We start from the raw sequence: 144,179 nt of genomic DNA, 5'->3' as shown, positions 1-144,179 counted from the left end.
TGTGGGGTATTTGTATATGAGTTTGTCCGTTAGAGTTATTCCAAATTAAGTCAAAGGAACTATGCTTGTATACATTCAAAACAAATCAGTCATCAGATCTGCGTTTCTGTGAATTTGTAGCATTATCTGGATAAGGAAGATCTCTTCAGCCAGAGGGAAATACCCAGAAAGAGAATGATACTGAGCCATAGCAGGCAATGCTAATGATTCTGAAGTGGAGTCTGGATAATTGATAAAAGCATCCACTACAATAAAGCACTGGGTATCAGGGTAAGATGACATCTCTGCTCTGACTCTGAAACCCAGTACAGAGAAAAACCTGGGCTCAGTAGAACTCTCACCATGCCATTGTTAAATGCAGCCCTTAAGGTTGTTTATAGAAGAAGCACTCCCAAACTGAAGATGAAGTCTGAAGGGATCCAGGGGAATGGGAACTCAGAATATTTATAGCAGAGAAAGGAGTACTTTTTTTCTGTGAATAATTGCTACTTAATACCTCTCTTTGGCTCATTAGGAACATATAGTCAATGTAGAGGCCAGAAGAACCAGAGTTGAGACTTTGGTCCCAAAGGGCTGAAACTGTAATAAGTTGCCTACAGAATAGTGCCTTGAGAAAAAACTCCCAAAAATATAAGGCTGAGCCAAATATAAGAACCTTGTATTGTCATAGCAAAAGCAAATTAAAAAGTTGAAGTCCTGGTGATAGGACAAAATAAATCAATTCAGGAGCTGAAGATAACTAAAATTGAACCAGAACAAGTTGGAAAGAACAGAGGATAGTCTTGGAAAACTGTCAAATTTTCGGAGTGTCTTTAGACTATCCTTTTGGACATTATCTATAGGTTGTGATATAGAGGTAGAACGGAAGATCATGGGATGAATTCTTAGGGAAAAGAACCGCTATGTCTAAAAACAGGCCCATTCTTGCTGAATAGTCATCAGAATTTAAGATTCAACCAGCAAAAATACAATGCTAATGATATGAAGAAAGTCATGTGTAAGCATTTGAATTAAAGAACTATACAGAAGGAGAAGTGACGTTAAGAGCCATCTTGCTGTCAGTATGGAACATTTTTCTTCTGTCATCAAGAAATCCATGGACAAGAAAGGTGCTTGGGTAAAATAAGGTCAGAGAGCTTTGTTCCTTTATCTCCTAAAAGAAGCAGAACATCCACATCCTTTTAATAAGCCTTCTGCCAATTTTCAAGCAGAATTTTGACCATGAGGTCAGCAGAGAGATTTCTGCATTTGATTTTTTCAAAAATGTTAGACCTTTTAAATTGCTTTGATAGAGAATGTGCTCTGAAGCTTAGTACAAAGAAAGCAATTGCCCACAGAAATCTTGAACTAAAGCATCAGTTACAAGAGTGTGTAAATGAGCTGTTGGTGGTTAAAGAGGTCGTTCCATTGGAAGAACTCATAGACTCTTACAGGGCTCACGGAATTTACTAAAGTGGGGGAATATTCAGTCACTAGCTCCCTTAAATTGAAACTTATTTTATTCAGTGCATCTGACCTCTGAGTTTGACAATGACTGTAAGTTCAAGTTTAAAGTGTTATCTTTAACGTAAAGTATAAGGCATATGGGTGTTACAGAACTGCACTCTCTCTCTGGTGTCATGCTCTGGGGAGAGTTCACTACCCTCAGGATCTTTCATCTGCGAGTCACAGTTCCTGGCAAAGGCAACTTCAGAGTCACCCTCATTACAGGTGGGCTGTGAAGTCAATGTGTGTTCTTTGCTGAGGTTTTAGTGAATAGGTACTCTGTGGTTAGAGGTCCTAGAACAGTTTGCTAACATAGAAATGAATAACAATAATTCATTTGATTCCAGCCTAGTTCATTATTTGTTCTGTAACATGAAAAGTTTAGGTGAGATGTAAATGATGGTCATACGTGCCACATAGGTATAGAGGAATAGAGAAAAAATCCCAGAGCAGGAATTTGAAAAACTGAGTTAAAGCCAGAGCTCTACCTTTAGCAATAAGGATGATGGTTTAAAAATTATTTAGTTCTTTGATGCCCAATTCCTCCATTATTAAAATCATCTGATAAAACCATATATACCTATGGGTAAATTCCATTTCCTGACAATTACATTTTACTTATGTTTTCCAATAATCAAAGCCAACTTGTAGAGATAATACTCAGAGAGAAAGAGTATTTTCAAGTCTTGAGAGACTCAAGGACGTCCAGCTATTTAACAGGGGACTGTATCTTGGTTGTTCAGATAGTATAAGAACTGAAATATAGCTAAAGGCTATAAAGCACCCACATAAATAATCTGGAATATTTAAATGTCATTCTCTATGCATTTTATCTTTACTGTATTACTTATCTGTGTTAATGGCAATGAAGCTCCAATTGTATTTTGCAAAATCACTAATAATTCTTGAGATGAATTCAAGATCTTAGAACACATAAACTTCTTAGATAATGAGTTAGGGCTCTTTTAATTTAAAAGATGGATCACATAAACAAGAATAGTGTCTGCAAATACTAGCTGATAGAATAAAAAAGGGAGAGAACGATCCAACATGGGAAGTGAGATACACAGCAGACCCATAGAATGGCAGATGTCCTAAACAGCACTCTGGCCTCAGAATCAGCCCTTAAGGCATGTGGATCCGGCTGAAAAGCCCATGAGAGTATTTCAGGCATGGAAAGCCAAGACACTCTGGCGGGGGGGGGGGGGGGGGACCTAAATGAAAGATCTCTGTGAGTGAGATCCCAATGGAAAGAACAGGTCCTCAAAGAAGGAGGTACCTTTCTCTGAAGGGAGGAGAGAACTTCCACTTTGACTATGACCTTGGCTAAATATGATCAGAGTCGGTGAACTCAGGGGGCTTCCATAGCCTTGGCAGCTCATGACAAGAGCCTAGGGTGATTACTGAGGCCATAAACAAGAGTGTCAATTTGTTAAGTCAACAACAGGAGTCACTGTGCACTTACTCCTCATGTAGGATCTTTGTCCTTAGTGTGCTGTACATTGAGATTTAATGCTATAAGTAGTACTCAAACAGTATTTTTCACTTTATGTTTCTGTGTGAGAGCAAACTGTTGAAATCTTTACTTAATGTATGCTAAACTGATCTTCTGTATATAAAGAGAATCGAAAATGAATGTTGATGTGAATGGAAGGGGAGAGGGAGTGGATAAGGGGAAGGTTGTGGGTGGGAGGGACGTTATGGGGGGGGGGAAGCCACTGTAATCCATAAGCTGTACTTTGGAAATTTATATACATTAAATTAGTTAAAAATAATAATAAAAAAAGAAACCTAGGATACAAATTTTTTAACATTTTTTTAATTTAAAAGACTTACAAACTTTAAAATACTTTTTTAAAAGACTTAGATAGACAGAGAGGTTTCTATCTCCTGATATACTCCTGATACACAGGAGTCACTGTGCACTTACTTATGTAGCATCCCTGTCTTTAATATGTTATACTATGAGAATTAGTGGTAAAAATATTCTTCAAACAGTTCTTTATTCTTTGTGCATCTGTGTGGGTGAATCTGTTGAAATCTTTACTTATACTAAGTTGATCTTCTGTATATAAAGATAGTTAAAAATGAATCTTAATGAAGTATGGGATGGGAGAGGGAGTAGGAGATGGGATGGTTTGCGGGTAGGAGGGTGGTTATGGGGGGAAAACTGCTATAATCCAAAAGTTGTAGTTTCAAAATTTACATTTGTTAAATAAATTTTTTCTAAAAAAAAGCAAACAAATTTACACTGGTTTAACATGAGCAAACTCATTGGTTGACATGATTGAATAGTTTGGGTTGGCAAGACTGACTGCAGAGATTTTGATTATGTTACCACGGCCCTATCTTTTTGTAGGCTCTCTATTATGTGTAACTTTGATGACAAAAATGACCAAACGAGTTTAAGATTTACAGTTCTCAAGATTAGAAGCAATAAGAAAGAGCCCTTGTCCTCAAACACTTTTGACAAAAATTGCTTTGCATCTCATTTTCTGATTTCATCAATTGCCCATTTTCATGCCCACCAATATGGCCAAAGAATAGGCTGCTCAGATTTGTCAGACTTGACTTCCACACTCACCCCAGGAGCAAATGTGAAGTGTGACTTAAAGCACTTGGCCTGAGAGTCGGTGCTACAGCCGATGTGAACCCAAGGAACTTGGTCTATTTGTAACAAAGTATAAGGCAGATGAACGAACCAAGATGGCAATATTAGCACAAGGGTTTTATTTTAAAGGTCAGAAGGATTGAAAGAGCAGAGAAAAGCTCCTGCATAAGCAGCAGAGAGGGGATTCTTCACAGGAAGATCACATCAAAAGGAAATTATCTGGGGGTTTTATACCCATTGGAAAGTTTGTACAAGTCCTTTAAGAATTGTGTTTCTTTGTGTTGAGTTCATCCTGCCTGCTTATCTCTCATTTCTCCCATTTGGCTGTGACTGTTACAGGACAGAGCAACGTTCTACCCTGGGGCCTCTTTGGGGGAGCTGTTTGTCTTTACCGTACTCCTGAGACTAGCCACAGATAACACCAGCCACGTGGCCCTCCTGGAAGCCCTGGCAACAGTCTTTTACTTCTAATCAGCAAAATTCTTCATGTGTCTTCCATTATCACATTTCTAGCTCAGGCTGGTTTCCCAACTATGTTAAAATTTTTCACATTACTGGAGGGGCCCCTTTGTTCTCTTTACTTCATTACCATTGCCATTCTGACTGCTTTCATCAAGACAAGGGTGATTCTACGAGCAAGATCGGTGTACTGCTACAAGAGCATGTGATAATGGATTGCAAAACAAGGCATGCCTATCAAATCATAAACTTACTATGTTATAAAACTGTGGTTTTTTCATTGTTTGTTTAAAATTTATGATTATTGGCTGGTGCTGCGGCTCACTAGGCTAATCCTCCACTTGTGGCGCTGGCACCCTGGGTTCTAGTCCTGGTCAGGGTGCCGGATTCTGTCCCGGTTGCTCCTCTTCCAGTCCAGCTCTCTGCTGTGGCCCGGGAGTGCAGTGGAGGATGGCCCAGGTCCTTGGTCCCTGCACCCGCATGGGAGACCAGGAGGAAGCAGCTGGCTCCTGGCTTTGGATCAGCACAGCACGCCAGCTGCAATGCGCTGGCCATAGCGGCCACTTGGGGGGTGAGCCAATGGAAAAAGGAAGACCTTTCTCTCTGTCTCTCTCTCTCTCACTGTCTAACTCTGCCTGTAAAAAAAAAAAAATAAGTAAAAAATAAAAAAATAAATTATGATTATTTTCTCTATTGCCATTGCAAATCCAAACAATTATCAAAATTTGGCTGTGAGTGGATGAGCATTTACCTAGATGTTAAGAAGCTGGTTAAGATGCCTGCATCTGGGAACGGCACTGTGGCTCACTTGGTTAATCCTCCACCTGTGGCACTCGCATCCCATATGGGTGCCGGGTTCTAGTCCTGGTTGCTCCTTTTCCAGTCCAGCTCTCTGCTGTGGCCTGGAAAGGCAGTGGAGGATGGCCCAAGTGCATGGGCCTCTGTACCCACAAGGGAGACCAGGAAGAAGCACCTGGCTCCTGACTTCGGATCAGCACAGCGCCAGCTGTGGCAGCTATTTATGGAGTGAACCAATGGAAGGAAGACCTCTCTCTCTCTCTCTCTCTCTCTCTCTCTCTGTCTATAATTCTACCTGCCAAATAAAAAAAAAAAAAGCTTCCTGCACCCCAGTTGGAATGTTTGGGTTTATATCACAGCCCCAGCTTCTAATTCCATTTCATGCTAATGAAAATCCTAGGAGACAGGTGGGAATGGATCAAGTAGTTGGGTTCCTCCTATACATGTGGGAGAACTGGAATGAGTTCCCAGCTCCTAGCTATAGCATGACAGTCCCAGTCATTATGGACACTTGAAGACTGAATCAGTAATTTGGAATTCTCTCCTAAATAGATAGATAGATAGATAGATGTAGGTATACACACATATATACAGTTTTCAAATTAAAAAATTAACTGTTATATAATATATAGCAATCTGCACTGACACATAATAAAGTGATTTACTAGCATTACTGTAATGGATCAGCACAATGGTTTTTAGAAATAAGCAATTGTATTCAAGTAATGGATGCATCTGGAGACTATTATTCTTAGTGAAATAAGTCAGTCTCCCAAAGAGAAATATCATATTTTTTCTGATATATGGTAGCTAATAGAATACAAAATTCCCACAATGTATAAGAATGAAATTGACATCTTATGATTTGATTGTCATTTATAGCCCTTGTCTATATCCCTGCATAACACTGGTCTTACTATTTTTCACTTGTTGAACATTGTGGTTTGTGGTGCATTAAGCCTTTGATTATAAATTAACTTGAAAGTATCTTATTGCAAAATTAAAAGAAAACATAAAGAAAGCAAAGGAAGGGGGATTGAGGAAGGAAGGGAAGTATAGGTAATCTTTTTAGAACTGTATCTATGAAATGCATGAAATCTGTTCCCTTTGTATTAATATTTTTTAAATAAAATTTAAAAAGTCCATGTGAAACACAACCTGATAAAAAACAGAGCTTTTATAGATAAAGTAGATGTAACTAGCAATCTTCTATATCACTTATCTTGTCAAACTATCCTGTAGAAAACCTGGATTATTTCAAATAAGCCTCTGGTTCCCCAAAGCAGCACAATGAGAGTGGAGCATGTAGTCTTGAAAAATTAAGTTTAAAATTACAGCCCTAAACTTTTTCCCCCAAAACTGAAATTAAGTGCTCCAGGTACAGCTGTAAAGATAAGGGACTGAAACTATGTGCCCTTTGCCTCACCCGCCCAGCTGCACAGAGCCCCTCCCTACCCCTTTCCTGTATCTTGCCTCACCCGACCGGTTCCCTATCCCTGAGTTCCTAGATAAGCCACAAACCTTCCTGTAATTTTGTGTGACCTTGTATGAGACCCTGCAGTTTGGCACATACACCCCAGCAGCCCGGACCCTATGCTTCGGCCAATCAATTCAAAGGGCATCAACCCCAAGAGCCATCCAACCACCTTAGTGGGTCCTTTCCCACCACTGGATGTGCCAATCAAATCTAGGAGATGTCCTTTGAATTTCCCGCCAAATAAGATGATTTGCTGTAATGTAAAATGTCTCTAAAAACCCTCTAAAAACCCTGGCCCTTGACTTCTCGGGGCTTCTCTGTTCTTGCGTGTTCAGGGAGCCCCAGCATGCTGGTTCAATAAACCCCCTGCTGATTGCATGAGAGTGTCTCTTGGAGTCGTTCCTCGGGAGGCGGACGCGTTTCGACCCTAACAGTCTCATTGGAACTTCAAGTTGCTACTTTTCCTCTTCTCCAAGGGTTACATAATGGAGCTCAAAGAAGAATCATGTACTAAATCTGAAAAGAAATACGAATCACAATGAATTTTGAAAGTACATCCTAATATTCTTTTTAAAAATTTTAATTACAGTAAACAAATTTGATGCATTTCATATACACAGATTTAGGAACATAGTGATCCTTTGCACTCTACCCTCCTTCCTGCTCAGGCTCCCGTCCTGCCTTCTCGTTCCTCTTTTACTCCCTCTCTTAATTTTTACGATGATATACCTTCTTTCAGTTTACTTTATACCCATAAGATTAACAGTACATCAACTAAAGAGTACAACAAATAATAAGAAGAAAAAAGCACTGTTTCTGAACAGGAGAGCCAAGGACTGTAAATCATCATCAAATTTTAAAATGTCAATTTCAGTCTTATACATTGCATTTTTGGTACTCTGTTGGTAACAACAGATCAGGGAAAACATATGATATTTATCTGTGGCAATGACTTATTCCACTAAATATAGTGGTGCCAAGTAGCATTCATTCATTTGGTTGAAAATGATAGGATTTGAATCTTTTTATGGATGAGTAGTATTCTATTGTGTATATATATATATATATATATATAATATAATAATTATATCATAATTTATTTATCCAGTAATCATTTGGTGGACAAGCTCATTGATTCCCTATCTTAGATATTATGGATTTAACTTCAGTAAACAAAGGTTGCAAATAACTTTTAATTATGATACTTTTATTTCACTTGGGTAAATTCCCAGGAATGAGATTGCTGGGTCAAATGGTAGAATTATTTTCAGATTTCTGAGGTATCTCCATACTGTCTTAACAGTGGATTAGTGTACCATTTTCCCACATCCTCACTAACATTTATTTTTTGCTGATTTCTGTATGTGATCCATTCTAACTGGGTTGAGGGGAAACCTCACTGTGGTTTTTATTTGCAGTTTCCTGATGGCTAGTGATATTCACCACTTTTTTATGTGTCTGTTAGCCATTTGAATTTCCTCTCTTGAAAAATTCCTGGTCAAGTTCTTAGCCCTTTTCTTAATGGGATTGTTTGTTTTGTTGTTGTTAAGTGTTTTGAGCTCTGTATAGATTCTGGATATGAATCCTTTATCAGTTTCATAGTTTGCAAATGTTTTCCCATTCTATCAGTTGCCTCTTTCATTTTGCTGAGTCTTTCTTTTGCAGTGCAGAAACCTCTCAGCTTCTTGTAATCTCATTTGTCTATTTTGGCTTTGATTACCTGTGTTTCTGGAATCTTTGCCAAGAGGTTTTTTTACATATGCCAATGTCTTGCAGAATTTCCACAATGTTCCCCTCTGGTAATTTTATGGTATCAGGTTCTTTCTGTGTATCAACTGGACTGGAAATTGACTTACATCTAAAGATGTAACTTAGGAGGGGACATGGATATAGATGGCAGTTATGACCTTATTTACTAATTCACTCACAGCAAAGTAGGTCAAGGTGGCCAGTTGGGCTAGATTCAGAGAGTAAAAGGAAAAATGAAAAGAGGATTGCAAAAGAGATGCCTTTGCTGGAGGAAAAGCTCTTGACTTCTGGATCCTTGAGACAACAAGGAAAGAAGGAAATGTGAGATCTTGATCTTATCATTGATATAGGATGCATTATATTCAAAGCTTAACCCATATCTGAGTTAGATTATTTCAGCAGTGAAATTTGAAAGTTTAGAATATATGAAAATTACATGAGGCTTTGGACTTTCAGCTGATGTGTCATGGGATGTTTTGTGTTGGATCAAATCCAGAAGATGGATTTTAGCAGGCAAGTCTGCCTCCAAAAAGGTCATAGACTAATTTGTTATAAAAGTAATGGTAGTGCTAGAATCCTAGGACTTCAAAGAAGGAAGTTCTATATGTAGTAACTAGTTCATGTCAATTATTACACAGATGGTGATATCATTGACAGTGGTTGATGAAAAATTTAAGTCATTTTACATAGCTCACTTCTATCAAAGCCAGGGTTTGGATTTCCTCCACATAGGGAAAGCAAAGTCCATGTCATACTCTGTTATCTTGAGAGAATAATCGTGGTTAACTCCATTCTCTTTGACCCTGTTCTACTGGTACCTTCTACTGTACACTGGTTAGCTTCAATACAGTGCCCAGTGAAGCCTACTGCTACTTAATTTTTGGTGCTATTTCTAAATTTTTTTTTCAAAACTATTTCTTTTTAGCTAACTGACCCATTTATTTGGCCTTTGATACAGGAATCCATTTAAAGTCAACAACTTGTTTCTCCTGATAATTTTGCCTTTTAATGGGATAATTACAAAAAACTTAGAGAACTAAAATAACATTAGCAGAATTTCAACAACAAACACTTTTATCACTCAGAAAAAGCTACCATTCAGTTCTTTCAATTTTTTTCAAAATTTTAAAATAATTAATGCATTTTATTTTTAGAGAAATGCTGTTTATTGAAAAATTGAGTAGAAAATATAGGGTTTCGTATATCAATCTCTACACCAAAAACAATTTTTTTCTCAATTATTAACATCTTGCATTAGCATACTTGTTATAATTGATGAATCAATAATGACATATTGTTACTAACTAAAACCCATAGTTTTGCATTTTCTATTGTAAAGTTTTGTGAATTGTGAAAAGTGATTAATATTATGTATTCTCCACTAAGCTACCATAAAGAACAGACTCACTGCACTAAAAATGCTCTGTATTTCACCTTTTCACCTCTCCTTGATATTTTCAATATCTCTAGAGTTTTGCCTTTTCTAGAATGTCAGATAATTGGAATCATAAAGTAGGCAACCTTTTCAACTTGACTTTTTTCACTTAGCAATATGCATCCATAGTTTTCTATATTCTGTGAATTTAATTGAGCATTTTATATGATGCCATACACCTCTATTAGCATATCAGTTATACTTTATACATTTATTTAGTGCTGACACACAAGACTTTGAAGCACATTTACAACTATTCTGAGGCCCCCTTCTATAACACTTAATGACCATGCATTATCTTACAACAGCATATTCCTGATTCTTTCTTTCTGTGCCTTATACTATTGCCTTTGAATTGTATTTATCTGAGAACTATTATCAGTAAATAGGTTGTTATTAATTTAAATGAAATTTTATATTTTAGATAATAAAGAATAAGAGAAATAAGATTCTATTTCACCTTTACTTTTTTATTTTCTAATTATCTTTTTTTATGTAGATACAAATTCTGACCTTTATTATTATCCTTCTGAAGAACTTCTTTTAACTTTTTTTTTTGCATAAAACAGGTATCCTGATAGCAAATTGCTATAATTTTTGATTGGAAAAGTCTAGTTTGGTTTTGTCTTTCTTTCAACTTCTTTTGGAATATAAAATTTTAAAAATTATTTGGGTTTGTTTATTCTGTTTTATGTTTAAAATATTGTTAATAGAGGATTTGTCATGTATTTTATAGATATAATTCAAAGGAGCAAAGCATGCTTCCCTCCTCCCTCCTCTATTAATTCCCCCACTCTTTCTTTCTTTTTTTCCTTTTAAATTTTTCAATAACATGATTTCAATTTATATTATAATCACAGGTTTAATGTACCACTAACCATAATGTTCAACAAGTAAAAAGGAGAAAGACTACTATGCCACAGGAATCTAGCCAAGTGCTGTAAACAATAGTCATATCATAAGATGTCAGTTTCATCTTTATGCTTTTTTATATTCTATATTAACTGTTACATATCAGAGAAAACATTGTCTTTTGGGATTGGAGACTATTATGCTTCATGAAATAAATCAGCCTTTCAACATTTTAAATATTTCACCTCACTCTTCTAGGATGCATGGTTTCTGAAGAGAAGTTGTATGCAGTTTTTATGTTTAATTCCTTATAGGTAAAGTATATTTCCCCTGCAATTTCTTTCAATATGTTCTTTCAAAAAAGATTTATTTGAAAAGCATAGTGACAGAGGGATAGGGAGAGGGGGAGAGAGAGAGAGAGAGAGAGGGAGAGAGAGGGAGAGAGACTGCAGAGAATCTTCTATCCAGTAATTCACTTCCCAAATCAAATGGTGGTACCATACAGGACTTGGTCAGCTGAAATCAGAAAGTCCAGTCTGGACTCCTACATTGGTAACAGGGCCTCTGGCACGTGGGTCATCTTATGTTGCCATCCCAGGCACATTAGCAGAAAGCTGAATCAGAAGTGGTGTAGCCACTATTGGAACCATCACTCAGATATGGGATTTCAGTGTCAAAGCATTGGTTTAACCTGATATGCCACAATGCCATTGTGTCATGTGTTCTTTCCTTTTCTGGATAGATTAAAGGATTTCATATTATTAGCACTATTTTTTTTTTTTTGACAGGCAGAGTGGACAGTGAGAGAGAGAGACAGAGAGAAAGGTCTTCCTTTGCCGTTGGTTCACCCTCCAACGGCCGCCGCGGCCAGCGCACTGCGCTGATCCGATGGCAGGAACCAGGTACTTATCCTTGTCTCCCATGGGGTGCAGGGCCCAAGGACTTGGGCCATCCTCCATTGCACTCCCTGGCCACAGCGGAGAGCTGGCCTGGAAGAGGGGCAACTGGGACAGAATCCAGCGCCCTGAATGGGATTAGAATCCGGTGTGCCGGCGCCGCAAGGCGGAGGATTAGCCTAGTGAGCCGCGGCGCCGGCTAGCACTATTTTTTAAAAAAAGTCACTTGTAACGTGCTGTTAAAATCATAGCAACCAGTTTATGGGTTGCTGGTACAGAGAATTTTAATGGCAAACTTGGAGCTTTCTTAAGACAAAGATTCTAAACCGAGACAGTGAGTAGATGAACATTCTACATCAGGAGAAAAATATTCTTGCTTTACCACTAATCTAGATACAATCATGTTGTATGGAGGAGCCATTACCGGCACTATTATTTGAACCTGGTATCAGACCAGCTGAGGGGGAAGGCTTTCAGCAAAGTCATGAATGGGACCAGTTTGGAATATCTTGTTAAATGCCAGCAACAATGAAGAAACCTGTCTGTTAGAAGCAGAGTTATATATTGGAACAGCAGGAATAAAGAGGAAAATGTTTAAAAGTCTAAATGTATATGCATCAACAAGCAATGATGTAGTTGAAACTATCTTATAATAAGATCGAATCTGAAAAATTCCTATAAATGAGAATTTTGAGAGCCAAGACAGCCCTTTGTTTTACTGAGTGCACAGCCAGTGAGCATATGCCTTTACATTTTGTTCATGGTCACTAATATACCATAGGGCTTGAGAAATACTGACCAGTTTTTAGAAGGCAGGCATAACCACTTTTTTTTTGCTTCTACTAAATAGTGTTCATTAAAATATCTGACAAAGTAAAAGCTCATGAGCATCTCACTGACTTTCATTTTTGGCATTTCCACTATTCCTGAGAAAACAGCAGGAAAAAAAGCAGCTTTCATCATTTTTAGAAGCTCATTTTCAGGGGTTGTTCAGGCTTTTCCTGGTGCAATACACAGGTAATATTATGGCTAAAGGAAAAATGGAGAAACTGATTCCTCTTTAAACAAAGTGGGAAGGAAACATAAAATTATCTGTTGTGCATTGTAAGTTATAATATGACTCAAAAACCATGCCTGGTCTACTTTGCTAAGTGAAACATAAAGAGACATTACACATCTGGAATTCCTGAATATCACAAGTACAAAAATACATTTTTTTATTTGATTTGTGCTGTTTTAATATGAAATGCTTAGGTATATGGTTTATTTTGGTATTTATTCTGGGGTTCTTGAATCTGTGCTTTGGTATCTATCACTAATCTTGGAAAGTTCTCAGTCATTGTTATTTAAACTTTCCTTCTGTAACTTTATTTCTTCCTGTTATTTATAATATATCTTACAATTGTACCATGGTTCTTGACTGTCCTATTCCATCTTTTTCATTGTATTTTCATTTTAATTTTGAATTGGGAGTTGTTTTGAGATCACTGATTCTTTCCTGAGATATTCCTGGTCTATGCAGGAGTCTAGTATTGGAGTTTTTAAAATCTGGTAGTCTTTTATTTTTGATTCTTAATATTTCACTGTGGTTCTTAAAGCCTTAATATATTTGCATTACCCATTGGTTGTTCAATTTTAACTCACTGTATTGGTAGAGTCTTTAAGTATTAGGGACCTTCTTTGAAGCCCCTTCATATATTAGTTGTAGTTATCTTATCAGTATAATAATTCCAAAATTTCTGCCATATTTGAATCTTGCTATGGTGGTCTCTTTGCCTCTTTGAAGTATTCTTTTTTTCACATGCTTTGATATTTTTGGTTGAAATCTGAACACAATGAGTGAGTAAAAGCAACTAAAGTATATATGATATGGGAAGGTAGAATATGTTAGCTGGAAGAGAGGAGCTGAGGTTTGACAGCCCCAGTTAAATAACTGTTGGACAGTTCCAGCCCATCCATGGTGGTGCAGATAACTGACAGCCCCAGCTGATCCACACTACCAAGCACCGATGTTGGACAGCTCCAGCAAACCTATGTGGTAGTGCAGGCAACAGATTGACAGCTATAGGCAATGCACGGTTTTATAGCTAGCTGTGGCCAATACATTGGGGGACCCCTACATAATATCCTAGTCCATCTTGCGTGACAGTCTAGTCTGACCTATGTAACAAAACTCCAATTGAACCACTGAATCTTGGATTGTGAACCTCCAGAATTGTAAGCCAAAATAAATCTTTCTTCCTAGGAAGTTCCTCTCAGAAATTTAAGTTATCATGACAAAAAGCTGACTAATACATCTCATCAATCCTTAATGTTAGACTGATAATTTGATGTTTAGTTTTATTTTTAATATGGCAAGAACACTTAACATGAGCTCCACTCTCAACAAATGTTTAAGTGCACAATATAGAATTGATAACTACAGGCATATTATTATACAAAAGTTCATATCAAATAACTGAAATTTTATTAAATAGCAACTCCCATTTCCCCTCCCTTTATATACTAGCAGCCATCATTCTACTCACCCTTTCTATAAATTTCACTATGTTAGATACTTCGTGTAAGTGCAACCTTGCAGTATTTGTCTTTCTTCAACTGAGTTATTTCACTTGCCATACTATCCTACAGAGCTACTTTTCATTCTATGTATACACCATATTTCAAAAATCTATTTGCCTGTCAATGGATATTTCAGTTGTTTCCATATTTTGATTATTGTCAATAATGCTAAAATATGTAAGTACATATACCTCACTGAGATTTTTGTTTTCTTTTTGGCAGGCAGAGTGGACAGTGAGAGAGAGAGACAGAGAGAAAGGTCTTCCTTTTGCCATTGGTTCACCCTCCAATGGCCGCCGCGGCCAACGCGCTGTGGCCGGCGCACCATGTTGATCTGATGGCAGGAGCCAGGTACTTATCCTGGTCTCCCATGGGGTGCAGGGCCCAAGTACTTGGGCCATCCTCCACTGCACTCCCGGGCCACAGCAGAGAGCTGGCCTGGAAGAGGGGCAACTGGGACAGAATCCGGCGCCCCGACAGGGACTAGAACCCGGTGTGCTGGTGCCGCAAGGTGGAGGATTAGCCTAGTGAGCCGCAGCGCCTGCCGCTCATTGAGATTTTTATGTCAGTGGAATTGTTCCATCATCTGGTAACTCTGCTGTACTTACTAAAGAATCTCCACAATATTTTTCATAACACATGTACCAATTTATATTCTATAACCTATATTTACAACGTCTTGGCTTTTTGAAAACAACTGTCATAATATGTATAAGGTAAGTGTCCATTGTGGTTTTAATTTACATTTCCTTACTGATTAGATATGTTGGCTACCTTTTCATGTATCTGTTAGCCATTTGGAAAAATGTTTCCTCTGTCCTTTGCATATTTTCTAACTGAGTTATATGGTTTGTTTTTGTTTTAATTTGTTTTCTTTTTTATTTTTGCTATTGAGTTGTTTCACCTTATTCTTATATGCTTGTTTATGAGCTCTATTCTATTCCACTGGTTTGTGAGTCTAGTTTTTTATATGTATTATACTATTCTAATTACCATTGTTTTATAATGTATTTTGAAATCAGTATTACTTTGGTTTTCTGTGTTTTTTAAAGTAAGTTTTACTTTTCTTATTTTGTTGAAAAATACCATGGGGTTTGAAAAATAAGGCATTGAGCCAGTAGATCACTTTGGGTCATGCATAGATTTGAATATTCGTACCCCTAATCTCAGGAACTTCATCTCTGAAGTCTTATTTAATGACACTAGCAGGATAGAAACTTAATCCAATTGTGGTGTTTAGAGGTGGGACCTTAGGAAGTGATGAGAGTGCACTAGGTCACTAAAGTTGAGCCTCCATGACTGGCAGCCTTATAAGACATCACAGTGACATAGACAGACATGCATGCTCCCTGGTTTTTGCCATGGTAATCTGCATCACTTCTGGAATCTGTTGGCAAGACCCTCAACAGGTGGGGCTTCAAGATGTTGAACCTCCAAAATTATGAGTCAAAATACATCTTTTGTCTTTATATTAGTCTGCCTGAGGTATTTCACTGTAGTAATAAAAGCTGCCTAATAAAGAAAATTAGTGATGAGGATTGGGATCATTACTATACCTAACTTCAGAATTAGGTAACAGGCAGAAGCAGGAAGAGTTTTGGAGGTCAGGTAGAACAATCTTAGAATGCTGTAGGCAGAGTATTATGGGTGATCCTGGTAAGGGCTTAGAAGAAAAGAAGACTAGGGAAGAGCAATATCAAAGAGATTGGCTATGTGGCTAAAAGTATAATTCTAAGGGAAATATGGACAATAAGGGCAGGCTGGTGAGGCTTCAAATGAAAATGAGAATTCTGTTTGAAATTAGATTACAGGTTACCCTTGTTGCACAACAGAAAAGAATTTAATTGCATTGTGCCCATGCCCTAAGACGCTGTGAAAAGCTGAATTTAAAGGTGATTAACTACTTTATCTGTTGGAGGAAATTTCAAAGCAGCAAAGCATTCAAGCTGCTGCATGGCTACCTTTAATTGCTTACAGTGAAATAAGAGAGAACAAAGGATGATTTTAAGATAGATCTTATAATTAAAAGGGAAATAGAGCAGAAAGATTTGGAAAAATCTCAGCCTGGGTATTTGGTAGAAGGAAAAAGAGAATTTTCAGGAAATAAAATGAAGAGTGTAGCTGAGTGTCCCATTGCTAAGGAGACTAGTATGAATAGAAGGGATCACCAAGACAGTGGGGGGATTATTCCAAAGCAATCAGAAAGTTTTGATCCTCACTCCCACCACAGTCTCATTAGTCCAGAAGGACAGAATTGTTTAACTGTAGCCTGTTGAGCTTTTCATGGGCTTGCCCAAGACAAAATCAGGACTCATAGCTCTGTGTTCTGCCTACCACATACTCAGTGACAAAAACCGAGGTATACACAGACCCAGGTGCAGCTCATGATGGCAGCATACCTTGGAATAATCATTCCCATGATACTGATTTTGCAGACACATAGAATGCAAGAGTTACAGGGTCATGAAAACTTACACAGATACTTCAAAAGAGAGCCTTAGAAGCCAAGCAAAATTGTCTACAGTGTTATGTCACCTGCAGGGAGCTATCGATAGGCTGATAACTGGTGGAGCTAAGGGAGTGCAGCCAAAGTAGACTCCAGAGAGGTAGCAAAAATAACAACATGCAATGCTTAATCAGGAAAGCTGCAGGAATTTTGCTCAACAAACCCTTGGAAAGCTGCAGACATCAGTGTACAGCCCATGAGAGCAGTCACACATATCAACAAAGCTGCGGAGGCAATGTCACAATGAGATCCTGGAATTGAAACTGTGGAGTATGTCATGTCACACTGGAGAGCTGTAAACATCATTCTCTAATTTGACATACCTGGATCATAGACCAAGCATGGAAAAGCCTTAGGGTCAGTCTACCCATAGCTTGGGGGCCCAGGGCCCACTCCAGTATGCATAATATTCCAAATATGGGGATCTTCTTCTGCCCTCTGGTATTCTGTCTTGCCTGGGGTTTATCACTCTTTTTTCCTTGATTGTTCCTAATTTTTGGAATGGGAATATATATCCTGTACCTGTCCTGCCATTGTATCCAGAAAGTATAGCATGTGGATTTTTGTAGCTTACAGCTGGAGTTTGCCTTGAGACTCAGATAAGATTTTGAGCTTTTAAATTAATGTAGAAACAAGTCAAGAGTATGAAACTATTTGGGCTGTATTGACTATTTTATATGTGGAAATGAGATTCATTTTGGGAGGCCAGGAGTGGAATGCTATAGTTTGAATATTTTCCCACAAAACTCAAGAGTTTAGCCTCTAAAAATCTCAGGTAAATGGTATTGAGAAGGTGGAAACAATCCAATTGTATTGTATAGAGGAGGGGTTCTTTGGGAAGTAGATTAGATGAGGTATGTAAGATGAAGCCCCATGATTTAATCACAGTGGCCATATAAGGGACCATATAGACTATGGACAGATATGCACACTCTCTATCTCTTGTCATGTAATGCTCTGTGCCACCTTGGAGCTCTGTTAGGAAGGACCTCAACAAACAAGGACCTTAGACTGTGAACCTTTAAAACTGTGAGTCAAGCTGGCGCCGTGGCTCACTAGGCTAATCCTCCGCCTTGCGGCGCCAGCACACCGGGTTCTAGTCGCTGTCGGGGCGCCGGATTCTGTCCCTGTTGCCCCTCTTCCAGGCCAGATCTCTGCTGTGGCCAGGGAGTGCAGTGGAGGATGGCCCAAGTCCTTGGGCCCTGCACCCCATGGGAGACCAGGAGAAGTACCTGGCTCCTGCCATCGGATCAGCGCAGTGCGCCGGCTGCAGCACACTGGCCACGGTGGCCATTGGAGGGTGAACCAACGGCAAAAGAAGACCTTTCTGTCTGTCTCTCTCTCTCTCACTGTCCACTCTGCCTGTCAAAAACAAAAACAAACAAAACAAACAAACAAACAAAAAAAAAATCTGTGAGTCAAAACAAACTGCTTTTCTTCAGAAAGTTAGGTTCCTCATGTATTTGTAATCAACCCAGATATCCATCAACTGCTGTCTGGATAAAGAATGTATATATGTATGTATGTATGTATGTATGTTTATTGACATCTTGAGATTTGGTTATTGTTTATAACCCTGTGTAAACACCAGAAGAACAATGGTCTGTCTACTTACTACTTGTTGAATTCTTTCCTTAGCAGAGGATTAAGCTCATGATTCTAAAATAATGTCAACTTGGGCCTGTGCTGTGGCACAGCAGACTAAAACCCTGGCCTGCAATACCGGCATACCATTTGGGCACTGGTTTGAGTCCCCGCTGCTCCACTTCCAGTCTAGGTCCCTGTTGATGTGCCTGGGAAAGAAGCAGAAAATGGCACAAGTGCTTGGGCCCCTGCCACCCATGTGAGAGACAAATGGAGCTCCAGGCTCCTGGTCAGCCTGGCTGTTTGTGGCCATTTGAGAAGTGAACCAGATGATACAAGATCTCTGTCTCTGTCTCTGTCTCTGTCTTTGTCTCTGTTTCTACCTCTCTCTGTAAGTCTTTCAAACAAATAAAATAAATCTTTAAAAAATAATGTCATCTCAAAAATTAAAAGAAAAATAAGAAAGACTGGACATTGTTCAGGATGGAAAGTGGAGATATGATGAAGGAGTTGACAACTGTTTGCCTTATCTTGAATCTGGGATGCTTGTGTGATGGGGTCTTTTTTGTTTATTTGTTTTTATTTGATAGGTAGAGTTATAGACAGTAAGAGAGAGAGAGAGAGAAAGGTCTTCCTTCTGCTGGTTATCCCCAAATGGCTGCCACAGCCGGGGCTGCACCAATCCAAAGCCAGGGGATTCTTCCTGGTCTTCTCCCATGTGGGTGCAGGGGCCCAAGCACTTGGGCCATCCTTCACTGCCCTCCCGGGCCACAGCAGAGAGCTGGACTGGAAGAGGAGCAACCAGGACTAGAACTGGAGCCCATATGGGATGTGGAGGATTAACCATGTGAGCCACGGTGCCGGCCCCGGTGTTGGGGTCTTAAAAACAAAATAATCATGTAACTCAGCCTTCTGTTTCCAGATCACATGCATTTTATGGAATTATAGGTTGTTCAAGGTCTGAAGTGCTTATATTTGTACTAATTCAACTGATTACTTTTTTCAAAATTGTTCATAGATATATGTGGTCAATAATTATAGATCTCTGCCAAAATTCTATAAGGTTGGACTCCTCAACAATTTAATATGTACCAGTGTTTGTGTACTATATAACAGAGCTTTAATAGATGGAATATTAACATGATAGTTTTAGTTTTTCCAATGGCTCTTTGCAATCACTCTCATCCCTTAACATAAGCATATTCTATACTCCCACTCACTTTCAGTTACAAAAAGACATATTTAATCCAGTCTATACTAAACCATCTATTTCACATTAAATTTAAGTATCTTGGGCTTCTAGGGTATTAGAATGTAGAGGGCACATAATAGCTTCCTTTTCTTCTTCCTTATACTCCAGCGTATTGTATTTAAGACATACCTGGTTTCTGAGATCTTACCTCTACTTCACCTTGCTTTCCTTTCTTTTTAAGACTTACTTTATTTATCTGAAAGTCGGAGTTACACAGAGAGAGGGAAATACATAGAGATAAATCTTGTATCCACTGGTTCACTCCTCTGATGGCCACAATGATCAGGGCTGGGCCAGGCTTAAGCCAGGAGCCAGGAGCCAGGAGCCAGGAGCTTATCCGGGTCTTTCATGTGGGAGCAGGGACCCAAGTAGTTGGGCCATCTCCTGCTGCTTCCCCAGGCACATTAGCAGGGATCTGGATGGGAAGTGGAGTAGTTGGGATACCAACATGGGATGCCCACGTAACAGGTGGTGGCATTACCAGCTATACCACAATGCTAGCCACCTCCCCATTGTCACAATTCCAGTCTAATGTTTCACTTTTCCCATGCTGGAACTGGAGGAAGGATCAAAAATTTAAGGAGAATATTTTGTAACTGAGTCCCTGGTAGTGATAGACAGTATTCCCTGATCACTCCTGACTTGGTCTGGTTTTCTCTGAAACTGCAGTAGAGTACTTATACGGACCAAGTGTACAGTCCAGCTTTATTCTGGCACTTTTTCTGTCACTAAGAACTCACTTACAGAGGTTAATATGATCTTCCTTTAGGGGCTGGCACTGTGGCGCAGTTGGTTAACGCCCTAGCCTGAAACGCTGGCATCCCATATGGGCGCCGGTTCGAGACCCAGCTGCTCCACTTCTGATCCAGCTCTCTGCTATGGCCTGGGAAAGCAGTAGAAGATGGCCCAAGTCTTCGGGCCCCTACACCCATCCAGGAGACCTGGAAGAAGCTCCTGGCTCCTGGTTTCTGATCAGCACTGTTCCGGCTGTGGTGGCCATCTGGGGAGTGAACCATCGAATGGAAGACCTCTCTCTCTCTCTCTCTCTCTCTCTCTCTGCTTCTCCTCTGTGTCACTCTGACTTTCAAATAAATAAATAAATCTTTCAAAAAATATGATTTTGCTTTAGCCCTGAACATAAAACAACAACCATCCTTGGGACCTTGCTTTCCTTGACACCCTTGGAAACCCTTACTTCAAGTGAAGAATGCCTTCATTTGCCTACTCTAAGGATAAGTATTTTATATTGGTTTTGCACACACACAAAAAAGAAAACATCTACACTTGAAACTGTAATGTATTCCTCTGTTAAATTCAATTTTATTAATACTTAAAGCAGTAGATGTTATTTGTGTTCAATGAATGTTAAACATAGCAGAAAATATATTAATTACAGGAGGAAAATAATGTTTTGTTTAGGCTTGCTACAAATCTGCCCATTGTAGCATACGTAATGAAAAATACTCAGTAGTTTATGCTGTGTACCTCTTGTGTGACTAAAGTTGAGATTCCATTACTTGCAGTGCCACATTTAATTAATCTTTCATTTTGAGAGTGAATGAAGTAACATATATAATCTATCTAAAAGTGCACGTCAGCACTACTGCATTTGCCTTAGAAAGTACATAGAAAGTCACTAAAATGCCTCCTATATAAAGTGAATTTTCATAAACATAAGTTTTCAGGAAAATTCTGTTTTATTGAATTTCCTGTGCCAACTGGACTTGACGGTATGCCCTGAGTATACATTGATTTTGGCTTCTCTCTAGTCTCCTTCCTTGGTGAATGATTTATAACCTTACTCCCTATCTTTCCCCTCACCTTCTGGTTGCCAGGCTGTACCTCTCTAGCCATCTTGTATTCCAGGAACACAGGGGGAACTTTGATTCCAGGTAACTGGGAAGGTACAGTATTTTATAATAAAGTACTTGTCTGTCTTAAAAATAATTTGGAGTAAATAATCTGAAGGAATATTATACAAAAGGAAATAACACTTAGTCCCAACATGAATTCAGACACACACAGGCAAGACTAAATGAAGATCTTTTCTAATCCAATGTGAATAAAATGGAATTTAGTTGAATGTGTCTCCTCTTCTGAGCTAAAATATGACATGCTGTGGAGATTCCACACAAGCAAACTTGGAAATAAAAATTGTTTGTTCTGCCCAGTATTTTGCCATAGTTTCATTTTAAAATTCTTATCAATATAAAAAGAACAGATTAGATTTCATAAGTACAATTCTATGAAGATAATCATACTTCCCTCCTTTCTTTCCCCTCTCCCTCTCTCAACCTCCTCCTTCCTTTTTTTTTTCTTTAACTTTTGCAAAAACCTAATTTCAATCCACTGGCCTAATGCAACAAGACTGCACCTAGAATTATGCTATACCAGAGTTGAAATCACATTTGTCTTTGTCTCATATTTATTCCTCCTGAAGAGGAAGAAGATTGATGCAGAGTTGTTGAGGGTCAAGTGGCAAATTGGGGTTAGCTATCCCCTATGTCAGTTACCTTCTTTACATTTAATTGTACTTCTTGGACTGTGTATTCTAATACATAGTACTGACAGAAAATGAGCATTCTCCCTTGTCCGCCAGCTCTGTAAACCTTTCTTATTGCCTATCCTACCTTCTGAAACCAGCAGGAAAGGAAACCATAACCACAACTCTTACTAGATATGTCTCCGAATGCCCTGAGTTTTGATGGCAGCTGAAAGCCTGCCAGTGTAGAAAAGCAGATCATGTTCTGTGTTTTCCAGATTCTGAGTGAAATTAGTGAGCATTTAAAAGGCATTTCCTTGATTATCTATTCTTCTTTATCATTTTCTATGTCTCTGACTTCCAAGATTATTTTTTCTAGTGTCTTCTTTAGAGAACACTATATAATTTACAGCACTTCCCTTGCCTTCTGAACTCCTTGCCTCCTCAGACACATGCTGCCCTCCATATGACCTTGAAATGAACTGCCTCGTTCAATCAATAACTCTTTGACCACTTCCTGTGTATTCATTTCTGTGCCAAATGCTCTGGGAAGATCCAAACAAAGACCACAAAAGCATTCACAATGCTTTCCACTTATTTTTGGTGGATGAAATGAAAATTTATGAGCTAATTAGAGTGCTGTTCAGAACTGAGCTATAAAAATAAAGACAGTACAATCTGACTGGCCAGTTAAAAAAAATGTTAGTTTATTTCAATTGCTTTGAGACACAGACCACATTCTACAAGAATGAATAGGATTTTGTGAGTGAGAATATAGGAGATGGCATTTCAGAAAAAGAGGTGAGTATGATCAAAAGCTCTGTGGTGGGACCAAGCAATGAGTCAAATGAGAGCATGGTGATGAATAGACATACATGTCAGTGACAGATGAGTGTGCTTGATCAGGCAGACTTTGAATTCAGCATGATAAGGACATAAAGAACCCTGAGAATAATGCTACCCAAAGGAAGCCTGTAGACACCTACCTCAGAGTTTCTGTTGCATTCATTAGAATAACATATTTCTGCCCCATCACAGCAATCCAAACACAATATAGTTCCAAAGCCAAAGCCCCTCTTTAGCATGCCCTTTCATGGTTTCACCTTTCTCCTTTTCCTGCACATTATGTTGAAGTTGACAAAACTGCACATCAAAATGTCAGTTTTACCCTATGCTAATTTTTTTAAACTTTTATTTAATGAATATAAATTTCCAAAGTACGACTTATGGATTACAATGGCTTCCCCCCGATACCGTCCCTCCCACCCACAACCCTCCCCTTTCCACTCCCTCTCCCCTTCCATTCACATCAAGATTCATTTTCGATTATCTCAATATACAGAAGATCAGCTTAGTATACATTAAGTATGGATTTCAACAGTTTGCTCCCACACAGAAACATAAAGTGAAAAATAATAGATGATTTTTTTTAAATGATGATGAAATCAGAGCAGACCTATTGTCATGTTTAATCCCAGTGAGAGTCAAGTTGGGAATGGATAATGCTAATTTTTAAACTATTTATTTGTTTTGAAAGTCAGAGAGAGAGAGAGAGAGAGAGAGAGAGATTGAGAAATCTTCCATCCACTCACTGGTTCACTTCTCAAATAGCCGCAATGGCAGCTCTGGTCAGCTTGAAGTCAGGAGCCAGGAGCTTCATCCAGATCTGACACTTGAATGGTAAGGATCCAAACACTTGGGCCATCTTCCACTGCTTTGCCCAGGTCATTAGGACATGAAAGATTCAGCAACCATATAGGGTGCTGGTGTCACAGGCAGCAGTTTTAGTCACTGTGCCATAATGCTGGCCCTACCCTAGGTTAATTTAAGATGCAAAAAATAAATGCAGTATCATTCTAACCTTTAAAACCAAATGACATGCTTCTAGGCTACAGACCACAGGTACTAGAATCAGAAATTTTGATACTGAGTACAAAAAACTACGTTTTTAACAAGCAATTTTTGTCATGACAGAGAGAGATTTAAGCTAGTTAGGCAAGTCCAACTTGTCTGCCCAGATTCTTCAAAGTAACACTGCAAGTTCAGTTTAGAGTTTGTTCCTTTCTTATCAATTTTTCAACTTCAGATATTGTGTTTATATTAGTATTTCTTGCTAAACACATATAAATTACATAAATATAAATTATATTTTGATGGTACATTTTTATGATGAGTAAAGCATACTATCACACTTCCCTTCAGCTCTGTCCAACTCACTCCTTCTCCCTTAAGAACTGAACCTACTTCACGTTGTCAAGTTTAAGACAATTGATTTCTTTCTGTAACCATACTTAATTTGTATATAATTTGATTTTTAAAAGTGAAACACTAACAACCCACATTATCACTACAATGTTTGATTATTGTTTACTGGAGAAGTCAAGGGTGTACCCATCACAGCAGCAGCTGCTCCAACCCCAGACAAGCACAGAACAGAAGCAAGGCTGAGCAAAGGAGTACAATAAGAATTGAATGGCAGATTTCCAGTAATGCACAGTTTTCAAAGTTTTCACGATTATAGAGTAAGGTAACACTCATTTTTAAAATACTCACAAGCAGGAAGACTTCTCTTCCCCATGACGAACCACTGCATTATGTTGTTTCAATCTCAAAATAAAAGGAAATATATATTGAAAACCAAAAAGATGATCATGGAGATGGTTCTTGGAACTTTGAAGTAAACAAAAAGACAATATCTTCCCTTTTGGAGTTCATATTATATTGGAGGCATGAAAATATATATATAAAACTCAAAAGATATTAATGGCATATAGTGCTAAAATTCCTCTTAAAAAGATTTATTTTCGGCCAGCACCACAGCTCACTAGGCTAATCCTCTGTCTGTGGCGCTGCTGGAAACAACGGGTTCTAGTCCCGGTCGGGGCACCGAATTCTGTCCGGATGGTTCTCTTCCAGTCCAGCTCTCTTCTGTGGCCAGAAAGTGCAGTGGAGGATGGCCCAAGAGCTTGGGCCCTGCACCCCATGGGAGACCAGGGTAAGTACCTGACTCCTGGCTTTGAATCAGGGCGGTGCGCAGACCACAGCACGCCAGCCGCAGCGGCCATTGGGGGGTGAACCAATGGAAAAGGAAGACTTTTCTCTCTGTCTCTCTCTCTCTCTCTCACTGTCCACTCTGAGTGTCAAAAAATACAGGGATGCCCACTCTCACCACTGCTATTCAATATAGTTCTGGAGGTTCTAGCCAGAGCTATTAGGCAAGAAAAAGAAATTAAAGGGATACAAATTGGGAAGGAAGAACTCAAACTATCCCTCTTTGCAGATGACATGATTCTTTATTTAGGGGACCCAAAGAAATCTACTAAGAGACTATTGGAACTCATAGAAGAGTTTGGCAAAGTAGCAGGGTATAAAATTAATGCACAAAAATCAACAGCCTTTGTATACACAGACAATGCCATGGCTGAGGAAGAACTTCTAAGATCAATCCCATTCACAATAGCTACAAAAACAATCAAATACCTTGGAATAAACTTAAGAAGGACGTTAAAGATCTCTATGATGAAAATTACAAAACCTTAAAGAAAGAAATAGAAGAGGATACCAAGAAATGGAAAAATCTTCCATGCTCATGGATTGGAAGAATCAATATCATCAAAATGTCCAATCTCCCAAAAGCAATTTATAGATTCAATGCAATACCAATCAAGATACCGAAGACCTTCTTCTCAGATCTGGAAAAAATGGTGCTGAAATTCATATGGAGGCACAAGAGACCTCGAATAGCTAAAGCAATCTTGTACAACAAAAACAAAGCCAGAGGCATCACAATACCAGATTTCAGGACATACTACAGGGCAGTTGTAATCAAAACAGCATGGTACTGGTACAGAAACAGATGGATAGACCAATGGAACAGAATTGAAACACCAGAAATCAACCCAAACATCTACAGCCAACTTATATTTGATCAAGGATCTAAAACCAATTCCTGGAGCAAGGACAGTCTATTCAATAAATGGTGCTGGGAAAAGTGGATTTCCACGTGCAGAATCATGAAGCAAGACCCCTACCTTACACCTTACACAAAAATCCACTCAACATGGATTAAAGAACTAAATCTATGACCTGACACCATCAAGTTACTAGAGAACATTGGAGAAACCCTTCAAGATATTGGCACAGGCAAAGAATTTCTGGAAAAGACCCGGGAGGCACAGGCAGTCAAAGCCAAAATCAACTATTGGGATTGCATCAAATTGAGAAGTTTCTGTACTGCAAAAAAAAAAGTCAGGAGAGTGAAGAGACAACCGACAGAATGGGAAAAAATATTTGCAAACTATGCAAGAGATAAAGGGTTAATAACCAGAATCTACAAAGAGATCCAGAAACTCCACAAAAACAAAACCAACAACCCACTTAAGAGATGGGCCAAGGACCTCAATAGACATTTTTCAAAAGAGGAAATCCAAATGGCCAACAGGCACATGAAAAAATGTTCAAGGTCACTAGCAATCAGGGAAATGCAAATCAAAAGCACAATGAGGTTTCACCTCACCCCGGTTAGAATGGCTCACATGCAGAAATCTACCAACAACAGATGCTGGTGAGGATGTGGGGAAAAAGGGACACTAACCCACTGTTGGTGGGAATGCAAATTGGTTAAGCCACTATGGAAGTCAGTCTGGAGATTCCTCAGAAACCTGAAGATAACCCTACCGTTCGACCCAGCCATCCCACTCCTTGGAATTTACTCAAAGGAATTTAAATTGGCAAACAAACAAGCGGTCTGCACCCTAATGTTTATTGCAGCTCAATTCACAATAGCTAAGACCTGGAACCAACCTAAATGCCCATCAACGGTAGACTGGATGAAGAAATTATGGGATATGTACTTTTTAGAATACTATACCGCAGTAAGAAACAACGAAATCCAGTCATTTGCAACAAAATGGAGGAATCTGGAACACATCATGCTGAGTGAAATAAGCCAGTCCCAAAGGGACAAATACCATATGTTCTCCCTGATTGGTGACAACTGACTGAACACCAAAAAGGAAACCTGTTGAAGTGAAATGGACACTATGGGGAACGGTGACTTGATCAGCATAGCCCTGACTGTTAATGAACAACTTAATACATTATCCCTCTTAGTAGTTTTTTTATCTGTTCTACTTAATATGACTGGTTTAATTCTGTAATTAATATACAGTTATTCTTTAGTGTTGAAAATTAACTGAAATGTGATCCCTGTTAAACATAAGAGTGGGAATAAGAGAGGGAAGAGATGTATAATTTGGGACATGCTCAAGCTGACTTGCCCCAAATGGTAGAGTTAGAAACATAGCAGGGGATTCCAATTCAATCCCATTAAGGTGGCATGTACCAATGCCATCTCACTAGTCCAAGTGATCAATTTCAGTTCACAATTGATCATAATGAAAGGACTAAGAGTCAAAGGGAGCACATAAACAAGTCTAGTACCTGCTAACACTAACTGATAGAATAAATAAAGGGGAAAGTGATCCAACATGGGAAGTGAGATACTCAGCAGACTCATAGAATAGCAGATGTCCTAAATAGCACTCTGGCCTCAGAATCAGCCCTAAAGGCATTCGGATCTGGCTGAAAAGCCCATGAGAGTATTTCAGGCATGGAAAGCCAAGACACTCTGGCAAAAGATCTCTGTGAGTGAGATCCCAGTGGAAAGAACAGGTCTTCAAAAAAAGAGGTACCTTTTTCTGAAGGGAGGAGAGAACCTCCACTTTGACTATGACCTTGTCTAAACAAGATAAGAGTCGGAGAACTCAGAGGGCTTCCATAGCCTTGGAAACTCATGACTGGAGCATAGGGAGATTACTGATGCCATAGACAGGAGTGTCAATTGGTAAAGTCAACAACAGGAGTCACTGTGCACTTACTCCTCATGTAGGATCTCTGTCCTTAATGTGCTGTACATTGAGATTTAATGCTATAATGAGTACTCAAACAATATATTTCACTTTGTGTTTCTATGGGGGTGCAAACTGTTGAAATCTTTACTTAATGCATACTAAACTGATCTTCTGTAAAAAAAAAAAAAAAAGAAATTATCAATTCCCAACTTGACTCTCACTGGGATTAAACATGACAATAGGTCTGATCTGATTGCATCATCATTTAAAAAAATCATCTATTATTTTTCACTTTATGTTTCTGTGTGGGAGCAAACTGTTGAAATCCTTACTTAATGTATGCTAAACTGATCTTCTGTATATTAAAATAATCGAAAATGAATCTTGATGTGAATGGAAGGGGAGAGGGAGTGGAAAGGGGAGGGTTGTGGGTGGGCGGGACGGTATGGGGGGGAAGCCATTGTAATCCATAAGTCGTACTTTGGAAATTTATATTCATTAAATAAAAGTTAAAAAAAATTTAAAAAAAGATTTATTTTCATTTATTGGAAAGTGGAGGTAGGGAGAGAGAAAGTTTTTTGTCTATTGGTTCCCTCCCTCTAAATTCCCAACACAACACAGGGGGATAGGGCCACGCCCAAGAAAGGATCCAGGAACTTAATCCAGGTTGCCTACATGGGTGGCAGGGACCAAGATACTTGAGCCATCACCTGCTGCCCCTCAAGGAATGCAATAGCAGGGAGCTGGACTGGAAATAGATGTAGGACTTGATCTCATGCACTCTAATTTGGGATGTGGGCATCCCAGGCCAAGCCACAGGCAGCTTAACCCTCTACACCATATTGCTCATCCCAGGTATTAATATATTTTATCTAAAAAGGATAATGTTAGATAGGGGTATGGGAAGCAATGGGAATGAAATTTTGGAAAGGGTGATCAGGGATGTTCCTTTGGAGACAGGGGATTCTTGAGAAGAGTCACAAAGGAAATGAAGACTAACCAGCTGTCTGGAATAAGTTAAAAGGAAGGATGAAAATGTGAGTTGACAGGGGCTTGTAATGTTTGAAGAATACTAAAGTGGATATGGTGATTGAAAGAAAATGGAAAGAGAGGAACATTATCTGTTGGACAGAATGTCAGCCGGCAGCCAGCCCATTTTGTTCCTATGGGCCATGAGATGTAATTTTACTCCATGATAATGAGAAGTCACTGTGCTTTGAGCAAATGAATAGCATGTTGAAAGGATAATTCTAGAACTTGTATTTCTCTCTCTCTTTTTTTTTTTTTTTTTTTTGACAGGCAGGGTGGACAGTGAGAGAGAGAGAGAGACAGAGAGAAAGGTCTTCTTTTTCCATTGGTTCACCCCCCAGTGGCCGCTGCGGCCGGTGCGTTGCAGCCGGTGCACTGCGCTGATCCAAAGCCAGGAGCCAAGTGCTTCTTCTGGTCTCCCTTGCGGGTGCAGGGCCCAAAGTCCTGGGCCATCCTCCACTGCACTCCTGGGCCACAGCAGAGAGCTGAAATGGAAGAGGAGCAACCAGGACATAATCCAGTATCCCAACCAGGAATAGAACCCAGGGTGCCGGTGCCGCAGGCAGAGGATTAACCAAGTGAGCTGTGGTGCCGGCCTAGAACTTGTATTTCTAATAGGTGGCAAGAAATAGAAGCAGGTAGATTTTGAGGTTTCTATGTGACTTCAGACATGAGATGATGACTTTATAATTAAGAGCAATGGGGGAGGTAAGAAATGGTTGGATTTGGGATCTAACCCCTTCATTCCCTAAGAGACCATCTTTTGGAGGCCTTCTTTCAGGTGTTGATTTTGTCTTTTTTTATTATTTATTTATTTATTTGACAGGTGGCTCCTCCTCGTCTCCCATGTGGGTGCAGGGGCCCAAGCACTGCCCTCCTGAGCCACAGCAGAGAGCTGGACTGGAAGAGGAGCAACTGGGACTAGAATCTGGCGCCCATATGGGATGCCAGCTCCGCAGACAGAGGATTGACCAAGTGAGCCACAGTGCCAGCCCCTGTTGATTTTATCTTTCTGCTATCCTGTGGCTGAGCTGTCATCCAAGAACTGCATTAACTTTTTGAGATGGTGCTATGTTCTCATGGCTTGTTTGTTGGTTTACTACTTAATATTACTAAACTCCATAGAAAAATGGACATGAGAACTGTTGTCAGAGTTCTTGTCTGAAATGGTTTATTGTGCCATCACATATGTCTGATAATTTGGCTGTGGTAAGAATTTCCAGATTTTAAACAATTCTTTTCAGAACTTTGAATGTGCTTCTCCATTGTTCTTCAGTATTTGGTGCTGTTTATGTTAATTAACTCACTTTCCTTGCTTTTAAAATATTGTTTATTTTCTTCTTAAGATGTTTCACATCATTTATCATGATTTAGAACTCTTTGTTCAACCATTGTGCTGGGCAAAAGGTGGAACTATTTCATTTAAAGACTTGTGTTCTCATTCAGTATCTAGAAACTTCTCTTATTATTCCTTTATTAATTTCCATTTCATGTTACCTATAGCTTCTTTTTTGGAACACCATGCAGTTTTGTATCAGAATATTTCATTTTTACTCTACAACTTAATTTTTGCCCTTATTTTTCTCATCTTTGGCCACTGTCCCTTGCTGGAAAAACATGGGTTTCCGCTTCCTATGCTCTGCATTGTCAACCAACATCCCTCTGTAAGCTATATATTAGTTTTCTGTTGCTGCTTAAAAAATTACCCCCACAATCAGTAGCTTGAACAATACAAATCTACCATCTTCAGACCTGAAAGTCTGAAGTCCAACATATATCTCAACATAAAATCAAAATATCAGCAGGGCTCCATTCTTTCTGAGGGCTCATTGAGAGAAGTTCCCTTGTCCTTTTAGGCTTCTATAGGTTGCTTGTATTTGTTGGCTCATGATCCTCTTCCTGTTTCTTCAAAATCAGCAATGTTACTATGTCTCTCCTTCTACCCAAAGTCAGAAAACTTCCTTTTCTCTAGAATCAGTGTGATTGGATTGTGCCTACCTGGATAATCTATGACAATCTGTCTACCATAATATCTGTAAGTTAAATTATATTAGCAAACCATCCTTTGTCTTGTGAAAATAAATGGTGGGTGAATATTTCTGCAGTTTGCTATTCTGCTTATCACAATCTTTCTACTAGAGCTTTCTTTGGGCCTTTGCATCTGTTGATACAACCCTCTTGTTCTTTCCATGATTACTGGCATGAATACCATCTTATGTTGTTAAGTTATCATATTACCATTGTTCTGGGAGTACAGAAGAAGCAAACACATGAACTTAATTTGGCATTTTGAACCAGAAACCTTTCCCTTCCCAAGGAGTTATCATATAGTGGTCTTGAGTAGAGAAATGATGTAATGAAACCTGGTGTTTTAGTATTATTATTTTTAACATGTATTTTCAAATTTTTCTCTTCTTTGAATTATTTTGATATTCTCTGAATTTAATTTTATTATAAAAGCAATTTCATTCTTTAAGCTACTGAACTGTAAGTAATTTTATTTCTTGTGCCTTTGTCTTGTAAAATTTTCTTGGATTTCTTTAGCAGTTTAATATATTCTATAATTATTTGAATGTTAACACATTGCTTTTTGTTGCACAAGTGTTGCGTGTCTATGTGTGAGTGTGTGTCCATGTGCACATACCTATGTTTTTGGGGGAATTCTAGGAACACATTTATGTTAAATGTGGCATTATTTTCAGTGATATAAAATTTTCATTCAAAATAACTTCAATTTAAGAATAAATAGGCTTTGTCATAATATTTATTCTAAACTTACAGTTGAATTTGGAAAGTTCTTAATGCATTTTGAACTTCTCATTAGGTGAGACATATTCTGTAGTTTACTAACACACAATCCACTTCACATTTGCTATCTAGAATCCTACACACATGAAAATGAAGTAAAATAATGCAACCAATTTATTGACTAAAATATTGCTCCTCAGTTTAGACTAGCTCAGATTTAAGAATCTCAAATCAATAAGTTTAGTTTTCAAATATACTTTTAATATACTTTTTAAAAAATCTGTCTATATACCTACCACCATGGATTAATCCTATTTTTGCTAGCTATAATATTCCTGTAGGATGTGGACACCTGCATGTAAAGAATCTGAGATTCAGAATGGTTGAGAACACATATATTGACCAGGTTCATTGAGCTTGCAAGTAGCACAGCTGGTGTTTGAACCCAGGTTGTTCTGACTTCCCATTTTATGATATTGACAATTGTATTATACTGAGAAAGACCCTGAAGGGCTTGAACTATGTGTTTCTTTCCTAATAAGCAGACAGAAAGGGCACTGCAGACAGAAGGAGCGTTACAACTTCACAGTCAATATTTCTGAGATTTCAGATATTTAAAATTTGTTCTGATGCTCCAGGGTCTCAAACCTTATTTTTACTGTCATGTGAGCTGCCCTTTCTCAATACCAGCCTTTGTGTCACTTCAAGGACAGCATATGTGGTGCACCTTTTGAATCCCAGGGACAGTGACTTTCACAGGAGGACCTACATTCTTTCATTTATTTTGTGTGCTCTCAGGTGGTATTTGAGTTGACAGCCAGGTCTTCAGTCTTCTTCTCAGGGGATTATAGCTGTTGAACGACTTTCATCTTTCTTTGTCTGTGTATTTTTTAGTTATAAAGGATCAAGAAGGCTCTGTATTCTTCTCTCTCCCAGTCATCCCTTGGTATTCTCAGTGGAATGTTAGTTGGAAAATCACACTCCTACAGTGGCGGTTAGGTAATTGAAATTCAATGCAGCAGGGAGAAAATCAGTTCTGGTGGCTTATTTCTCTGCAAATTCTTTATTAGGATTTCAGCCCTGGATCTGCACTAGTAAAGTAGGAAAGAATTACAGGAAGGGAAAAGGGTCCCCTGGAATGTTCTGATTTGAAATGATTATATCCAAACTCTACTTCTGAGATGACCTGCTTACCTTGTGCACATACCTCTGTTTTGCCGTTCTTTAGATGTTCTTTTTGAAGTCGAACCCTCCTGCAAATAGCTTTACCAAATGCTATTTGAGGGTAAGATGTGCTGTGGTCATATTAATGTGAGGGTTTATCAAATATCCTTTTATATTTTCACTCTAAGCAGCCTGATATCCTCATCACCCTCCCCCTCCCTGCTTCCTGCAGGATTTCCTCAGGGACCTGTTAACAGGGTGCATTTGTCAATGAAGGCAATCAATCCCCCCCTTTCTTTTGAGAAATCTAGCTTAAAAGAATATATTTTTTTTCTGACAAGTATAAGACTGACATTAGCCAGAAAGAAAAAGTCCAATTTTAAAGTCTAATTTTCTGATTCATTGAATACAGTTGACACGGAATTCATTGAATGCAGTAGACAAGGAATGAAGCCCAAACTCATAATGTTAAAAGATTCTGAGAAATAATGTAAGATAAAAATACACTGTTAATATTCTTTTTATCTGCATATTACGTCCCTGGGACAACAAAAGGATCATAAAAAGAAGGGAAATGGTTAAAGAGAGCTGCAGTAAAAACTGATTTTTTTAAAAAACCTGTAAGGTGTAAGTAAAGTGTTAGTTTCTGATCCCTATATTTTGTTAGGTTGTAATTAAGACTTAGAGTGATAAATGATATGAAATGAAAGCGGTTTCTATTACAGGGAAACACTTTTGTCACCAGAGGCAGACATAAAGTTAACATAGGTTAATAATATGTTATTATATATTATAAATATATAAAGGCATTAACATATGAAAAAGATTCCTGACATTTCTGTAACCTTCTAAGCTTGTTTGCAAAGTTAGGAATGAAAAAAAAAATATTATTTGCTGAAACACATTAGAGTGATATTTCAAAATTATCCAGAAAAAAATTTCTCAACAATCTGTATTAACCTTTTATCTTTGAGTATATATCACATGTGTTTATTTATGCTGTTAAAATTCCTTGACATCACCTAGGAGGTTGTGAAACAACCATGACTTTTTAAATCTGCATAACTGACATTGAATTAACAAGTTATCAGACATATTGAGGAGCAAAGTAAAGAGAAAAACTGAATGATAGAAACAGAAATGAATTCAGGTCTTCTATATTTCAAGGTTGATAAAACAGGACTGCAAGATAACTTTAGTTAACATGTTCAGGAAACACTTATATAAGTGAAATAATTCACTAAAGAACTACAATATGTAAGACAGATTGAAGTAGAAAATCTGAACATTTAAAATGTAAGTACATTCACAGGAAGTTCAAACTCAATGTATAAATATATGACAGCTGAATAAATATAACTGAAGAAAACAAAGTGATAAATTAGAAAATATGTCAGTAGAATAAAGACTAAAATGTATAAAATAAAATAATGGAAAGCATTTAAAATAAAATAAAATACATAAGAGGGCACAATGAAAATTTCTAATACATGTGGAGTTGAAAGAGAGAGAGGGAAAGAGAGAAAGAGAGACTTTGAGAGAAGACACTTTATTTGAAGAAACAGTGAAATTTCAACAAAATAGATGGAAGTGGAAGGAACTTGGCCAGATATTCAGGAATGGCTATGAACTTCAATCAGGATAGACAGTAAAATATCAAATACTAATATGAGTCACATTTCATAGCTAGTACATGACTAATGTTACCAGAAGAAATGGAAACCAGTAAACAATAGAATATCAAATTGAGCACTCTCCCAAACTCACCATCGACCTGCAATGTGATACTCAGAAATCATCCTTCTGAAAATAACGTAGTCTCTGGGAAATTATTATATGTGGCTTCACAGACCTGGAGTTCCCTTGTTGCTTGGGCATGTCATTGTAGTGGGATCCACGGTTGGAGTGAGAATTGTGCAGATCATTTGTGCAGTTCATATGGCAGTGTGAATGAATGTTACACCAACTGTGGGCTAAAACTCAGGCACTGATCACCTTGGAGGAAGGAGGTGAGGATGTGATCATATGAACAGCAGTGGCCATTCCCCATCTTCTGTTAACAAGAGGAGATGTACCATGCACAATGTGGGTGTTACCTTGGATACTTGCCCCACTCTGGAGCATTGGCCAGCGCTGCCTGGCCACACCAAGCAGATACTTTTTTTTTTTTTTTTGACAGGCAGAGTGGACAGTGAGAGAGAGAGACAGAGAGAAAGGTCTTCCTTTGCCATTGGTTCACCCTACAATGGCCGCCACGGCCGGCGCGCTGCGGCCGGCGCACCGCGCTGATCCGATGGCAGGAGCCAGGAGCCAGGTGCTTTTCCTGGTCTCCCATGGGGTGCAGGGCCCAAGCACCTGGGCCATCCTCCACTGCACTCCCTGGCCACAGCAGAGGGCTGGCCTGGAAGAGGGGCAACCGGGACAGAATCCGGCGCCCCGACCAGGACTAGAACCCGGTGTGCCGGCGCCACAAGGCGGAGGATTAGCCTAGTGAGCCGCAGCGCCGGCCCACAGATACTTCTTGATACCTAATGAAAATGCAGACACTCCACTGAGTTACAGAGGCATGGTTCAAAGATAAAAGTCATTCAGAGAAAAAAACCACAAGTATCTCCACAAATGCCTAAAATAAAGGCAGAAATTCAAGAAGCAAGAATAAGGGAAACATAATGATCACCACCCCAAAGGAAAAAAATGTTTCAATACTAGCATGTGAAGGTGAAGAGATTGATGAAATGCAGGAAACAGAAGTCAAAAGATTAACCATAGATGTACTAAAAGCAATCAGAAGCAAATCCACAAACTAAAGGAATCCATACATGACATGAATAAAATTTTTCCAGTGAAATTGATATTTTAATATGAAATCAAAATGAAACATTAGAAATGAAGAATGTAATAGATAAAATAAAAATGTAGTGGAAAGCCTGAACAACAGATTTGGTGAAGCAGTAGAAAGAATATTTGTGCTAGATGAAATCTGGAAATTTGTCAGTCTGACCAAAAAAAAAGAAGAAATTGGAAAAATTAAAAAAGAAATTATGGTATATATACACTATGGAGTATTAATAAGCTGTAAAAAATGAAACTCTGTCTTTTGCAACAAAATAGATGTAAGTTTTTTTTTTTCCAGGGTTTCTTGGCTTTCCATGCCTAAAATACTCTCATGGGCTCTTCAGCCATAACCGAATACCTTAAGGGCTGATTCTGAGGCCAGAGTACTATTTAGGACATCTGCCATTCTATGAGTTTACTGTGTATCCCGCTTCCCATGATGGATTGTTCTCTCCATTTTTGATTCTATCAGCTAGTATTAGCAGACACTAGACTTGTTTGCGTGATCCCTTTGACTCTTAGACCTATCAGTGTGATCAATTGTGAACTGAAATTGATCACTTGGACTAGTGAGATGGCATTGGTACATTCCACCTTGATGGGATTGTATTGGGATCCCCTAGCATGATTCTAACTCCACCATTTGGGGCAAGTCCGATTGAGCATGTCCCAAATTGTACATCTCCTCCCTCTCTTATTCCCACTCTTATATTTAACAGGGATCACTTTTCAGTTATAATTTAAACACCTAAGAATAATTGTGTGTTCATTACAGAGTTCAACCAATAGTACTAGAACAAAAAAAAATTACTAAAATGGGTAAAGTATTACATTGTACATCAACAGTCAGGACAAGAGCTGATCAAGTCACTGTTTCTCATAGTGTCCATTTCACTTCAACAGGTTTCCCCTTTGCTGCTCAGATAGTTGTTGCCGATCAGGGAGAGCATTCAGAAATCTACCAACAATAGATGCTGGAGAGGATGTGGGGAAAAAGGGACACTAACCCACTGTTGGTGGGAATGCAAATTGGTTAAGCCACTAATATAACCCTATCATTCAACCCAGCCATACCACTCCTTGGAATTTACCCACAGGAAATTAAATTGGCTAACAAACAAGCTGTCTGCACATTAATGTTTATTGCAGCTCAATTCACAATAGCTAAGACCTGGAACCAACCCAAATGCCCATCAACAGTAGACTGGATAAAGAAATTATGGGACATGTACTCTATCGAATACTATACAGCACTCAAAAACAACGAAACCCGGTCATTTGCAACAAGATGGAGGAATCTGGAAAACATTATGCTGAGTGAATTAAGCAAGTCCCAAAGGGACAAATATCATATGTTCTCCCTGATCGGCAACAACTAACTGAGCAGCAAAGGGGAAACCTATTGAAGTGAAATGGACATTATGAGCCATTTTGTGACTGGCCTGTTTCACGAAGTATAAAGGTTTCCAGTTGCATCCATTTTGCTGCAAATGACAGGATTTCATTTTTAACTAGGGTATAGTATTCCATAGTATATATATTCTATAATTTCTTTATGCAAAAAAAAAATCATCTCACAATTCACTACAAGTTGCTATAGTTTGATGTTTTATTCTGTTTCGTGTTGTTATAAAGAATAGTTAAAACTGGTTAACTTATTAAATAACAGTATCTTATTAGTTACAGCATGGAAATCCCAATATCACTGAAATGCGATGTTTGGTGAATAGGTCTCCTTAGCGCATCCACACATGACAGAAAGCAGAAGGGCTTTTATAAGAGTCTTAATTCAATAATGAGGAAGGGGCCACTTGTCCTAATCACCTCTTAATGCCTCCACTTCTTAATACTATCACATTGGCAACACTTGAAATTTAGAAGCTATAACATGTAATTGCTAAATATTCCATCTGATAAGTGGCAAACAATCTACAGATACAAATATATGCAAGTAAACAGACCATTACTATGTCTCATGTTATTGTGTCTAAGAAATTTTCAGTTTATAACTATCCTCCACTCTATTTGTACCTATTTATAAAGGAACAGTTTAATCCTACAACACAACTGAAAGGGAAGGAAGCAGAGAGGGAGGAAGAAAAGGACTGGGAGAGGGAAAAAAATGAGTGGATGGGAGAGAGAGAGAGGAAGAATATTTACATGCAAACTTTCAATAATACATTCATCTAACTTCTGTCAGTCAACTACAATGAATTTAGAGATTATAAATGATATTTATTCTCTAACTACATCATCAAATTTTCATTTCTCTGGAATCATTTTGGAAATCACAAGGCCATTCTTTTTCTCAAGGTCTTTCCTGGTATATTATTGAAAAGCTCTGTTGTTTCTGCAGTTCATTTTTCATATCCTATATATTTTAACAAATGTGACATCTAACTGTGAGTGTTTCACTTTGATCTCTTACATTGATCAAAAAGGCTTTTTTGCATTGTCATTTGTCAATCAATACCCATTTCCAAGAGTCTTTAAAGGAGTTCATTTAATTTTTGCAGTATAAGCATGTTTCAATGAGAATAATCAATTTTCAGTCACACAAAATAGACCAAATAAGTTCATATAATTAAAGGAGTAATGTCCTTCAGGGGAAAAGCAGTCACTAATTTTATTTCTCTGAGTTAAGAGGTGTAATGAAAATTGTCACAAAGCCTCAAATCATAACTATGCAAATACACTTAAAATAAATACAGATGTAAGTACAAATGAGATTACCAGAAGGTACACAAATCCTGCTTCTAAGGGACTAAAATTTATGAACATTAAACTTTATCAGAGTGACTAGTTTTCAAAAAAAGGGCCAAGTTTTGTGTTTTTGAACAAAGCAAGTGTGTGGTAAATTCTTGTTCTTCCCATAGTCTTCTAGATGACTCAAAGACTTCATTCCTTTTCTGGTGAGCCTCTAAAACATATGGCTCTGTGAGTCCCTCACTTATCCATGGTAGCTTTTTCCAATTTTTTTCTTTAGCAAGTAGTTTTCTCAAGCAGTAATTTAACCTTCAATAGCCTTACTATGATTTAACTTAGCATACTGATTTGTATGTGCACAACTTGATATGTGTCTTCCAGATACGTATTTGTGTTTTAGGAAATAGATTAATTATATATGTATCATATACAATTGCTTTGAAAATCAGAAAACTTTGGCATTTACAAGTATTATAACCCAGCATCTTCACAGAGATCTCAGATTACAAATGACATTGACACACACCATATCCCAGAGAAAATACTGTAAGTAGTCTCTACTTTTAGTGACTTTTCAACCTTAATACTAAAATTACTTATGAGGTTACATCAATTGTATTACTAGCATAAAAACTATTGTTTGTATAGTTTTGGTAACATAAATATGCATAAATCTGCAATGAAGCTCAGTTGTTGTTATTTAAGAGAAGATTTCTATGTATGGACCAAGAAAAGAGCAATATGGCTATATTGAGGGGTGTATGCCAGACAGCTCATCGAGTTCTTGCATCACATGAATGCTTTCTCCCAGTCTAATCCTTCTGCAACTTTGGAGTGCATGAAACTCGCGCCCAGATTTCGGTAGACTGCACTTGCTGAATAAAATAGTTTAAACATTTCCAGCAGTATTTTGCTCCTAAGTTGTAGCACATTTCCTCTAGGGAAGAAGAAAGGAACATCTGTTTTTTATTCAGCTAAACAGTATATAGTTTTTATTAAAAGAGAATTATAGCTGAAGAGTCAATTTTTCACATAGCAGATTTATCTTTTATGTCTCTGGGAACTTTTCAGTAGAATAGAGAAAATGAAGATTACTTTATAATATTTTCTAAATTAGATGATTTCTTGAATTGATGAAATTGAGAAGTATGGTATCTCTTAGTGCCAAGTCCATCACAGGCTTGACATTATCATATGCCATAAGACCTCTTAGCTTAGTGACTTAGATGTTTCTATTAGCCAAAACCAGCATCATGAGAGTTGGTAAATGACACTAACATGCTTTGTGGAAGAAATCATGTTTTTTATCTATTATGAATTACTAAGATGAAGAATTTTTTAGAGGCACCACAGGAAATAGGCCTGGGTTATGTACTAGAAACACCCAGGAATATAGCTGCAGAAGCCACACTGAATCCAGATCTGAGGTTCTCAGGCTGTTGTGATTATCACATCCTGAACTCCTACCTAAAGCTTTGCCCATTTGCCCTCTAAAATGCAAATGAATAAATATGTCATTGGCAGTGCTTCTATTCCACCAAGGAATTTAGTTTTTTCTAGTTCTCTTGAATCATCTCTTGATCTTATACTTTCCTTTCCTAATTATTTTCAGGTGGGAGATCATCCAACGTGACTAGATGTGTAGCATGTTGTTGGCCATCCATTCCTATTGCATTTAATGTGAGAAAACAGAATTCTCCAAACAATAATTCTACTTCTTGGGATGAAGCCCAAACAAAATTTCAAAGAGAGTGAAATTTATGTGTAATGCCCTGCAGTCCTGTCTCAATCTTTCTGCCTTCCTTTTGGATAATAGCCAAAGCAAATGTTAAACCTCACCGTGTTCTGTCTTCCACCTTAATAATGTAACCTTACTAGGCACCCACAATTATTATCCTCATTTTATTTTATAGATTAAGAAATGAGTAAGGAGTAGCTCAAGGACACCTTTCCTAAATCCAAGATTCCATCTCCCTGTTGTCTGATGCCAGTGCTTTGTGGAAGCAACTTTCTTGGATTCCATCCTCCTGAAGTTACCCTGGACCATCATCTCTTGCCCTGTCCTACTCTTAGGTGCCATCAGTGATACAAAGGCATTTTCCTACTTGATCTCTATACTAAGATGCTAACTTGTGCTATGCCAAGACCCTGGCACTGTTCCAAATAATCCAAGAAACAATCCCAGGCTTCGAAATTTATTATCAGTAATGACTTACTGAGTTTCTTGGAGAGTTAGAGAATCCTTAAGACAAATCAGAATCTTAGATATGTGGCATAAAGATACTGTCCTCCAAATTTTACTGTTACATTTGGTACTGTTTCATGGTGAATTAACTCTAACTGCACAGAGCAAACCATTTCTTTTAAAATCATGTTTCTTCTCTAACATCATTTCTTTCACATATGATAAGCAATTGAAATTTTGTTAAGTCATTTAATGAATTCTAGATACATTGGAAATGGCTTCCAGGTACTGTAACTTTTGCCAGGAATATTTATCTTACAGCAGTTTCTCTTTAATTGAAGCCTTGAAACTTTTAGAGTAATGCTTTCCAAACTGTTCTCACTGGTGGAAGATTGTTTCTACCTTATCCATACCTTTCTCTGTCAGCAGTCTTATGTTTATCTCATGACAATAAATACCACAAAAAATATTCTGCAACCTTGAGCCAGATGATTCAAGATTTTTTCTTTAAAAAAATTTACTGGTATGAAAAAAAAATTTATTAATAAATCATGACATGAAGTGATCATTGGTATTGATTTATGCAACATATATTTGCAAAGAAATATTTATATACCACTCAAGGATATGTGGACTTTAGAAGGTAGAGGAATCTCTGCTTATAAATTATTATAATTATTACAGCTATAAAGAAGAAAATGATAGTATTATTTCCCCAAACTGCAAAAACAGTTTGATTTTTGTTTGCTTATTTGTTGTTTGTTTCATTTTGTTTGGGTAGAGAGAGTAAATGTTTATGACATATCAAAAATGCAAGTGCTATTGAAGTTAAGTTGTGTAGTGTTAAATATACATATGATATTTTCTAAGCTAGAGACCATCCATTTAACATTTGCAGTGGACACTTACAGTGGTTTCACTAGGTAAATCATTATATTTAATAATATCCCTGAAGAGGAAAAAGATTATGAAAATTTATGGTTAAATACCATGGGATCATTCTTCATCTCTCCATAATATGAACTAGCCTTTACATCACATGAGAGGTAAATATCATAAAATAGGCTCTTTGGGGCTAGCATTGTGTTGAAATGGACTTAGTCACCACTTGTAGTACCAGCATCCATGTTGGATCACCGGTTCAAGTCCTTGCTGTTCTGCTTTTAACCTAGTTCCTTGCTCTCCTCATGATCACTCAAGGCTCTTAACATGAACTACCTAGGCTTCCATAGTTAGATTCACCAACTCCTTCAGCATTTTAACAAAGCCATAGGCTACACCAGCTCTTTTTGATTTCTGTTAGCATGGATTATCTATTTCCATCCTTTCACTTTCAGTCTGCATGTACAATATTGGTGAGATGTGTTTCTTGTAGGCAGGAAATAGATGGGTTTTATTTTTTAATCCATTCAGCCAGTATGTGTCTTTTTTTAAAGATTTCTTTATTTTTACTTGAAAGTCAGAGTTACACAGAAAGAGGAGAGGCAGAGAGAGAGAAAGAGAGAGAGAGAGAGAGAGAGGTCTTCCATCCACTAGTTCACTCCCCAGATGGCCACAATGGCTGGAGCTGGGCCAATCCGAAGCCAAGAGCCAGGAGCTTCTTCTGGGTCTCTCATGGGGGTGCAGGGGCCCAGGGACTTGGGCCATCTTCTACTGCTTTCCCAGGCCATACCAAAGAGCTGGATCGGAAGTGGAGCAGCCGGGTTCAAACCAGCGCCCATATAGGATGCCGGCACTACAGGCAGCAGCTTTCCCGCTGGGCCAAAGCACCAACCCCCAGCCTGTGTCTTTTAATTGGAGAGTTGAGGCCATTTACATTCATGGTGACTATTGATAAGTAAGGAATTGGCCCTGCCATTTTTTCTTTAGTATTCCAATTTTCTACTTTGGGTTTCCTTTGTACTTTTACTGGGATATTTTCTGCCTTAACCTGCTTTCATAGTGATTATGATGTTTCTGTGTGTAGCACATCCTTAAGCATCTCTTATAAAGCTGGATGGGTCGTGACAAATTCTTTCAATTTCTGTTCATTATGGAAGGTCTATATTTCTCCTTCATTTATAAATGAGAGCTTTGTAGAGTACAGTATTCTGAGTTGACAGTTTTTTTTTTTTTCCCTTAAGACTTGGAATATATCTCACCATTCTCTTGTCGCCTAAAGGATTCCTAATGAGAAGTATGCTGTGAGTCTAATTGGAGTTCCTCTGAAAGTAATTTGATGTTTCTCTCATGCACATTATTACAATCTTTATGTTTTATTGTGGAGAGATTTACTACAATGTATTGTGGTGAGGATCTTTTCTGGTCATGTCTATCAGGATTTCTATATGCTTCCTGTACTTGGATGTCCCTTTCTTCTCCAAATTAGGGAAGTTTGTCATTATTATTTCACAGGAAATGCCTTCTAATTCTTTCTTTCTTTCCTTGCCTTCAGGGACCTCTAAGACTCATATGTTGGGTCGTTTGATATTATCCTGTAACTCTCCAACAGTGTTTTTTTAGGTTTCTAATTTCTTAATATTTTTGATCTGACTAAAATTTCCAGAGATATTTTCTTCCAGCTTGGATATTCTTTCTTCTGCTTCACCAGCTCTATTGTTAAGACTTTCTATTTTTCCACTGCATTTTTTTATTTGATCCATTAAATTTTTCATTTTTAGTATTTTATATTTATTTCTATTTAGGATCTCAATTTCATGGGAAAAATTTACATTCATATCATGTATTGTTTTCTTTAGTTTATGAATTTGCTGCTGATTGCTTCTGAGTAATCTGATGATTAGTTTTTTGAACTCAGTTTCTGGCATTTCCTCAATCTCTTCATTTTCACCTTCTAATATTGAAATGTTGTAGCGTTCCCTTGCAGGGCTCATAGTAACTTCCTTATCCTTATTTCTTGAATAGTCTTCTTGATTCTTTGGCATTTTTAGAATTTTTTTTGGAGTCTCGTGACCTTTGTCTTTGGTCTGTATCTCTGTGGCTTGTTGGGATGTCTATACACTTTCAGTGACTACCAAAAAGTGTGTGCTGGTTGTAGCTAGGGTGTTCTGTTCAGTATTCCAGGGTGGAGCAAGTATCCAGGGTAAGATCCCCATTGGGCACGGTAGCTCTTTTCTGAGCACTCATCTGAACTGGTTATATACTGGACATTTGATCTGTGGAGTCTTTCCTGTGAGTATGGTTCATTTCTGTTATTAAATGTTATAGGTAACCGAGGAGTTCAGAGAGTACAAAGTGGCATGCTGTGATTGCCCAGGGCCTAGACCCACTCTGTCTCATCTTATGCATTGACTGTTTAATCAGACTCAGTTCCCAGGACTCTCCAGGTTGTAGATTGCCCTGATAGCCAGTACTGAATATGTGTAAAAAGGTGTTCCCTGGGGCCAGCACTGTGGTGTAGCAAGTCAAGTCACCACCTGCAGTGCCGGCATCCCATATGGGTGCCGGTTCAAGTTCCGGCTGCTCCACTTCCAATCCAGCTCTCTTCAATGGCCTCGGAAAGCAGTAGAAGATGGTCCAAGTCCTTGGACCCCTGAACCCATGTGGGTAGATGCAGTGGAAGCTCCTGGCTCCTGGCTTCGAATCAGCACAGCTCCAGTTGTTGCGGCCAATTGGCAAGTGAAGCAGCGGATGGGAGACCTCTCTCTCTCTCTCTCTCTCTCTCTCTCTCTCTCTCTCTTTCTCTGACCCTCTTTCTATTTCTGTGTAACTCTAACTTTCAAATAAATACTAAAAAAAAAAAAAAAGAAGCTAATATGTTTAAAGAGGATCTGTCTGTGTGTGGTCCTCCCAATCAGCTTCACTGTTGGTGGGAGGGGTGGGATTTTATTTTCTGGTTAGGTCTGTGGTTAGTGGGCATGAAAAGTATCCACCTACTGCAGCCTCTCTTACTTCTCGATGGTGTTGTGCTAGTAGGAGAGTCCTACAGGAGATGCTTCCCCTCTGCAGTGGTGGCCCTATCCTGTTTCCAGGCAAATAGCACAGTGCAAGTGCTGTGGAGGGAGAATGAATTCTGGATTGTTGTGACCCTTGTTGATTGGGTGGGGTGCAACTCCTGTTATTGCTGGGCTGGAGCATGGGAGGTGGGGCAGCAGCTACCTGCCTGTGTCCCCCCAAAAATAAATAAATGAATAAATAAATAAATAACATGAGCCCATAAGCCCTGCCCCTACTGGCAGCAGGTCTCTACTGTAGCAGGGTGGGAGGGAGAGATATGCGCAATCTATCTTTTTTCTTCTTTTTTTCTTTCTTTCCACCTTTGCTGTCTTAGAGGATTTACATGGAATTTTAAGAGCAGTTCACCAAGCTCTCCCTCCTGCTGTATCAGTAATGCTGTGGGCCTGTGGATTCCCCTCTCACCTGGTTTGCTGGCACAGCATCTTTGTCTCCGGATCCAAGCTTCCATTGTTTTCTGTTTGTTTGCTCACTTGGCATAGGTCTGGTCCATTTCTATTGCTCATGCTGGGTCTCCTGCTCGGTTTCACCCAGAGCTCTATCCTATGAGTATACTTTCTCCCCTTTTTAAACATTAATTTTGCCCTATGTAAGCCAGATCATCCTGTTGCTTTTCTGCCATCTTTGAAACCCCCCCCCAAAAAAAATATGGTTGTGAAAAGCAACAAAACAGTAGAAGTCTGAAAGTTGTGCAGTCAGGAAGAGACTGTTGGCAATGACCATGCTTCTCAGTGTTAGCTTCTAAGCAATAGTTATGCCCAACAGCCATGTGTCTACAATACTGTTCTATCATTCACCTTTGAAAGTCTGCTAACCACTGAACTTCAGAATTCCTAAAAGCCTCCATATAAGATTATAATTCTGCTTAGAGAGATTGTGACTGATCAGCATAGCTCTATCACTTTAGAAAAAAAAAAGTAAGATCAAGGGTGTGTGTTTCAGATATTGAATGATAACTTTATTTTTTCACTAGAATTGTGGCTACAGTTCCATATATATTAAAAATAACACACATAACCAAAATGAGAGAAGTGTTTATTGAGATGAAAACATGATAGGCTGTTATACTCGTTATCAGTAGCCCCCAAAACAATATGACATCAGTGGGATCCAAAGAACACAGTTGAAAAACATATGTACTATGCATGATAAAAGAAGTCCAATGGATGGTATGAAAAAATACAGTTTAAAATTATACAGCTAATAATATTTTGACAAATTTGGAGAAACTTAAGACATAATACACTAAAGTACCAGACAGCATTGACAAGAAGTTGAGAAAGGAGTTGAGATTAAAGTAACCTAAGATTCCTTGGATTAGTCAGGTGGAAGATACAGGTACTTACTTTGCTGATTCAATTTTCATGCAAAAATACAAGAATAGGTCTATTTTTAGTTTTTTGAGGTCCAGAATGGGCTGCTTTTTACTAATTGGCATTACTACTGGGAATATATAAGTGTTTCCTTTTCTCCACTTCCTTACCAGAATTTGTTGTTTCTTGTTTGTTTGTTTGTTTGTTTTTTGATAATAGCCATTCTAACTAGAGATGATTCTTTATTGCGGTTTAGACTTGCGTTTCCCTGATGGCTAGTGTTGAGTATTTTTTCATGTATTTATTGGCAATTTGTATTTTTTTTAGAAATATCCATTTAAGACCTTTGCCCAATTATTATCTAGACTCTGTATTTTTTGTTGTTGTTGAGTTTTCTGAGTTCATTGTATATTTTGAGTATTGATACTTTGTCATATGATTAGCTTGCAGTTATTTTCTCCCAATCTGTTGGTAGTCTCTTCACTTTATTATGGTAAGTGACATAAGCCAGAGAGAGAAAGACAACACGATATGTATTCTCTCATAGGTGGAAAGTAAAAAGAAATATTCTATCTGAACTTAAAATATTCTTCACTAGGAACTGGGGAGGGTCAGGGAAAGAGGATAGAGAGAGCTGGGTAACAGTTATCAAGACATTGTCAGCAAGAAGTAGTAAGTTCTAGTATTCCACAGCACAATGGAATGACTATAGGTCAGAATAATATATTACATGCTGTAATAAGAGCCAGAAGAGAGGAGCTGTCAGGCTTCAAATACGAAGATAAGAATATGGAATTGATAATTCCCTTGTTTTACCAGTGTATGTACTGAAATATTGCATTGTACATATAAAAGATAGAAGTTTTGCACATTAATAAAAATTTTTAAATAAAAGTTTTTATGAAACCTTAAGTCACCACTAAGAAAATATAATGTCATTTCCATTATGGCAGAGGAAAAAGAAATAATGAAAATCTGCACAAAGGCGAAGAGGGAAAAGAGAAAAAGAAGGGGAGGAAATGCATTATGGATGATGAGCTGGAGCCAACTGACACAGCCTTTCAGCTTTTGAGAGCTGCTATGTGCATCTCTGTTCACTGTTGTCTTGTTGGTTGCTTTTATTCTCCCATGTGGAGAATATTGATAGCAGAGAAATAAGCAAATGCTACAAATTGAGACTGCTATTTCAGAAGGTCAGTTTTTGAACATTCACCAATACATTTCTGGGCATTGTAAGTAGAAAACATAATTATTAATTCTGAAATTACTAGTGTTAAAACTAACAGTAAACTGTGGTAACAGTTCACAGCCTGTGTATGGTTAACAATAAAGTCTTAACAAGTATAAAACAAAATATTCAGTTAGAAGAAGAAAGGAAAAAAATAACAGATTAGGAGATTTTAACGGTTTTATCTCAGAAGCTGACGTATTAAACAAGCAGAAAAATATCAAGCACATGAAAATACTATTCACAATAAAAAATGTGATCTATGGCTGGCACTGCGGCTCACTTGGCTAATCCTCCGCCTGTGGCACGGCACCCCAGGATCTAGTCCCAGTTGGGGCATCAGATTCTGTCCCGGTTGCTCCTTTCCAGTCCAGCTCTCTGCTTGGGCCCTGCACCCGCATGGGAGACCAGGAGAAGTACCTGGCTCCTGGCTTTGGATCGGAGCAGCACGGTGGCCAAAGTGCTCAGGCCATGGTGGCCATTTGGGGGGTGAACCAACGGAAAAAGGAAGAACTTTCTGTCTCTCTCCCTCTCACTATCTAACTCTGCCCGTCAAAAATAAATAAATAAAAAATATGATCTAACGGATGTACAAAGAATGCTGAAGGCAATAAATCAAAGTACAAATTATGGTTAAGCATAAAATTACTGCCAAAAATATAGAAAAATAAGATTCATTTATTAATCGAATCCTCTTAAAAAGAAAAAGTAAGGGGAAACTTAAAACAGTCTATTTGAAAATTAGAAAAAAATTTTAATTGTTCAGAAAAGTTTTAATTAAAATTTAGGAAATGTTTGAAACTGAGCAACACAAAAAGTTCTGTGTTACAAAATATGCTGAATAATATTAATAGAGTGCTTAGTAAGAGATACATGGCCTTGAATGTGAAATATTAGAGAACAAAATAGAAGGCATGAATGATCTAAGTGCTTAATCTCAAAAGTAAGAAAAATGTGCTGTGGCATAGCGGATAAAGCCACCACCTGTGATGCCAGCATTCCTTATGGGCACTACATCCAATCCAGCTCCTTTCTAATGACCTACAAAAAGCAGTGTAGGATGGCCCAAGTACTTGGGCCCCTGCTACCCATGTAGGAGATGAGGTGTAGCTCCTGGCTTCAGTCTGACCCAGCCATTGCAGTTTCTGTCATCTGAGGAGTGAACCAATAGATAGAGGATATCTTTCTCTCTCTCTCTCAAATAAATAAATAATCTTAAATCCTTACTGGACAGGATAGAAAATCTCCCTCATGAAAATGAAAGCTTAAGGAGGAATCAAAATGAAATGAAGAAACTAGTAGAAAATGAAATTGTGATAGTGAAGAGAAATCAAAATGAAATGAAGAATTCAATAGATCAAGTGACAAACACATTAGAGAGCCTTAAAAACAGAATCAGTGAAGCAGAAGAGAGAATACTGGACTTAGAAGACAGAGCACAGGAAAGTATACAGTCAAACCAAAGAAAAGAAGAGGAAATTAGAAATCTAAAACATATTGTCGGGAATCTATAGGATACTATTAAAAAATCCAACATTCAGGTTCTAGGAGTTCCTGAAGGCATGGAGAGAGAGAGAAAGGATTAAAAGGCCTTTTTAGTGAGATACTAGCAGAAAATTTCCCAGGTTTGGAGAAGGACAGAGACATCCTAGTACAGGAAGCTCATAGAACCCCTAATAAACATGATCAAAAGAGGTCCTCACCACGACACGTTGTAATCAAACTCACCACAGTGAAACACAAAGAAAAGATTCTAAAATGTGCAAGAGAGAAATGTCAAATTATTCTCAGAGGATCTCCAAATAGACTCACAGCAGAATTCTCATTAAAAATCCTACGGGCTAGGAGGGAATGGCGAGACAAAGCCCAGGTACTAAGGGAGAAAAACTGCCAGCCCAGAATATTATATCCTGCAAAGCTCTCATTTGTGAATGAAGGTGAAACAAAGACCTTCCATAGCAAACAGAAATTGAAAGAATTTGTCGCCACTCGTCCAGCCTTACAAAAGGTACGTAAAGATATGTTATACATAGAAACACAGAAACATGGCCATCAATATGAAAGAAGGTAAACGAAAAAATCCTCAATAAAATTCTGGCCAATAGAATGCAACAATACATCGGAAAGATCATCCACCCAGACCAAGTGGGAATTATCCCTGGTATGCTGGATAGTTCAATGTGTGCAAATCAACCAATGTGAAACACCACATTAACAAACTGCAGAAGAAAAGCCATATGATTATCTCAATAGATTCAGAGAAAGCATTCGATAAAATACAACAACCTTTCATGATGAAAACTCTAAGCAAATTGGGTATAGAAGGAACATTCCTCAATACAATCAAAGCAATTTAGGAAAAACCCATAGCCAGAATCATATTGAATGGGGAAAAGTTGGAAGCATTTCCATTGAGATCCGGTACCAGACAGGAATGCCCACTCTCACCACTGCTATTAAATATAGTTCTGGAAGTTTTAGCCAGAGCTATTAGGCAAGAAAAACAAATTAAAGGGATACAAATTGGGAAGGAAGAACTCAAACTATCCCTCTTTGCAGATGATATGATCTTTATTTAGGGGATCCAAAGAACTCTACTAAGAGACTATTGGAACTCATAGAAGAGTTTGGAAAAGTAGCAGGATACAAAATCAATGCACAAAAATCAACAGCCTTTGTATACACAGGCAATGCCACAGCTGAGAAAGAACTGCTAAGATCAATCCCATTCACAAAAGCCACAAAAACAATCAAATATCCTGGAATAAACTTAACCAAGGACGTTAAAGATCTCTATGATGACAATTACAAAATCTTAAAGAAAGAAATAGAAGAGGATACCAAAAAATGGAAAAATCTTGCATGCTCATAGATTGGAAGAATCAATATCATCAAAATGTCCTTCTCCCAAAAGCAATTTATAGATTCAATGTGATACCAATCAAAATACCAAAGAAATTCTTCTCAGATCTGGAAAAAATGATGCTGAAATTCATATGGAGACACAGGAGACCTCGAATAGCTAAAGCGATCTTGTATAACAAAAACAAAGCCAGAGGCATCACAATACCAGATTTCAGGGCATACTACAGGGCAGTTGTTATCAAAGTAGCATGAAACTGGTACAGAAACAGATGGATAAATCAATGGAACGGGATAGAAACACCAGAAATCAACCCAAACATCTACAGCCAACTTATATTTGATCAAGGATCCAAAATCAATCCTTGGAGTAAGGACAGTTTATTTAGTAAATGCTGCTGGGAAAACTGGATTTCCATGAGCTGAAGCATGAAGCAAGACCCCTACCTTTCACCTTATACAAAAGTCCACTGAACATGGATTAAAAACCTAAATCTAAGAACTGATACCATCAAATTATTAGAGAAAATTGGCGAAATCCTGTATACAGAAATCTACCAACAACAGATGCTGGAGAGGATGTGGGGAAAAAGGGACACTAACCCACTGTTGGTGGGTATGCAAACTGGTAAAACCAGTACGGAAGTCAGTCTGGAGGTTCCTCAGAAACCTGAATATAACCCTACCATACAACCGAGCCATAACACTCCTTGAAATTTACCCAAAGGAAAGTAAATTGGCAAACAAAAAGCTGTCTGCACATTAATGTTTGTTGCAGCTCAATTCACAATAGCTAAGACCTGGAACCAACCCAAGTGCCCATCAACAGTAGACTGGATAAAGAAATTATGGGACATGTACTCTATAGAATACTATACAGCAGTCAAAAACAATGAAATCCGGTCATTTGCAACAAAATGGAGGAATCTGGAAAACATCATGCTGAGTGAAATAAGCCAGTCCCAAAGGGACAAATATCATATGTTCTCCCTGATCAGTGACAACTGACTGAGCACCATAAAGGAAACCTGTTGAAGTGAAATGGACACTGTAAGAAACAGTGACTTGACAAGTGCTTGTCCTGACTGTTGATGCACAACTTAATACTTTATCCCTTTTAGTATTTTTTTGTCCTATTTAATACTGTTTGTTGAACCCTGTAATTAACACACAATTATTCTTAGGTGTTTAAATTTTAACTGAAAAGTGATCTCTGTTAATTATAAGAGTGGGAATAAGAAAGGGAGGAGATGTACAGTTTGGAACATGCTCAATCGGACTTGCCCCAAATGGTAGAATTAGAATCGTACCAGGGGATTCCAATTCAAACCAATCAAAGTGGCATGTACCAATGCCATTTCACTAGTCCAAGTGATCAATTTCAGTTCACAATTGATCACACCGATAGGTCTAAGAGTCAAAGGGATCACACAAACAAGACTAGTGTCTGCTAATACTAACTGATAGAATGAAAAAGGGAGAGAAGGATCCAACATGGGAAGTGGGATACACAGCAGACTCATAGAATGGCAGATTTCCTAAACAACACTACGGCCTCAGAATCAGCCCTTAAGGCATTTGTATCTGGCTGAAGAGCCCATGAGAGTATTTTAGGCATGGAAAGCCAAGACACTTTGGAAAAAAAAAAAAAAAAAAACACCTAAATGAAAGATCTCTGGGAGTGAGATCCCGGTGGAAAGAATGGGCCATCAAAGAAGGAGGTACCTTTCTCTGAAGGGAGGAGAGAAGTTCCACTTTTACTATGACCTTGTCCAAATAAGATCAGAGTTGGCGAACTCAAAAGGCTTCCATAGCCTTGGCAACTCATGACTAGAGCCTAGGGTGATTACTGATGCCATAAACAAGAGTGTCAATTTATTAAGTCAACAACAGGAGTCACTGTGCACTTACTCCTCATGTAGGATCTCTGTCCTTATGTTTTGTTGAATGTGAATTAATGCTATAACTAGTACTCAAACAGTTTATATTTCTGTGTGGGTGCAAACTGAGGAAAACTTTACTTAATATTTACTAAATTGATCTTCTGTATATAAAGATAATTGAAAATGAATCTTGATGTGAATGGAATGGGAGAGGGAGCAGGAGATGGGAGGCTTACGGGTGGGATGGAAGTTATGGGGTGGAAAAAGCCATTGTAATCCATAAGCTGTACTTTGGAAATTTATATTTATTAAATAAAAGTTAAGAAAAAGTAAGAAAAGTGAAGACAACTAATGAAATTTATACAATGACACTTCTTCTAGGAAAAGAATTAAATGACTCAAATACACTATAGATATGAACATCTTTGTTAGCATTAGAGGAATCAGTCTCAATAATCCTCTCTCACACACACAGACACAGACACAATTGTAGAAGTATAATCATTAGAAAAAACAGCAAAGTCTTCATTCAGTATGATAAATCATATAGAAAACTGATGAACCTCAGCAGTAAACCACTAGAGCAGTCATATTTTTCTGCAAAATTAGTAGATGTAATGTCATTATGAAAAAAAAATGTCAATAGTATCTACTGGCATGTTTTTGTGTAAATATTTAAGCATACTAATGCATTATTTATATTTAAAAATTACATATTATATTTTAGTAATACATCCATATATATTATCTCACAGATAAACAGATAAAAAGGGTAAGAATTTACATTAAAGGAGAAGAGAGATGGGCTCTTTGAGCAGCTCACAAAAAAGACCCACTATGAAGATAGAATTTTTTCAAAAACATACAGGAAGTAAAAGCAAAATTTACCAAATATTATATTTGTGCTTTGTTGTAAGCTGCTTATTAAATTATGTTATTTTTTTAAGTAGAGTTGAAAATTTCTGAATTGGAAATTGGCAATGAATGATACTGAAAAGAGTCTAAGCTAAACTCTCTAAGTAATTTAACTCCAGTGGAACAGTTGTTACAGAGTGCAATGAAGTTAAGAAAATTTTGTTGAAATATGGGGGAAATCGGAATATATTTACATGTAGTAGAAACATACAGGATAGCAAGGTGAAGACTGACTATTACCCAAGGACTGTGCATTCTTTTCTAGGGAAAGAGTTTTTGCACTTATGTTATAAGGTTGCTTTATTTTTTTTTGTCTTTTTTTAAAGCTAGTGGAAATTCTACAAAAGCAAGAGGGGCATGATGAATCTGCATGGAAGGTGCAGATGCACACCAATGATGACAGACACAACACAAAATTCACATAGCTGAGAGACGGCACATGGGTTTACATCAGCTACAAAATTTCTGCACTGTAAAGAAACAGCAAAATGATGAGGCAACCAATAAAATGGTAGAAAAATATTTGAAATATTTGAAACTATGAAATAGATAAAATATTACCATCCAGAATCTATAAAGAGCTCAACAAACTCAACAACAATAAAACGAACAATCCAGTTAAGCAATGCCAAATGACTTGAAGAGGAATTTTTCAAAAGATAAAATTCAAATGGCCAACAGACACATGAAAAGATGCTCAGGGAAATGCAAATCAAAACCACAATATAGTTTCATATTATCCCAGTTAGAATAGCTCTCATAAAGAAATAAACAAATAATAAATGCTGCTTAAGATGTGGCTAAAAAGTGCACTAATCCACTGCTTGGGATTGTACCTAAAAAGGTACACTAATCCACTGCTGGTAACGTAAACTAGTACAGCCATTGTGGAAGACAGTATGGAGATACATCAGAAATCTGAATATAGACCTACCATATAACTCAGCAATCCCATTCCTGGGACTTTACCCTAGGAAATGAAATCAGCATTTGAAAAAAAAAAATTATCTGTCCTCCCCATGTCTTACTCTTAATTCACTATAGCTAAGATACAGAAATAAAGTTGATATTCATCAACTGATGACTGGATAAAGAAACTGGGCAGTGTGTGTGTGTGTGAGTGTGTGTGTGTGTGTGTATACTACTACTCAGCTATAAAACAGAATGAAATCATGTTATTTTCAACAAAATGGATGAAACTAGAAAACACTATAGTTAGTGAAATAAGCCAATCCCAAAGAGACAGATACCATATGTTTTCCCTGATGTTTGGTAACTAATAGAGTAACAAAATGTAATGTATAGGAATGAAATTGACATTTTGAGATCTGATGACTATATACAGCCCTTGTACTTACTGTTGAGGAACAGTGACTTTTTTTTCTCCTATTTGTTGAACACCTTACTTAATGTAAGGTTAATCTAATGAGTATAAAGTATACTGAAAGTGGATCATTCTAAAAGGTATGCGAGTAAATAAGACAAAGAAGGAGGAGGCAAGATGGGAACATGGGCTGGAGGAAAGTTATGGTAGGAAGTATCACTAAGTTCCTGTATCTATATATGTATAAAATACATGAAATTTTTTTACCTTAAGTAAAGCAAAATATGAAAAATTTTAAAAATACAATAAAATTTTAAGAAAGTCTAAAATAACCCATGATACTGGAAAAATAGAATAGAACTTATAAACGGGGCTCTCAGGCATTAAGTGTATTGAATTACAAACAGAAGTTAGATGAAAAGAGAGTGGGGCACCTCCTTTATTTAATAGAAGGGAAAATGAAATGTTGAACACTGGCATTGCTAATAAACATGGCTCTGAGGCATTGTCCAATGTGAAAGTCCCTTATTTAAGAACAATCATATGTTTGCTTTTCTAATTCTAGCAAGAGTTGGTTTAGCCATGCAACAATAAGCTTTTGGAATGATATAGGAAAGAAAGATCCAAGGAAGACAACGTTGGATAACTTGGAGCAGAGGAAGACATCAGTGTGTTTCTCTCTTTTTAATTTATTTTTATTAATACATAGAGAACAGATTTCATGTATTTCATATGTATGGTTCTAAGTTAACCATACTATGTTTAAGGTAGCTATGGAACTAAGAGTTTGGGCAGAAGTTGCATCCCTGGGGAGCCTACATTAACCTTGACTCTCTTTCTCCTGACCCCGTTTTTGTTCTGATTTCCAAAAATGTACTATCCTCCTTTGGGGAACATTTCAACAATTTGCATGTGAGACTCCTGTATCCACTGAAGTAACCAAAAGAGGAAGAAGTGGGGAAGTTGTGTGGCCCTAGCCTGAATAATTAATAAGGATATGAATTTGAAGGCACTTCATACATACTCAAGTTCAATAAAGTGTGCACAGTATTGGCCTGAAGTTTTATTCAAAATGTCTCTTATTACAACCCCATTTGAAATGTGGAAAGACAGTATATTTTAATATAGTGAGTTTTCTCCCCAAGCTGCTAATCTCCTGTGTATGGTAGGGAATAAACTGGTAAAACAAACAGGCAGAAAAATAGTGCAGGTGCTTGAGTAATACTTATGCATGCAAAATGCACTACCTGTGTGTTGAAGTCTTTTTAAGTTTCTGTGTTACAGTTTTACATTTAACTCTGGGAAAAAGCAACTGATACCAAAAGTGAGACAATTTTTTTGAGAGTCTAATTTAACTAAAATATATAATGCCAGGAGTCAGTGTTGTAGCATAGCAGGTAAAATCACTGCCTGCAATGCTGTTATCCCATATGGGCACTAGTTCCTATCCAAGCATCTCCATTTCTGATCCACAGATCCAGCTCCCTTGTAATGACCTGGGAAAAGCAGCAGGAGACAGCTCAAGTGCTTGGAACCCTGCTACCCACGTGGGAGTCCTGGAAGAAGCTCCTGGCTTCAGCCTGGCCCAGTCCTGGCTGTAGCAGCCATCTGGGGAGTGAATTAGTGGATAGGATATCTCTCTCTTTCTCTTCCTCACTCTCTGTAGCTCTTTCAAATAAATAAATAAGTCTTTTAAAAATATTTATATCAAAAGCAAGTTTTGAATGCTATAACTATGAGATAGCATCTGAGATGCACTGTTAATCATTTGTGTTCCTTTAAGCAAGCCATTAATTCACTCTTGGACTACAACATTCTCACCTGTAAGAAACTTGTAAGTTGTACAGATTGTCTTTTCTAATATCTAACTGATAGCTATTAGACTTTTTTTTTGACAGGCAGAGTGGACAGTGAGAGAGAGAGAGACAGAGAGAAAGGTCTTCCTTTGCCATTGGGTCACCCCCCGCAATGGCCGCCGGCAGGCACGCTGCGGCCGGCGCATCACGCTGATCCGATGGCAGGAGCCAGATGCTTCTCCTGGTCTCCCATGCAGGTGCAGGGACCAAGGACTTGGGCCATCCTCCACTGCACTCCCTGGCCACAGCAGAGTGCTGGCCTGGAAGAGGGGCAACCGGGACAGAATCCGGCGCCCTGACCAGGACTAGAACCCGGTGTGCCAGCACCGCAAGGAGGAGGATTAGCCTAGTGAGCCACGGTGCTGGCCTAGACTGTTTTTGAGGTTACTTTCTTAAGGAGAATTTCTCTCTTAACAGGAACTTCTCTTTTAAGAAAGTATGGCTGATTGCCCTCATTTTACTCTGGCAAATATTCACAATTACTGAATTGTTGGATTTTAGAGTTGACAGGTTATTTAGAGATCATCTATCACAACACCTTCATTCTGTAAGGAATGAACCCCAGAGTGATGGATGCTCTTTCTGACTCTTCTAGTTTGAATTCTTTTAAAAAATATCTATTTGAAAAAGGCTAATCCTAACTGTCATTTCAACAAAACACGCTTTCAAGAATCTTTTATAAAAGTCCACAGTGAGTTAAAGAATAGGATTCATTTGTGGTTAATATTTCAAATTCTACTTGAAAGTATTAACTTATCTCAATACTGGAAACATCTCTAACACTAAGATTCACTTTGTAGAGTTTTTACAATAATTTAATGAAACCTAATGATGTATTATAGAAGGTGGAAAAGCAAAGATATCCTCTGTCGTATTCTATTTTGCCTTTAAAGTCATCAGCATGCTATCGAGTTAATTAAAGTTAAATTGGATCTCTAATAGGTATTTTTTCTTGCTAGCAAAAGCAATTGCTTGCTGATTTCATTTAATATACAAATCACTCATGCAATATAGGCAAGGAAGAATAATATGCTCACAAAGATGACAGATTTAAATAATGAAAATAAAAATTTTGGAGTCATGTGCATCTGTGTTTATAAAGCTAGGTGATGTGAATGTTGTCATTTTCCTACAGATTGTGAACCTTTCATTGCATTTACTTCTGGATTTACATTTGAGATTTCTTGTTCCAGAAGTACCATGTGTGCCTAGATCCTGAGTTGATCAGGATCAGCATTATATATAATTTTTAATAGAAGATTTACTTGATCATCACTTCTTCGAATGCAACTAAAGAAATGCAGACACCGCGGCTTAATAGGCTAATCCTCCACATGCGGCGCCGGCACCCCAGGCTCTAGTCCTGGTCGGGGCGCCGGATTCTGTCCCGGTTGCCCCTCTTCCAGGCCAGCTCTCTGCTGTGGCCAGGGAGTGCAGTGGAGGATGGCCCAGGTCCTTGGTCCCTGCACCCGCATGGGAGACCAGGAGAAGCACCTGGCTCCTGCCTTCGGATCAGCGCAGTGCGCCGGCCGAAGCGCGCCGGCCGTAGCGGCCATTGCAGGGGGTGAACCAATGGCAAAGGAAGACCTTTCTCTCTGTCTCTCTCTCTCACTGTCCACTCTGCCTGTCAAAAAAATTGGCTTTTATGATTTTTAGAAGAGTAAATACTTTAGAGTGAAGAACTTTTAATTTTGTAAAATTGTTTTTTCCTAAAACATAAAGCCAAATGTATGAATGCAATTAACATTTATTTTGTGGTCAGTACAATTTATAAAGAGAACATATAATTTAGATTACTAATTTAAGTCTTATTATCTCTGAAGAATCGAGGGACATAACAAGAAGTTGAATTTATTGTTCTAGAATAATATGTCCAAAGCCCAAGTGTCTTCTGGTTACGATCATTACTGGGATTAATCAGATAAGAATCTAAGTACTATTGGAATAGAAGTCTGCCTATGTTGCCAGACTCCCAAGGTATCAGCTGATGATATAATTTAAATGCATGATAAACCCCAGTTTACAACATTAAAACACATGTGTTTGATTATCAATCCATAGAGGCAAGTGTTGAGTTAATGCAGCTAAGTCATACAGAAGTAAGCATGATCAAGGAAACTTTCTGGTTCTGGCGTTATGAAGCAATTAGCAAATCCTCTCCTCTTGTGTACCTGCATGCGCGCACACACACACACATACACATACGCAAACACTTATTAAATGTGTAGATATATATACATATATGCATACATATGAATAATTATGAAAATAATTTCATGACTTCATCACAGACAAACAATTTAAGAATTTCATATAGAGAGAGGTGTTTGCAACACTGGTTGAGACGTCGCGTGGAATTCCCACAACTGTATTTTAGTGCCACGTTACAGTTCCAGCTCCTACATCTCTAATCCACTTTCCTGATAGTGTGCAACCTGGGAAGTGGCAGATGATGACTTAAGTACTTGTGTCCCTGCCACCCATATGGGGGACCAGGGTTCAGTTTTTGGCTCCTGGCTTAAGCCAGGCCCAGCTCTGTTGCTTCAGGAATTTGGGGAATGAAACAGGAGATGAGATATATCTCTCTCACTCTCTCTCATAAATTGAAAAATTTTAAAATGAATTTTTTTTAAATTACAAATTAATTATGTCTATAGAAAGAATCAATAGATATATAAATAATAACAGTGGGACAATGCAACTTCCTGCATAATAGAACATTGTCTTAAACATAAGGCAAATTCCCATAATTTAAGGATTAAAGTCATAAAGTATGTGTTCCCTAACCTTAGCATAATTAATTTAGAAATAAAAATACAAGCTGAAATATAATCTGCAAATAGAAATTCAACCATGCATTCCTAAGTTATCATGAATCGAAGAAATACAAAGGAAAATTAGAAAATATCATAAGTCAATAAAAAAAACTCAACATTTCAAAATTCATGGGATGCAGAAAATTCACACTTACAAGGAGATCAGAAGCTTAATGCAATTATTTTACAATGAAAAGCCAAAATCAATAATCAAAACTTTCTCCACTAGAAATTAGGAAAAATAAAACAATAACACATACAACAAATAGAAGATAAATAAGTCACCAAATAAGGCAATAAGATATAAAACAATAGAGAAAATAAAATAAATAAATGTTTAAACAATTCTCAGGCCAAGTTTGAGAGTTTATCTGGTTTTAATTGTTTACTAAGTGGAAGGTTAAGCTTGTGATTATAAAGTAAAGTGAAAGTATGCAATTGTAAAATTTAAAGAAATATAAAAAAGGAAAGAGGAAATAAAGAGGAAATTTCAATAAATAGCAACTACTGGTCCTCACTATTGATTATTCACAGAGAAGTCACATAATGCAGCCTATGAAAGTTGCTGAAGAGAAATTAAAGTGAAAATTTCCCTTGCAAGGTATACTTTTGCTTCATTGGACTAACTCTTATTCTGAAAATTATGTAAACATGAGAATTTACTTTTTTAAAACTTATTTTAAATTTGATTGATTTCCCTTTGGTTCGTTGGAGAGTTTGCAAACTAAACTTCTCCCTTCATAGATGCACTTCAAAGTTGCACTGGTGACAAAATAAAAGTTCCCCACTGCTCTGACAGTGGCCCATTCCTGCTGACCTAACAGTAATTCATATCCCAGGAAGCAACTTCTTATAGAGCGTGCTTGGCTACTAGGAAAAATCTACATTCTCTTGCACACCAGGTGTTCAGTAAACAGTTCAATGAATGAGCATTTTGAAGCATTCACTACAGAAAAGACTGCTTCAAGGAATCTTGTACTTTTACATAAACAAAAGAAAAACCTTCTAACCCCGATTATATCTGGTCAAGTAAGTTTATTGAAGAGAAAGGGTAAGGCCATAGTTATTGAATCCCCTATTGTAACATCTAGACTTGGGGATATGATCTAGCCAGAAATCTCTTTGTTTTTGACAAAAAGTGTAAGAAAAAAAAACACTTTTTTTTTCCCCCTAAAGAGATTCTCTGGAGATTTCCATGCCTGGAAATCAAGGGCAAGACGAATTTCAGATGGAGAACGTCTCTCTCATTGAAATCTAAAGATCATCTGGAAGAAAAATGGTAGCTCCCAAGGACGTGGAACCAGGCTGACCCACGTCTTTCTCCTTTGTATCAGAGGATTAGTGATGGATCCCAGCTGCATACTTCACCTTCTTTCTACTTCACTGCCTCTCAATAAATGTCATCATGTTATTGTCTGGAAAAGTTGACTCCAACACACATCCCAGGAAATAGCAGATGCTCTGTGGGGATGCTGTAAAGAAAATGTTAGAACTGCTATTTCTACTTAATATTTTCTCATCTCCTTTTCTAATCATATTTTATGAATGTTTTACAATGTACATAGTAAGTCAGTAAAATACATATTTATATATAGATTGGGAAGTGGGAGTACTTCTACAGGGATACAAACAAAAAAGTTTCTTCTGACAGCAGTACACTTTTAAGAAAGTTATTACAGCTTCCTAAGCTTGCCTTTAAAACATACCCCCTACTCAATCATCTTTCACAGCATTACCAGAGAAGCCTTTAAAATAGCAAATCAATATAGTTCTTTGCACGGTTATTTCTGATGAACCACTAAGATTTGCAATTCAAGACCCATCGCAGTCCAGTCCACCCTAAAACCCAAGATCTAATTAGAGATGTATTTTTTGGAGTTCTCTCTTCAGGGGTTCAGTTTATTATAATGGGGTTTTCACTATTTTCTGAACAAATCTTGGTGCTATTCAGTCTCAGTTGAAAATGTTTGCTGTGCCTCCAGTGTCTTCTACCAAAAATTTCCTAATCAACAGTCTTCTCTGATCACAATAAGCAGAATTGAGATCTTCTTTCTGCCACATTATTTCAAAGCATACTTGATTCTCTGTAAGCATTTACCTCCATGCCCCATGTAGCTCTGCAAGTGTCTGTGTGTGTTTTATGTGTTTATATCATTCATTTGAAATGCTAATTCCATAGAAGTGAATTGGCATCCTCAATTTTGTTCAGTTTCTTCAGATTACCTTACTAAATGCCAATTCACCTATTTGGTTTATAAAAAAGTGTTGAATTATTTTGAGTTGAATCAAAAATAATAGCAATAACTCATTCTCAGTTATTGAGTGTGAAATATATTTTTAGTTATTAATTTCTAAAAGACAAACTTGTATGCATTAGCTGTGAATTTATATTGATATTTATAGTTTTTCCTATACTTCTAGCTTTAGAAATATGAAAACTTTTTAAAAAATAGTGGACAATCAGTAATTTTTCTGGGAAAATTATCTTTTTGATGACCATAGGAGGTGATATTTGAAAGCACATATTTTTATGACTCTACTATTTTATTTTAACTGCTATGTAAAGCCCTCATGGAATTCACTGACCCATAGTTTTCAACTTCTGGGGCTCTAAATAGTCAGCTATAGAAATTCACATGCAATTATAGCATCTTCATGATCATTGCCTCTGAAAAGTATGTGGTTTAAATAATAATTATGGTTATTCCCTACAATAATTTTATTGACTTGTCTTTTTCCTAGTTTCTCTTTTGTATAATTCCCTCACCTATGTGTCCATAGCAGAGCAGAGTAGAGTTGTGATTCTTGTAGGCTTTATTGACAATATTTTCTCTATGGTTAGAGGTCTATTCAGATAACAACTACAATCCTACCTGTAGAAACAGAATTGATGTCATCTTTAAAAAAGACTGAGAAGAAGTACATATTTGAATAATTATAACTGCGGAACAGGTTCCAGCTGAATTTTATATGTTCAGTACATTACATGTGCTTATCTTGGTACCAATAAATAATAATAATTTCCCCCAGAAATTTTGGAACTTTGATATATCATGCCTTTTATTTATATTTCACTGGAACAGTAATGGTCTCGGGTCTATGACAATTTAATCATTGAACTACCCTTCCATCAGGGGAAAACAAAACAAAACAAAACAAAACAAAAAAAAAAAAAAACAAACAAAAACCTTTGAGTGCAAAGCAAAGGAAGAAACAGGAAATATTGTATCAAATGCCCACCTGCCCAGGGCTTGCTGCTAGGCATTTTACACTTATTTACTTATTTAATCCTCACAAGTTCCTGTTGTTAAAATCCATGAATAGGGCTGGCACTGTGGCGTACTGGGTGAAGCCGCTGCCTGCAGTGCCGGAATCCCATGTGGGCACCGGTTCGAGACCTGGCTGCTTCACTTCTGATCAAGCTCTCTGCTATGGCCTGGGAAGGCAATGGAAGATGGCCAGAGTCCTTGGGCCCCTGCACCCACGTAGGAGACCCGAGGAAGTTCCTGGCTCCTGTCTTCAGATCGGCACAGCTCTGGCCGTTGCAGCCAATTGTGGAATGAACCAGCGGATGGAAGACCTCTCTCTCTCTCTCTCTCTCTCTCTGCCTCTCATTCTCTCTCTGTATAACTGTCACTTTCAAATAAAATAAATAATAAAAAAATCCATAAATAGTGAATAGAGCCAACATATCAGAGGCTGGAGAGAATGAGAGGGCATGAAGGTAGAGATTGTCCAACAGGTACAGTTACAGGTAAGACAGCAAGAATAAGTTCTGGTGTTCTATCACAGTAATAAAACTGTGGCTGCTGACACCTCAAAATGGAGAGGAATTTGAACATTCTACTCGCAGAGAATGACAAATGTATGCAGTGAGGAATATGATGAAAAATTTTATTTGGTTATTATGCAATATAAATATGCATTAAAATGTATTGTGCCTAATAAAATTTAAAATTATTATGCATCAAAAAGTTTTAAAAATAAAAATGATTAATAAAATACACTGATCTCAAATCACCAGGATTTTTAAACATTTCTGGTGGTTTTTATGAATTTTGTCTCTGTTTTGTATTTGTGCATATTTTGCTTTCATACAACAGATTACAACAGTCTAATAGTTAATGTCAGGAGAAAACTGAATCCAGAATTTATTTTATTTCTTTTAAATTTATTTGAGAGAGAAAGCGAGAGCATGCTACCATCTATGGGGTCACTCCTCAAATTCCCACAACCAGGGCTAGGCCAGGATAAAACTATGAGCAGATACTTAATCAGGGGCTCCCTTGTGAGTGACAGGGACCAAACTACTTGAGCCATCACATACTGCCTTCCAAGATGCGCATACACAGGAAACTGAATTGGGAGTAGAGTGAGGGCATGAACTCAATCATTCAAATATGGGATGTAAGGGCCAGCCCTGTGGTGTAGTGGGTAAAGCTGCTGCCTGCAGTGCTGGCATCCCATATGGGTGCTGGTTCGAGGTCTGGTTGCTCCACTTCACATCCATCTCTCTGCTATGGCCTGGGAAAGTGGTAGAAGATGGCTCAAGTCTCTAGGCACCTTCACCAGTGTGGGAAACCCTGAAGAAGCTCTTGGCTCCTGGGTTCATATAGGACCAATTATGGCAGTCGCAGTCAGTTGAGGAGTGAAAATGGAAGACCTCCCTCTCTTTCTCTCTCTCTGCCTCTCCTTCTCTCTTTGTATATCTCTGAGTTTCAAAATAAATAAACAACTTTTAAAAAATATATTGGATGTAGGCATCACAAATGCTGTCCTAAACATGGAACCAAAAGCCCACCTCGCCAGAAGTTTTTGAAGTCCATGAAGGGCTTACATATATATATATATATATATATATATATATATATATATATATATATATAACATTTATTTATTTGCAAATGTTGAATCACTCTTGCATTTCTGGGATAAATCATACTTGATCATGATGTACAATCTTTTTAATTTGGTTTGGGATTTGATTTGATAGTATTTTGTTGAGAATCTTTGCATCTATGTCATTAAGGATATAAGATTGTAGTTTTATTTTCAGGTAGTGTCTCTGGTTTCAGTACCAAACTAATGCTGGCCTCATAAAAAGAGTTTGGCAGAGTTCAGTTCTGTTCAATATTTTGAATAGTTTGAAGAGTGTTGGAGTTACATCCTCTTTGAACTTTTTGTAGAATTCAATAGTAAAGGCATCAAGTCTTGGACTTTTCCTTGATGGCAGACACTTATTACCACTTCAACCTCATTATTTGTTATAGATTTTTTTTAGATTGTCTATATCTTCTTGATTTATCTTGATAGTTTATATGAACCCAAGAATTTATCCATTTCTTTGAAATTTTCCAGTTTATTAGCATAGAGTTCTTCATAGTACTTTCTTATGATCCTTTGTATTGTAGTTGTGTCAGTTGGAATGTCTCCTTTTTCATTGCTAATTTTATTTATTTGTGTTTTTACTTTGTTAGTCTGGCTGGACGTTTTTCTATTTTGTTTATATTCTCAAAAACTAATATTTTATTTTGTTGATCTTTTTGTTTCAATTTTATTTATTTCTGTTCTGATCATTATTATTTCTCACCTCCTGCTGATTGGGGTTTGGTTTGGTTTGTTCTTGTTTTTTTTTTTTTTTTTTTAAGTCTTCAAGATGAATCATTAGATCTTTAATTTGAAACATTTTTCTCTTTTAATGTAAGCTATTAATGCTATAAAATTCCCCCATAATACTGCTTTTGCTGTATCCTCAAAGTTTTAATACATTGTTTATTCATTTTAATTTATTTCAAGAAAGTTTTTAACTTCCTTTTTTATTCAATAACCCATTAATCATTCAGTAACATGTTGTTTAATTTCCAAGTTTTTATGAGTATTCTGTTGTTCTTTTTCGTGATTTCCAGTTTTATTCCTTTATGGTCTGAGAAGATACATGGTCTTATTTGAATCTTTTAAACGTGCTGAGACTTGATTTGTAACATAAATGTGGTTTATCCTAGAATATATTCCATGTGCTAAAGAGAAGAATGTATATTCTGTAGCTTTTGGGTGAATGTCCTGTGAATGTCTGTTAGGTTCATTTGCTTTATAGTGTATTTCAACTCTGATGTGTCTTTATTGATTATATGACCTCTCTATTGATGCAAGTGGGATGTTGATGTCACCCATTATTATTGAGAGTCTATCTCTCCCTTTAGGTCTAATAGTACTTGATGCTTATATTTGGGAGGTCTTGCATTTGGGTGCATATATGTTTATGATTGTCTTCTTGCTATATATATTCTTTTATCAAAAATATAATATCGTTTATCTCACTGTACAGTTTTTTTTTTTATTTAAAGTCTGTTTTATCTGATATCAGGAGAGCTAGTCAGCTCATTTTTGGTTTCTATTTGCCTGGTATAAGTTTAGCCAAACTTTCACTTTCATTCTGTGTCTGTTTTTGTTTTGAAGTGAGTTTCTTGCAGGCAGCATATAGTGGGGTCATGATATTTTATCCATTCAGCCAACCTAATTCTTCTTTTTCCAGTGAATTTAAGCCATTGACATTCAAGGTTAGTATTGATAGATAAGAAGTAAGACCTGTCATTTTGTGGAATGGATAATGATTCTACCTGCTCTGTTAATGAATTTGGTGGTATAATGGTGTCAGCCTTTTTCATGTTTACTTCTAATGCAGGATGCCCTTTAGAATTTCTTGAAAGGCTGGTCTGGGAGTGGTGAATTCCCTGTTTTTGCTTATCTGGAATATACTTCATTTCTCCATCACTTTCTTTTTTTATTTCTTTTTTTATTTTTTGACAGGCAGAGTGGACAGTGAGAGAGAGAGAGACAGAGAGAAAGGTCTTCCTTTGCCATTGGTTCACCCTCCAATGGCTGCCACGGCCAGCGAGCTGTGGCCGGCGCACCGCGCTGATGCAATGTGAGGAGCCAGGTGCTTCTCCTGGTCTCCCATGGGGTGCAGGGCCCAAGTACTTGGGCCATCCTCCACTGCACTCCCTGGCCACAGCAGAGAGCTGGCCTGGAAGAGGGGCAACCGGGACAGAATCTGGCGCCCCGACCGGGACTAGAACCCGGATATGCTGGATATGATATTATTGGAAGATTTTTTCTTTTAAGACTTTGAATATATCATCCCACTCTGTTCTGGCCTGTAGGGTTTCTGCTGAAAAGTCTGATGGTTTCCTAATTGGCTTTCCTTTCTAAATAACTTGACACCTTTTTCTTACTGTTTTTAGGATTCTCTGCTTATGTTTAACTTCCAACAATTTGACAACTATATGTCTTGAATACCTTTTTTGTTTTAGTCTGCTTGGGGTTCTTTGAATTTCTTGTACCTGGATGTGCATGTCTCTTTCAATCCATGAGAAATTCTTAACTATTATTTCATTTTGCAGGTTCTCAATGCCTGTTTCCTTATATTCTTTTTTAGGAATGCCTATAATATGAATATATGGTCATTTAATGGTATCTCATATTTGGTGTAGACTTTCTTCATTTTTTAAAATTCTTCTGTATTTTGTCTGATTGGGCTATTTAAACATTCTTTTCTTTGAAGTCAGAAATCCTTTCCTCCACTTGTTCTGTTTTGCCATTAAAGCTCTCATTTGTAATTTTTGTTTCACTGATTGAAGAGTTCATCTCCAAAATTTCTATTTGACTCTTCTTAATGAGTTATTTCTAGTTGGTAATATTCTCATATTACTCATGATTTCCTCATTTCTTTAATCTATTTGTATTCTTTTGCATCTCGTTGAGTTGTTTACAATCATTATTTTAACTTCTGCATCTGTCATTTCAGAGGTTTCCTTCAGTCAGGATCTAATTCTGGAGGGTCACTGTGTTCTTTTGGAGGCCTCATGCTACCTTGCTTCTTCAAGTTTCCTGTGTCTCTACATTGGCATATGCCATATGCCCTGATAGTTTATTCATCCCTTCTTCTTTATGGCGTAGATTTTATTGTAAAAGACTCTATGGTTTAGCTTTAGTGTAGGGTATCACTTGGCTTCTTGCTTTGGCTTTGGTTCTAGGTGAATTCAGGAGTGTAGTTTCTGAGTGATTTATTTCTTAATCAATGTTAACTGTGTCTATAAATGACACTGTGGTTTAGTCTGCTATAGTTCATAGGGATAAGAGTGTGATTTGAGATGAATAAGGGTTTCCTTGGATTTGCATCTTTTTTCCACAGAGAGTTCAGTGTCAGTATCCTTTCTGAATGTGATAGCTAGGGTCTTCTTCAGGCTGAACTGGATGGCATGGCTGCCCCCTCATCCTACTGGCAAGCATGAGGGATTCTAGAGCTTGTGACATCAATTTCTGTGGCTCAAGGACTGTGTGATATGGACAGATCTTTCTCAGGTCCTGCCAGGAGAGTCTAACTGGTGCTGTGGCTTATAATACCAACAGCCCTAGTCCTAGGACCAGATGATGTGAACTTGATTTTGATCCAGTACCACAGGGTGACTACATGGTGTACAAGAGATTTTACTCTGGTAGTTATTAGTCCAGAGAGGTGGAATAGAGGTAGATTCTTCCCTATGTCCACCAGTTAGAGTCCAGTGGCACCAAGGCATTTATAATGAATTATTACTGTCCTGGTGTTGCACATAAGACAGAATCATTACACAAATCTCCAAGGGTTGGAGCAAATTTTTTTAAGGGCTGCTTCTGGTGTTGGCCCTAAGAAGCTAAAGCGAATCCCTTTTGCTGACCTAGAGTATGCGAGTTTAGCTCTGGGGCTAGTGCCCAGAGATTTCCACAGTTGCAGAATGCAGAGGATTTGTCCTTTGCCCCACACATTACCCTGATTCTAACTATTATGCTAGTAAGAGCAAAATAGAGGTGTGCAGCACTGTTCATTGCTACCGAGTATAGTGCTCTGTGCAGGTGGGAGAGGGGAGGAAAGGAAAGCAGTGAAGCATCCCTGCTCCAAATCTGGCAGTTGATCAGACCCCATTCGGTTATCCAGGCGAAAATAAATGTTGGTGGGTGACTGGAATTAGCTCTGAGCTAAAACTCCGAGTGGTGGGGTACACAGTGATTTCTTCACATCTGGAGATGGAGAGATGGTGGCTCATGGCTGGCAGGAGGCTGCACCTGAGGATGAGTGAAGTGGTGTCTCTATCTTCTCTCCTCTTAATCCCATAGGGTCTTCAGTGTTTTCTTTTCTTTCCTTTTGTTCTTAACTTCTTCACTGAAAATTTCCATTAGTCAGTCCCTGGAAACACAATCCTTCCTTTGTTCTTTTCATATCCCAGAGAAGCTTAAGTTAGTGTGGCTATAACCTATCCAGCCATCTTCTGTTATGGCCTGGGAAAGCAGAAGATGCTCCAAGTCCTTGGTTCCCTGAACCAGTTTGGGAGACCAGAAGAAGCTCCAGGCTCCTGGCTTCGGACCTGTGCAGCTCCAGCCTTGTGGCCATTTGGGAAGTGAACAAGCAGATGGAAGACCACTCTCTGTTTGCCTTTGCCTCTCTGTAACACTCTTTCAAATCAATAATTAAATCTTTTTTTAACTTTTATTTAATGAATATAAATTTCCAAAGTATGACTTATGGATTACAATGGCTTCCCCCCCATACCGTCCCTCCCACCCACAACCCTCCCCTTTCCCACTCCCTCTCCCCTTCCATTCACATCAAGATTCATTTTCGATTATCTTAATATACAGAAGATCAGCTTAGTATACATTAAGTAAGGATTTCAACAGTTTGCTCCCACACAGAAACATAAAGTGAAAAATAATAGATGATTTTTTTTAAATGATGATGAAATCAGATCAGACCTATTGTCATGTTTAATCCCAGTGAGAGTGAAGTTGGGAATTGATAATTTCTTTTTTTTTTCTTTTCTTTTCTTTTTTTTTTTTACAGAGGATCAGTTTAGTATGCATTAAGTAAGGATTTCAACAGTTTGCACCCCCATAGAAACACAAAGTGAAATATATTGTTTGAGTATTGTTTGAGTACTCATTATAGCATTAAATCTCAATGCACAGCACATTAAGGACAGAGATCCTACATGAGGAGTAAGTGCACAGTGACTCCTGTTGTTGACTTTACCAATTGACACTCCTGTCTATGGCATCAGTAATCTCCCTATGCTCCAGTCATGAGTTTCCAAGGCTATGGAAGCCCTCTGAGTTCTCCGACTCTTATCTTGTTTAGACAAGGTCATAGTCAAAGTGGAGGTTCTCTCCTCCCTTCAGAGAAAGGTACCTCCTTCTTTGAAGACCTGTTCTTTCCACTGGGATCTCACTCACAGAGATCTTTTTGCCAGAGTGTCTTGGCTTTCCATGCCTGAAATACTCTCATGGGCTTTTCAGCCAGATCTTAATAAGTTAGAAAGTCGGAGAATGAATTCAAGAAAGCTTCAGAAATGTCACTTAAAAAAAATGCCTCTAAGGACAAAGTGCACAGTGACTCCTGTTGTTGATTTAACAAATTGACACTCTTGTTTATGGCATCAGTAATCACCCTAGGCTCTTGTCATGAGCTGCCAAGGCTATGGAAGCCCCCTGAGTTCACTGACTCTGATCATATTTAGACAAGGCCATGGTGCTGTACATTGAGATTTAATGCTATAACTAGTACTCAAATAGTATTTTTCACTTTATGTTTCTGTGTGGGAGCAAACTGTTGAAATCTTTACTTAATGTATGCTAAACTGATCTTCTGTATATAAAGAGAATATAAAATGAATCTTGATTTGAATGGAAGGGGAGAGGGAGTGGATAAGGGGAGGGTTGTGGGTTGGAGGGACGTTATGGGGGGGAAGCCATTGTAATCCATATTCTGTACTTTGGAAATTTATATTCACCAAATAAAAGTTAAAAAAAAAAAAAAGAAAAGAAATCAGAGCCATTGACCAAGGAGGAAAATCACCCAAGGACTAGCAGGATTAGTGCAAAGGGTGATGAGTTGAGTTTGCCCGTGTGGATTGGAGGGAATTCTGAGAATCATAATGGATAAGTGTAGGAAGCAGGTGGATATGTCTGTGTAGAGTTCAGGAAGGTTGGGCTAAAGATAAATATTTAAAAATAATTTGCATTATTTTTGAGTAGTTGGTCCATTTTATTATCACTGTGTATTAATAAGGCTCTGGCTTCAAACCTGAATGGAAACCTGTCTCCTCCATTTTTGTTGAAGGGTTTTGGCCAGGAAACTTAACATCCCCAACCTTCAATTTTCTCATCTAAAGTAGAGTTAATAAAAGGACCTACGTACACAGTGTTGTTTTGAGGATGAAATGAGATAAAAGAGCTAGTATGCATAAAACATAGACTCGTAGAAAATGAGCTCTTAATAAATATTACCAATTCTTAGCTGTTATTAATCATTTTGATATTGTGCATGCATTTATGTTAAACTTTATACATATAATCCAAAGCCAATAGACTCTCACAGGTTAAATTTTCCAGGTGTCATGTAAACTACATGTGTAGATCACATTGTTCAACTATTCAACAAGAGTGATATCTTAATTCCTATTTACAGGCTGTTGCCTTTCATTATTAAGCAGTAATGACACCATATTTGATGTGTTCTAATCCATGTTTTCTCTACTTTTCATGTTACAACTTTTTCATATTCGGTAAATAGGTAAATAAAATATGCATTACTTTAACAAGGAAGAATTATCACAAATTAAAGTTATATATTTTGAAAAAAAAATGCCTCTAGGTTTAGCCTCTCCTGCAACATCCATCGTAAGAAACAAAATTGAAGATACTTCTATGGTAGAAACAACTCACCAGAGTAGTCTTTAATCTCACCCAGAGTCTACTATCAATGATGAAAAGGAAGTACTCCCAACACAAATTGTACAGCAAATTTTGACAACACCTCTCATGAAAAAAAATTAATATCCATATTTAGTATACAAAGCAGAGTTGAAAGAGAATAAAAAAAGAGAGAAAGACATTTAATAGATTGTGCCAGAAACCTTTTTTTTTTTTTGTCAGGTAGAGTTAGACAGTGAGAGAGATACAGAGAGAGGGTTATAGACAGTGAGAGAGAGAGAGAGAGAAAGGTCTTCCTTCAATTGGTTTACTCCTCTAATGGCTGCTAGAGCTGGCGCTGCACCAATCCAAAGCCAGGAGCCAGGTGCTTCTCCTGGTCTCCCATGCGGGTGCAAGGACTCATGCACTTGGGCCATCCTCCACTGCCCTCCCGGGCCACAGCAGAGAGCTGGACTGGAAAAGAAGCAACCAAGACTTGTACCTGGCGCCCCAACTGGGACTAGAACCCAGGGTGCTGGCGCCGCAGGTGGAGGATTAGCCAAGTGAGCCACAACGCCTGTGCCAGCAATCTTTGCTTGAGTGTTTAACAATGCCTTTTCTCTGAGTCTGCCCAATAGGTGATTGCAGTTTAAAATGTAATTTTTTTGCAGGTTTGGGTAAGCAACTATCTGTGATATAGGTTATTTCTGATGAGATGATTGTAGATATAGTCTTCTCATTTCCAATCATCTGTTGGATATGGAGTCTTCTAATGTGCCATTATCTATTTTTATCTTGAAATTTTATTTAAAATTCAGTCAAATACTTTCAAGTAGATGAAATTATTAAATATAAAAATTAAAAAGAAATAGATAAGCATGAGAAAACTTTGCAACATCGTTGAATACTACTCAATAGCAACTTCAGGCTTTGAAGCAGGGTTCCTTTATGTAAATATCTGTAACACATTTATAATGAGTTATATAGTTTCTTCTGCATCCATTCTATACCATTTGCTAAAATCTCTGCCATCTACTAATGAGACTGACATTTTGAAAGCTTATTGCAATACTCTTGATAATTCAGTGGTATAATGTTTTTGTTGTAGTTCGAATGGGCTAGGAAAAGCATCAATTTTTCACTCTCCTAAATTCTTTAGAGCATTTTTAATCTTATTATTCATTCAAATTAAAACTCTTCAGGAACAAACTGGTAAAAATAAAGGAAATATTATTTATCATCAAAATTTTGGTAAAAGAATTATTGAAACTGTACAATAAAACTTAGGTATAAGAAGTTGTTCAAATGGTTAATGAACTTATCAAAGTTAGCAAAATGTTCATTGTAAATTCATCTTTACAAAGACAATAAAATTATTATTAATTGTACAAACACAAATTCCAGTTTAATGTTCAAGATATCACCAAATTCCTGTACCTTGCATTTTGAGTTGTTATGTTTTCATTGTGACACAAATTGTACTGTTTTATGTGCAGTTTGCCTAAATAAATCATCAAAGAACAAATTTTGTCTTTACATTCACAAAAATAATACAAAAGTAATATATATAATACATATTACATATATATATATGTATAAGTGGCTTAGTTTCAAAAATAACATTGTGTTTTTTAAAATTAGGTGATTTAGTCTCAGCCATTCTATGTGTTAACTAAGACTGTTTGATGTTCTAAATTAAGAAACTAAGCTTTTAGATGTTAAAAAATTTGCTCAAAATAAGTTTTAGCAGGCAGAAGTTTTACTCCAATTGAGACTGCCTGACTCCAGAGTCAAGTAGGTGATGATAGCATGTTTTTTTTAATTTTTCATAAATGTCAAGAAACATGTTTAATTATTTGAGTGAATAATGCTGAATCCTCTATAGACTACTCCTTTGGCAACATAAGGTTTATAGCTTTGTTTTGAACATGTTTAAAATCAGGCAAAATTTTATGTGAAAGATAAAATCAAGGCATATTTTATGTGAGACATTTTCTGTTTAAGAACACAGAAAATCACTAAAGGGTTTCATTGTTAGTTTTTCTTTACTTATATTTAATTTATTATACTAGCTTAGCTTGTTACTTTAATTCCCACACTCCTTGCTGAATTCACAGCTAATCTTTTAGACTATCTGCTGTGTTAAATGGTTATAGTGACAGAAAGGATATATACTCATTATAGGAATAAAATTTCTAACAGAGTTTTATGACAATCTCATTACAAGTATTATTGATCAGTATCTGTATAATACCATATAATATAATAAATATTTCTTAATTTCTCAAAGCTTCATTCATTTTTGAAATGATTATAAAAGTACATATCTCATTTAATATTTTTGAGGATTAAAAGTTAAATAATTGTTGTTTTGAAGTAAATTGTTATCCCACAAATTCCTAAGTTGAAACCCTGCCCTCTGGTACATGACACAGAATTTGTTTGCACTTGGACATAGAACTTTTAAAGAGGTTAAAGAAAATAAAATGAGGCCATTAGAGGGGTTTTAATTCAATCTCACTGGTGTCCTTGTACAAAAAGAGACAACAAAGTGCATACACACTCTCAATTTTCTTAGAACTTTTAGAATTTCTTTCATCAAGATTATGTAAGATTCAGTATTAATATCTACAATGAATATTGCTAGTACTATTCCTAATTATTGCATGTTTTAATGCTACTATGACATTTAATATTGTCAATATTCTACTGATCATTGAAAAACCATGAAAATGTTGATATTTTTATATTGATGTTCTATATTGTAAACTTATTAACTATATTACATATGGTGGACTTGTTTTGATACATTGGAATTTTTGAGAGTTATGCCATACGTAAATAGACACTTTTTCTTCCTTTCCTACCTTTCATTTCTTTTATCTAACATAGTTATCTTATAAAAATTCCAGTATATTTTTAATAAAAGTAATGAGAACAGGAATTTTTGCTTTTTCCCTAACCTTAAAAGGAATGCATGTAGAATTTTGTTATTAAGCTTGATGTTAGTTGATGTTTTATGTCATTTGTTCTTATAAGAATTCTTTATTCTAAGTTTGATACAAAATCTGACCACAATTGGGTGTTACATTTTGGAAAATATATATTTTTCCATCTTACAAGATAGACTTTTCCTTTTGGAATGTGTTCACTTAGCAAATTTCATTGCTCAATATTTGAAGATTGAAAGATGTTTTGCATACTTGAAATAAATGCCACTCATGATGACACATTATCCTTCTGTTTGATGTATTCTGAGTTTGGGTTGCTATATTTTATTGAACATTTTTGTGTCTTTGTTCTTGGGCGTGCATTAGCAGGAAGTTAGAATCAGGAGCTCCAGCTGGAAGTAGAACCTTGGTACGCCAATATGGGATGCAGGTACTGACAAGCTTCTTAACTAGTAGGCCAAATGCCTATCTCAAGATTTGTTTTCTTAAAATGTAAAAATAATTTTTCTGAACTTATAGCATTCCCAACAAACTGAAATTCAGCAAATAACCTGAAAAGATGGCACATCCAAAATTACAGCTAGAAAGTAGAATTCCATTATTAAATAATTAGATGTATGCAGGTACGGCATACATTTTGAAACTATATTGTTAAATTTCTGTAATAGAATTTGGTAGGTTAGATGTTACTCATTCACAAGAGACAGAAAGAATGAGACTGCTCAATAGAAAATGTATCAATGCCCTAGCCAAGAGAAAGCCCATGATTTCTAAAGGATGAGATCTGCAAATTCATAAGGGGTTACTGTGACTTGAGAAATGCAGGAACTCTACATAGATAATGTTCTCATATTACACTTCCCACTGAGAATGAGAGAGAACAGGGAAATGCTGTATCTTTGAAAAATCTCAATAAGGGTGAATATTACTCTCCCCAAACATCTTTAATAACCCACCCTTGTGTAGCACAATCACAATAAAGCATCTTGTTCCATTACCAGAATAGGACAATATGAGGTACACATTGCAAGCAGATAAATTTTCCAGAAGGCTCACATTTCTGAGAATTCTTGTTAAGGTTTCCAAATAGCTGCACATCAACTTTCTAACATAATTTTTAGAAACATGTATATAACCCAATATTAGCAAATTTGTTGACATTACCCAATATGTAAATATTCCTAGCTAAACTTTTACTAAAATACAGGTGGCAGAATATGTCTCCTGTTATAACATATGACCCCAACTCCTTCTCAATATTATGAATTTCAGTAAGATAGAAAGAAACCTTCCTTGGACACATTTTAGGAAAATCTAGCCTTTCCTTTAGACTGAGAACACTAGAAAATAGATTTGTCTGTCTTGCTCACAGGCAACATGTTGCATTTAATCACTCACAAGAAAATATAACTAATGGCAAATTGCAATAGGCAGTTGGCCTCTTCCTATGATTTACAATCTTTTCACTGTTTATATAACTGTGTAGAAGTTATTTTCTCCTTATCCCCAGAATACCATTTTCAGTTTAAAATCTTCTGTTTATTCAAGGCCCTATTTTAGATAATTCTTTTAATATTAAATGAAACCTATTTGTTCGAAGTTAGAGTACTTGACAATAACAAAAACAACTACTTTTTATAAGTACACATAATATTCCAGCTCTTCTCCATTTTAACTATTACTACAGCTTTGAGGAACATGAAATATTATGATATTTATTTTACAGATGAGTGAAGTAGGGCTCATAGAGTTTAAATGACATTCCTAATTTTATTCCGCTTATAGATAGAGGGAGAATTTGATCTCAAATATACTTGGCTCCTACTTATCTGCATTTAACTATTGGACCAAATTGCCTTACCCTTCCTGGTTAGAATGACTTCAAAAATTTACTTTTGTCTATGTAATTTAGACACCAATAACTATTATCTGACTCCAAACTGCATAGAACTCTTAACATTCTTCCTCTGAGAGTAGCTCACTTCTGAGTTCTAATTGCAAGATTTAATTTTATGACCAATCACTCTCAGTATATGTCTCAGTCCAAGTTCTTTGCTGTCTTACAATCTTACAGTCGCCCACAGACAGCTGCTATTGATGTCATATAGTTGATACATTCTAATAGGTGTGTGTGTGTGTGTGAGAGAGAGAGAGAGCCAGAGAGAGAGAGAGAGACAGACAGAGAGAGAGAGAATGAGTTATGACTGTAGATATTGTGGGTGTTTTGCATGAAAAACAATACAGCCTCAAGCCTGGTTGATTACAAGCCTTACTTAGCTGCTTATGACAAGAATATACTTAAAGAGGATGGACTTTATTTAATGAATATAGTTTTTTTTTTAAATAAATATATATTTATTTGAAAATATTACATAGAGCAGTATAGACACGCACAGAGAGCTCTTCCACCTGCAGGTTCACTCCGCTAATGGACATAATGGCCGGAGCTGAGCCAATCCGAAGCCAGGAGCCAGGAGCTTCTTCTGGAATTCCCACATGGGTGCAGGGGCCCAAGGACTTTAGCTATCGTCCACTGCTTTCTCAGTTGCATTAGCAGGGAGATGGATTGGAAGTGGAGCAACCAGGCTCAAGCTGGTGCCCATATGGGATGCCGACACTGTAGTCTGTGTCTTTAACATGCTGTGCCACAGCACTGGTCCCAAATGTAGTTTTTGTTTGTATGTTTGTTTGTTTTAATAAAAGTGCTTCTACTTTCAAGCCCCAGACACCGTGGCTTTGTGTACCTCTGAGAACTCATCTGATAGATGCATTGTTGAATTACATACTATATGACAATTGATGTAAAATGAATGTTTCCTGAGCAGAAAATATGTAATACCATTCAATCTAGCTTGAAATATTTTTAAAAGGACTCCTATAGCATTGCTAACATTGTACACTAGACCACTGAGTGCAAACTATGTTGAAGTAATATCAGCAAAGAAACAGAAGGTTTAATTCTATACTTAAGTATTAGCTCTTTTGAATTATGATTATATATTTGTGCAAACTATATAAGGGGTCTTAAAAAAGTTCATGGAAGTAATATTATGAAAAATTTATGCATAACTTCACCTATGAAAAACATGAAATCTGTTCTGTTTACATTAATAACATTTTAAAAAAGAAAAAGAACTAAACATATTTTTCAAAATTTTTCACCAAAATAAAATTATTCTTTAATTCAATTTTTTCATAAACTATCAAGTTTCTGTTCTTTTTCTTTTTGAGATAACATGTTTTGATTCACACTATAGTCAAAGGCTTAATGCTCCACTAAATAAAGAATTCAACAAATAAAAACTAAAAAGGAAATTAGGGACGTGGTAAAAACAAATGGGACTAATCAGTGTAGTAAATATCACTTTCTTTTGTGTCTTCTTAATAGCAATTACATATTAAGAAATAAGATATTACAAGGGAAATCAAAAGGACAAACACAATTCTAGAAGAAGATAAACTTTCTTGAAAGCTGGATATTGAGCACAAAGACAACTACAAAGAACTGGGGTAATGGAAGCCACAGGCTTGCTTAATCTCAACTTGAGCACAGTGTAACAGCAGATTCAAATTTAGATCCAGAAGGTTAACAGGGTCCAAATACATTATTTCTATGCATGGGGTCTAATTAAAACTCATTGCTTGAGTATTCATTACTTGAAGAAATAAGATAAGAGCACTGCTACAAGGCTATCCACGGCAACTGCTCATGTAACATTTAGGCTGAAGATATGCCAAAAATCAGTTGGTTGTATGTACATGGATAAATATCCGGGCTCTCCAAAGGGAGCACATAAACAAGAATAGTGTCTGCTAATACTAGCTGATAGAATCAAAAAGGGAGAGAATGATCCAACATGGGAAGTGAGATACACAGCAGACCCATAGAATGGCAGATGTCCTAAACAGCACTCTGGCCTCAGAATCAGCCCTTAAGGCATGTGGATCCGGCTGAAAAGCCCATGAGAGTATTACAGGCATGGAAAGCCAAAACACTCTGGCAAAAAAATAAAAAATAAAAAAAAAAAAAAACCTAAATGAAAGATCTCCGTGAGTGAGATCCCAGTGGAAAGAACAGTTCATCAAAAAAGGAGGTACATTTCTCTGAAGGGAGGAGAGAACCTCCACTTTGACTATGACCTTGTCTAAATATGATCAGAGTCGGTGAACTCAGGGGGCTTCCATAGCCTTGGCAGCTCATGACAACAGCCTAGGGTGATTACTGATGCCATAAACAAGAGTGTCAATTTGTTAAGTCAACAACAGGAGTCACTGTGCACTTACTCCTCATGTAGGATCTCGGTCCTTAATGTGCTGTACATTGTGATTTAATGCTATAACTAATACTCAAACAGTATTTTTCACTTTGTGTTTCTATGTGGGTGCAAACTGTTGAAATCTTTACTTAATATGTGCTAAACTGATCTTCTGTATATAAAGAGAATCAAAAATGAATCCTGATGTGAATGGAAGGGGGGAGGGAGAGGGAAAGGGGAGGGTTGCGGGTGGGAGGGTAGTTATGTAGGGGGAAGCCATTGTAATCCATAAGCTGTACATTGGAAATTTATATTCAATAAATAAAAGTTAAAAAAAATATCTGGGCTCTCTATTTGGTTCCATCTGTCTATGTATTGATTTCTATGCCAGTACTATGCTATTTTAATTGCTATAGCTTTGTGATATGCTTTGAAATCAGGTGTTGTGATGCTTTCTGCTTGATTTATTTTTTGCTCACAATTGCTTTGGCTGTTCTAGGTCTTTTTTGACCCCATATGAATTTTAGGATTTTTTATCTAATAGTTTCAAAGATATAGCTGCTCTACCATGATTATAGAGCACTGTTCATAATAGCCAAAATATGGAATCAACCAAAATGACGCTCATTAGATGAATAGAGAAAATGTAGTCTAGATATATACAATGGATATTCAGTTTTAAGAAAGAATGAAATCCTATCATTTGCAGCAAAATGGTTAGAAATAAAGGATATCATGCTGCATGAACTAATAAAATTTATTAACAAAAATAAATAAATTGATAGTAATTATATATTACTGTAACTTTAATTATATAATGATTATATAATACTATACCACTAATAATGTTGCGACTGTTTTAAAATTTACTTAATTGGAGTGAAGATGAACATCTTTTCCTTTGATTACTGTGTATATAGAACATGCCAATTTCCCTGCTGGACTATGGTGATTTTACATTTCATTTGTTGAACTTTACTTAGCGGATCAAATAATCCTTGGACTATAATGTAAATTAATAATATGTTACCTCAAAAACAAAATATTTTTATAAAATTAAACTTAGCTACAAGGTGCTGCCATACAAAAGCGTAAAAGTTGACACTGGTTCTTGGATCCCTGCTGTTAGAGAGTAAGGAGACAACCAATGATGAAAGAGAAACTGCTATTCCTTTCTGGACATACAGAGTTAGTGAGGCCAGCGCTGTGGCACAGTGTGCTGCACCCCATATGTGGCACTGACATCCTATATGGGTGCCAGTTTGTGCCTGGGCTGCTACTCTTCTCATCTAGGTGCCTGCTGATGGCCTGGAAAAGTGGTGGAAGATGGCCCAAGGGCTTAGGCTTTTACACCCTTGTGGGAGAACGATAGATGCTCCTGGCTCCTGGCTTCAGATCAACTCAGCTCTAGTCATTGCAACTATTTGGGGAGTGAACCAGCGGATGGAAGTCCTTTCTCACTGTCTCTCCCTCTCTCTGTCTGTAACTTCACCTCTCAAATAAATAAATAAAATTTAAAAGAAGAAACTATTAGCAAAGTTTTTTTTTTCAATAACTAGAAAGAAAGAAAAGGTACCCAATGAACTTGTAGATATGACTAAGGGTATATCAAGGCAAAACACTGAAATTGACAAGTGGCTATTGGTGTCTATCTACAATAAATGATGACAGACACAAGCTGAAGAGAGAATGATTCAGTTGAAAATATCAATTTGAGGAAACATAAGGATCAAGACATACTTGATTAAAAAATAAAATCTTGTCATGAGCTGCCAAGGCTATGGAAGCCCCCTGAGTTCACTGACTCTGATCATTTTTAGACAAGGCCATGGTCAAAGTGGAAGTTCTCTCCTCCCTTCAGAGAAATGTACCTCCTTCTTTGATGACCCATTCTTTCCACTGGGATCTCACTCATGGAAATCTTTCATTTAGGTTCCCCCCCCCCCCCCCAGAGTGTCTTGGCTTTCCATGCCTGAAATACTCTCATGGGCATTTCAGCCAGATCCGCATGCCTTAAGGGCTGATTATGAGGCCAGAGTGCTGTTTAGGACATTTGCCATTCTATGGGTCTGCTGTGTATCTCACTTCCCATGTTGGATCATTCTCTCCCTTTTTGATTCTATCAGCTAGTATTTGCAGACACTATTCTTGTTTATGTGATCCCTTTGGTTCTTAGTCCTATCATTACAATCAATTGTGAACAGAAATTGATCACTGGGACTAGTGAGATGGCAGCTCATGACAAGAGCCTAGGGTGATTACTGATGCCATAAACAAGAGTGTCAATTTGTTAAGTCAACAACAGGAGTCACTGTGCACTTACTCCTCATGTAGGGTCTTTGTCCTTAGTGTGCTGTACATTGAGATCTAATGCTATAACTAGTACTCAAACAGTATTTTTCACTTTATGTTTCTGTGTGGGAGCAAACTGTTGAAATCTTTACTTAATGTATGCTAAACTGATCTTCTGTATATAAAGAGAATCGAAAATGAATCTTGATGTGAATGGAAGGGGAGAGGGAGTGGATAAGGGGAGGGTTGCGGGTTGGAGGGACATTATGGGGGGGAAGCCATTGTAATCCATAAGCTGTACTTTGGAAATTTATATTCATTAAATAAAAGTTAAAAAAAAAACAAAGGAAAAAATAAAAAAATAAAAAATAAAATCATTTCATATTTCTACATTCAACTATATTCTTTAGGTAAATTTCATATTAAGTGTGTGGTGATAAGACCCTTAATTAGGAACACAGAGCAATTTACAGTAGTGCTTAGTGAATTCATACAGACAGAGCACTTTTAAGAATCATTAAGAGTATTACATAAAAACAAGCTCACAGAGTGCCCTAAATTAAAAGACATCTATTTTGAAAAGAGGTTTGAATATGGCTTTTGGGCATGCAGAAAATCTCAGTTCCAAAAGAATCCAAATATATTTTTAGGGAGTTATAACATCCCCACTTTAAAGAATTAGAGATTGTTCAAAGTGAAAATAAGCCACCAGTATTCCCAATTCCTGCAGGCATGGAGGAGGAAGAGAAAACTTATGCAGACATAGGTTATTTATTATGAAAAAAGGAAAGAATTCATAAAATATACAGGTCATATTCCAGAAAATTAAAGTAAGAACAACGGATATCAATGGATATCAATGGTTGGAAAAACATTCAGTTAAGGAGTAATTGGGTCCCTACTAGGTTTCATTTCCATGCCTTAGAGAAGTAGGTCCTGACAACCTATATATACATGTATTTCAGTTACTATGGACCAGTGATTGTTATGTGTCCCATCCCATTTCTTTCTTTCTTTCTTTTTTTTTTTGATTGTTGAGTATAAATGATAGTCATTATTTTCCCTGTCTTGCCATTGTATTTTAAGAATATTGAGTGTGGATAATTTGTGATTTTTAGAGGTTCATTGAGATATATTTCAAAAATAATAATTATATTTATATATTGAATGTGTACAACATGATGTCTTCACATGAAAAACATTATGAAATCATTAACAAAATCAATTTAATTACTATAACAATCACCTGACACAGTTCTGTTTTGCTAGTTGCTGTGATAATACTTTAAAACAAGTCCCAACAAACTTCTAGTGTTGAATAGAGTTGCCATGCTGTATGTTAGAATTCATTCATCCCTTGTAACTGAATGTTTATACCCTTTTTTTTAACTTTTATTTAATGAATATAAATTTCCGTTTTTACCCTTTGAACAATGTCTTTGCATTTCCTCCCCACCCCTATACTGGCAGTGACCATTCTGTTCTCTGCTTTTATGAGTTCTTTTTATAGTTCCATGTAAGTGGGATCATGTAATATTAATCTTTCTGTTAACTTAATGTAGTGTCCTCCATATCCACCCATGTGCAACAAATCTAAGAATTTCTTCTTCTGAAGAAACCATGATTATTTGTTGTTTATTTTCTTTGAGTCATTTTCTCCATTTTATTAAGTCATTTATTAATGTGCATGTAGATTCCTTTCCCCATTTCTCAGCTATTGCAAGTAACACTGCAGGTGAACATGAACACTGTGGTGCAGATATCTCTGAAATACTGATTTCAGTGTCTATATACAGACACAGCAGGGAATTACTGCATTACTCTATTGTTAATTGTTTGAATATTCTCCATACTATTTCCATGGTAATTGTGCCACTTTACATCCCCACCAGCAGTATACAGGGATTGTAACCTTTTGATTTTTTGCAAATAGCCATTCTAAGGGATGTAAAGAGATATCTTTTGTGGTTTTGATTTGCATTTTCCTGATTATTCATGTTTAGCAAATCTGTAGGATTTCTATGCAGGTCTCCTGCCAACTTTTTCATTGCTTTTTTTGTTTGTTTGTTTTCTATTGAATTGTTTGAGTTCCTTATAGATTGGGGGTCTTATTTGCTTATCACATGTATGGTTTGAAAGTATTTTCTTCCACTCTGCACATTGCATCTTTACACATGGATTGCTCTCCATGCTGTTCATAAGGTTTCCTCATTTAAAGTAATCCCACTTGTCTATTTTAACTATTTTGCTGTTGTTCTGCTGCTTTGGATGTCATATACAGATAATTACAGACCAACGTAAGAAGATTTTTTATTTGTTTTATTGGAGGAATTCTGTGGTTTCCAGTTTTACATTGAAGATTTTCGTTCAATTTTATGTATAGAGTAAAATAAGTTTCTAATTTCATTCTTCTAAATCTGGATATACTATTTTCCCTACACACTATTGAAGAGATTATCTTTTTCCCATTGTCTGTTCATGGGACACTTACTGAGAATCACACCACTGTGGACATGTAGCTATATTCTGTCCCACTGCTTAATGTGTCTGTTTTTATGCTAGTACCACACTGCTCTGATTTCATAATGTAATTCGAAATCAAGATGAAAGTGGATTACTTCCAGCTTTATTCTTCTTGTTCAAACAGTTCCATATGACTTTTAGGATTTTTTTTTTCTATCTTTGTCAATAATACCACTGGGGTTTTTATAGGGATATCATTAGGTCATTAGATAACTTTGGATAGACATTTTAACAATACTAATTATCTCAGTAATTAACATGAGATGTCTTTCATCTGTGCTTTCCTTAATTTCCTCCATCAATTTTATAAGATTTATTTCTTTGAAAAACAGAGTTACAGAAAGAGAGGAAAAGAGAGAGGCAGGAGTGAAGGAGAGAGAGGAAATTATCTTCCATTGGTCCACTCTCCAAATGTCCTCAACCACTAGGGCTGTGCCAAGTCGAAGCCAGGAGCCAGGAGCCAGAATCCATGAACTCTATCTGGTCTCACACTTGGGTAGCAGTGGCCCAAACACTTGGGACATCCTCTGTGCTTTTCCCAGGATATTAGTACGCAGCTGGATCAGAAGTGAAGCAGCCAGGACATGAGCTGGTGCCCATATGGCATGCCAGGGAAGCAGGTAGCAGCTTTACCTTCTATGCTACCATGCCAGCCCTTGTTTAGAGTTTTAACCAGGAAAGGATGTTGCCCTTTGTCTAAGGATTTTTCCACGTCTAACAAGGTGACTATGTGTATTTTGTTTCACTGTGTGAATGTACAGTATCACAATTTTTATTTTTTTAGGTTGAATCACCCTCATGTACAAGCGTAAATCCTAGTTGTTTGTAGTGTATACTCCTTTTATATTCCTGAATTCAGTTAGTAGTATTTTGAAAAGATTTACATCTGTGTTCACCAGGAAGATCAGCCTGAAGTTTTATTTTCTTGAAAGGTCTTTGTCTTGCTTTATTGTCAGGATGATGCTAGCCTCATGAACTGAGGCTGAAAGCATTTCTTCTTTTATTTTCTTGAGAGAGCTTAAGAAATATTGCTGTTAATTCTTTTTTGAATGTATAGCATATTACTCCACGAGGCTATGTGTGTGTGGACTTTATTTGTCAGGAGCTTTTTGATTACTGATCTAACCTTTTGTTATCAATCTGTCCATACTTCCTATTTATTCTTGCTTTTTTTAGCTTATATATTTCTAATAATATATTTATTTTCTGTTAAAACAATTATTATCCAATTGATTTGTATAAAAATTCTTATAATGTTCCTTATTATCCTTTATTTTGGAGGTATTGGTTGTAAATTATTCCATTTATTGAAGTCAGTTTCTTTTTTACTTAGTCTAATGGCTTGATGATATTTTTCAAAATATCAAATTTTAATTGATTGACTTTTTCTATTTTCTGCATTTTGTTTATTTCTGTCTTTATTGTTATTATTGCTTTTCTTCTACTAACTTTAGACATAGCTTTTGTTTCCTCTAGGTCCTTGATTTAGGTTGCTTTTTAAAATCTTTTTTTTTTAAAAAATAGTAGGTATTTACTGCCATAATATATCATTTTCTTGCTTCATTCCTTTTTGCTACATTCCATAAATTTAATTATGCTGTGTTTTCATTTTTGTTTGTCCTGAGATTGTTTTAAAATTCTATTTGATTTCCTATTTTAATTAATAGTTATTTAATAGTTTACACATATTTTGTGGATTTTCTTTCTTTTTTGTGCTTTTATTGATATCTAGTTTTATTCTACTGTGGATGGAAAATGCTTGGAATGCTTTCTTTTTTTATTTAGTAAATATAAATTTCCAAAGTACAGTTTATGGATTACAATGGCTTCCCCCCCCCCCAATTTCCCTCCCACTCGAACCCCTCCCATATCCCGCACGCTCTCCCATTTCATTCACATCAAGATTCATTTTCAATTCTCTTTATATACAGAAGATCAATTTAGTATATATTAAGTAAAGATTTCATCAGTTTGCACCCACACAGAAACACAAAGTGTAAAATACTGTTTCAGTACTAGTTATAGCATTACTTCACATTGGACAACACACTAAGGACAGATCCCACATGAGAAGTAAGTACACAGTGACTCCTGTTGTTGACATAACAATTTGACACTCTTGTTTATGGCATCAGTAATCTCCCTAGGCTCTAGTCATGAATTGCCAAGGCTATGGAAGCCTTTTGAGTTCCTTGACTTCGATCTTATTCCGACAGTGTCATAGTCAAAGTGGAAGTTCTCTCCTCCCTTCAGAGAAAGGTACCTCCTTCTTTGATGGCCCGTTCTTTCCACTGGGATCTCACCCGCAGAGATCTTTCATTTAGGTGTTTTTTTTTTTTTTTTTTTTTTTTTTTTTTTTTTTTTTTTTTTTTTTTTTTGCCAAAGTGTCTTGGCTTTCCATGCCTAAAATACTCTCATGGGCTCTTCAGCCGGATCCGAATGCCTTAAGGGCTGATTCTGAGGCCAGAGTGCTGTTTAGGACATCTGCCATTCTATGAGTTTACTGTATATCCTTCTTCCCATGTTGGATCGTTCTCTCCCTTTTTGATTCTATCAGTTAGTATTAGCAGACACTAGTCTTGTTTGTGTGATACCTTTGACTCTTAGACCTATCATTATGATCAATTGTGAACTGAAATTGATCACTTGGACTTGTGAGATGGCATTGGTACATGCCACCTTGATGGGATTGCATTGAAATCTCCTGGCTTGTTTCTAACTCCACCATTTGGGGCAAGTCTGATTGAGCATTTCCCAAATGGTACATCTCATCCCTCTCTTATTCCCACTCTTATATTTTACAGAGATCACTTTTCAGTTAAATTTAAACACCTAAGAATAATTGTGTGTTCATTACAGAGTTCAACCAATAGTACTAGAACAAAAAAAAATTACTAAAATGGGTAAAGTATTACATTGTACATCAACAGTCAGGACAAGAGCTGATCAAGTCACTGTTTCTCATAGTGTCCATTTCACTTCAACAGGTTTCCCCTTTGGTGCTCAGTTAGTTGTTGCAGATCAGGGAGTACATATGATATTTGTCCCTTTGGGACTGACTTAATTCACTCAGCATAACTTTAATTTGTTGAAAAATTTTTGTGACCTAATAGGTGATGTGTGTTCAAGAACGTTGTGTATGAACCTGAGAATAATGGGTATTCTTCTCCTACAAACTTCTGCTGTCAGGTGGCAAAATCTGTAAATGTCGGCTAGGTGATTTGGTTTATAGTGTTATTCAGGCTTACTGTTTTCACATTATTTTTAAAGCAGAATGATACAGCATGATATAGAATGGATTATTGATATTTCCTACTCTTACTGTACTTTTATTATTCTCTTCACGTCTGCCAATGTTTACTTTATATATTTAAATTTTTGATATTGGTTGCATGTATAACAGTTATATTTTACTAGTGAATTTACATTTTTAACATTACTTAATGACTTTCTTGTCACTTTAGTGTCAGATTTTGACTGAAACTCTATTTTTTAATTTAAGTATTGCTACCCCTACTCTCTACTAGATACACTTTGCATAGTACATCTTTTTAGGCCTTCTCTTTATTTATTTAAATTTTTGTCCATTTGTTTTATTTGAGAATTTAAATCACATTATATCTAATTAATGATACGTAGGTACCTACACTTGCCATTTTGTTTATTGTTTTATGTTTAGATTTTTCCTCTTTCTCTGCTGTCTTTATCGGTAATATGATATTTTTTGTAGTTATAATCTAGCCAAAGAGAATTGGAGCTGAGTCCATTGGGAGATAGACTGCTTTTAGTCTATAGCCAATACTGTGTTCAGTAAACCTGCCACCAGAACACAGACATGCCTTTCAAATGGGTATCTCCTCACCTTTCAGTATATTCAGGGTTTTACATGGATCTCAAAGCTCCTGCAAGGCTATTTTTGACTTTGTAAGATGGCTAGATTATTGTTTCTGTAGGGTATGTATGTTGGAGATCTCATCTTACTCTGTCACGCTAACTCCTCAGATAACCGGTTTTATTGTTTGTTTTAAAGATTTATTTATTTATTTGAAAGGCAGAGTTACAGAGAGGCAGAGGCGAAGAGAGAGAGAGAGAGAGAGAGAGAGAGAGGTCTTCCATCCGCTGGTTCACTCCCCAGATTGCTGCAATGGCTGGAGCTGCGCCGATCCAAAGCCAGGATCCAGGAGCTTCTTCCAAGTCTCTCATGTGGGTACAGGGACCCAAGGACTTGGGCCATCCTCCACTGCTTTCCCAGGCCATAGCAGAGAGCTGGATCAGAAGCAGAGCAGCCGGGACAAGAACCAGCACCCATATGGGATGCCGGCACTGCAGTGCTGGCTATTCCACTATGCCACAGTGCTGGCTCCCCTTTTTTTTAACATCCCACGAGTGGGTACACTTCAAGAGCTGAGTATGAAGAATGTCACCTGTCATGAGCCTGTTTCAGACCACGATTGCTATCTATGATCAGAAAAAAACACTGTCAGTCTACAGAAAGGGAAGAAGTATATTTTGAACATGAGGAATATGTAAGTCATTTGTCTACATGGTGAGTTCAGTAATATATTGTTTTCATAAGCTTTTTCCTCCCCCAAACCGCAATTCTCTTGTCTACTCTTTCTGAAATACTAGTTGTAACTTTGTTTTTAACATGTGGAATCTTATTTTCCACCACCCTGAATCCAGGTTAGCTTTGCTCTTGTTTTACCCAAGGAAATGTGGAGAAATCACATTTTGCAGATTTGAAGGATAGGCACTAAAATGCTGAAAAATGTCATTTCAACATCTTGAATGATTCACTCACCAGTTTTCACACCAAACCTCACCTATTGGAGGATGAGAGGCTATACAGAAGAGGATCAATGTAGCCCTGTGAAAAGCACTCATTGGCAGAGAAGTTAGTGAAACCATCTTTGAACATACTGCCCAGGGTATGGCATTGTTATGCAGTGGGTTAAGCCACCTCTTGTATGCTAGCATATCATAGTGCCCATTAAACTTCTGACTGCTGAACTCCTTATCCAACTATCTGCTGATGTGCTTGGGAAAGCAGTGGTATATATCCCAAGCACTTGTGTCCCCAAAACCCATGTTGGAGATCTGGATGGATATATGGGCTGCTGGCTTCAGCTTGGTCTAACCTAGACCATTGTAGCAATTTGGTGAGTGAAACAGTGGATGGAAATATCTCTCTTTCCCTCCCCACCCCGTCATTCTGCCTTTCAAATAAACACATATCAAAAATAATAATAATCATAGATCCCAGTTTAGCTGACTCTGTCTGCATGACTGAGTCCAGGCAAGGATAGTAGAATAGTAGAAGAATCACCAAGTACAGCCCAGGAATAATTGAGGGGCCATGAAGAAATAAATGATTATTGTCTCAAATCATACGGATGAAATTTCAGTTAAAAGTGTGGTTAATCAATAGATCGCTGTAACAAAAATTATTATATAAACTAAAATCTAGACAACACCAAAAGGGGGTTCCAAAGGAGAATTAATGATATACAACTTAATAGAAACTTATCTTAGAATAAAACACAAAAATTAAGGAATATTTTTAAGAACTTTCCAGGGTTGGAAAAGGCAATATTTATGAGACGGTACCTTGAGTACTGGAGAGACACATAAATAATGCCAAACTAGAGTATACTATCATGAAATTATAGCACACAGATAATAAAAAGAATACATAACACAAGTAATATCAAACCAAGAACACATTTTTCACTGCAACAACATATGTCAAAATTAATGAAGCAGTACCTTCAACATATTGAAGGAAAATATTATAGTCTATGATCTCATAGAGAGCTAAACTATAATTCAGAGATTTAAGGAAATTCATCGAATTTTCACAACACAAAGATACTGAGTCTACTAATCACCAAATAAATAACTAAACCATGTGTTTAATTTTTATATATAATAGGAATTAGTTTTGCGCCATAACAGATTAAGCCGACCTCCATCTTGTCCGCATCTTTTATGGGTGCACATTTGTGTCCTTGCCGCTCCTACTGATCCAGATTCCTAATATAATGTTCCTGGGAAAGCAACAGAAGAGGGCCCCAGTTTTTGGGCTTCCTGCCACCCACATCTGAAACCTGAAAGAAGCTCTTGACTCCTGGTTTTGGTTTGGTCCAACCCTCGCCTTTGTAGCCTTTTGATGACTGAACCAATGGATGGACCATTCATTCTCTCTCTCTCTCTCTCTCTCTCTCTCTCTCTTCCCCTATAACTCTGTAACTCTGCTTTTCAAATAAATTAAATAGCATTTAAATAAATTTAAAAAGTATTTAAAAATTTTATATCAAATAAATATAGAGGAAAGGTGTCTTAGTTCACTTTGTGATCCATAGGAAATACCTGACACTGGGTAAACTACAATAATCAGTTGTGTTAGCTTACAGTTCCAGAGGCTAGGAAGTACCATATGAAGATGCTAATGTCTGGCAAGACCTCTCTTGCTGCCTCCTAACATGGAAGAAGGTGTGAAGGTAAAAGAACAAGAGGAAGAAACTAGCTCCTTTATACTGACATTAGCTGTAATCTACCTCTTTAAAATACCAATTCTTAATATTACATTGGCAATTCAATTTCCATATGAGTTTAAGAAGGAACAAAAATTCAAACTACAGCAAAAGGCACAGACTATAAGAATATCAGTCTGCACAAAAATTAATAAAACACATAATTTCATTAATTAATTAATAATTAAAAATAATTAAACCTGGATATTTTCAATATAATGTAGGCAACTTGATGTTATTTTTTATTGCCACACTATAAGACTTAGTTCCTTGAACATAGTTATGTAGTAAGCATTTAGCAAACAAAGAAGTTAGGCTCTTGTATTTGTAAAGAGGATAAAACCAGTGAAAACAGATTTTGGTGGAAAAATATTAACACTGCATTGAAATAACTAAAATTCTACTAAAAGTAAGAATTAAAACCAAATTGAATTAAGAGAAGGCAGAAAATGAGGGGAAGAATGTAAAAAATGATAAACAGAAGTATCTGTTTCAGATGGTAGAATTTATACCATCTTAAAATATATCAATTATAACTTCAATATATTAATTGTTCAATTAATGTAGATTTTTAAAGCTTATCTTATGTGATAGAAATTATGAACCTGGGTGAAATAAAAATGATTCAAGTATTTGCTACTCACAACCAAAATAAGCATTTAGAAACATGAAAAGAAAAAGACATAAAAACTATAACATCAACTAGTAATCAAAACAAAAGCTAATACAATAGAATTTAAGGTAAGAAATCACTAGTCATTAGTATTGACAGAACAGTGTATCACTGTAGCAAATGCTCTAACTGCATGGTAGCAACAATTCATTTCTCAACAAATGTCTGCTTTGCTATAAAACGTACACACTGGTCCTCTGCAGTGGATTGTCTTTAAATAGAAATGCCTAAGAGTCATCTTAAACCTCTAGGGGTGCGGGTCACGAATGCTCTACTATTTATGGTACCAGCTCAGTCCCTTTTCAAATCAGCATATGTGCAAAAGTTTAATTTATGCTGGTAAATTCATCAAGTGAACAGACTTCTAAGCTGTCATCATGGCTATATCCTTTCTGAGCTTCTTACCCTTTATTGTCCAGAATCCGACATAGTCTCATTTGTTTCTTCTAGAAATAATGCTTTTTTTTTCTTTTTTTTATTTAATGAGCATAAATTTCCAAAGTACAGCTTATGGATTACAATAGCTTCCTCCCCCCCTTAACTTCCCTCCCACCCACAATGCTCCCCTCTCCCACTCCCTCTCCCCTTCCCTTCACATCAAGATTAATTTTCAATTATCTTTATATACAGAAGATCAATTTAGCGTATATTAAGTAAAGATTTCCACATTTTGCTCTAGAAATAATGCTTAATAAATCACTGGCACCTGCATCTTTGTCTCATCATCTGCAACGTAAGAACCTGTCCTCAGACAACAAAATGCATTTAATAATACCTTAAGAAATAACTGGGATGTTAACAATTCCTAGCATGTGAATAGTTGGCAAGAGCATCGCTCCTACCTTAGTAATAACAAAATGTCAAGCTAAAAAAAAGCTTTTTTTAATAAAAAAGCTCAGAAAACTGAGTTCTTGTAGAAAACAATTAGCTTGGAATCAAAGGGAAACAATGTGTCTCCAGCAGATGGGGCACAAACAGTGAAGCACATATGGTAGAACATAGGAGGAAGAGACACCAGTGTCATGATAGCCTAGGGAGATTTCTGACGCCATAAATGAGAGTGTCAAATTGTTAAGTCAACAACAGGAGTCACTGTGCACTTACTCCTCATGTGGGATCTCTGTCCTTAATGTGTTGTCCAATGTGAATTAATGCTATAACTAGTACTCAATAATTTACACTTTATGTTCTGTGTGGGTGCAAACTGATGAAACCTTTACTTAATGTATGCTAAACTGATCTTCTGTCTATAAAGAGAATTGAAAATGAATCTTGATGTGAATGGAATGGGAGAGGGAGCGGGAGATGGGAGGGGTGCGGGTGGGAGGGAAGTTATGGGGGGGAAAAGACATTGTAATCCATAAACTGTACTTTGGAAAATTATATTTACTAAAAAATGTTTTAAAAAAAGAAACAAATTGACAAAGTGCAAGTGTGGATTAGCATAAAAATATAGAACTGCCAAAAGTCACAGCCACCAAAAATATTATTGCAGTGGGCTTTCCTCTAAAGAACTCTACGGGAACACAAATGTAATAATGGGGGCATGTTGAGGTGCAAGAGAAACTCAGAGTAGTGCAGACTTTAATTAGGCAGGTATCCACGACTACAGAAAAGTTATAAAGCCCAGTTCTACATTTCATTATATATACACACACACACACACACACACACACACATATATATATATGTATATGTATATATATTTTTTTATTTACTTAACTGAAAGGCAGAGTCACAGAGAGGCAGAGAGAGAGAGAGAGAGAGAGAGAGAGGTCTTCCATCCATTGATTCACTCCCAAAATGGCCGCAACAGCTTGGAACTCGGCCCATCCGAAGCCAGGAACCAGGAGCTTCTCCCAGGTCTCCCACACAAGTGCAAGGGTCCAAGCACCTGGGCCACCTTTCACTGCCTTCCCAGGCCACAGCAGAGAGCTGGATTGGAAGGGGAGCAGCCGGGACTCAAACCGGCACCCACATGGGATGCCAGAGCCCCAGGCAGAGCCCCAGCCCACTACACAGCGTCAGCCCCAGTTCTACACTTCTAAGCTATGGGATGAAAGCCTCACATTGTGCAGTAACAGAAGCATAAACCTTTACTTTCCAGAGCATAAGAGAAGATAAACTGGGAAAAGACAAAGATAAAAGCAAAATGTATGACAGGGGAGTATGAATAGAGGTAGAAAACAATCCTGGGACAAGTCCTTTGTCAGTCTCCTACCACTAGAGGAGAGGCAGGGAATCTTCCTGCACAAAATCCACTTCAGATTCACAGCAGAGTTTGGCTTCCATGAGTAGTGGGGAAGGTTAACTAAGAAAATTTTAACATTGACAACAACCTTGCTCAAATTTTGAAGTAGTCCCCAAATAAGAAAAAATCTTCCTGCACTCTAAAAACAGGATTGCAACTACCAAGTAATAAGCAGCCTACCACTAGGGAGAATAAGAACACGGCAAAACCTGTCAAGTACAAGAGCCAAGGGAAGGCTAAAAGCTAAGGCTGTGGAAGAAACATTAAGAAAGACACTCTGGAAAAATAGCTTCCGCCTATAAGGTGTTGCTCTACCAATACAAAGCTGGTGGTACACAGAAGGTAACCATAGCAACAACAAAAATCCCGGACCAACTAAATTCAATACTGCATTGATTCTTTAGCCTAACAGAAGGGATTTGCAAGTTTCTATGCAAAAATCCCACTTATCTCATTTCCTACCGTGCTTCCCTTCTAGTTCATAATTCAATTTAAAAAATAAGATAGACAAAAAATAAACAAAAAAGAATCCATTTAGACAAAGCCATCAAGTGAATCAGACTCAGGAAATACCTAACTGTGGGAATGGGATCTTTCTAAAGCAGAGTTCCATCACCTTCCAAATAAGAGCTTTGAAAGTTGTTGTATTAGTATGATTGTGGTGCACAGTAAGATAAATAATGGGAGTAAAGTATATACTTTGCAAAATATTGGACATAGGTAAGAACTTAGTAAATGACAATAGTTGAAGTCATTCATTACTACGTTGTGTACTCAACCATACTTTCGAATGTTAAATGTTTTTTGGCACTAAATTTGCCTTGAGTGAGCCATGTGATCATGCCTTTCTAGAAACATTCCCAACATGAAATCAATGCTGTAAGGCCAACTATTTTATTATTTTTAATATTAATATTATCATTATTATTTCAGAGGTTCCTGAGACTATCTATAAACCTTCCATTGTTTACTCGAAGCTTTTTTTCATTGCTTCCTTGCTTATTTTTCCTCTGTTGTGCATTTGTATCAGGAAAGGCAGATTCAATGGCAACTGAACTTCTTTCTTCACTATTTTAGTAACCTGGCTATTAGCAACTCTCTTGATTCTCTATTCAAGAGTATCAGAAAGTTTCTTCTCACAAAAAGGCAATGATCTCATTATAATTTGTATCTATATAGTTATCACAGAGCTCAAAATTCCAATTTTCCACTTCTTTCAATTTCATTCCTCTTAGTTACAGCCATAAAACTAAATATGCTAGATATTACCAGAGTAATTTAAAGTATTATTTGCAATATATTTGTAGATTATTGCTTTTCACTTTGAAATGTTTTGCCTTTGCAAGTAAAATTCAATTACATTTCTGTATTCACACTAATCAGTGATATCCAATTGGGATTATGAATATTATTTCTAAAAATTATGATGCAAGAGACAGAATCTGGATTGCAGAATAAGCTTTCTTCTACCAATCTTTTCATGGTTTATAGCTCCACTTCATTTTTATGTTTGAACTATTTCTCCTGATAAATTCTGTGCCTTTTCTTTAAAGATTTATTTTATTCATTTGAAAGTCAGAGTTACCAAGAGAGGTAGAGACAGAGAGAGAGGTCTTCCATCCGCTGGTTCGCTACCCAGAAAGCCGCAACGGCCAGAGCTGTGCTGATCCAAAGCCAGGAAGCAGGAGCTTCTTCCTGGTCTCCCACGCAGAAATTCTGTGCCTTTAAATAAGGTGCTCAATTAATAAAATAAATAGGATTCAGGCAACACATGTTCATCTGTTCTAATCTTAAATTCTGATTAATTATTATAACCATACTATATTTATAGTATGTATAACATTGTCCAGCTACACATAACCAGCTGAGATATTGAGTATATCTAACATATGACACCTTCATGGTTGAATTGTTCTTTGAAAAGTGATTCATCAAAATTGAAGTTAATAATGAGAACAATGTAAAAGTGATCAGTTTATGTTCATAACTGATCATAAAGGTAGGAATAAATGTCAAGGGATCACATAAATAAGATCAAGTATCTGCTAATAATAACTGATAGAATTAAAAAGGAGAGAATGAACCAACACGGGAAGTAGGCCACATAGCAGACTCAGAGAATGGCAAATGTCCTAAACAGCACTTTTGCCTCAGAATCAGCCCCCAAGGCATTCATATCTGGCTAAAAAAAAAAAAAGCCCATAAGAGTGTTTCAGGTAGGGAAAGCCAAGACATTGTGGCAAAAAATGACCTACATGAATGATCTCGTTGAGTGAGATCCCAGTGGAAAGAAGGAGCCATCAAAGCAGGAGGTATCTTTCTCTGAAGGGAGCGGAGAACTTCCACTTTGCTTATGGCCCTGTCTAAATAATGTCAGAGTTTGTGGACTCAAGAGGCTTTCATAGACTTGGCAGCTCATGACAAGAGCCTCAGGTGATTACTGATGTCATAAATAAGAATGTCAATTGTTAAATTAACAACAGGAGTCACGGTGCACTTGTTCCCCATGTAGGACCTCTGTCCTTAATGAGTTGTACTATGAGAATTAACGGTAAAACTAGTCTTTAAACAGTACTTTATACTTTGTGTGTCTGTGTGAGTGCAAACTGTTGAAATATTCACTTAGTATAGAGTTGATCTTCTGTATATAAAGATAATTAAAAATCAATCTTAATGAAGAATAGGATGGGAGATTGAGTAGGAGGTAGGTTTGGGGGTAGGAGGGTGGGTATGGGGGGAAGAACTGCTGTAATACAATAGTTGTACCTATTAAATTTATATTTATTAAATAAAAATTTTCTATAATTTTTTTTTATTCTTCAGCTGTCCCATGTGTTTATCTGCTATCAAAACCTTATCAACATGCACCCATATTTCTCTAGCTATTTTGTCAGTGTCATTATTAGATTATCCTTATATTAAAAATTTATTTTAAGGAGGCTGACTCCAAAGCTGTTGATGTCATTAGTTCTTTAGGGAGAATATGTGACCATATTTGATGGAAAAGTTAGAATTGCAAACCCAGGTCATGTGACTCCACAGATCCTACCCCAAATACTCTGCTGTGCTGCCTTTCATGATGCTATCCACGGATTTCAACTCTATCAGAATCTGGATGACTTTGGGAAAGCCACTTAACTTCTTTGAGACGTAGCTTCCTCGTATATAAAGTGGGAACACTGGAAGGACCCACCTCACAGCGCTGTTGTAAGGATTAAATAAGTTAATATTTTAAGCTTGGCATATCACCAACCCTGTACATGTTTCGCTAATGTAAATTCTTTCAAATTATTGCCCCAGTTATGTCACTGGTATGAGTTATCATATTGATAAGTAGTTTTTAAAATGTTAGTGCAATTTGTATTTAAATAAAAGAATAATTGTTAGACGGTGGCTGAAATAATTTAGAAAATCACTAGCAAACCCCCTTTTATTTGTATGATCACTGGTCTCACAATGGGGAGTGAACATACAGCTATTAAAATCCATTGTGGAATAAAATGTACTCATATTTCAAAGTCATTAATTATGATAGATAGTATTTACAATATGCCAAGCACTATTCTAAACATAAAGTTATTAATTATTGTGGGCAGAAATACCCCATGTAATAAGTGCCACTAATAACCCCATTTAACAGATGATGAAATTAAGGCACAGGAAAGTAGTTTACTAAATTAATCCAGCTTAACTGGTTGAGAAAAGAGAGAAGAATTTATCATGCCCTAAACATTTTGTAGTTCATCCATTTCTTTACTCCAGATGGGCAAAATCCTCCTGAGAAGTATAAAGAATGTATAGAAAAACACATGTAGCCTCTACATATACTCTCCTCCTCATGTGGTGCTAGCAAACTCTGAATGATAAAAAGTTCAGAAAGAGGCAGGAACCTAGTTTGTTCTTCAACCATGGTGAAAAGTCTGGGGTTATGGAGACACTCATATTCGCCCTAGGCTGTGAGACAGCTGAGAATTTTGAGCATAGCAAAGATAAGTAAGTATGTCTGTAATCCACACAAAAAGTGAGACATCTAATAAAAAGTTAGTCTGTTTTATTTAATCTGGCTGGGATTTTCATGATGATCCTCACTTACTATGTCTTTTCACACACAGTTATTAGGTTTCTTTACCCTTCAACCACTTCTAAGTTCTTCTTAAAGAATTGCATGTTCTGAGAAAAAGGAGGAAACCCCTAAGAGAACAACTGGAACATAAAAAAATCATTTTCTATATCAATGTTTTACACATGATAACAAACCATACTACCACTTAGCATGTGTGTAGACCTGATTTGAACAGATTTGTCTAACAATCGAGATGTTTTCTAAGAAAATATTTGTGGACCACCTGTTCTTTAAAGTGGGGAACAGTTGGTCTTGAAGATATAGTCAAATCCATTTTGCATTCAGCAAGCAGATATGGAGGAGATGGAATTTTGGCTTCTATCCTGTGTTGTTTTTCCTGTTAACATTTTTAGTTACATTGGCAACTTAAAAAAATGGCAAGAACTTCACAGAGAAATGATGAAATGGAAAGATGCCCAGAGAGGCAGACTTTGATACACTACTGATGAGAAGGCCTTGGGAAGCTTTCCCTACCATAATAACACAAGCACAGTTGAGTTGGAGGCTCATATGCTTACCCTGGCTAGATAAATGTATTTATCAAGTTTGTGGAAGAGAAAGGATGAGATGGCAGGGGAGGCAAGAAGAAAAACGAAATCAAGTCCTTAAACTATTAAGACACCACTGTATAACCATTGAGTGATAAAATGAATATTGGAGGCCTTGACCTTGTGCTTTTTAGTACACTATAATATAATAAATATATAATATAAAAATATATAAAATAAATATAATAAATATTTCCAACTGCTAATACGCTAGGCATTGCTGATATACTGGCCAAATAGAAAGATGGTTTTCTGCCTTACTGCAGCTTATAGTGTAGAAGGGAATTTTGACACAAATAATTACAATTGTTATGAGTGCTATAAAGAACTACTGATCATTCTAGGAGCCCAAAACAGAAAGCCTACGTTGGTGAAAACAGAGAGGGGCATTTGAACTGATTCCTCAAGGATAAGTAGGCCTTAGCTTTTCTGTGTGGGGATGGTGGTAAGAAACTATATAAAGGACTACAGGCACAAAGAGAAAAAAAGGAAATGTAGCCTTGAAGGGTTACTCGCAGGCTGAATTTATAGTTTATATCACTAGTCTGTCATCCCTCATCCAGAACCAGATTAGGATTGAGGAATGTAGAATGATTATCAGTGAATTTGCTCTGTATGCTCTTTGTCTTCTACCATATTACTAAATGCTTTATATATCAGTATCTAATTTAATCCAAGCAACAGTATAACTAAAATGTGCTAAATCATTCCTTGCATTTTACACATGAGGAAGCTAAAGAGCAAAGTGTTTGCAACGTATAGAAATGATAAAGCCAAGACTTCAAGTACAAGTCTCTCTGCCTTATACTGCAAACTCTCGGAACACTGTTCCATATTGTTAGAAGGAAACGAAAAGAAACATGCAGCACTCCAAAAAAGCAGAATAGGTTTCCCTGGGGAAAAGAATACGAGGAACAATGTCTCTTATGAAATCATGTTTTTAGTCTCAGTAGACCATTGTCAAAAAGCCTACTTTCCATGAGTCTCAGAGAACCAGTACCATAAGGGAGTAGTGTGAAGTTCATTAAGCAATCAAAGATGGTCTCATACTCTCAGTCTTCTATTTTCTAGTAAGGGGTTTGTCATTTTGAAACACTGCATTCAAATATCATAACTCTGCTCTATACCCTCTGTATTGTGTAAATCTATAAAAATGTAACTTGTCAATAGAAATAAAATAAAGTACCCCACTGTCGTTCATTCCTAACAGGAAGGACATTTTTCCAAGGTGAAATTGAAAATGCTCTTAAATGATTTATCTTCTTACGCACTTTTTCTTGAGGAGTGATCTAGAATTTCACTGAAATGAACACTTAAAATTTATCCAAAATATCATCACAAAACCACACTGTCAGAAGACTTAACTTCTCCCATATCACCCACAGACAGGTGTGATCATTCCCAGAATGCACTGTTCAAAGAAAAGGAGCCCACAAATCCATTTATCTTGTTAAGACTTGTCAGCTTTGTGCTGTAAGTCTCATTTTAATTGCACAGAATAAGGCATTTTCTGCATGTCTTAGTCAAAAGAGAAAACAAATCAATACATGTTTTTAAGCCAAAAATATATTTCTTCATTACAGAGTGAAGTCAAAAATACAATACTGTTAAGAACATTTTTGATGTTAATGTGTAACAGCACTATTTTCCATTCATTGGTGATTTTTTTTTATATCACAGAAAATGTCTAGTTTGCTTTTCCTTTTATTAAGGCACCATAATCATTTCCCTGAGACTAAGTTCCAAACTCTTTTCAAACTTGTAATGTGATAACTTTTAAAAAGTCTCTTAAAATAGAAATTTCATGGAAGTGCCACATGTAGCCTTTCCTTTAAATATGAATGACTCTTCAAGGAGTAATGTCTGTGAGTAAAATCAGATTCTAAAATCTCTCTAAAGGGGAAATTAACATAAGTGTCATTTACCTTGCACAACTAAAAATCAACAGAGTTGAGGAAATGCCATTTTGTTTTGAAGGATTTAAACAAAACATAAAATGTAAGTGTGCTTTGCATTAAGAAACAATGAAGAGAACAAGAGAAAAAAGTTCAGATAATCCTGTATCAGATTCAAAAGCTTGGGAAAGACCAATATTTTTAGTCAGAAGAGGAGATTATTCTAACAATTGAGGGTGTAGACAGTGTAAGATCTAGTTCACTCTTGCCAGTTGATGAGTATAGGCACAGAAGCAATGGAAAGACATGGTTACTCAACTAGCCAAATCAGTATCAACATTTGTCTCTTTAACTCTTCTCAAAGCCTTTTCCTACAGGTAGAATTATCCCAATTTATAGAGAAAACTAAAACATACACTAAATGACATCATAGAGAACTCACAAACTGATCAATTACATAACTAATATTAAAACTTAAGACCAATGTTCTAACCACAAGTCTACTGGACAGGATTTACCATGACACGACTCACATTTCTAGAGCACCATTTATAATATTCTGTGCTGGTTTTAAGTGGAGAGATGAAATATACTATTCATTCCTTTAGGGTATTTATATTACATAGAAGACTATGATTTTAATAACCATGTGATCAAAGTTATTTCTAGGAGTCAGTGAGTCATTGATTACTTAGTGTCCAAATGCAGAAAAAAGCCATAATTGAAGTCTCCTAAATATCAAATTTTCAGAAAATAAATTGAAAACATTTTTATACTAGTAAGAGGAATTCAATGAAAGTAAGTATATGAATGAAAATTTTAAAAACATTTAACTCAAAATAAGTATGATATGGAATAATTTATAAAGGACCTTATTTTTGTGCAATAAGAAAAAAGTTATTCTCCTAGACAGATAAGTTTCAGGATAACTCAGATTTGGTTTTATCTCTAACTTCATTTAGTTTCCAATTACATTCATGATATCTCTCTTGCTTTTTTACTATGAAATATTATTTTAGATTATCACACACTTCATTTGTACCTGTCATAAAATATCAATAAATGTGTTGATGCCTTTTCTCAGCCATATCTTCAATTAACCAATTTCTATATGTTTCAACTCTATCAGTTATATATGAACTTATAAATCATAGATAAAATTTCTTGATTCCATATTTCTTTCATACATTATTATTTTGTTATTTTGTAATTCAAATGTGATATTTGGCAACAAGGAAAGTACTTAAGAAAACATACAGATGCAGTTTTGTACCAATATTTATAAAAACGACTCTAAAACTGAAGTTCCAGTGATTAAAAGAGTACATCTGATTGTACTTAGTTGAAATAAGTGAAACAAAGATTTAGAATGGGGAGCTAATAAAACTTCCAGAACTATTAATGGATTATTAAGTAATATAGAGCAGATACTTGGGTATTTAGGTAAACAAAAGGTAAAGAAGTTAACCACATAGGGTGGACATTTAACCTAGCAGTGGAGAAGCAGGTTAAAATGCTTGCATCCATATCAGAATTCCTGGGATGAGCTTCTGGCTCTGGCTCTTGTTCCTGCTCCTGATTTCAGCTTCCTGCTAAAGTAGACTGAGTGGCAGCAGGTGATGGTTCACGTACTGTGAGAGATTCTTTGTTGCTTCTTATCACCCTCTTTGTAATGCATTGTCCACACAGCAGCCCAAAATAATCACATCAAATTTAAGCCAGATCATATGTTTTCCCTCCTTACACCTGCTCTGGCTGCCTGTTGCACACAGAACAAAATCTAAACACCTTACTATGGTTTACAAGATCCTAGGCCATCCGAATCCTGTCTCCTTCTCCAGTCTCTTGTTTGCCATTGTACCTTCACTGACCATTACACAACTACCCATCTTTCTATTTTTCTATCTGTCTGGCTGTCTGTCATCTATCAGCATGTGGAACCTCATTTTGCTGTATTTTCTTTGCCTTGTGTTTCCTTCAGCCAATAATGCTCTGAATCAGATTTTCTCACATCGGGCTCTTGTTACTTAAATCTTATTTCAAATGTGATATCCTCAGAGCAGTCTTTCCTGAATAGTCAACTCACTCTTGTGGCCATAGTTATTTTTCACATAACTTTCTTCATTTCTTCACAGTTTTTATATTCTCAAACTACCTTAACTAATGCAGTTGTTATTTATCATCTGCTTCCATTCCTCTACTACAACACAGACTATTAAATGGATTCTCATGTTTAAACCTAATCCCATTGTGATTGAATTAGGAGGTGGCTGGGTCATGAGGATGGAGCCTTCCTACATTGGATTACTGATTCCAGAAGGATTGAAGACAACAGAATTCTTCCCTGCTGGATGTGGCAACAACAAGAAGGTGTCTTCTGTGTCAGAAAGTAGGCATTCAGGAGGCACCCAATGTGCTATGCTTTTCTTCAACTTCTTAGCTTTCAGAACTGTGACAGATACAATTTTAATGCCCATTATCTACCCCATTTATGAATTTTTGTGATTGCACTTTGAAAAGACAAAGACACTTCATCTTTTTTATGATATTGTCCCTGCTTCCCTGGCTTTGGACGGAGTGTGTAAACTCAATTTATTTTTAAATAAGTGAATATATGAATGAATTCACGTAAAAGAGAAATAAAAGATCATAAAATCATTATATTCTGGCCTGTGTAGTGCTAATTTGGTAATGTGCCACTAAGCTTTAAAAACATAGATTACCTTCCAACACAATGGCAAACATACAGGTGAAATAGTCAGTAACTATAGATATGAGAGAAATTATTTATTCAGACAATAGTCCAAGAGTGGTTAATTTAGAATCAGGTAATACTTTTTTTTCTAAAACATTACATTGATTTTATTTTTTTCCTGTCTCTGAATTTTCTGTAGACTTTATTGACAGTCTACTGTTGTCAATTGGCATATGCTGCCCTGTACTCCAATTTATCAATTTGCTGTCAGTTAATGTTATGCTTCTTCAAATAGGCTATAAGCTTTTGATATATTAAACTATAGAAGTGAGCCCTACCAAAAGTTGTCATTTAAAAGATATTTATAAAAGATCAGTATAAAAACATCATTAGCTCTCCAAATAAGACTTTGCCCCTGACTTTAGTGGTAAACACGAAGTAAAAATTGAACCTAATGTTGTAATATTTGGTAATGATCAGAATAATTCTGAACAGCAAATAAATTGTATTATACATGTTTTTATATAGCATCCACCCCATCCCATTCAAATTCTTAATATCCTTTACACATTCTGGACCTTATTCCATAAAGCTGATCATCTGAGAAAGAACTCAGTGAATGTAAGCATCTGAAACTCCAAAGATCTTCCTTTGTGACTTGAATATTTTTTGGTGAAACAGGTGATTTCTGCAAACTGCATGCACTTTAAAATGAAGGAGTCATTCTTAGAAATTAAATCCAAAGCCCGGAGCCAGGTGCTTTCTCCTGGTCTACCATGAGGGTGCAGGAGCCCAGGCACTTGGGTCATCCTCCACTGCCTTCCCAGTCCACAGAAAAGAGCAGGACTGGAAGAGGAGCAACCGGGACTAGAACCTGGTGCCCATATGGGATGCCAGTGCCTCAGGTGGAGGATTAACCAAGTGAGCCACGGCATTGGCCCCTAGAATTATTTTTCTATACATTTAGGATGAGAGTTGATGCAGCTATTACAAAAACAAAGATATGTTTTAGTTTTAAATTTTAATTGAGTTTTTGTTTTTAATTTATTTGCAAGACAGACAGAGAGAGACAGAGAGAGAGAAAGAGAGATATTCCATCTGAAGATTCACTCACAAAATGCTTACAAAAGCCAGTGCTGGGTGAGGCCAAAGCTAAGAGCCAACAGTTAAATTTCATTCTACCATGGAGATGTTAGGGACCCAACTACTTAAGCCATCATCTGTCGCCTCCCAGATTACACATAAAAAAAAAGGAGTATGGCATTGGAAACAGCACCAGGACTTGAATTCAAGCACTTGATATGGAACACAGGCATCCCAATTGTCCCTGTTTTATGTTTTAAAATATGACCTTCAGAGTCACAGCAATTAAAATAATTGTGAAAGACAACCTATAGATTGTAAGATCCATGTCGTTAAGATAAAATCATTGTGTTTGTTCCTAAAATTCAATTTTAAATGCAAAGAGACAAATACTAAAGGAAGTAAAATTTTGAGATTGTCTATACAAATATATTACAAACTCTAGATTTATGTGATTTAGTTTTACAAAAATATGCTTCTTGGAGATACTAGAAAAGTACAATGAGAGTGTTCTTGTTTGATAGCTTGGAGTGGCACAAGCAGCGGCATTGTTCCCTGCATTCATTCATGGAAACTAAGCTAATAGAGAATTTAGCTTAATAAAAGTGTTTTCTGGGGCCAGTGCTGTGGCGAAGAGGGTAAAGCTGCTGCCTGCAGTGCCGGCATCCTATATGGGAAACAGTTTGAGTCCTGGCTGCTCCAATCCAGCTCTCTGTTATGGCTTGGGAAAGCAGTGGAAGATGGCCCAAGTCCTTGAGCCCTTGTACCCATGCAGGAGACTCAGAAGAAGCTCCTGGCTCCTGGCTTTGAATTGGCACAGCTCCCACTGAGTGAACCAGCAGATTGAAGACCTCTCTCTCTCTCTTTCTCTGCCTCTCTGTAACTCTGCCTTTCAAATAAAATAAATAAATCTTTAAAAAACCAACAAAAACAAAGTGTCTTCTAAGAGAATTAAGGTTGTTGATGTTTGGCCTAGAGTAGGGGAATGGAATGCTGAAAGTGTACACCTATTTAACTACCTTGGACTAAGAAAAACAGCAAATTTCTTCCACTTACTTCTTTGGGAAGAATCAATCACATGACTCCAGCAAGATCAAAGGAGTTAGGAACTGGGAAATGGCCATTTCCTAGGAACAATCCTGTTCTCTGGAAGAAAGTTGATATAGGAAGGCAAGAAAATGAGTCTTTTGTGATTATTTCTTATAAAAAGGCAAGGCCTTACTCCTTGTCAGTTCCTGATGTTGAAATTTTAGCGGGGGTTTGGGAGAGAAACTAATAGGTAGATTTGAGGATCAAAGAGCAGAGGTTGTTTATTATCAGCTTCTCGTATGGAACTCAGAGGTCATAGAATCTCTTGGATAACTCAGTGCGAACATGGGCTAATATCAACAAGGTCGAAATGGTGGCAATCAGACTAATCAGATAAATAACCTAACATGCCACTTATCTTAAAACTACCAGAGATCTGTAGTGATTAATGGGAGAATATTAAAGTAGCTTTTTCCAATCCACATTGATTCAATAGGCTATAGAGGCCTCCAAATAATGGAGAAACTAAGCATCAAATGGATCTAGTGACCAAATCAGAGTAGCAGCATAGACATTGCCCCTAGTCTTCAGAAGGAACAGATATTGACAACTATAGTCAATTCATTGAGAAGGGTATGTTTTTCTTCTGAGTAAAGAACTCAGTTAAATAGAGTCAAAGAGAAATGCATAAAGGTATTTGATTCTATAGCTGATTTCATGCTTTGAAACACATACTTTCTGTATCTAGATGCTGAATGACGCTATACTAGTAAGCATGTCCAAAACTCCAGGATATAAATAATTTTCTTCATCAATACTTGATAATTGGAAAAGCATCATAAGACTTTATTTAGTGAGATACTGCACTCACTAAATCAGTTTTAGGTTCTGCAGCATAATAAAATCAAGCCTCATAGTTTTGAACTCACTATTTGTTTTCTGTATCCTTGACATTTTAATATAGTTGATATTTTTCTTCCAGTTGGCAAGCAAGTATTCTTTCCATCAGACTTTCTTCTTAAAAGATTATAAGAGAGCATTTATTTTCATAGTTGGTATATATATGGGCCTCTCACTCAACCTCAATGTCAGTGACTTGGAAGATATCTGCCTGGGCCGAATGACCAAATATTTCAAAGTTGCCTTTGAGGGAGTTTATCTCTCGTTTTCTATCTCTAACTGGACAATCTTTAGATCTGTTCATGAGGTTACCTTTCTGCCTCAAATGGCCTTCAAATGGTTATATCTTAGATATCCCCATAGCACATCCAAAATGTATATGGAAACCTTTCAAAATTGGCAGAAATAAATATCATGGTGGCAGAATAGATAAGAATTTAACTCTTTCTAAATAGATTCACTTAAGGTGAAATCCACACAGCCTCCCATGCACAGTAATCCATACCACTTATATACATTGATGGCTTTGTATATGTCTTTTTTTCTATGGTATCCCTGATTACCTCTTTCAAATTACACTTCTTTCAACATATCCCCATATGTATGTTTCACTCCAAAATTGATCTTTCTTTTACAAGAATTCTTGTGTATCTATTTGGGAGACTATTTAATTGGTAGATGCTTTAAAAAAAAAGACCTAAATGAAAGATCTCCGCAAGTGAGATCCCGGTGGAAAGAACAGGCCATCGAAGAAGGAGGCACCTTTCTCTGAAGGGAGGAGAGAACTTCCACTCTGACTATGACCTTGCCTAAATAAGATCAGAGTCGGTGAACTCAGGGGGCTTCCATAGTCTTGGAAACTCATGAGTAGAGCCTAGGGAGATTACTGACGCCATAAACAAGAGTGTCAATTTGTTAAGTCAACAACAGGAGTCACTGTGCACTTACTCCTCATGTAGGATCTTTGTCCTTAGTGTGCTGTACATTGTGATTTACTGCTATAACAAGTACTGAAACAGTATTTTACACTTTATGTCTCTGTGTGGGAGCAAACAGTTGAAATCTTTACTTAATATATGCTAAACTGATCTTTTGTATATAAAGAGAATTGAAAATGAATCTTCACATGAATGGAAGGGGAGAGGGAGCAGGAGATGGGAGGCTTGCGGGTGGGAGGGAAGTTCTGGGGAGGAAAACCCACTGTAATCCATAAGCTGTACTTTGGAAATTTATATTTATTAAATAAAAGTGAAAAAAAGAAGCTTCCATAGCCTTGGGAACTCATGAGAAGAGCCTAGGGTGATTACTGACACCATAAACAAGAGTGTCAATTGTTAAGTCAACAACAGGAGTCACTGTGCACTTACTCCTCATGTAGGATCTCTGTCCTTAATGTGTTGTACTCTGTGAATCAACAGCATAACTAGTACTCAAACAGTACTTTACACTTTGTGTTTCTGTGTGGGTGCAAACTGTTGAAATCTTTATTTAGTATATACTAAATTGAACTTCTGTATATAAAGAGAATTGAAAATGAATCTTAAAGCGAATGGGATGGGAGAGGGAGTGGGAGATGCGATGGTTACAGGTGGGAGGGAGGTTATGGGCAGGAAAAGCCACTATAATCCAAAAGTTGTACTTTGTATATTTATATTTATTAAATAAAAGTTAAAATAAATAAATAAGTAAATGTTTAAAAAAATTAAAAAAGAAAAATAAGATGTAACCCTGAACACCATAAGAAAAAGTCATCAAGAATTACAACAAATAGCTATATGCAAAAAAATTTAAAAATCTAAATGAAATAGAGTCTTGGACATAAACAATCTCCAAAGTTGAGTCATGAAGATATAGAAAACCTAAACAGAACAATAATCCTGACAGAGATTGAATTATTGACAAATTATTGATAAAAATGTTCAGGGCATGATGGATTTACTGCTGAATTCTACCAAATTTTTGAAGAACTGATTCCAATCCTTCTCAAGCTACTCAAAACATTTTTTTTAACTTTTATTTAATGAATATAAATTTCCAAAGTACAGCTTATAGATTACAATGGATTCCCCCCCATAACTTCTCTCCCACCCACGACCCTCCCCTCTCCTGCTCCCTCTCTCCTTCCATTCACATCAAGATTCATTTTCAATTTTCTTTATATACAGAAGATCAATTTAGCATATATTAAGTAAAGCTTTCAACAGTTTGCACCCACATAGAAACACAAAGTGTAAAATACTGTTTCAGTACTTGTTATAGCAGTAAATCACAATGTACAGCACATTTAGGACAGAGATCCTACATGAGGAGTAAGTGCACAGAGTGACTCCTGTTGTTGACTTAACAAATTGACACTCTTGTTTATGGCATCAGTAATCACCCTAGGCTCTTGTCATGAGGTGCCAAGGCTATGGAGGCCTTTTGAGTTCGCCAGCTCTGATTATTACCGACAGGGTCATAGTCATTGTGGAAGTTCTCTTCTCCCTTCAGAGAAAGGTACCTCCTTCTTTGATTACCTGTTCTTTTTCTTCTTCTTTTTTTTTTTTTTTTTTTGGACAGGCAGAGTGGACACTGAGAGAGAGAGAGAGAGAAAGGCCTTCCGTTTCCATTGGTTCACCCCACAATGGCCACTGTGGCTGGTGTGCTGCGGCCAGTGCACTGCGCTGATCCGCTGGCAGAAGCCAGGTACTTATCCTGGTCTCCTATGGGGTGCAGGGCCCAAGCACTTGGGCCATCCTCCACTGCACTCCCGGGCCACAGCAGAGAGCTGGCCTGGAAGAGGAGCAACCTGGACATAATCCGGCGCCCTTACCAGGACTAGAATCCGGTGTGCCAGGGCCGCAGGCGAAAGATTAGCCTAGTGAGCCTCTGTGCCGGGCGAAACTTTCTTCTTTTATGCATAGCCTCTTTACTTCCATGATAGTTGGCTTCCGCTTTCATTTTGATTTGATTTTCACTTAAGCATCTATATTTGATAACTCATACCATACTTATTTAATTTTCTCACTCTCTCCTTGCTTGTAAACTGCTTAATAGTATTTATGCAGGGTTATCAATAACCCCATGATTTCCTTTATAATTATTGATTAATTTAAATCAGATTTTTGAATTAAATCTTGTAGTATTTAGAACGAAAATGGAAGAATATTGAAGTTTTAAAGTAGTGTAACATAGCACTATTTCAATATATTATTCACAGGCTGTGTGCAAACTCAGAGTTGAGCGTGAAATAAGTCAAACAGAAAAACCTGACTCTGGGGGGGTGAAATACCAGGAAGTTAGGATTTAGTGAAAGGGCAGAGCTAATGATCTGAGGTGGGGGAAATGGTGGGTGAGAGGACTCACAGAGGTCACATAAGTACTCCCCAAAGATGCTACAATTCAGTAACCTTGGCAACCCAGTGGGAGACTGCAGGAGAAATTGAGCCCACACTGAGGCAGTAGATTCTTTGGGTGGTCTGTGGAAAAAAAGCAGATGAAAGCCAGAGATTGGAAGCTAAATACCATCAATACTACTCAGCTGTGTGGTATTACTTCCCTCCTGAAAAAAAAAATAAATAAATAAATAAATAAAGAGATAGATCTACCACGCCTAACCTGTGTGTGTCACATTTGGCACACTCTTAACCCTGAGGAACTAAGCAGATCTCTCTGCCCACACCCATCTCAAGCCTGCAAGGCTCCTCCAACAGCAGGCAGTCCACTTAACACAGTCACAGTATCACAAGGAAAAAAAAATCAAAAGACACCACAGTAAGGAAAGAATTCAAAGAACTCCTCCAAAATGCCAAGTAATAAACATAGAAACCAAGGGAACAAGATCAACGAACACATAAGGACGCCCTCAAATGAACAAAACACCCCAAGCCAAGATTATGAACATGATGAGATGGAAGAAATGCAAGATATGTATTTCAAAAAATTTATGATAAGAACATTTAGAAGTTTTCAAAAGCAAATTCTTGAACTACAGAAATCCTTTCTGGACAGGATAGAAAATCTCTCTCATGAAAATGAAATCTTAAGGAGGAACCAAAATGAAATGCAGAAGCTAGTAGAACAGGAAAGTGTGATAGTGACAAGAAATCATAATGAAGTGAAGAATTCAATAGATCAAATGACAAACACATTAGAGAGACTTACAAACAGAATGGGTGAAGCAGAAGAGAGAATATTGGACTTAGAAGACAGAGCACAGAAAAGCATACAGTCAAACCAAAGAAAAGAAGAGGAAATTACAAATCTAAAAATATTGTTGGGAATCTACAGGATACTATTAAAAAAACCAACATTCGAGTTCTAGGAATTCCTGAAGGCATGGAGAGAGAAAGGATTAGAAGGCCTTTTTAGTGAGATACTAGCAGAGAACTTTCCGGGTTTGGAGAAGGACAAAGACATCCTAGTACAGGAAGCTCATAGAACCCCTAATAAACATGACCAAAAGAGATCTTCACCACGACACGTTGTAATTAAACTTACCACAGTGAAACATAAAGAAAAGATCCTAAAATGTGCAAGAGAGAAACGTCAGATTACTCTCAGAGGATCTCCAATCAGACTCACAGCTGACTTCTCAGCAGAAACCTTACAAGCTAGGAGGGAATGGCGAGACATAGCCCAGGTTCTAAGAGAGAAAAACTGCCAGCCCAGAATATATATCCTGCAAAGCTCTCATTTGTGAATGAAGGTGAAATAAAGACCTTTCATAGCAAACAGAAATTGAAAGAATTTGTGGCCACTCGTCCAGCCCTGCAAAAGATGCTTAAATATGTGCTAAACTCAGAAACAGAAACACAGTCATCAATATGAAAGAAGGTAAAGGAAGAAAACCTACCAGTAAAAGATCACAGGAAGCTCACAGCATATACTAGAAAATATCTTTGGGAAAATGTCAGGGCAGAGTCATTACCTATCAATAGTCAGACTTAACGTTAATGGACTGAACTCTAAAGTTAAAAGGCACAGACTGGCTGAATGGATTAAGGAACAAAACCCAACTATTTGCTGCCTACAAGAAACACATCTTTCCAACAGAGATGCATGCAGACTGAAACTGAAAGGCTGGAAAAAGATATTATGCCAACAGAAACAAAAAAAAAAAGTAGGTGTGGCCATATTAATATCATACAAAATAAACTTTAACACAAAAACTGTTAAGAGAGACAAAGAGGGGCACTATATAATGATTAAGGGTTCAATTCAACAGGAAGATGTAACTATTATAAATGCATATGTGCCTAATTAGAGGGCACAGATTTATTTAAAAGATATGCTAAGGGACTTAATGGGAGATTTAGATTCCAATACAATAGTACTGGGGACTTCAATACTCCACTCTCAGAAACAGAAAGATCATCCGGACTGAAGATCAACAAAGAAACAGCAGATTTAATCGACACTATGGCCCAAATGGATCTGACAGATATCTACAGAACTTTCTATCTTACATCTAAAGATTTTACATTCTTCTCAGCAGTGCATGGAACCTTCTCTAGGATTGACAACATACTAGGCCATAAAGCAAGTCTCAGCAAATTTAAAAGAATTAGAATCATACCATGCAGCTTCTCAGACCAGAGTGGAATGAAGCTGGAAATTAGCAACTCAGGAAACCCTAGAAAGTATGCAAACACATGGGGACTGAACAACATGCTAATGAATGAACACTGGGTCATTCAAGAAATCAAAAGAGAAATCAAAAACTTTCTGGAAGTAAATGAGGATAACAACACAAAATATCAAAACTTATGGGATATGGCAAAAGCAGTGTTGAGAGGAAAGTTTATACCAATAGGCGCCTACATCAAGACATTGGAAAGGTACCAAATAAATGAGCTGTCAGCGCATCTCAAGGATCTAGAAAAACTGCAGCAAACCAGAACCAAATCTAGTAGGAGAGGAGAAATAATTAAAATCAGAGAAGAAATCAACAGGATTGAATCCAAGAAAACATTACAAAAAATCAGCCAAGAGAAGAGCTGGTTTTTTGAAAAAATAAATAAAATTGACACCCCATTGGCTCAACTAACTAAAAAAAGAAAAGACCCAAATCAATAAAATCAGAGATGAAAAAGGAAATGTAACAACAGACACTACAGAAATAAAAAGAATAATCAGAAATTACTACAAAGAGTTGTATGCCAGCAAACAGGGAAATCTATCAGAAATGGACAGATTCCTGGACACATGCAGTCTACCTAAATTGAACCATGAAGACATAGAAAACCTAAATAGACCCATAACTGAGAAAGAAATTGGAACAGTAATAAAGGCCCTCCCAACAAAGAAAAGCCCAGGACCAGATGGATTCACTGCTGAATTCTACCAGACATTTAAAGAAGAACTAACTCCATTTCTTCTCAAGCTATTAACAACAATTGAAAAAGATGGAATCCTCCCAAATTCTTTCTATGAAGCCAGCATCACCTTAATCCCTAAGCCAGAGAAAGATGTAGTATTGAAAGAAAATTACATACCAATGTCCCTGATGAACATAGATGCTAAAATCCTCAATGAAATTCTCACCAATAGAATATAACAACACATCATGAAGATCATCCACCTAGACCAGGTAGGATTTATCCCTGGTATGCAGGGATGGTTCAATGTTCGCAAATCAATCAATGTGATTCATCACATTAACAGACTGCAGAAGAAAAACCATAGGATTATCTCAATTGTTGCAGAGAAAGCTTTTGATAAAATTCAACACTCTTTCATGATGAAAACTCTAAGCAAACTGGGAATGGAAGGAACATTCCTCAATACAATCAAAGCAATCTATGAAAAACCCACAGCCAACATCCTATTGAATGGGGAAAAGTTGGAAGCATTTCCACTGAGATCTGGTACCAGACAGGGATGCACACTCCCACCACTGCTATTTAACATAGTTCTGGAAGTTTTAGCCATAGCTATTAGGCAAGAAAAAGAAATTAAAGGGATACAAATTGGGAAGGAAGAAGTCAAACTATCCTTCTTTGCACATGATATGACTCTTTAATTAGGGGATCCAAAGAACTCTACTAAGAGACTATTGGAACTCATAGAAGAGTTTGGCAAAGTAGCAGGGTATAAAATCAATGCACAAAAATCAACAGCCTTTGTATACACAGACAATGCCATGGCTGAGAAAGAACTGCTAAGATCAATCCCATTCACAATAACTCCAAAAACAATCAAATACCTTTGAATAAACTTAACCAAGGATGTTAAAGATCTCTATAATGAAAATTACAAAACCTTAAAGAAAGAAATAGAAGAGGATACCAAAAAATGGAAAAATCTTCCATGTTCATGGATTGGAAGATCAATATCATCAAAATGTCCATTCTCCCAAAAGCCATTTATAGATTCAATCCGAATACAATCAAGATACCAAAGACATTCTTCTCAAATCTTAAAAAATGATGCTGAAATTCATATGGAGACATAGGAGACCTCAAATAGCTAAAGCAATCTTGTACAACAAAAACAAAACCGGAGGCATCACAATACCAGATTTCAGGACATACTACAGGGCAGGGAGTAGTAATCAAAACAGCATGGTACTGGTACAGAAACAGATGGATAGACCAATGGAACAGAATAGAAACACCAGAAATCAATCCAAATCTACAGCCAACTTATATTTTATCAAGGATCTAAAACCAATTCCTGGAGGAAGGACAGTCTATTCAATAAATGGTGCTGGGAAAACTGGATTTCCACGTGCAGAACCATGAAGTAAGACCCCTACCTTTCACCTTACACAAAAATCCACTCAACATGGACTAAGGGCCTAAATCTACGACCTGACACCATCAAATTATTAGAGAACATTGGAGAAACCCTGCAAGATATTGGCACCGGCAAAAACTTCTTTGAAGAGACCCTGGAGGTGTAGGCAATCAAAGCCAAAATTAACATTTGGGATTGCATCAAATTGAGAAGTTTCTGTACTTCAAAAGGAACAGTCAGGAGAGTGAAGTGGCAACTGACAGAATGGGAAAAAATATTTTCAAACTATGCAACAGATAAAGGGTTGATAAACAGAATCTACAAAGAGATCAAGAAACTCCACAACATCAAAACAACCAACCCACTTAAGAGATGAGCCAAGGACCTCAATAGATATTTTTCAAAAGAGGAAATCCAAATGGCCAACAGACACATGAAAAAATGTTCAAGATCACTAGCAATCAGGGAAATGCAAATCCAAACCACAACGAGGTTTCACCTCACCCCGGTTAGAATGGCTCACATACAGAAATCTACCAACAACAGATGCTGGCGAGGATATGGGGAAAAAGGGAACTAACCCACTGTTGGTGGGAATGCAATCTGGTTATGCCACTATGGAAGTCAGTCTGGAGGTTCCTCAGAAACCTGAATATAACCCTACCAATCAACCCAGCCATCCCACTCCTTGGAATTTACCATAAGGAAATTAAACTGGGAACCAAAAAAAAAATGGTCTGCACATTAATGTTTATTGCAGCTCAATTCACAATAGCTAAGACATGGAATCAACCTAAATGCCCATCAACAGTAGACTGGATAAAGAAATTATGGGACATGTACTGTATAGAATACTATACAGCAGTCAAAAACAATGAAATCTGGTCATTTGCAACAAAATGGAGGAACCTGGAAAACATCATGCTGAGTGAAATAAGCCAGTCCCAAAGGGCAAATATCATATGTTCTCCCTGATTGGCAACAACTAACTGAGCACCAAAAAGGAAACCTATTAAAGTGAAATGGATACTATGAGAAACAGTGACTTGATCTGCCCTTGCCCTGACTGTTGATGAACAACTTAATACATTATGCCTCTTAGTAATTTTTTGTCTGTTCTACTTAATACTATTGGTTTAATTCTGTAATTAATACACAGTTATTCCTAAGTGTTGAAAACTGAAAAGTGATCCCTGTTAAATATAAGAGTGGGAATAAGAGAGTGAAGGGATGTACAGTTTGGGTCATTCTCAAACTGACTTGCCCCAAATGGCAGAGTTAGAAACATGCCAGGGGATTCCAATTCAATCCCATCGAGGTGGCATATACCAATGCCATTTCACTAGTCCAAGTGATCAATTTTAGCTCACAATTGATCATACTGATAGGTCTAAGAATCAAAGGGATCACATAAGCAAGACTAGTGTCTGCGAATACTAACTGATAGAACAAAAAAGGGAAAGAACAATCCAACATGGGAAGCGAGATGCACAGCACACTCATAGAATGGCAGATGTCCTGAACAGCACTTGGGCCTCAGAATCAGCCCTTAAGGCATTCAGATATGGCTGAAAAGCCCATGCGAGTATTTCAGGCATGGAAAGCCAAGGCAATCTGGCAAAAAAAAAAATGAACTAAATGAAAGATCTATGCGAGTGAGATCCCAGTGGAAAGAATGTCATCAAAGAAGGAGGTACCTTTCTCTGAAGGGAAGAGAGAACTTCCACTTTGACTATTACCTTGTCTAAACATGATCAGAGTCGGTGAACTCAAAAGGCTTCCATAGCCTTGGAAACTCATGACTGGAGCCCAGGGAGATTACTGATGCCATAAACAAGAGTGTCAGTTTATTAAGTCAACAACAGGAGTCACTGTGCACTTACTCCTCATGTAGGATCTTGGTCCTTAATGTGCCGTACACTGTGATTTAATGCTATAACTAGTACTCAAACAGTATTTTTCACTTTATGTTTCTGTGTGGGTGCAAACTGTTGAAATCTTTACTTAGAATATACTGAACTGATCTTCTGTATATAAGAGAAATGAAAATGAATCTCGATGTTAATGGAAGGGGAGAAGGAATGAGAAAAGGGAGGGTTGCGGGTGGGAGGGAAGTTATGGGGGGGGCAACCATTGTACTCCATAAGCTCTACTTTGGAAATTTATATTCATTAAATAAAAGTTAAAAAATATATTATTCACTAGTTAAGGTATACAGATATTATTTAGACATTCTTTCCAAAATGAAACATAATTAAATTGATAGGGAATATTCACATAAAGCTATTCCATCTAGGAACCCCAAGTAAAATCCTATTGAGAGAATAAGTTGAAAAATATGTTTAATATCTACATTATTATTAATAATTAGTTGTTAATACTAGTAATTGACTAACATTCCATTATGTGAATGTGTACTTTCCTTCAAATTCAGCATCAGAAAAGGACTGTTTTATGAAATTGGTATTTTAATAATCAAATATCAATGAGAAAGTTCATTATATTCTTTAACATTTTATGATTCACATTAAAAATTTCAAGAAAATTATAGTCTTTTTCTATTCACTGGTTGCTTTTCTTAATGGAAAAAATTTGTTTTTTTTTTCTCATAAAAGTAGAAAATATAACATTCTATAGTCACCTCCACTTCTGATACAGCTTTCTGGGAAAGCAGAAGAGGGCCCATGTCCTTGGGTCCCTGCACCCATGAAGGATACCCAGAAGTTCCTGGCTCTTGGTCTTGGATTGGCCAAGCTTGGTACTTCGCCACCATTTAAGAAATGAACGAGTAGAGAGGAAACCTCTCTGTCTCACCCTCCCTCTGTCTGTAACTCTGCCTCTCAAATAAAAAAATAAATCTTAAAGAAAAAGAAAATAAAATTTGGCTACATTGTAGATTAGTTCATAAATGTAACTGACCATCCTTTTGGAACCTCTATAATCTGGAATTAAATACTTATGCCTAAATCTGACCAAGTATAGAAGTCATCAGAGTATAAAGGTGTATAAATTGAGTTAGCATTAAGTTCTTAAGTATAGATAAAAAACACTTTTTAAATCTCCACTTATACAATGAAGAGAAAAACACTGAATATTCAGTAAGAATTATCTTCAAAAATAATGAAATTAGAAGCACAAGATCTGTATCCAGGGACTTCTTTGACTTTAAGAAGTAGATTATTGGTTCTGGTATGAGGCATTGTGGGTTAAACTGCCACCTGTGATGCTGGCATCCCAATGAGAGCTAGATGGATTTCAGGAAGATGCCTTAAGTGTGTGTTTGTTTGTATGTGTATGTCTCTCTCTCTCTCTCTCTCTCTCTCTCTTCCTCTCTTTCTCTCTCTCTCTCTCTCTTTCCTCTGCCTTTCAAACAAATACATCTTATTAAAAAAAATGACCGAATATTGAATAGGACACATTCTCCCCTGAAATTTTCTTTATTTTCTCATCTGTATAACAGAGAAAATGAAATAGATCCCCTTAACTTTACACTCAGATATTTGAACATGAAAAAATTAAAGAGGAAAAATTTATCTCAAAAAGAGAACAAAATTTGTTGGTGTTATACAGGAAATCAAAACAAAATAATATCTTGTTGAATCATGAGTACATTGATTTAGAGTTCTATAAGTCTTCCTCATGAGTGAATTATATTTTTAAGAAATTTTCTCACTCAATCATAAGGGAGTAGAAACCATTGAAGGGTTCTTCTGATAAGTTCTGCAGCAATGTGCATGATATGCCATCATTGAAGACTATCTATTCAATAAGCTTCCACATTTCCTATGCTGTATAATGACAAAAAGAAAGTGATTTTTTTTAAAAGCTATGAAAAGCTAACTAATAAAGACTTTCTGAAATATAGTTTGTTCATTTGCAAAAGGAGGACATAGAAATTATCTACTTTTAAAATATAAACCAAATATTAAGAAGTAAAAAAGTGAGTGGTCATTTCTGTGGAATGTGACAATCTAGCATACGCTTCTGAAGGAAGCCTGTAGAGTTGTAACAGAAAGGGCTCATAAATAAGAGTGCCAATTGTTAAATCAACAACGAGAGTCACTGTGCACTTACTCCCCATGTAGGATCTTTGTCCTTAATGTGTTGTACTATGTGAATTAACGGTAAAACTAGTATTCAAGCAGTATTTTATACTTTGTGTATCTGTGTGGGTGCAAATTGTTGAAATCTTTACTTAGTATCTACTAAGTTTATCTTCTGTATATAAAGATAATTGCAAATGAATCTTGATGTGAATGGAATGGAAGAGGGAGTAGGAGATGCGATGGTTACAGGTGGGAGGGAGGTTATGGGGGGAAAAACTGCTATAATCCAAAAGTTGTTTTGAAATTTGTATTTATTAAATAAAAGTTTAAAAAAGGGGAAGGACTCAAAATTGGATGAATTTTCATGTATATTAGTTACTTTTTATTTAAGATATATAAACTTCATGCATTTGATAAATACAAATTTAGGAACATAGTGATTCTTCCTACCCTCCCCTCCCTCCTACCCTTCTTCTCCCTCTCCTTTTCCCCTTATTTTTTTTTTACTAAGATCTATTTTCAATTAACTTTATACACATAAGATTAACCTTGCACTAAGTAAAGAATTCAACAAATAGTATGAAAAAAAATCTGTTTCTCAACAGTTGAGACAAGGGCTGTTCATAATAATCACATCTCAAAGTGTCAATTTCACTTCTATAGAATAACTTTGATACTCTATTAGCTATCATAGGTCAGGGAGAACATATGGTATTTGTCTTTTTGGGACTGGTTTATTTCACTAAGTATAATATTTCCCAGTTGCATCAATTTTCTTGTATATGGCAGGATTTCATATTTCTACCACTGTTTACTATTCCATATCCCATAATTTCTTTATCTGGTCTTCAGTTGATGGATATATGGGTTGATTTCATTTCTTAGCTGTTGTAAATTGAGCTGCAATGAACATGGGGGTACAGATAACTCTTTCACAAGCCAATTTCATTTCCTTTGGGTAAATTCCTAGGAGTGGGATGCCTGGGTCATATGGTAGATATATATATACAGGTTTCTGAGGTATAACCATATGTCTTCCACAGTGGCTGGACCAGTTTACTTTCCCAGCAACAGTGGATTAGGATACCATTTTACTCATATCCCTGCCAGCATTTGTTGTTTGTTGATATGTGTATGAAAGCCATTCTAAGTGGGGTGAAGTGAAACTTCGTTGTGGTTTTGATGGCTAGTGAACTGAGCATTTTTTCTTTTTCTTTTTTTTTCTGCTTTGCATGCCTTTGCTCACTTTTTTTTTAAAAAGTGAGCTGAGCATTTTTTCAAGAGTCTGTTGGTCATTTGGATTTTCCCTTTTGAAAAATTCCTTTTCCCATTTCATAAATGCATTGTTTGTTTTGTTTTTGTTGAATTTCTTGAGCTATTTATAGATTCTGGATATTGATATTTTATCAGTTGCATAGTTTGCAATTATTTTCTCCCTTTCTGTCAGTTGCCTCTTCACTTTGTTGAATCTTTCTTTTGCATTTCACAAGCTTCTCAATTTGATGTAATTCCATTTGTCAATATTGGGTTTGATTGCCTGTGCTTCTATATTCTTTTCTAAGAAGTCTTTCAGTAAAGGGAGAGAATGCATGTCTTTTATTTCATAATTTTAAAGATAAAATGACTATTCTTAACCCTGAAGTAACTTTCACCATGTCATTTATTCATCTTAACAGTCATTCTCTTCTTTTTTACTGTTCTTTCATCCTCCCCAAAATTATCACATACCCTTACTCTCCTTCGTGTCAATGATTCTCTCTCTCTCTCTCTCTCTCTCTCTCTCTCTCATACACACACACACACACACACACACACACACAACCCTGTGTCGTTTATTGTTAGGCACAGAGCTCAGCTACATTTCTTAGCCTCCCTTCACGTTGGATACAGCTGTTTGACTTAGTTGAGGTCAATGGAAAGTACTGAAGTGCTAAATATTACTTGCAGATCTGGCGCATAGCAGTCTTAGTGTCATTCTCCCTTATCTTCCCTCACTCACTGTCTGAAGGTAGCAGATTCAGAGGACATGGAATAGGATGGAGCCTTGATTTAGGAAGAAAAGTGCCTGAATCCTGGCATTGAACAACTATCTATTCAAATATAAATTTATACTGTATACATTTATTGAGACTTGCAACAGTTTCTACAGGAGTTTGCATTATTTCAACTCATAGAAATTGGCACTTTAAAGTGTTTAAAGTTGGATGTTGTGGTAACCTAAGCATCAACTTAATAGCTTAGTGTAAAAATAAAAATGCTGTGGAAAACAGGAACATTTCAGACCCTTACTGTGATATTATAAGACATTTGGCAAAAAACCATTGACATAATCGGGGAATTGTGTGCCTGTAGCTATAAGTGTGGAGGTTGGAAAACATGATAGTTTTTAGTGGTGATTTTTTTCTGACTATGCTTAGGGTGCATGCTGTGCCTAGAGAAGGAAGAGATAACCTTAGGCAAACAGTGAGCAATGTACACATTAAAAAATACAAGAAAATAGTGAATGCAGAAATCTGAGATGTTGCAGGATGAAAAATCAACTTCTTTTAGATGTCTAAACAATATGAAAGAAATGTTTTGAACAAAATATCACATTAAAACTCTGCCATGTAGCAAAATTCAGACAAATGCTTTTCTACCTGAATATATTCTAATACATGGCCTTGCAGTTGCCATCACAAGTTAAGATAATGAGAGAGAAATATATGCAAAGGAGACAAAAATTAATCAGTCTGAAGAATTGTACTTTGAAACAATTTTGGGTAGTTATTAGAACATTGGGACATAGATCAGTTTGTGCGTGCATATTTGTATCTTTGAAATATATAAGGGTAACATTTCTTAAATATATTTTACAATATTCCATGCTCAGAATATAAAAATATCACAAAGTTCTAGATTGTGAAATTTTTGAAGAATTCAAATAAAATTATTACGGTTTAAGTTATTCATCTCAGCATGAACATTTAACTGAAATTTTAGACTAGAATTAATAAGATTCAGAGAAGTTCTGTCATTTTTGGGAGATGATTTAATGCATTTTCAAATTTGTGCTATAGCTTCATTTCTATCATTGTATATTTATATGACTTCAAATCTAAAAAAAAAAATCATTCTAGCTTTTGTAAAATAAAGTCATCTGTTATACTACTAGTGTGCCAGCCTATTAGTATAATCTATTTCCCACTTGATCAAAGCTCAGTCATTCAAGGTCATCATTTCCCCCAAATCCCTTTTTATGATTGAGATCCCACTTAGAATTTTGAAACTTCAAATCCTCTATCCATTCCTTAGATTATCTATATGCCAGAAAAGCTAACCAAACTTAATTTTCTGGATTCTCTTTCATCCCCTGTATCCTTTTTGGAGATTAGTTCAATAGATTTTTCTATATCATGAAAATTGAGTTTCAAGAAAAAAATTAAATCTTTACCACTTAACTCTACCTCATATTTCTAAGGTATATTTGGGTTAAAATTTGGGGTGCTTTCGAGCATTTTCTTAAAAGGTAATAACAAATTTGGTAATTTATGTAAAAAGGAAATAACACATTAAATTGAGTTCTTCAATAATGAGAATTTCACCATATTTATCCTAACCTCACCAATGTCCAGCACAATGCCTTACATGTATTAAGTGCTTTGTTATCAATAAAGGAAATTCTATTTAATTTGGCAAAAATACATTCATGTACACCATAATTATTTTTATTTGTAAGGTTTGATTGTTATCATGTATTTCCTATAAAAAAGATTCTATACTGGTCACTCAGCATGGAGGTGGAAAAACACAAACTCTATACTCAAGTAGTTTCAGATTCTATATGCATCTGAACAAGCAATTTGGCAATGAAAATAAGATGACATTAGTGCTACGATAAAAGAACTACATGATGATATGGGATTATTTAGGAAAGATACTCTGTATCTTAGATTAGTCTCATGGAGGACAAAAACATGAGCAATGTGGAAAGAATGAGTACTCCAGAAAAAGAAATACATGTACCAAAGTCCTGAGGTAAGAGAAACTATGAAGTTTGGGTAACAACAAATGGTTTACAATAACACCACTTAGCACATGAAGAGAGTAAAGACTAGAGATATATCTGTAGGGCAAGGCAAGGTTTTATCATAGCAATAAGAACTTCATCAGCCATGTTAGGACATTTGATTATTAACAAAGAAAACTGGGAGTGTACGTAAAATTTTGAACTTAGAGTGGATATGACATCGTAAGATTTCCACACTGGAACTATCAGTCATTTATGAAAGAAATAGAGAAAGTACATCAAATAAAACTAGATGAGACAGATGAGTGTGTTGTATTCATTGATTCAGAGATAAGTATTGTTCATAAGTCATGATCTAGGTTGGGTTTCATTTTAGCTTATGTAACAATTCATCAATAGATTTTGCTATATGTGTTTCAAAGTAAGATGGATATTTTAGGGGATCTCTTTGCAAAAGAATAATTGGGCAAATATGAGACCAGAGTCAATGGCACAAGAGAGATTCATAAGAACTTTTGGCTGTGAGGATGAAAAGTTAGAAAATAAACCACTTTATGATTAACTGGATGTGGAACCAAGGAACTGGAATGGGTCTAAGCTAAAGATTTAAGCTAGGAAAACAGTTGCTTATTATAGTGTATTTATCTTCAATAATCCAGGTCCTGGATGGAAAGGCTTTTTTCCTTCCCAATGATAGAATCCAGTACAGGATTCTTGGAAATTTCCTCCAGTGAACAGCTATGGATTGGTCATCTCAGGTTTAAGGTAAGGCAGTATTTGAAATTCTGTATAAGTTGCTTTCTTCCTTCTGAATTTATGCAGTTCAATGAGGCTATCCTGAGGCAAAACTTTTAAAAATGAATATGAACAGAAAATAGGTTGGAGAGAATCCAGCATGTCAGAAATGAATAGAATAAGCTTTCTTTGCCTATAATTGGGATTGATGAAATGCAGAATGAGAAGTTTCCATTACCTCATAAATATACATTACCATGTATTTTATATCCTCTAAAATCACTACTTATACAAATTTTGCATTGCATTTATTTATCATTAAGTGCAAACATTGTTTTCTATGTAATAGCAAAAATTAGCCAATTATTCTCCAGTATAACCAGTATCTAAAAATACTAGAAATCTTGAGAAAAGTGAATTATTTTTATTACTGTAATACAACTGTATTTATAATTTGCTAAAAATAGAAGAGAATATTGAGCAGACAGCAATATAGGATATGCCACAGAGGAAAGGCATATAAAACGCTGTCTTAACTGACCCCACTTAAACAAACTGCATGGTGAATTTTAGTGTTATCCCTTAAGAAAAATATATTCAGTAACCCTATGACACAACAAGAACTAGTGGCCAAGATGTAAGTTTCTATTACTACACCCTTCTTTTTTCGGTAAGTTGAGATGTTTACTTATTAGGCCATTTGCATTATTTCCCAACATGTTAATACTGATCTTCATGATTTCATATAGTTGAAGATTTTGATTTATACAGATTAGTTTATTATTAATATTTCAAAGATAGTGAAAATTTTAAAATGAATTTTTAGAAGTATTTCAAGATTCATGAAAAAATATATATAGTCTCTATAGAAGAGATCGTTAACAGATACCAAGATTCAATCCCTGGATTTTTTCATAGTAAAGGAGTAGAAGCAGTATACATGACTTTGTAAATAATGATGACACCCTGCAGCCTCTTTGCAGCCAACTCACCTACTTAACCTCATTCTCTTCAAGAGTTGAGAGCAAAATAGCGAAATGTATGCATGGAATTTACATGTCAGTTGAAATTTTAAAGTATATATTTTGTACAGGATCACTGCCCTCTTTAAAGCAGAAAAGCAAATTTTGGTAGTTTTGCTAACAAAGATAAAGTCATTGTCTTAGCAGTTAGAAGAGAACAAGATGGAAGAAACTTCCATGTGCAGAAGTTCTCAGGAAGTGCATACCCAGCAAGCTACATTAATTCATGGCAGAGAAAAACAAAATTTTTAACTTTTATTTAATGAATATAAATTTCCAAAGTACAGCTTATGAATTACAATGGCTTCCCCCCCATAACTTCCCTCCCACCCACAACCCTCCCCTTTCCCGCTCCCTCTCCCCTTCCATTCACATTGAGATTCATTTTCAATTCTCTTTACAGACATAAGATCAGTTTAGCATATATTAAGTAAAGGTTTCAACAGTTTGCACCCACATAGAAACACAAAGTGAAAAATACTGTTTGAGTATTAGTTATAGCATTAAATCACAATGTACAGCACATTAAGGACAGAGAGCCTACATGAGGAGTAAGTGCACAGTGACTCCTGTTGTTCACTTAACAAATTGACACTCTTGTTTATGGCATCAGTAATCACCCTAGGCTCTTGTCATGAGTTGCCAAGGCTATGGAAGCCTTTTGAGTTCACTGACTCTGATCCTATTTAGACAAGGTCATAGTCAGACTGGAAGATCTCTCCTCCCTTCACAGAAAGATACCTCTTTCTTTGATGACCTGTTCTTTCCACTGGGATCTCACTCACAGAGGTCTTTCATTTAGGTCATTTTTTTTCCCTAGAGTGTCTTGATTTCCATGCCTGAAATACTCTCATGGGCTTTTCAACCAGATCCGCATGCCTTAAGGGCTGATTCTGAGGCCAGAGTACTGTTCAGGACATCTGCCATTCTATGAGTGTGCTGTCCATCTCGCTTCCCATGTTGGATCGCTCTCCCCTTTATTTATTCTATTGGTTAGTATTTGCAGGCACTAGACTTGTTTATGTGAGCCCTTTGACTCTTAGTCCTATCATTATGATCAATTGTGAACAGAAATTGATCACTGGGACTATCGAGATAGCATTGGTACATGCCACCTTGATGGGATTGAATTGGAATCCCCTGGTATGTTTCTAACTCTAGCGTTTGGGGCAAGTCCGACTGAGCATGTCCCAAATTGCACATCTCTTCCCTCTCTTATTCCCACTCATATATTTAACAGCGATCACTTTTCAGTTAAGTTTCAACACTAAAGAATAACTGTGTATTGATTACAGAATTCAACCAAAAGTAGAACAAACAAAAAAATACTAAGAGGGATAATGTATTAAGTTGTTCATCAACAGTCAGGGCAAAGGCTGATCAAGTCACCGTTTCTCATTGTGTTCATTTCACTTTAATAGGTTTCCTTTTTGGTGCTCAGTTAGTTGTCACTGATCAGGGAAAACAAGTGGTATTTGTCCCTTTGGGATTGGCTTATTTCACTCAGCATAATGTTTTCCAAATTCCTAACAGGCATCACTTTTCAGTTAAAATTTAAACACCTAAGAATAATTGTATGTTAATTACAGAGTTCAACCAACGGTACTAGAACAAAAAAAATACTAAAATGGGTAAATATTACATTGTACATCAACAGTCAGGACAAGAGCTGATCAAGTCACTGTTTCTCATAGTGTCCATTTCACTTCAACAGTTTTCCCCTTTGGTGCTCAGTTAGTTGTCGCCAATCAGGGAGAACATATGATATTTGTCCCTTTGGGACTGGCTTAGTTCACTCAGCATGATGTTTTCCAGGTTCCTCCATCTTGTTGCAAATGACCGGGTTTCATTGTTTTTGACTGCTGTATAGTATTGTATAGAGTACATGTCCCATAATTTCTTTATCCAGTCTACTGTTGATGGGCATTTAGGTTGATTCCATGTCTTAGCTATTGTGAATTGAGCTGTAATAAACATTAATGTGCAGACAACTTTTTTGTTTTCCAATTTAATTTCCTTTGGGTCAATTCCAAGGAGTGGGATGCCTGGGTTGTATGGTAGGGTTATACTCAGGTTTCTGAGGAATCTCCAGACTGACTTCCATAGTGGCTTAACCAGTTTGCATTCCCACCAACAGTGGGTTAGTGTCCCTTTTTCCCCACATCCTCGCCAGCATCTGTTGTTGGTAGATTTCTGTATGTGAGCCATTCTAACCGGGGTGAGGTGAAACCTCATTGTGGTTTGTATTTGCATTTCCCTGATTGCTAGTGATCTTGAACATTTTTTCATGTGTCTGTTGGCCATTTGGATTTCCTCTTTTGAAAAATGTCTATTGAGGTCCTTGGCCCATCTCTTAAGTGGGTTGTTTGTTTTGATGTTGTGGAGTTTCTTGATCTCTTTGTAGATTCTGTTTATCAACCCTTTATCTGTTGCATAGTTTGCAAATATTTTTTCCAATTCTATCGGTTGCCTCTTCACTCTCCTGACTGTTTCTTTTGAAGTACAGAAACTTCTCAATTTGATGCAACCCCAATAGTTAATTTTGGCTTTGACTGCCTGCTCCTGTCATATTTCAGCCATTGTATTTTAAGATTTTCTATATTACAGAAAGTTAGTCTCTATTTTCAGATGAATTCTTACCCAAAATTCCACTGCTACAAGAATATCCAAAATATGTAATCCAATATTGATAAACCGAACACTGTTGCATATTTTTCTCCTCTGAGACCAAAAAGATGAAGGGATTTCATCAGGTAAAAATAAACAAAGGTTGTCAGCCTTGTGGTACAGAGAGTGAGGATACACTTGCAACAGTGGCCTCCCATATTGGACTACTGGTTCAAGTCCCAGCCACTCCACTTCTTATGGAGCTTCCTATTAATATGTCTTGGAAGGCAGGGGAAGACAACCCAATAATTGAACCCCTGGATGGTGGTTCTTTCTCTTGGCTTCGGCCTGGTACACATCTGGCTGTTGGAGCAATCTGGGGAGGGAATCAGTTGATGGGAGATTTCTTTCTCATGCTATTCTTCCTTTCTAACTCTGCCTTTCAAATAAATAAATGAATATTATTAAATAAATAAAGGTTTCTTGTTTTCTGCTGCTTTTGGGTATGTCCTGAAGTATTTCCCCTATATTTTCTTCTGGTAGAATAAAAGTTTTAGGACTTAGACTTATGTCTTTAATTCATTTCTAGTTCATTTTTATTGGTTATGAGAGATGGAAGAAGATGGAGTTCAGTTTCATTCTCCTGCACACGAATCTTCAATTTTTCCAGCACCACTTATTGAAAAGAATCTCCACTTCTTATGCATGTTTTTTTTTTTAAAGATTTAATTATTTATTTGAAAGGCAGAGTTACAGGATGATAGAAGCAGATGTGGAAGCACAGAGAGAGAAGGGTCTTCCACCCTTGGTTCCCTCCCCAAATGATCGCAATAACCGGAGCTGTGCCGATCCAAAGCCAGGAGTGAAGAGCTTCTTCTGGGTCTCCCACGCTGGTCAGAGGCCCAATGACTTTGGCCATCTTCTACTGCTTTCCCAGGCCACAGCACATAGTTGGATAGAAAGTGGTGAAGCTGGGACTCGAACAGGCACCCATATGTGATGCTGGTACTGGAGTAAACAAAGGTGGTGGCTTTACACGCTACGCCTCAGCAGGAGCCCCTCTTATGCATGTTCTTAATGCCTTTGTCAAGGCTGATTGTAGATGTGTGGGTTTATTTCTAGCCTCCCTACTATATTCCATTGGTTTCTGTGCCTATTTTTTTTTAAATTATTTTTTTTAAAACTTTTATTTAATGCATATAATTTTCCAAAGTACGACTTATGGATTACAATGGCTTCCCCCCCATACCATCCCTCCCACCCACAACCCTCCCCTTTCCCACTCCCTCTCCCCTTCCATTCACATCATGATTCATTTTCGATTATCTTAATATACAGAAGATCAGCTTAGTATACATTAAGTATGGATTTCAACAGTTTGCTCCCACACAGAAACATAAAGTGAAAAATAATAGATGATTTTTTTAAATGATGATGAAATCAGAGCAGACCTATTGTCATGTTTAATCCCAGTGAGAGTCAAGTTGGGAATTGATAATTTCTTTTTTTTTTTTCTTTTTTTTTTTTTTTACAGAGGATCAGTTTAGTATGCATTAAGTAAGGATTTCAACAGTTTGCACCCCCATAGAAACACAAAGTGAAATATATTGTTTGAGTACTCGTTATAGCATTAAATCTCAATGTACAGCACATTAAGGATAGAGATCCTACATGAGGAGTAAGTGCACAGTGACTCCTGTTGTTGACTTTACCAATTGACACTCCTGTCTATGGCATCAGTAATCTCCCTATGCTCCAGTCATGAGTTGCCAAGGCTATGGAAGCCCTCTGAGTTCTCCGACTCTTATCTTGTTTAGACAAGGTCATAGTCAAAGTGGAGGTTCTCTCCTCCCTTCAGAGAAAGGTACCTCCTTCTTTGATGACCTGTTCTTTCGACTGGGATCTCACTCGCAGAGATCTTTTGCCAGAGTGTCTTGGCTTTCCATGCCTGAAATACTCTCATGAGCTTTTCAGCCAGCTCCGAATGCCTTTAGGGCTGATTCTGAGGCCAGAGTGCTATTTAGGACATCTGCCATTCTATGAGTCTGCTGAGTATCTCACTTCCCATGTTGGATCACTCTCCCCTTTATTTACTCCATCGGTTAGCGTTAGCAGGTACTAGACTTGTCTATGTGTTCCCTTTGACTCCCAGTCCCTTCACCATGACCAACTGTGAACTGAAACTGATCACCTGGAACAGTGAGATGGCATTGGTACATGCCACCTCGATGGGATTGAATTGGAATCCCCTGGTATGCTTCCAACTCCACCACTTGGGGCAAGTCAGCCTGAGCATGTCCCAAATTATACATCTCTTCCCTCTCCCATTCCCACCACCATGTTCAACAGGGATCACATTTCAGTTAATTTTCAACACTTAAGAATAACTGTGCATCAATTACAGATCTAAACCAGTCATGATAAGTAGAACAGATAAAAAAAAACTACTAAGAGGGATAATGTATTAAGTTGTTCATTAACAGTCAGGGCTATGCTGATCAAGCCACCATTTCCCATAGTGTCCACCTCACTCCAACAGGTTTCCCTCTTGGTGTTCAGTCAGTCGTCACCGATCAGGGAGAACATATGGTATTTGTCCCTTTGGGACTGGCTTATTTCACTCAGCATGATGTGTTCCAGATTCCTCCATTTTGTTGCATATGACTGGATTTCGTTGTTTCTTACTGCGGTATAGTATTCTAAAGAGTACATATCCCATAATTTCTTTATCCAGTCTATCGTTGATGGGCATTTAGGTTGGTTCCAGGTCTTAGCTATTGTGAATTGAGCTGCAATAAACATTAGGGTGCAGACCTCTTTTTTGTTTGCCAATTTAAATTCCTTTGGGTAAATTCCAAGGAGTGGGATGGCTGGGTCGAACGGTAGGGTTATCTTCAGGTTTCTGAGGAATCTCCAGACTGACTTCCATAGTGGCTTAACCAGCTTGCATTCCCACCAACAGTGGGTTAGTGTCCCTTTTTCCCCACATCCTCGCCAGCATCTGTTGTTGGTAGATTTCTGCATGTGAGCCATTCTAACCGGGGTGAGGTGAAACCTCATTGTGGTTTTGATTTGCATTTCCCTGATTGCTAATGACCTTGAACATTTTTTCATGTGCCTGTTGGCCATTTGGATTTCCTCTTTTGAAAAATGTCTATTGAGGTCCTTGGCCCATCTCTTAAGTGGGTTGTTGGTTTTGTTTTTGTGGAGTTTCTTGATCTCTTTGTAGATTCTGGTTATTAACCCTTTATCTGTTGCATAGTTTGCAAATATTTTTTCCCATTCTGTCGGTTGTCTCTTCACTCTCCTGACTGTTTCTTTTGCAGCACAGAAACTTCTCAATTTGATGCAATCCCAATAGTTGATTTTGGCTTTGACTGCCTGTGCCTCCCGGGTCTTTTCCAGAAATTCTTTGCCTGTGCCAATATCTTGAAGGGTTTCTCCAATGTTCTCTAGTAACTTGATGGTGTCAGGTCGTAGATTTAGGTCTTTAATCCATGTTGAGTGGATTTTTGTGTAAGGTGTAAGGTAGGGGTCTTGCTTCATGCTTCTGCACGTGGAAATCCAATTTTCCCAGCACCATTTATTGAATAGACTGTCCTTGCTCCAGGAATTAGTTTTAGATCCTTGATCAAATATAAGTTGGCTGTAGATGTTTGGGTTGATTTCTGGTGTTTCAATTCTGTTCCATTGGTCTATCCATCTGTTTTTGTACCAGTACCATGCTGTTTTAATTACAACTGCCCTGTAGTATGTCCTGAAATCTGGTATTGTGATGCCTCCGGCTTTGTTTTTGTTGTACAAGATTGCTTTAGCTATTCGAGGTCTCTTGTGCCTCCATATAAATTTCAGCACCATTTTTTCCAGATCTGAGAAGAAGGTCTTCGGTATCTTGATTGGTATTGCATTGAATCTGTAAATTGCTTTTGGGAGAATGGACATTTTGATGATATTGATTCTTCCAATCCATGAGCATGGAAGATTTTTCCATTTTTTGGTATCCTCTTCTATTTCTTTCTTTAAGGTTTTGTAATTTTCATCGTAGAGATCTTTAACGTCTTTGGTTAAGTTTATTCCAAGGTATTTGATTGTTTTTGTAGCTATTGTGAATGGGATTGATCTTAGAAGTTCTTCCTCAGCCATGGCATTGTCTTTGTATACAAAGGCTGTTGATTTTTGTGCATTGATTTTATACCCTGCTACTTTGCCAAACTCTTCTATGAGTTCCAATAGTCTCTTAGTAGAGTTCTTTGGGTCCCCTAAATACAGAATCATGTCATCTGCAAAGAGGGATAGTTTGAGTTCTTCCTTCCCAATTTGTATCCCTTTAATTACTTTTTCTTGCCTAATAGCTCTGGCTAGAACTTCCAGAACTATATTGAATAGCAGTGGTGAGAGTGGGCATCCCTGTCTGGTTCCAGATTTCAGTGGAAATGCTTCCAACTTTTCCCCATTCAATAGGATGTTGGCTGTGGGTTTTTCATAGATTGCTTTGATTGTATTGAGGAATGTTCCTTCCAAACCCAGTTTGCTTAGAGTTTTCATCATGAAAGGGTGTTGTATTTTATCAAATGCTTTCTCGGCATCTATTGAGATAATCATATGGTTTTTCTTCTGCAGTCTGTTAATGTGGTGTATCACATTGATTGTCTTGCGCACATTAAACCATCCCTGCATACCAGGGATAAATCCTACTTGGTCTGGGTGGATGATCTTTCTGATGTGTTGTTGCATTCTATTGGCGAGAATTTTATTGAGGATTTTTTTTTTTTTTTTTTTTTTTTATGTATCCAGTAACTAACATTAGAATGATTTTATTTTTCTAATTATAATATTTTGTACATGAATATTACAGAATTTTAAGGAAATTATCTGACAACAAAGATTGAGCAATTTTTAAAATCACTATAATGAGTCAAATCTTGATAAAGACAATTACAGTTCTTTTAAAGTAATTATAAATAATAAGACACAGAAGATACAAAATTTTAAAATCTAAAGATTCAATGCTACCATAAACAGCTATCATTTTTATGCAAAGTTAATTTTTCTTTTTTTTTTTTTTTTTTTTTTTTTTTTAAATTATAAATAAGTATGCTCTTTTATTCTGGAAGAGATGAGATTATGACTGGATGCATGGGAGTTGCTTTTTTTTTTTTTTTTTTTTTTTTTTTTTTGGAATTTTTTTTTTTTTTAAACTTTTATTTAATGCATATAAATTTCCAAAGTACGACTTATGGATTACAATGGCTTTCCCCCCATACCGTCCCTCCCACCCACAACCCTCCCCTTTCCCACTCCCTCTCCCCTTCCATTCACATCAAGATTCATTTTCGATTATCTTAATATACAGAAGATCAGCTTAGTATACATTAAGTATGGATTTCAACAGTTTGCTCCCACACAGAAACATAAAGTGAAAAATAATAGATGATTTTTTTTAAATGATGATGAAATCAGAGCAGACCTATTGTCATGTTTAATCCCAGTGAGAGTCAAGTTGGGAATTGATAATTTCTTTCTTTTTTTTTTTTTTTTTTTTTTTTTTTACAGAGGATCAGTTTAGTATGCATTAAGTAAGGATTTCAACAGTTTGCACCCCCATAGAAACACAAAGTGAAATATATTGTTTGAGTACTCGTTATAGCATTAAATCTCAATGTACAGCACATTAAGGACAGAGATCCTACATGAGGAGTAAGTGCACAGTGACTCCTGTTGTTGACTTTACCAATTGACACTCCTGTCTATGGCATCAGTAATCTCCCTATGCTCCAGTCATGAGTTTCCAAGGCTATGGAAGCCCTCTGAGTTCTCCAACTCTTATCTTGTTTAGACAAGGTCATAGTCAAAGTGGAGGTTCTCTCCTCCCTTCAGAGAAAGGTACCTCCTTCTTTGATGGCCTGTTCTTTCCACTGGGATCTCACTCGCAGAGATCTTTTGCCAGAGTGTCTTGGCTTTCCATGCCTGAAATACTCTCATGAGCTTTTCAGCCAGCTCCGAATGCCTTTAGGGCTGATTCTGAGGCCAGAGTGCTATTTAGGACATCTGCCATTCTATGAGTCTGCTGGGTATCTCACTTCCCATGTTGGATCACTCTCCCCTTTATTTACTCCATCAGTTAGCGTTAGCAGGTACTAGACTTGTCTATGTGCTCCCTTTGACTCCCAGTCCCTTCACCATGACCAACTGTGAACTGAAACTGATCACCTGGAACAGTGAGATGGCATTGGTACATGCCACCTCGATGGGATTGAATTGGAATCCCCTGGTATGCTTCCAACTCCACCACTTGGGGCAAGTCAGCCTGAGCATGTCCCAAATTATACATCTCTTCCCTCTCCCATTCCCACCACCATGTTCAACAGGGATCACATTTCAGTTAATTTTCAACACTTAAGAATAACTGTGCATCAATTACAGATCTAAACCAGTCATATTAAGTAGAACAGATAAAAAAACTACTAAGAGGGATATTGCATCTATGCTCATCAGGGATATTGGTCTGTAATTCTCTTTCAGTGCTGCATCTTTCTCTGGCTTAGAAATTAAGGTGATGCTGGCTTCATAGAAAGAATTTGGGAGGACTCCCTCTTCTTCGATTGTTCTGAATAGTTTGAGAAGAATTGGAGTTAGTTCTTCTTTAAACGTCTGGTAGAATTCAGCAGTGAATCCATCTGGTCCTGGGCTTTTCTTTGTTGGGAGGGCCTTTATTACTGTTTCAATTTCTGTCTCAGTTATGGGTCTGTTTAGGTTTTCGATGTCTTCCTGGTTCAATTTAGGCAGGTTGCATGTGTCCAGGAATCTATCCATTTCTGATAGGTTTCCCTGTTTGCTGGCATACAAGTCCTTGTAGTAATTTATGAGGATTCTTTTTATTGCTGTGGTGTCTGTTGTTACATTTCCTTTTTCATCTCTGATTTTATTGATTTGGGTCTTTTCTCTTCTTTTTTTAGTTAGTTGGGCCAATGGGGTGTCAATTTTGTTTATTTTTTCAAAAAACCTGCTCTTCGTTTGGCTGATTTTTTGTAATGTTTTTCTTGATTCAATCCTGTTGATTTCTTCTCTGATTTTAATGATTTCTCTTCTCCTACTAGATTTGGGTCTGGTTTGCTGTAGGTTTTCTAGATCCTTGAGGTGAATTGAAAGCTCATCTATTTGGTGTCTTTCCAATTTCTTGATGTAGGCACCTATTGATATAAACTTTCCTCTTAACACTGCTTTTGCTGTGTCCCATAAGTTTTGGTATGTTGTGCTGTTATCCTCATTTACTTCCAGAAAGTTTTTGATTTCTCTTTTGATTTCTTCTATGACCCATTGTTCATTCAGGAGCATGTTGTTCAATCTCCATGTGTTTGCGTATGCTCTAGGGATTCCTGAGTTACTAATTTCCAACTTCATTCCTTTATGGTCTGAGAAGCTGCATGGTATGATTCTAATTCTTTTGAATTTGCTGAGACTTGCTTTATGGCCTAGTATGTGGTCAATCCTAGAGAAGGTTCCATGTACTGCTGAGAAGAATGTAAAATCTTTAGCTGTAGGAAAGTTCTGTATATATCTGTTAGATCCATTTGGGCTATGGTGTCGTTTAAATCTACTGTATCCTTGTTGATCTTCTGACCGGATTTTTGCAAATATCATATGGTTTTAAATATTATAGTTCTGGAGTCCGTCGCTGTGGCGTAGCGGGTAATACTGCCACCTGTGGTACTGGCACCCCTATGGGCACTGGTTTGAGTCCCGTGCTCCACTTCTTATCCAGCTCTCTGCTATGGCCTGGGAAAGCAGTAGAAGATGGGCCAAGTCCTTGGGCCCCTGAACTCACATGGGAGACCCGGAAGAAGCTCCTGGCTCCTGGCTTTGGATGCTGCAGTTCTGGCTGTTGTGGCCAATTGGTTAGTGAACCAGCAGATGGAAGATCTTTCTCTCTTTCTCTCTCTCTCTCTCTCTCTCTCTGCCTCTCCCCTCTCTGTGTGACTCTTTGAAATGAATGAATAAATCTTAAAAAAAATTATATGATGGTGCATAATGGGTATAATTGCTTTGTTTCAGTTAAAAATACATTTCAAATTTTCATGGGAATGCATATTATGAAAAAAATCATGCAGGGATTTCAAAAAATAATTTGCAGTACAACAAACATCTTTAATGTAAAACATAAAAAAATCAGAATTTGCAATTTCTTTTGTGTCCAAGCTACACCTTTGCAGGAAGCTGGAATGTGGAGCTGAGGCAGGACTCAAATGCACTCACTCGAAAAAAGATGTGATAGTGTAACCATTAGGCTAGCCATTTTGGTGATAAAATATTGTATATGAGCTCAATTATTTACCTTTTTTCAGGACATTTTATGACCTGGCAAATTATTTTTTCTGTAAAATGTTGTATGGACATTTAAAGAGAATGTGTTCTCTTTCTGTATAGTATGAGATACATATGTATTGTACATTTCCACTAAATCCACTTGTCTAGTAATGGTCAAAAAAGTTCATGAAAATGCACATTATGAAACAGCTATATATGTATTTCAAAAAATTTGCACTTACATAAACATCTTTTAACTTAAAACATAAAAGAAAATAAAATGTGCTGTTTTGAAGAGAGCTCACTTCAGTAAACACAAGAGAAGTTGAAAACATTAAAAGGTGTTTTTAATTCTCAAGGAAATTTAAAAGAACAAAACTTTATCATGCCCCAGATAGTTTATATGTTATCATTTTTTGTTTAATTATGCTATGAAAGTTCTCTGGTTTACCAATGAGGAGCTGACAAATCAGCATGCCCAAGGGAAAGCTATCAGAGATTATTCCAAACAAGAAAAATTGGAAATGCTTAGTTCAAAGAACAAATTATATATGTATTACTTGATAAATTTATCTATATATTTGAGAACCACCTAGTGTAACATAGATTAGACTGATTTTGTATTAATTAGGGATACAACTGGAGTGTGTTTTTGGAAGCCAAAACAAAATAAAATTAACAAATTTCAGCTTTAGAAAAGAAATATTTTTTACTAAGTTGAGAACTTCTATAACAATAAAGACCTGGTTGTCATTAATGGTTTCCCAAAAGGAAGCTGAAGTGGCATTTGGTGGAAAATGGTTCAGGTGGAAAAAAAAAAAAATATATATATATATATATATATATGTGTGTGTGTGTGTGTGTGTGTGTGTGTTGATTACTCTTGAATGTGATGCTTTGTTAATATACCAAGCAGCTTTTTCATTATCAATATCAGTTGTTAACTGCCTGTCTGATTTTAAAATATATAATGTCAGTTGTCATTCACGTAAATTTTTGCGTCTTTTGTATGCAAGTAAGAAACTGTGGAAAGGCTGCTTCCTCCAAATACAAGATCCAACATTGAGGAAAGTTACTTGTGCTCTGTCTCTTGGTTTTCTGACTTCCACGTTCAATTTCAAGACAGTGCCAGTGCCTAGGATTTTATGAGAATTAAATAGGACAATTCAGTGGCTTAGCATAGTTTTATCAAAAGAATATCAAAAAATATCAGATGTTGTCATTATAATATGACTGATCAAAACATTCTCTGTGTGATTGGTTTTATAACCCAACATCATATAAGTAGTTTATTAACAAAACAGTTATTCAAAATTTCACTAATTTCCAATTGTATTTAATAAATGAACTATCAATGCATCACAGAGACCTAGAAAAGCAACAACAAACCCAACCCAAAATTAGTAGGAAATAATTAAAATTAGAGAAGAAATTGTTACTTAATATATACTAAATTGATCTTCTGTATAGAAAGATAATTGAAAATGAAACTTGATGTAATGGAATGGGAGAGGGAGCGGGAGATGGGAGGGTTGCGGGTAGGAGGGAAGTTATTGGGGGGAAAAGCCATTGTAATCCATAAGCTGTACTTTGGAAATTTATACTTACTAAATAAAAGTTAAAAAAATAAACAAAATTGATACATCATTGGACCAATTAACCAAAAAAAAAAAAAAAAGAGGGAGAAGATCCACATTAATAAAATAAGAGACAAAAAGGTGTAACAATGGATACTACAAAAATAAAAAGAATCATCAGGAATTACTACTAACAGCCATATGCCAACAAATTGAAAAATCTAGAAGAAATGGATAGATTCCTGGATACATGCAATCTACCAAAACTGAGTCATGATGACACAGAAAACCTACAAGACCAGTAACCAAAAGATCAAATCAGGAATAAAGACAAAGAAAAAAACTGCATGGGTTGATACCACACTTTTAAAGAAGTACTGATTTCAATTCTTCTCAAACGTCTCAAAATAATTGAAAGAGAAGGAACCCTCCTGATCTCATCTCTTGACAGAAGAAATGTTAGGACAAGCTGCATTTAACTGAGATTGAGTTAAATTGTGGAGAATATTTTGGTATGTTGGAGTGGAAGAGGAGCTATGTAGATGGGGGTAATTATGTGTTCATAGCCAAGTATCATAGTATATGAATTTTGCAATGGAAACATTATTATTTAATATGGCTAGAAGGCATGAAAGGAAGGAGGAGGTAACTTCAGGTATGTCAGATAAGAAGAGCTCCTTTGGATCTTTGAAATGAGCAATGCGGTTCATCCCTTCCTTACGAAAACAGGAAAATCTTTCTGTGTTACATTTAGATATAAAAAACCTGCACTAGGAAATTATGTGCAGTAGTTCTAATACATTCCTCTTCCAATTCCTGCTAGTGAAAATCTTTCTGCTTATCAGAAAGGCTGCGGGAAATTGAATCAACAAACCTCATTTCTTATTGAAGTGGACCAGATATTTATTCATGCATATTTAGAGGATATAAATCTCAGTTCCAGAATGATCAAACTATCCGGTATTCTAAATAAGCCAAAAAATAATTATAAGTGCATAGAAAGAAAATGTTTGACTCCAAAGGAGAGTAACATATAAATATTTCACTAGAGTTACTCATCTATACTTGGACCAAAATGTATTCATCAGCCAGGCAATTTATTTGGATTGTGATTACCTATCATATGTTGGAAAATATCAGATTGACAGTATCCCCACTAAAAAAGATATTAATAATATTTAATAATTATTGTTTCATTCAACTTTACTTACACAATTATTAATATTGTTATAAAAATAAATATTTATTGACCACCTACAACATGGACTGACAATAAAAATTATGTTACCCCAACAATAGTCCTCTGAGAATTACATATTAATCTCTTAGTGAAAAAGGAAGAAAATGATACAAAATCATATTCAGTTATTTGGCCAATATCAGGAATCAAATGAGGAGACCGAGTCAGATAGGTGACTCAAAGATAACTATCTAATTATAGCTGTCTGATTCCAGAATGCATACTCTTAAAAAATAATTGTTTAATTTTTTATTTATTTGAAAGGATGAGTGACACAGATACCAGGAAAGATAAAGAGACCTTCCATCTAATAGTTCATCCCCCAAACTCTCATAACAGCTTAGGCTATGACAGGCTTTAGCCAGGAGACAAAAACTCAATCTCAGTCTCCCACACAGATAGAAGGAACTCAAATACTTGACAACCAAGCAGGCACATTAGCAGGGTAGACAGGATTCAAACCATATAGTTGGCTATGAAATATGGGTGTCCAAAGTCGTGATTAAACCCACCTCTCCATAATTCCTACCACGATAGTACATGATAATAATCATTCTACAATTCTGCATTTTATCTAATATGTACATATATATATATATATATATATACTTCTCCAGTAATTAAAAAATAAAAACGAGAGGGGTTTTTTAGTTTTTTAATAGAAAGATTTTATTTAATATAATTTCATAAACACAATTTTGGGATTATAGTGGTTTTTCCCCCTACACCCACACTCTAAGCCCCAAATCATCTCACATCCTATTCCCTCTCCCATCCCATTCTTCATTAAGATTCATTTTTAATTATCTTTATATACAGAAGATCAACTCTATACTAAGTAAAGATATCAACAGTTTGCACCAACACAGACACAAAAAGTATAAAGTACTGCTTGAAGACTAGGTTTACCATTAATTCTCATAGTACAACTCATTAAGGACAGAGGTCCTACATGAGGAAACTAGTGCACCGTGACTCCTATTGTTGATTTAAAAACTGACAATCTTATTTATGATGTCAGTGATCACCTGAGGCTCTTGTCATGAGATGCCAAGGTTATAGAAGCTTCTTGAGTCCACAAACTCTGACATTATTTACACAGGACTATAATCAAAATGGAAGTTTTCTCCTCCCTTCAGAGAAAGGTAATCTCTTCTCTGATGGACCCTACTTTCCATTGGGATCTCACTCATAGAGATCTTTCATGTAGATCATTTTTTGACACAGTGCCTTGGCTTTCCATACTTGAAATGCTCTCATTGGCTTTTTCCCCAGATCTGAATGACTTAAGGGCTGATTCTGAGGCTGGAGTGCTGTTTAAGGCATTTGTCATTCTATGAGTCTGCTGTGTGTCCTGCTTCCCATGTTGGATGATTCTCCCCTTTTCAATTCAATCAATTATTATTAGCAGATACTTGGTCTTATTTACGTGATCCCTTTAACACTTAATCCTATCTTTATGATTAGTTATGAATAAATTGATCGTTTAACTAGTAAGATGGCATTGGTACCTGCCTACTTAATGGGATTTGAAATCTCATGGCAGGTTTTTAGTTTTACCTTTAGGGGTAAGTCTGAGTGAATGTTGCCGAACTGTACTCTTATTTTTAACTGGGATAAATTTTCAGTTGGATTTAAACACCTAAGAATAATTATGTTTTAAGTTAAGAGTTCAACCAATGGTATTAAGTAGAAAAAGAAAAAAATTAAAAAGAATAAAATAGTAAGCAGTTCTTTGGCAGTCAGGACAAGGGCTGATCAAGTCATTGCTTCTCATATTGTCAATTTCACTTCTACAGGTTTCCTTTTAGGTGCTCAGTTGTCACAGATCAGGGAGAACATATGATATCTGTCCTTTGGCACTGGCTTATTTTACTCAGCATGATGTTTTCCAGATTCCTTCATTTTGTTGCAAATGACCAGATTTTATTTTTTACTGCTTTGTAGTATTCCATAGAGTACATATTCCATAATTTCTTTATCCATGATGTAATTCCAGGTGTTAATTTTGGCTTTGGCTCCCTGTGCCTCTGCAGTCTTTTCCAAGAAGTCTTCCTGTGTGCCAATATCTTGCAGGGTTTCTCCAATGTTCTCTAATAATTTAATGGTGCCAGGTCATAGATTTAGATCTTTAATCCACATTGAGTGGATTATTCTGTAAGGTGTAAGGTAGGGGTCTTGCTTCATACTTCTGCACGTGGTAATCCAGCACCATTTGTTGAATAGACTGTCCTTGCTCCAGGAAATGGCTTTAGCTACTTGATCAAATATAAGTTGGTTTTAGATGTATGGATTGATTTCTGGTGTTTCTATTCTGTTCCATTTGTCTATCCATCTGTTTGTGAACCAGTACCAGGCTGTTTTTATTATAATTGCCCTGCAGTATATCTTGAAATCTGGTATTGTGATGCCTCCAGCTCTGATTATAAGATTGTATAAGATTGTTTCAGCTATTCTAGGTCTCCTGTGACTCTATATGAATTTCAGCATATTTTTTTCTAGATCTGAGAAGAGTATTTTTGGTATTTTGATTTCTTTCACATTGAATCTGTAAATTGCTTTTGGAAGAATGGACATTTTGATTATATTGATTCACTAATCCATGAACATGGAATTTTTCCATTTTTGTATATTCAATTTTTATTTAAAGTTTCATAATGCTCATTGTAGACATCTTTGACATCCTTTGTTAAGTTTATTCCAAGGTATTTGATTGTTTTTCTATCTAGTGCGAATGGGATTGATCTTAGCAGTTCTTTCTCAGCCGGGGCATTGTCTGTGTATACTAAGGCTGTTCTTTTTTTTCTGCATTGATTTTATATCCTGCTACTTTACTAAAGTATTCTATGAGTTCCAATAGTCTCTTTTCTTTTAAAGATTTATTTATTTATTTGAGAGGTACAGTTACAGACAGTGAGAGGAGGAGACAGAGAGAAAGCTCTTCCTTCCGCTGATTCACTTCCCAAATGGTCGCGATAAGTTGCGCTGATCCATAGCCAGGAGCCAGGAGCTTCTTCCTGATCTCCCACGGGGATGCATGGGCCCAAGAACTTGAGCCATCTTCTGCTGCTTTCTCAGTCCATAGTAGAGAGCTGGATTGGAAGAGGAGCAGCCAGGACTAGAACTGGTGCCCATATGGGTTACTGGTGCCACAGCTAGAGGATTAACCTACAGCATCACAGCACCAGCCCCCCCAATAGTCTCTTAGTGGAGTTCTTTGGATCCCCTCAGTAAAAAATCATATCACCTGCAAATAGGGATAGTTTGACTTCTCCATTCCTAATTTGTATTCCTTTGATTTCCTTTTCTTCTCTGATGGCTCTGGCTAAAACTTCTAGTGCTATATTCAATTGCAATGGTGAGAGTAGGCATCCCTGTCTGATTCTAGATCTGAGGGATAATGCTTCCAACTTTTCCCCATTCAATAGGATGCTGGCCATGGGTTTGTCATAAATTGCCTTGATTTTGTTGAGGAATGTTCCCTCTATACCCAATTTGTTTAGAGTTTTCATCATGAAAGGGTGTTGTATTTTATCAAATGCATTCTCTGCATCTATTGAGATAATCATATGGTTTTCCTTCTGCAGTTTGTTAATGTGGTATATCACATTGACTGATTTGCAAATGTTGAAACATCCATGCTTACCAGGGATAAATCCCACTTGGTCTAGGTGGATGATCTTTCTGATGTGGTGTTGCATTCTATTGGCCAGAATTTTATTGAGGATTTTTGCACCTATGTTCATTAGGGATATTGGTCTATAATTTTCTTTCTCTGCTGCATATTTTTCAGGTTTAGCAATTAAGCTGATATGGGCTTCATGGAAAGAATTTGGGAGGATTCTTTCTCTTTCAATTGTTGTGAATAGCTTGAGAAGAAATGGAATTAGTTCTTCTTTAAAGATCTGGTAGAATTCAGCAGTGAATCCATCTGGTCCTGGGCTTTTCTTTGTTGGGAGGGCCTTTATTACTGATTCAATTTCTGTCTTGGTTAGAGGCTTGTTTAGGTTTCCTATGTCTTCATAGTTCAATTTAGGTAGGTTATATGTGTCCAGGATTCTATCCAGTTCTGCTAGATTTTCCAGTTTGTTGACATACAATTCTTTGTAGTAATTGCTGATGACTCTTTTTTATTTCTGTGGTGCCTGTTCTTACTTCTCCTTTATATCTCTAATTTTATTGATTTGGGTCTGCTCTCTACTTTTTTTGGATAGTTGAATCAATGGTGTGTCAATTTTGTTTATTTTTTTGAAAAAGCCAGATCTTCATTTTGCTGATCTTTTGTAATGTTTATTTGGATTCAGTTTTGTAGATTTCTTCTCTAATTTTAATTATTTCTTTTTTTAAACTTTTATTTAATGAATATAAATTTCCAAAGTACAGCTATGGATTACAGTGGCTTCCCCCTGCCATAACTTCCCTCCCACCCGCAACCCTCGCCTTTCCCGCTCCCTCTCCCCGTCCATTCACATCAAGATTCATTTTCAATTCTCTTTATAGACAGAAGATCAGTTTAGCATACATTAAGTAAAGATTTCAATAGTTTGCACCCACATAGAAACACAAACTGAAAAATACTGTTTGAGTACTAGTTATAGCATTAAATCACAATGTACAGCACATTAAGGACAGAGAGCCTACATGAGGAGTAAGTGCACAGTGACTCCTGTTGTTGACTTAACAAATTGACACTCTTGTTTATGGCATCAGTAATCACCCTAGGCTCTTGTCATGAGTTGCCAAGGCTATGGAAGCCTTTTGAGTTCACCGACTCTGATCCTACTTAGACAAGGTCGTAGTCAAAGTGGAAGTTCTCTCCTCCCTTCAGAGAAAGGTACCTCCTTCTTTGAAGACCTGTTCTTTCCACTGGGATCTCACTCACGGAGATCTTTCATTTAGGTCATTTTTTTTTTCGCCAGAGTGTCTTGGCTTTCCATGCCTGAAATACTCTCATGGGCTTTTCAGCTGGATCCACATGCCTTAAGGGCTGATTCTGAGGCCAGAATGCTGTTTAGGACATCTGCCATTCTATGGGTCTGCTGTGTATCTCACTTCCCATGTTGGGTCATTCTCTCCCTTTTTGATTCTATCAGCTAGTATTTGCAGACACTATTCTTGTTTATGTGATCCCTGTGGTTCTTAGTCATACCATTATTATCAATTGTGAACTGAAATTGATCACTGGGGCTAGTGAGATGGCATTGGTACATGTCACCTTGATGGGATTGAATTGGAATCCCCTGTTATGTTTCTAACTCTACCGTTTGAGGTAAGTCAGCTTGAGCATGTCCCAAATTGCACATCTCTTCCCACTCTTATTCCCACTCTTACATTTAACAGGGATCACTTTTCAGTTAAGTTTCCACACCTAAGAATAACTGTGTATTGATTACAGTATTCAACCAAAAGTATTAAGTCGAACAAACCAAAAAAATACTAAGAAGGATAACGTATTAAGTTGTTCATCCACAGTCAGGGAAAGGGCTTTTCTCCTACTAGTTTTGGGTTTGGTTTGCTGTTGTTTTTCTAAATCCTTGAGATGCATTGTTAGCTCATTTATTTGGGTCCTTTCCAATTTTGATGTAGGTACCTATTGCTATAAACTATCCTCTTAATACTGCTTTTGCTGTATACCATAAGTTTTATATTTTGTGTTGTTATCTTCTTTTGCTTCCAGAAAATTTTGATTTCTCTTTTGATTTATTCTATGACCCACTGTTTTTCATGAGCATTTTTATCTCCTAGGCTAGAGCAGAAAGCTTCCTCCCTACTCTGCATCTTCGAACTGCTGAGGTAGTTTTGAACTGTAGTTATATATAGAATATAACTTATATTTCTGGTGTTTTTCCTTATTCCTTCTTATCTTTGCAACAGTTCTAAAACTAGGATTTTGCATGAGGGAAGAAAATTAGAGAGGTGAAGGAACTTACTTGCCCAATGTCCTTCTCATTTCAGAGACTAGATTTCTGTGTTCCTTAAAAAAAAATTTCAGAATATTTGGTGAGGTCAGTAATATCTAGCAGACATATATATTAAAAGTCACACTGATTATTTTTTAACTTGGTGAAACCATAACCAAATTAAGCAAGAGATAAACAGAATATACTTCATTTTCACTTCTATTTTCAAATACAGTTCCTTCTTTAGTGGCTTAATTATGAAACTAATGAATTTTACATTTCAACTCAATTAAAAAGAGGTGAATAAAGCAGATCAGGGAACAAATATGTATATTTTAAAAATATTGCTGCTTACAAGGGAGTCAAATTCAGTAGATTCTAGTTTTTAGAATCCTTATTTTTAAAATTCCAACTCTTTTATGATACATACTCAGCTTAGTAGTAGTGTTATCACTATGTTGTTCCTATCCTCACTTAAAGATTGTAAGCAAAAACTGTTTCATCTTTACTCATTCTTTTATACTCTGTAGTATTTATCAAGGTACCTGGAATATTGTATACACTCAAAAAATGATAAAAATGTTCAGATGGGGAATTCACTTATCTTGTCTTTGATTGGTAATTATTTACTTTAATAATCTGCCAATGCCTAGAATTAATACCACCACTCTTTCAACTTACATATAACTCAGTATAATTTCACTTAATTTTCTGATAATTTTTCCATGGTCTCATGAAAGACAGAACAAGTACTACAGATGAGCTAGCATATTTTCAAAAATATTAAATATGTCATTCTTGATGAGCGCATTAGGTGAGCCCTTGCCCCATCTCTGACATGCTCAGAAATTACTGTGCAAAAACTGAAAGGCAAGAATGAGGTTAACATATTGCAAGGACAGTCAGGTTGATGACAAGGAGGAGAGGTTACAATAAAGCATGTAGGTGTTCTGTTATAATTAGAGAAAGTGGAGGGTTTTTATTGGTCAGAACTACAGGTTAAAAGGATCATATAGCTACAGAAAAGCTGACTTTTAAGGTAAGGAATTTTCTTTACTTTTAAATTATGTTTTTTAAAATTTAAAAGATTTTAGCATTTTGCCATAAATATATATATATATATATATATATAATCATATATATACAGACTATTTTGGTTGAAAACAGGATATTAATGTTATATAATGTGAGATTCATGACAATGCTAATAAAATGTGGAAAGAAGGGTATATTATAATGTTTATGGTATGATTCTAGGTCCATCCATTTTGCTGCAAATATCAGGATTTCATTTATTGTATGGTGAATAATATTCCATTGTGAGCACATACCACATTTTCTTTATCCTTACATCTATCAAAGAACATTTAGTTTCATTCTATATCTTGGATACTGTGAACAGTACTGCAATAATATGGCAGTGCAGCTCTCTCATTAATATGATGATTTCATTTCCTTTGGATTTATACTCAGAAGCAGTATGGCTGAGTAATTTTGTAGTTTTTAGAGGGATTCTCATACTGTTCTGTACAATGGCTGTAGTAATTTGCATTCTCAGCAGCTGTATATAAGGGTTCCTTTCTCTCCACACCTTTGCCAGCATTTATTGTATTTTTTTTATTTTTGAAAATAGCCGTTTTACTTCAAGTGAGATGATACCTTATTGTGGTTTTGCATTCCCCTGATGACTAGAGGTTCTAAGCATTTCTGTTTATAAATTCTGCTGCTTTCCCAGGTGCATTAGCAGGGAGTTAGATGGGAAGTTGAGCAGTTGGGATGCGAACTGGTGCCCATATAGGATGCCAGCACTGTAGGCCATGGCTTTAACCTGCTGCACCATAGGGTAGGCCACAATACTTTTTTTCAATCCCATTTTTTAAAAACATGCTGAAGCCCCCCCTCATATATGTAAACATGCTGAGCAAGAGTCATATTCAAAGTTGCCAATGCACTGGCAACTGGTGAGAATTACAAATGTGAAATTCAAAATCAGATTTTCCTGTTCTAATGTTTGTACCATTTCTATGTTTCCAAATTCACACTCCTGGTAGTTTACTATTAACTCAGAAAAAAAGACAGTATAAAACTTTTAAGGCTATTTTTTCTTCTGGCTACTTCATGGCTCTATGGTTCTTGGTTCCCTAGAATCAAAGTATAGTTTTACAGAGTAATATTATTTATTGAAAAATAATAAGAGAATGGTTGTATGCATGGAAATTAATAAATACATGAGATTATATCTATCCTCAATTTTCACCTTGACAATGCAATTAGATATAGAGAATGGTTGAAAACATTATTTTAAAAAAGACAGAAAGCATGTAACCTTCATCTTTTCTTTGTGCAAATAATTTACAGCATTGCAAACTTCTGTCTTATGGCAAATTTAATATAACCACAAAATTATTTTGAATATCATTTCAGGGAATATTTCTTTGCCATTATGCATTTCCAAAAAGTATATAATAAAGGTAGTGTCTACAATAAATAAAGATGTAATTTTTCTTTAAACAAATATTCAGACTATAGAAATCTATTGATGAGGCCAAAAAAAAAAAATGGACCTAGAGCAGTAGCTCTTTTCACACTAGCAGAAAAGTAAAACTACCACTAACATGAGTATAGGTGAATGTTTAAAAAAAAGAATTATTTAAAGATTTAAGAGCACTAATTAAACAGGAATTATAACACTAAAAACAAAACTGGTGCTTGGACCCTAACTGTCAGAA

Source organism: Oryctolagus cuniculus, chromosome 5 (assembly GCF_051225735.1).
Source record: "Oryctolagus cuniculus isolate XC-2025 breed Fujian yellow rabbit chromosome 5, ASM5122573v1, whole genome shotgun sequence".
NCBI lineage: Eukaryota > Metazoa > Chordata > Mammalia > Lagomorpha > Leporidae > Oryctolagus > Oryctolagus cuniculus.
This window is presented reverse-complemented; position numbering follows the sequence as displayed.